Here is a 144179-nt window from a genome sequence, read left to right as displayed (position 1 = left end):
AAGGTAACCTCGCCATGTTGCTGGATCGCGAAGTCGGCGTCGCACGAGGTCTCGTAGAGCTCCAACATAGGCAAACCACGATTCTAGTTACGAACTTCAGTGGCGAATACAAACACTTTGCGAGGCATACCACCATGGCCTACTTTGAAACGGTGGCCGAGTCCAACGCCTGTGCTTCGGTAACGACAATCTCGATTCCGGAACCCAGCGATGTGGACTTGACCAGTCACATCAACGTCAACCCACAGCTCGACCAAAACGAGAAGGAGAGGCTCCTTACTCTGCTATCGTCATTTAGCGACTGTTTCGCCACCACGTCGAAGGTCAAACAGACTCCTTTAATCAAACACAGAATCATCACTGAACCGACCGTCCAACTTGTTCGCCAACACGCTTATCGCGTGTCGCAAAGAGAACAGGATGCTATTCGTCATCAAGTGAAACAAATGCTCTACGATGATGTCATTCAACCATCGACAAGTCCTTGGGCTTCACCTGTTGTATTAGTTAAAAAGAAAGACGGTTCACTAAGATTCTGTGTCGATTATCGCAAACTGAACAAGGTCACGAAAAAGGACGTTTACCCACTTCCTCGAATTGACGACTCCTTGGATCGCCTGCGACATGCCCGTTACTTTTCTTCAATGGATCTACGTAGTGGGTACTGGCAAATTGAAGTTGACGAACGGGACCAGGAAAAAACGGCGTTTATAACACCCGACGGTCTCTATCAATTTAAGGTCCTCCCTTTTGGATTGTGTTCCGCTCCGGCCACATTTCAACGCATGATGGACACAGTTTTATCTGACCTCAAGTGGAACTCGTGTTTAGTCTACTTAGACGATGTAGTTGTTTTTTCCACCACGTTTGAACAACACATCCAGCGGCTTGAGGCGGTTCTTCAAGCTATCCGCACCGCCGGCCTCTCTCTGAAGCCCGAAAAATGTCACTTTGGCTACGAGGAGCTCAAATTTCTAGGTCATATTGTCAGCAGCACCGGTGTGCGCCCTGACCCTGACAAAGCCCTGGCAGTTGCTCTGTTCCCGATACCGAAGACAAAACACGATGTCCGCCGATTTTTAGGGCTTTGCGCGTATTACCGCCGTTTTGTACCCAATTTTTGTGAAATTGCCGAACCTTTGCAACGACTCATCAAGAACGACGTCACATTTGTTTGGGGCCCAGCACAATCCGACGCCTTCCACGACCTTCAGCGACGTCTACAGACACCACCGATACTTGGTCACTTTGACACCGAGGCAGACACAGAAGTGCATACTGATGCTAGTAACGTTGGTATCGGAGCGACACTCGTACAGTTTCAAGCGGGTGTTGAGCGCGTTATTGCGTATGCCAGCCGAACCTTGTCCGCTGCTGAAAAAAACTACTCAGCAACTGAAAAAGAATGTCTGGCAGTCATATGGGCTATCCAGAAGTTCCGCCCATACCTGTACGGACGCCCCTTCCGTGTCGTCAGCGACCACCACTCTCTCTGCTGGCTGGCGAATCTCAAAGATGCTTCAGGCCGTCTCGCAAGATGGAGCCTTCGGTTGCAGGAATTTGATGTGACCATCGTCTATAAGTCTGGCCAGAAACACACTGACGCCGACTGTCTCTCCCGCGCCCCCGTCGAACCCGCACCACTAGATACTGACGACGATTCTGGTTTTCTTTGTACTCTCCCGTCTTTAAACCTTGCTCAACAGCAACGCCAAGATTCCGAGCTCCAGCCCTTGATTGAATACCTTGAAGGAAGCCGCCCACAACCCCCACGGCTGTTCGCGCGTCACTTGTCCTCTTTCTGCCTACGTGGCGACATCCTATACAAGCGGAACTTTCACCCTACGGCAGCCGTTTTCCTGCTCGTTGTTCCCGCTACTCTCCGCGACGACGTTCTACGTGCATGCCATGACGAACCAACGTCCGGGCATCTTGGTTTCACGCGTACTCTCGCGAGGATCAAGCAGAAGTACTATTGGCGAAAACTCACAAAAACCGTGAAGCAGTACGTCAGAAGTTGTCGAGATTGCCAGCGCCGCAAAGTTCCACCACTAAAACCAGCCGGTCTGCTTCAGCCTGTCCGACCTCCTTGCTCACCTTTTGAACAAGTCGGGATGGATTTACTCGGCCCATTTCCCAAGTCTTCGGCTGATAACCGCTGGATCGTCGTCGCCACCGATTACCTCACTCGATACTGCGAAACACAAGCCGTTCAGCGAGCTACTGCTTCAGATGTTGCTAACTTCTTTATCAAAAATATCGTCCTTCGACATGGTGCTCCCGCTGTCGTCATCACAGACCGTGGTACGGCCTTCACTGCCCAGTTGGTCCGAGATATTCTGCAGCTGAGCGGAACAACGCACCGTACGGCAACTGCGTATCACCCGCAGACTAACGGTTTAACAGAGCGTCTCAACAAAACGATTGCGGATATGCTTTCCATGTATGTTGCCACGGATCATAAAAATTGGGACGAACTGCTCCCGTATGTGACATTCGCGTACAACACTGCCCTACAAGAAACCACCGGGTTTCCTCCTTTTCGTCTGGTCTACGGACGCGACGTCACCACTATGCTCGACGTGATGCTCCTACCAACTTCGTCTCAACCTACCGCACCAGATACAGACGCCTTTGTTCAGCGTGCCGAAGCGGCGCGGCACCTTGCGCGGCAACGAATTCTATCCCGACAAAGTCAAGATGCTCGTCGATACAACATATGCCATCGAGACGTCACGTACAACCCGGGAGATCTTGTATGGGTTTGGACCCCTATACGTCAACGAGGCCGGTCAGAAAAATTATTGCGCCGATACTTTGGACCCTACATAGTTTTGCGTCGTCTAAGTCCTGTCAACTACGAAGTTATTCCAGCCGACACTTCGCACCACTCCCGTAGACCACGTTCCTCTGACATTGTTCATGTTACCAGGATGAAGCCTTACCATTCGCGCTGACTCTCATCCACAAACTTTGTGATGCGGCCCCTGTCGTCTCGTTCGTTGTCTTTCTCATTTCTTTTATTTTTTCCTTGTGGCATTTAACATCTCCCCAACTTTATTTATTTATTTCTTTTTTTTTTGGAGGGAGGGGTAATGGCACGGACTAGTTACGCTAGAGGTCGAGGAAGAAGAAGTGTGCGTGGTAGCTGCTGCAAACACGACCTGTAAACGGCTGTTCGCTTAGAACTGACTGACTGGCTTTTCCTCTCGTGACAATATGCTCATAATAAACTTCAGTAAAATTGAACTTGATAATAAACTTGAAGGCAAATGGAACATTGATGCATTGCTTTTTTGAACATTTATTGTACACATACAATATATGTTATACTGTGCAGTGCTACAGAGCATATTTTGAAGCTTCCCCCTATATTTTGCACCTTCATTACGTATGCGTTGTGCGGCCCTCAATGCAGTTCATGTTGTAGCAGCTGCTTTGTCTGTGTATCGCACATTGACTTAAGCTCGTGATATCCACATACTTCTCTCACATATACAAAATAAAGTTCTATGTAGTCCTCAGTGTTACAACAAAAAATGAAAGTAAACAATCCGATCGTGGTATTGTGTTTATTACAGTGATTCCTATGACAGTTACTGACAAGTTGACAACTTGAACTGGTCAATCCGTCCATAGCCTCCTCTATTTTTCAAGAATAAAGGAGGCTATGATCCGTCATGGCAAGGAATTGTATGTATACATAAAAAAGGGAGTATGTGTGTGTGTTTGTAGTGGGCGTTATAGGATTAGGGCGGTACGAAAAAATGTACCAACACCGTCCTCTAGACCCATTCCGTTAAGGTACCGTAACAAAGCGTATTATGCATAAAGTTCATACAACCAACTCTGATATTACTACACACGCCAGGCGACGCGAGCTACATTTACCATGACGCATTCGCGACTGCACCGGATGCCCTCTATATTATTCTCGTTAATCGTGCTCACTGCACCGAGGCAAAAGAAAGATCATGGGCGCAGGTGCCTTTAAAGTATCTCGACCTTGCGAGGCACAGCTGCGCGTGCCGGGGGAGCTGTCCGTGCGAACACCCCCTGGCACACACCTGCCTCGGCGGCCCCAGCCTACGTACCGTTCTGCTTCGAACTTTGATCCCCCCACTGTCCCTTGGGTGCCCTGGAGTTCCTGCGCCGCCTGCTTTATTATAATCTCAGGTGCTCTCCTGAGACTTCCGTTTGTCGGTTACATGTGCCCTACAGCTGGATCAGTATTTATAATAATAAAAAAACCCGATCTATCGTCGCGACGATAGATCGCGAAAGCGGCTTTTGCAACATACCGCGCCCGTGCGAAGAAAATTACGGAACGCCAACGAAGAATCTGACCAGCTTCGAGCTCGTAACCTCGTCGAGTGACACTTCTGCAACAGGCGTGGCCGCTGAAAACCGCATACCACCGGAAACTTCAACAGGATCATCCCTCGGTTGCATAACTGCCACCTGTACGGCCAACATGGACCACACCCACACCACCCCGCCACATAGAATAAAGAACCAACTTATAAAGCCCAAACACACGGCTGCACGCACATATCCCGACACTACAAGCGAGACGCCATGCTGCTACGCTGCTACCGTTGCCGGATTAAAACTGACTACTGTCACCAAATCTAGCAAGCGTCTCAGGAGCTGGCAACATGGCGGCGCTCTTGCGGTTCCTGATTTCTATGCATGGGCCCTATGGGTAGCTTGTCCTCTAGAGTCAGTATAGTAACTCTATGGTACTAGGAAACACTCTACTGGCCACCTACGCGAGTTCATGTAGCGTCTAGGGTGGGGAGTGCTCCCAACGCGTGACAGACTGGAGCGGTGGGGCATGGTCTCGTCTTCGCTCCGTCCCAATTGCCCCCTTCAAAAATACAACAAGCTCGTACGGCAACTATGTGCCGTTGTTAGGGTCTTTAGGAGGGCCATGCTTGCTAGTTTCCGTGACCTCGGAGTTTATCCTTTTATTCATTTTGGTAGTTGCCCTTTCGTGCGACTTCTATTTGCTGCGTGGGCCTTTCGTCCGTGGGGCAACCGGTGCGAGGCAGTTGCCGCAGGACGCCGTCGCAGCGCTCTCTTTCCACTTCTCAAGCGGCTCTACTCAGAGCTATAGTAGTCAGTAAGAGGAGTTGTTCCTTGCGGAAGAGGAGTTCCTTCGGCAGTGGTCCTGTAGGTGGCTGATGGACGCGTACGGCTTGACTTTCGACTTGCGTAGTTCTTTGACCACTCAAGCTCAAAGAATTTGCTTATGACGGTCCGGTGTTGTCCCAACAAAGCCAATTTTGTAGCCTATGTTGGCGAGTCATAAGAATGTCGACCCAATAGTTCCCGCATTGTTACACGGCAGTGCTAATATCGTTTACTGCATTGTAATCCGCGCGAACGTTGGACCTCTATCGGAATAGCGCAGCCGATAGTCGCGTCACGCTGTCAACTTCCGGCCATCGTTGGGCAAGGAATCAAAATGGCACTACCCATATTAGCATCATGCTGTCAACCTTAGGCCGTCATTGAACCAGCCACTGACTGATGGCCCGCCTAGGAAACGATAGCTTTTAAAGGTTCCCTCAGTATGGACATATATATATACCTGTACTCTGACGAAGGCTGCTCCGCCAGCCGAAAACGTTAAGTACCAGAAAGCTTGTCGTCTCTTTGCTGCATATGTTACGTGTGTCCTGTGCGTGCTCAACAACTTTAAAGACACTCCCTATGTATATATATATATATATATATATATATATATATATATATATATATATATATATATGGGAGTACAGCGGTGGTGGAACATCCGCCTCGCGGTCAAGAGCACCGTGGTTCGAATCCCGGTGCCGCTCAATTTTCTACCGGATTAAAAAAAAAATCCGCGTGTTCATCAAATTGCATAAACAGGCCTGGAGTGTCGCCTGATTCCGGTGACCAGAACCGTTAACGCACTCCCCCACCAGAGCAGGATTGGCCACCCTGGTGCTGTACTTGGCCCCAACCTCCCATTTTTATTTATTTATACATACTGCAGCGCAATTTCCGCTATAGCAGGAGTGGGTTGAGAAAAGGTACAGGAAATGCAATGGAGTATACAGCGGTAAACACAAGTGAACACTTTCACAAAAGAGCACTGATGAAAGGAAAATACACAAAAAGTTATACAAATGCTGCCGGGCATGGGTGAGCGCGATTATGCATCTAGAATGGCGGTTGGAAAAATTCGGGATGAGCATGAGCGAATGGACCCAGGTAATGAATTCCAGTCTTCGATTGAGCGGGGAAAAAAGCTGAATTTGAGCATGTTAGTACGTGCGTAGTAGGGCATCAAGTTTAGGTCATGATGTCTTCTCGTTGATGATCCTGGCGCGAAGTTAACGTAATTATCATTTGAGAGCCTAACCAAAGAATTGACAATGCAATGCAAGAATTTTAATGATTCGACACGGCGACGCGAAGAGAGCGTCTTTAGGTTCAAGGAAGAAAGTGTTGAAGAGGGCGAAAAGTCGCAATCGTAACGATGACACATAAATCGCACAGCTTTTTTCTGTATTGCTTCTAGCTTATTAATCTCGAACTGCTTATGCGGGCTCCAAACTACAGATGCATAATCAAGAACAGGGCGGATTAGAGATTTATACATTAGTAACTTTGTGTCTTTAGTAGACTGGGTTAGCGTTCGCCTCAAGTAACCTAATTTTTTTAGTGCTTTACTGCATATGTAATCAATGTGTTTAGACCATGACATGTTATGCGTAAAAAATGACACCAAGATACTTATACTCAGAAACCTTATCTACAGCACGGCCATCGAACGAGTAACTAAAAAGGGAGGGGGAAGATTTGTTGCAGAGAAACATCAGAACGGTTTTATTGAAATTGATGTTCATTTGCCAAGTGTTACACCAATCGCAAAAGCTAGAAAACGACTCTTCAAGGCGATAATGATCATTAGAAGAGTTAATCACTTCATATAGAACGCAGTCATCAGCATAAAGACGGATGTTAGAAGAGCAGTGATGTGGCAAATCGTTTATATATAATAAAAAAATAAGCGGCCCAAGGACGGAGTCTTGGGGCACACCTGACGTCACATCAACAGTAGCGGAGTCAGTCGAACTGTAAGAGACGAACTGGGAGCGAAATGAGAGAAAGCTTAAAATCCAGTTAACTAAATGAGGATTATTCAGTACAGCATTAAGTTTAGCAATAAGTTTAGAATGTAAAACGGTGTCAAATGCCTTCGAGAAGTCTATAAAAATGGCGTCAACCTGGTTGCCTACATCAAGGTTAAATGAAATGTCGTGCGTGAACTCAGCTAGCTGCGTTAACGTGCTAAAGCCGCGCCTAAACCCATGTTCCATGTTAGACAGTAAATTATTTGATTCCAGAAAGAGCGTGATGTGTTTATTAATGACGTGTTCCAGCATTTTGCATGACTGTGACGTCAGTGAAATTGGCCTGTAGTTCGACAAACACTGCTTCTCTCCAGATTTATAAAGAGGGAGCACTTTGGCTAACTTCCATGAAGAAGGTATAGTAGCGGATGATAAGGACTTTCTGAATATCACTGAGAGATATTGCGATGACCACAACGAATAACGAACAAGGAACGCGTTGTGTATCCCGTCCGGACCGGTGCATTTCTTAACATCCAGGTTTACTATAAGGTTGAGGATGCCTTCGCAGTTTATCTCAACGTCACTGATTGCTTCAGAAGAAACTATATTGGTAAGTGTCAGGATAAAGTTGTTATGGGAAACAAACACTGACTGGAAATACTTGTTGAAAGCATCGGATATCACCGCCGGGTCGTTGATGACGTCATTATCTATTCTGAAAGAAGTGGATGAAGCATCGCGAGGTAAAATAGAAGACCAACATTTTCGTGGGTTAGTTCTTAACAAATTGTGCAGGCGAACGCGAAAAAAGAAATCCTTGGCCTTTTTCAACTTAAGATTGAGTTCTTTCTTTGCCTTAACAAATCTATCCAACTCCAAGGGATCACTGCCTCTTCTGGAACGCCTTAACCTTCGAACGCGACGGGACAAATGCAAGATATCACGAGTCGTCCACGGAATGTTAGAATTTCTTTTCTTAGTTTTAATGGGCACAAAATGTTCGATACATGATTTGACAATACGCTCAAAGTAATTAGCAAGGCAGTTGACGTCCTGGTTATCTGAAAGTGCACTAAACGTATCGAAATGATCAGATAAGACATCAGTAATGGAGTTCTCGACGCACGAGTGAAATCAGGGAAACTAGTATACGTGTAGGGGGATTTAAAAATTAGACAAGAGAGTGAAACTAAAACGCCTTTATGGTCTGAAATACCATCAATTACCTCGCGAGAAAAGTCACGTTCGGCTAGGTTAGCGCTTAGAAAAACTTAAGTCAATGACGGAATTTAACCTGGTTGCACTAGAAACAACCTGGGTAAGACCAAAGGACAAGGAAATGTTTATTAGTTCTTTACAAATAGCTGTGTCGCGACCAATTGCAGACAGTGATGGCAAGTGGATGCCACGGGGCGTTGAAGTCACCCATACAGATAAAACTCGACGAAGCAATGTTAATCTCGCTCATGGAATTTGCAACAGCATGAAGGACATCAAGAGCAGAGCCGGGGGCACGATATATAACACTAATCACAATACGCCGATTATGTAGGTAAATTTTACACCACATGGATTCTGTTTCTGGAGGAGAAGGCAAGACTGAGAATCGTAGATCCGACCGGATAAGCAGTGCAACGCCACTACCAGTACCACAATTCCTGTCTAAGCGCACGGCAACAAAACCGGGTGGAGTGAACTCAGATTCGCAAATACCATTGTGCAGCCAAGTCTCTGTGATGCCGATGACATGGGGGGAATGAACAGATAAAAGGGACAATAAATCGGGACGCTTTTTAACAATACTACGAGCGTTTATATTCAAGACAACAAGGTTCTCAAAACGGCCAGGATGAATTCAGGAAGTGGGTGGACCGGAAATGGCCAGGCTCAGAAGAAACACGTTGAGCGGGTGCCATTACTAATGAGTTTGAACTGTCATCCCAGTTATAACGAACCTTGTCAGTGAAAGCATGATCATATCTCAACTTCACAACAGAACCGCTGTCCAGAAAAGATGCTGATGCGTCCCAGACTTTTTTCCGAATTAACCGAGCCCTAGAAGAGAAATCTTCTTTAATGACTAAATTTGAGCCCTTGAGTTTTGAGATGTTCCTAAGAACCTCAGTTCTGTCGTTGAAGTTAGAAAGTTTTAGAATGACGGGACGAATGTATCCAGTGCGTGCTCTACCAAGCCTGTGGCAGCGCTCAATATGAGGGCAGCTACTCTTCAAGTGCTCAGTAAATACAGATGAAACTGCAGTCATCAGGGTGGTAGCGTTTTCATCCAGGACTTCAGAAATACCGTGTATTATCAGATTGTTTCTGAAATTGATTTTCAAGACTCTCATTTTTTAAGACCAAGTCCGTTACCTTAGTAGCCAAGGCATTTATTTCAGCACATAAATCACACAGTAAACTAGAGTCTTTGGACATAGGAGTGGTTTCTAGTGCATGAACACGTGACTCTAAAACATCAAAGCGACGCGCAACTGACTGTTTAAATGACAATTTCCGCAACATCTCGTGCCAACTGAGTCTGCCCCTCCAATAATTTAGAGAACATTTCGCATACCGAAGGGCCGTTGTTGTCATGGCTATCAAAGGAAGGGCGAGCATCATCATTCTCATCGAGAGCGGAAGCGGATCAACGCCTAGACCTAGACCGAGGGCCCGGGCCAGGGTTGATTTCCACATCTCCACTCAAGAGGAGACAACTTGCGCAACACAATGCATGCGAGCAGCAGGATGCAAGACTTTGTACGCAAGGGAGCAGCAGCAGAAAGCGATCATCAGATCGGATACACTCGGCATCAGAATAGTAACATACATACACGAAGAACAAACAGCGATTAAACATGGTGGCGGTACCGCTGCAGCCTAGCCCACTGAAGAGTCGATCTACGGGCTGGACTTTTATACCGTCGGCTGTTGCCGTCACAGACCGAGAATTGTCGATGATTGGCTGATCAAAGGACAGGACATCGGGGTGACTGGCATGCTGTAGCTTGAAGAGGGACGCACCGAGGCAATCGCGTATGGAAGCGATAGAGCAGTTCCTGGGCAGCACTCGGTGACATCCACGTGCTCGACCGCAAAGGGAGCCAAGTCAGACGAAGCAGTTCCAAGTCATGTGATGCTGCAAAGGGGGGGTACAGTAAGGAAGCCGAAGAACTGCATGAAGAACAAGCAGCGAATAAACGTGGTGCCGGTGCCGCTGCAGCGTAGCCCGCTCTATATGAACACAACAATCAAACCCCGGCCCTCAGTCCCCAGCAGCTGCGAAACAGCTGACCACGGCGGCGGGCAGACCTGCGACGCAGCAGAGGGTGCTAAGAATCCCTGGTTCCGGACAGGCCGCCATTGGAATCTGAACCTGGCAACGTTTAACGCTAGAACGTTATCTAGTGAGGTGAGTCTAGCAGTGCTATTGGAGGAATTAGAGGGCTGTAAATGGGATATAATAGGGCGCAGTGAAGTTAGGAGGACGAAAGAAGCATATGCAGTGCTGAAAAGGGGGCACGTCCTGTGCTACCGGGGCTTAGCGGAGAGACGATAACTAGGAGTCGGATTCCTGATTAATAATGATATAGCTGGTAACATACAGGAATTCTACAGCATTAACGAGAGGGTGGCAGGTCTTGTTGTGAACCTAATAAGAGATACAAATTGAAGGTCGTACAGGTGTACGCCCCTACATCCAGTCATGATGACCAGGAAGTCGAAAGCTTCTATGAAGACGTGGAATCGGCGATGTGTAAAATCAAAACAAAACACACTATACTGATGGGCGACTTCAGTGCCAGGGTAGGCAAGAAGCAGGCTGGAGAGAAGTCAGTGGGGGAATATGGCATAGAAACTAGGAATAGCAGGGGAGAGTTATTAGTAGACTTTGCAGAACAGAATAATATGCGGATAATGAATACCTTCTTCCGCAAGCGGGATAGCCGAAAGTTGACGTGGAGGAGCCCGAATGGCGAGACTAGAAATGAAATAGACTTTGTACTTTGCGCTAACCCTGGCATCATACAAGATGTGGACGTGCTCGGCAAGGTGCGCTGCAGCGACGATGGGATGGTAAGAACTGGAATTAGCCTAGACTTGAGGAGGGAGCGGAAGAAACTGGTACATAACAATCCGATCAATGAGTTAGCGATAATAGGAAAAATAGAGGAATTCCGGATCAAGCTACAGAACAGGTCTTCGGCCTTAGCTTAGCAAGATGACCTTAATGTTGAAGATATGAACGACACTCTGATGGGCATCATTAAGGAATGTGCAATAGAAGTCGGTGGTAACTCCGCTCGACAGGATGCCAGTAAGCTATCGCAGGAGACGAAAGATCTGATCAAGAAACGCCAATGTATGAAAGCCTCCAACCCTGCAGCTAGAATAGAACTGGCAGAACTTTCCAAGTTAATCAACAAGCGTAAGACAGTTGACATAAGGAATGATAATATGGATAGAATTGAACATGCTCTCAGGAACGGAGGAAGCCTAAAAGCAGTGAAGAAGAAACTAGGAATAGGCAAGAACCAGATGTATTCGTTAAGAGACAAAGCCGGCAATATCATTACTAATATGGATGAGATAGTTCAAGTAGCTGAGGAGTTCTATAGAGATTTATACAGTACCAGTGGCACCCACGACGATAATGGAAGAGAGTATAGTGTAGAGGAATTTGAAATCCCACAAGTAAGGCCGGAAGAAGTAAAGAAAGCCTTGGGAGCTATGCAAAGGGGGAAGGCAGCTGGGGAGGATCAGGTAACAGCAGATTTGTTGAAGGATGGTGGGCAGATTGTTCTAGAAAAACTGGCGCCTCCCTATATACGCAATGCCTCATGACTTCAAGCGTACCGGAATCTTGGAAGAACGCTAACATAATCCTAATCCATAAGAAAGGGGACGCCAAAGACTTGAAAAATTATAGACCGATCAGCTTACTGTCCGTTGCTTACAAAGTATTTACTAAGGTAATTACAAATAGAATCAGGAACACCTTAGACTTCCGTCAACCAAAGGACCAGGCAGCATTCCGTAAAGTCTGCTCAACAACAGACCATATTCACACTATCAATCAGGTGATAGAGAAATATGCGCAATATAACCAACGCTTATATATAGCTTTCATTGATTACGAGAAAGTGTTTAATTCAGTCGAAACCTCAGCAGTCATGGAGGTATTACGGAATCAGGGTGTAGACGAGCCGTATGTAAAAATACTGAAAGATACCTATAGCGGCTTCACAGCCACCGTAGTCCTCCATAAAGGAAGCAACAAAATCCCAATAAAGAAAGGCGTCAGGCAGGGAGGTACGATCTCTCCAATGCTATTCACAGCGTGTTTACAGGAGGTATTCAGAGGCCTCGATTGGGAAGAATTGGGGATAAGAGTTAATGGAGAATACCTTAGTAACTTGCGATTCGCTGATGATATTGCTTTGCTTAGTAACTCAGGGGACCAATTGCAATGCATGCTCACTGACCTGGAGAGGCAAAGCAGAAGGGTGGGTCTGAAAATTAATCTTCGGTAAACTAAAGAACTGTTTAAAATTCTCGGATGAGAACAGCAGTTTACAATAGGTAGCGAGGCACTGGAAGTGGTGAGGGAATACATCTACTTAGGACAGGTAGTGACTGCAGGTCCGGATCATGAGACTGAAATAATCAGAAGAATAAGAATGGGCAGGGGTGCGTTTGGCAGGCATTCTCAGATCATGAACAGCAGGTTACCATTATCCCTCAAGAGAAAAGTGTATAACAACAGTGTCTTACCAGTGCTCACGTACGGGGCAGAAACCTGGAGGCTTACGAAAAGGGTTCTACTTAAATTGAGGATGACGCAACGAACTATGGAAAGAAGAATGTTGGGTGTAACGTTAAGGGATAAGAAAAGAGCAGATTGGGTTAGGGAACAAACGTGAGTTAACGACATCTTAGTTGAAATCAAGAAAAAGAAATGGGCATGGACAGGACATGTAATGAGGAGGGAAGATAACCGATGGTAATTAAGTGTTACGAAATTGATTCCAAGGGAAGGGAAGCGTAGATAGTGACTCAAAATGTTTGTATCGTCTTTTGTAGAAATACAGTTTCTGTAAAAAGAAAAACGCCCAGAAAGTAACAAATCGGATAGTGGGTGGAAGGGCCAAAGAGAGCTATTGTTCTGAAATTAAAAATGCGCGAGGCTGTCTTTCCGCTTCTTAAATAGGGACAGCTAGCGAAGACCATATTTTATGGCTTTACCTGGTATCGCTGCCACGTGATGCAAACACCACGGCGCATCCTTAGATAACTGCAATCCCTTCTAGCTTCTTATTTCTGGTCGAGTGGCAACACGGGGTCGGTCTGTCGTGCGGCACTAGTACAGCCACGTTCCCAGGGTTGCTTTGCTTTCCGTTCTGTGTTTGCCCGCTGCCGCCTACTATCACTGCACCTCCTGCTACGTCTAGTGCAAGGTGACGAGGCAACAAACGCGCCGCGCGAGTTCCCGCGTTTTACTTCCTGGGCTCTCATACTCGACAGCTGACGACCAATGCGCGTATCAGCAAAGCACCCCAGTCATTAAATATCCCGTCATTATATGCAACAGCTGCGGCATTCTATCACCATGTGCAGCTGACCTTTTCAGGAGTTATCGGGCTCCACGGTCCCGTTGCTGACACGGAAGCGGCCTCACTGCTCCAACTAGTTCATTCGGCACATCGTGCTCGCTCCAATCATATATCATGGGGAGTGATAACGGCATCCTTTACAGCGTAGCCATAAGCCTCTAGTTAGTCGGGATTTTTCGCGGTGTGTCCTCACGGAAAAAAAATACTGACACGTGTACTTATCTTTAACGGGCAACCGCGTTTCGCCGCCTAACAAATGTTATCGCACAGCGCGGGACGCGTCTGCATGTATCCGAAGTTTCTGGAAAGTTATCGATGCTTCTATCCGCTGTCTGTTGTCGCCGAACCTTGTATTATCTGATTTCATCGCGTGACTCGAATGTTGTGGAAGGCATGCGGGTCCCAACGATTAGTCTGGAACATTCGACGACTGTTGTATAAAAGCCGACCCGCTTGACCCGCTGATCAAATTTCCGACGATCGCCGACTGTGTTCGCCGCTTTCGTTGTGCTATAAGTGTAGCCTGTTTTGTGGGCACAAGTTCGCCCAATAAAAGTTAGTTTTCTCGTTCACAGTATTGCTACTGTGTTCTTCTACGTCACCACCACGTGACATCTGGTGGAGGTGCCTTGCGTTCATGTACCGGACGCCCCCACAAAGCCGTGACCCAAGCCCTCACTCGGAAGACACCAACGTCGCCAAGAACCAGCGAGGTAGCCGCAGGCTGCAAGGACTGCCCCCGGAGCACGGACTTTTGCCTGAGACGACTAGGAAGATGGCCACCACGTCCACACCAATGGCAGCCCCAGCGTCACCCGTCGTGCTGCAGCAGCCCAGGGAGCCTCCGACGTTCCGCGGTTCAACTTTCGAGGACCCGGAAAGCTGGCTTGAGACGTACGAGAGAGTCGCTACCTTTAACAACTGGAACAGCGACGACAAACTGCGATATGTCTTCTTCGCTTTGGAAGACGCGGCCAGGACGTGGTTCGAGAACCGAGAAGCCACCTTAACCACCTGGGAACTTTTCCGAAGCGGCTTCCTGCAGACGTTCGCAAGCGTCGTACGCCGAGAACGAGCCCAAGCGCTATTAGAAACCCGGGTGCAACTACCAAATGAGACCACCGCAATTTTTACAGAAGAAATGAGCCGCCTATTCCGCCACGCCGACCCGGAAATGTCCGAGGAAAAGAAAGTCCGCCTACTCATGCGTGGTGTGAAGGAGGAACTTTTTGCCGGGATGGTACGAAGCCCACCGAAGACCGTCGACGAGTTTCTTCGCGAGGCCACCAGCATCGAAAAGACACTCGAGATGCGAAACCGGCAATTCGACCGCCGCACGAACGCGACAAACTACGCCGGAGTTCAGTCACTGGCCACCGACGACCTACGCGAGACTATCCGAGCTGTCGTGCGGGAGGAGCTACAAAAGCTGTTCCCATCATCACAGCCTCAAGTGGCTTCGATTGCCGACGCCGTGCGTGAGGAACTCCAACAACAATTTGGAGTAGCCCGTGAATCGCCGCAGCCTGAGCCGCAAGCGATGACCTACGCCGCCGTCGCACGCCGTCAAGGTCCCCCTCCGCGACCGCGCCAGGGCCCTGTCACGCCGCAATTCCGTCGTCCGCCGCCGCCGCCGCCGCCAGCACGACCACCCGTCGCCCAGCGCAGCTACCCGAGGAAGACAGACGTTTGGCGCGCTCCTGACCACCGCCCGCTCTGCTACCACTGCGGGGAAGCCGGCCATGTGTACCGCCGATGCCCATACCGGGAGATGGGACTGCGAGGTTTCGCCGTTAACGCGCCGCGGCCACAGATTGGCGAACGACCTCGCGATATCGCCGACTACCTCGCCGCCACTCAGTGGAGCCCTCGACGAGCTTCCCGTTCGCCGTCACCAGGCCGCTACCTGTCGCCGCAGCGCCGACCATACACTGGCCCAGCCCGCGGCCGGTCCGTCAGCCCATATCCGGAAAACTAAAAGCAGCAACCGATGGAGGTGCGGTTGCTGTTCGTCGAACTGACGAAGATCCTCCGCCGCCGACGAAGACGACGAAGCAACCATCTCGACGACCTAATGACGACACGCCGCTGTCCCGACGAAGTCAGGAAGCCAAGACTACACCGACGAAAGACGACTTGACGACGCGACGTTCAAGCTTCAGTACAACACGATGCAGCCGTGATCCGACGCCAAGACCCAACTGCAACGCCAGACAAAGAACCACCGACCTCGACGTGCTTCTCGACGGCCACGCAGTTACCGCCTTAGTGGACACAGGGGCTGATTACTCCGTCATGAGTGGACACATCGCCGCCCAGTTGAAGAAGGTTAAGACTGCATGGGAAGGCCCTCAAATTCGCACCGCAGGAGGACACCTCATCACGCCGACTGGAATCTGCACGGCAAGAATAACCATTCATGACCGGACTTACCCTGCCACTTTCGTTATCCTCCAACAGTGTTCACGAGACGTCATTCTCGGTATGGACTTCCTGAACCAACACGGCGCAATCATCGACCTGAAGTCACAGTCAATAACGCTGTCGGAAGATAAAGCGATACCACCGGAGAGCCCTCGTAGTCACCACGCCTTGAGTGTGCTCGAAGATCAAGTGAGCATCCCGCCTCGCTCCAGCATTGTTATTTTGGTCGGCACCGAAACACCCGCTGACGTAGAAGGCATCATCGAAGGCGACCAACGTCTACTACTCGACCGTGAAATTTGCGTCGCAAGAGGGATCGCTCGACTGCACGGAGGAAACACGAAAGTGTTGCTCACAAATTTCAGCAAGGAGTTCAAGCACATCAACAAGGGCACGACGATCGCATACATCGAATAAATTGTGGAAACCAGCGATGCCTTTGTCCTCTCGGATTCTGTCGCATCTACCCCGACGACCGTAGTTCCCGAGCCAGACTTCGACATAAGTCCAAGTCTCCCCGTGATTAAGCAGCAACAGCTCAGAAGTCTGCTTCGACGATACAAAGGCTGCTTTTCGACGTCATCGAGGATTCGACAAACACCAGTCGCAAAGCATCGCATAATAACCGAAGAATGCGCTCGACCACTACGCCAGAGCCCTTACCGAGTTTCGTCGCGGGAACGTGAAGCTATAAGAGAACAAGTCGACGAAATGCTGCGCGACGACATCATCCAGCCGTCGAAAAGCCCGTGGGCATCCCCTGTTGTCCTGGTAAAGAAAAAGGACGGAACCCTGCGTTTCTGTGTCGATTATCGTCGACTGAACAAGATCACGAAGAAGGATGTATACCCCCTCCCACGGATAGACGACGCATTAGATCGGCTCTGCAACGCTCAATACTTCTCGTCGATGGACCTCAAGTCTGGCTATTGGCAAATTGAAGTCGACGAAAGAGATCGCGAAAAGACCGCCTTCATCACCCCAGACGGCCTCTACGAGTTCAAGGTTATGCCATTTGGACTGTGCTCGGCGCCTGCAACGTTCCAGCGCGTGATGGACACGGTTTTAGCAGGATTGAAGTGGCAGACCTGTCTCGTTTACTTGGATGACGTCGTTGTCTTCGCCGAAAATTTCGACGATCACCTTAGGCGGCTTGCAACAGTACTCGAGGCCATCAAGTCATCAGGGCTCACTCTGAAGCCAGAAAAGTGCCGCTTCGCCTACGATGAGCTTCTGTTCCTAGGCCACGTCATCAGCAAGTCTGGAGTCCGCCCCGACCCGCAGAAGACAGCTGCCATCGCAAAGTTCCCGCAGCCCACCGACAAGAAGGCAGTGCGTAGATTTCTTGGCATGCGTGCCTACTACAGGCGATTTGTCAAGGACTTTTCACGCATCGCTGAGCCGCTGACACAGCTAACTAAATGTGACATCGAGTTCAAGTGGGAAACGCCGCAGGCCGACGCATTTGAAGAACTCAAACGACGCATGCAGTCGCCGCCCGTACTTGCGCACTTCGACGAGCTCGCCGATACCGAAATCCACACTGACGCCAGTAGCCTAGGCCTCGGTGCCGTCCTAGTCCAGAGAAAAGATGGACATGAACACGTGATAGCTTACGCTAGCCGGTCATTGTCAAAAGCGGAAGGCAATTATTCCACAACGGAAAAGGAATGCCTCGCCATCGTTTGGGCTACAGCGAAATTTCGCCCCTACCTATATGGCAGGCCATTCAGAGTGGTCAGCGACCATCACGCGTTGTGTTGGCTAGCTAACTTAAAGGACCCTTCAGGACGGCTGGCACGGTGGAGCCTCAGACTACAAGAATACGACATCACTGTAACATACAAGTCCGGTCGAAAACACTCAGATGCCGATTGCCTATCACGCGCCCCCATTGACCCGCCGCCGCAAGATAACGAGGATGACGACGCCTTCCTTGGAATAATAAGCGCGGAAGACTTCGCTGATCAACAACGAGGGGACCCGGAGCTAAAAGCCCTTGTCGAGTATTTGGAAGGGCACACCGACGTTGTCCCTAGGGCATTTAAGCGTGGATTATCTTCGTTCACGCTTCAAAACAACCTACTCGTGAAGAAAAACTTTTCACCAGTCCGCGCGAACTACCTTCTTGTTGTTCCGTCGGCGCTGCGTCCAGAAGTACTGCACGCCTTACACGACGATCCAACTGCTGGGCACCTCGGATTCTCCCGGACGCTGTCGAGGATACATGAAAGGTATTACTGGCCGCGTCTTATCGCCGACGTCGCCCGTTACGTCAAGACATGCCGAGACTGTCAACGACGCAAGACACCACCGACAAGGCCAGCAGGGTTACTACAGCCGATCGAACCTCCTCGTCGACCATTCGAGCAGATTGGGATGGATTTGTTGGGGCCGTTTCCGACGTCAACATCCGGGAATAAGTGGATCGTCGTGGCGACGGACTATCTCACCCGCTTCGCTGAAACAAAAGCTCTACCGAAAGGCAGCGCAGCCGAGGTGGCGAAATTTTTCGTCGAGAACATCCTGCTGCGACATGGCGCCCCAGAAGTCCTCATCACTGACAGAGGAACGGCTTTTACAGCAGAGCTCACCCAAGCCATTCTGCAATATAGCCAGACAAGCCACAGGAGGACAACTGCCTACCATCCGCAAACTAATGGTCTCACGGAGCGCCTGAATAAGACCCTCGCCGACATGCTAGCGATGTACGTCGACGTTGAGCACAAGACGTGGGACGCGGTCCTGCCGTATGTAACCTTCGCTTACAACACGGCGGTGCAAGAAACTACACAGATCACGCCGTTTAAGCTGGTTTACGGCAGGAACCCGACGACGACGCTCGACGCCATGCTGCCCCACGTCATTGACGAAGAGAATGTTGACGTCGCTAGCTATCTCCAGCGCGCCGAAGAAGCCCGACAGCTCGCCCGCCTCCGGATCAAGAACCAACAGAGGACCGACAGCCGACACTACAACCTCCGACGACGCTTCGTCGAGTACCAGCCCGGCGACCGTGTTTGGGTATGGACACCGATACGCCGACGAGGACTCAGTGAGAAGCTACTGCGGCGCTATTTCGGACCCTACAAGGTCATCCGACGTATTGGCGCTCTGGACTATGAGGTCGTGCCAGACGGCATTTCGCATTCACAGCGGCGCCGCGCACGATCTGAAGTGGTCCACGTGGTGCGCCTTAAACCCTTTTACGGACGCTGACGAACTTCGTTATTTTTGTTGTTTTCTTTGCTACGAGTGCTTTTGTGTATTACTTTCGTTTGTTTGCAGCATCGGGTCGATGCTTTTTTTTAAGAGGGGGGTATTGACACGTGTACTTATCTTTAACGGGCAACCGCGTTTCGCCGCCTAACAAATGTTATCGCACAGCGCGGGACGCGTCTGCATGTATCCGAAGTTTCTGGAAAGTTATCGATGCTTCTATCCGCTGTCTGTTGTCGCCGAACCTTGTATTATCTGATTTCATCGCGTGACTCGAATGTTGTGGAAGGCATGCGGGTCCCAACGATTAGTCTGGAACATTCGACGACTGTTGTATAAAAGCCGACCCGCTTGACCCGCTGATCAAATTTCCGACGATCGCCGACTGTGTTCGCCGCTTTCGTTGTGCTATAAGTGTAGCCTGTTTTGTGGGCACAAGTTCGCCCAATAAAAGTTAGTTTTCTCGTTCACAGTATTGCTACTGTGTTCTTCTACGTCACCACCACGTGACAATACCTTCAGCCATTAAAAAAAAACGTGACCGATTGAAGTGAAAAGTGCATACATTATTTGGTATCACGCATACAACACACACCACAGTATTCGTTTCATTAAAGAACAGGCACAAAACAAGCATCCAAACCACATAATTGATGATAACACGCTTTTGGTAAGAATGCGGAGTACATTTCCCGGTAAAGATTACTGTTGCGCAAGCTGCTGAGGTGACGGCAGCTTGTGACGTGGGGAGTGGCGTCACCAGCCTTTCATATAACAAAAAAAAACATCCTAGCAACTGATTTCATTGTTGTTGCAGCATCGCTATGGCCCGGCAATGCACAGTTAGGACTCCAGGGGAGCAGCGTGAATACGAGGAGCGGAAAAGGGAAAACATACAGCAATACGACCAGCGGCGGCAACATGCGAAAATTACCATTACTGCCGTTAATCTAAAGCAATAAAACATTTCATAACCCCCTTAGCAGTTGTAGTGGTGGTTTTCAAGAGCTTCGCTGGACGTCCACTTTCGTACGACCGGGATGGCCAGTCAAGGTTTTTTTTTTTTTTTTTTTTTTTTTTTATCAGGCCGTCTTCCGTATTTATGACTAATGCGCCCTCCCCACTCTATAGACCCCTTGCAGCGGTAGGGAATGGCCCAGTCAGCAGAGTGTCCTAAGTGCCCTTTGGGAGACAAATCAGCGTGTTCTGAGGCAATGTATCGTTGCTCGGGTCTTCTGGAGGGTTTTGGAAAGCGGATTTCGTGACCTTAGCCTAAATCGCAGCATTTCTGCTGGTCATTCTTTGCATGACCGCTTCGCAGGGCTTCTCGTTGTTTCCGGTGCGTTCTGCGTGCGGCACAACAGCGGTGAAGGTGGTTCCTACAGGTCATCGTCATCGCACTCTTTTTTTCCATCCTAGAGTGGCTGCATTCCAAACTCCTATAGGTCGGATTTGGTAGACCACGGCATCCGTTCTTACTGACAGCCATGCAAATACATTGAATGCCCATATTCGCTTCTTGTTTGTGTCTCTGTCGTTAGAGCATGTAATATATACTGGTGTTTATAAAAACTAATTGGAATGTGGAAGCTGTCGCCAAACGTCGGCCCGGTGCCCTCTAGCAACCTCGGGGGGAAACTAAAAACCGAATCATGCTGCGCGCAGCCGGATCTCATAGCCAGTTCAAACCTCTTGCTCTGTTTCTTTGCCTGTGGATCGGAGCGTCGTTCGCAACTTCTGCGGCTGAACACTTGATAGCGTGATGTCGCTGATAACATAGTTACGCTTGCCTGTGTCATGGGGGTGTGTCGAGTGCGTATCATTTACAAACAGCTAGAGAGAGCACTGAAACGTTAATGGATCTTAATTTAATGGAACATTTTAATTTCGGTGCTTCGCCCGAAAGGCGAAGCACCGATTGCGATAGCAAATTAGTGGATAGCTGTACAAAGTAGGGATAGTAGTTTTAGCGGCCATATAAACTCGTAAACATGCGCTTACTAACTAAATTAACAGTGATAGAAAGTGTAAGCGTGACTGAACGAGGACGTGGGAAAAGACAGACACAGAGACAGTCTTTGTGTGTCTGCTTCTTTCTACGTCCTTGTTCAGTCGCGCTTACATATTCTATCATGGATTCCAACCAACTAGCCCGCCAACGTGTTTTAACGAAATTAACCAGCACGATGTTAGGCGCGCACAGGTAAACATGAACACATCTCGCTTGGTGAGCGTGGAAACTCGCTGTCAAAATTCAGGATTGAGGAATCGTGGCAGCAGCAAGCGAATTGACATTCATGCATTTCTCGCTTCAACGCGAACAAAACATCTAAAGCACAGTGCATACGAAGCTACCGGCACTGCGCGCACTCTGCAAACATCGCAGATCGCTTTGAAGATGGGGTCCGCACGGGCACGCACTTGGGCCACGTTGCAGATCGCTATGGAGACACATGAGCGCCGGCAACGCGTCTCTACGGCATCCACCAAAGGCGTCTGCAGCCCGGTCCACATGGTATGTCCACATGATATTACACTACGTTTCTCGCAGGTACGATTTCCGCGAATGTGAACTTTGCATATCCGTTTCACATGCACCGAGTGCGGCAACTGTGATTTTCGCATATGCGAGCACCTATTATTCTTGGTGGTAATTCACTTCGGTATGAACAAAGTAAAGCACCTTAAAAACTGTTTTCGTGAAAGTTCTTTCTGTTTGAGTGCGTTACTTTATCAAAACAAAAATTAAGTAGGAAGGCCACAGTGACGTGTCCACGATCCACCTTGTGATTGGTTCCCCATCCTTGTCGCATGTGCGTTTTCGCAGAGAAGTTCAGCACTCCGAACATTGAAAAATCGCACGCATGAAGAGTCCGACGGCCCATTTCTCGCAACTGCGAATTCGCAAATGCGAAAACGCAGTGAAATTAGCACCATCTGAAACGGGCTTACTACGGCGTCCGCGATTCGCGCGGCCAACGCTGTAGGAGACGCCGCGGTTGTCTCCTCGCGGTACGGAGCGGTGGGCGAGGAGGATTTTTTTATAGCAGCCGCCGGAGAAGAACACGCTTCCTCCCTCGTCTGGCCCCCCCGGCCTCGCGCGCGACAGCAGAGGGCAAGCATCCGGGCCGCGTTCCTCGCTCACGCACGTGAGCATTGAACCACGTTCGCCGGCACACCCTCACAAGCGTTCACTCGCACACACATTACACGGCGCGCGGCGACGGTTTCATCGCAGTTGGACTTCATACGGAACCTCACGGTGACGCCTACGGCATAAATGCGCCTGCAGTGTCTGTATGATTGCTGTCGCAACAATAAAGCAATTTACTAAGCACACAACACACGCGTTTCTAGTGCGGCGGAGAAGCATGCCTCAGTGTGAGTGTGCACGCGCGACCAGCGTTCTGTCGGCATTTCTTCGTCAACGCCACGCCGTATCTTGGGCCGAGGGAAGTCGGCCCCGAGATAATCTACAAGGACGGCGTCGTAATCACCGACGCCTGTTAAGGAGCACTGCTTGACTTTTGTTATAATCGAGGGAGACAGAAAGAGATGTATATAAATGAAATGCAAAAGGAGGGGAGGTTAACCTGAAGATAAATATCCGGCTTGCTACCCTTCACTGGAGAAGCGGTAAGCAATAAAAAAAGGTAAAGAAGATAAACACAGAAAGAGACAGCATCAGCAGCCGAGGTCATCGACTGTTTGAAAGACACGATTGGCAAGAATGGGGTGCCCATAATGTGTTACAGTACCTCTGTGGCAACAAGCTCCTGGTGGTTATGCGCGCCATCGGGCATGCCACTGAACTCACGGTCTACGAGAGGTTTTATATCCAGAAGAAAAAAGTCGAAGTGGTGGGCCTGCCGTGCTTGCCCATGTCAGCGTTTTCAGACTCTAGCTCTATGTACAATGCGACGCAGTTGGCGCAGCGTGGCAGCCGTACCGCAAAATAGGTAGCATCAATTGCATTGTGCCCGAGAAGCACAACTCATCGTACACTGTCACGCGGGTCGTTAAAATGGAGATTACAAGGTCAGCTCGTACCTTCGTCTTTATTCAATGAGACCACCCAATGCTGGATTACCGTGACGTACGTCGAGTACCTGCGCTTTGTACTAAGGAGGGCCACTTGACGGCAAGGTGCAAGACGCCCTTTTGGCAGCGGTGCGCAACTTTTAATCACGAGATGGAATTCTGTTCCGCGGCGTGTCGGTGATGTGGCGGCCATTGTGCCTCGACGGTTGTTTTATACGGAAGTCGTATGCAGCAGTGACACAAATAATCGCCGTGGCGGCCGAGGACTTCCCCCCGCTTCGAGCTACGACAGATATGCATAGCATATTGACTGCAAATAAAGACGGGGATAGCGGAAGAGAATTGACAGCGGACAGCGGAATCGCAGCACTTTCGTCTACCGCCAGCCCGTGGAGCGCGACGTCAACAATGCCAGCGACCGCTTTAAACGACATGGCAACTGGCGTGTCAGAGATCGAAAGCACGACAGAATCGTGGAAACGCATAGGCGCAATGACTGCGACCTCGAGTGAGAAGTCACCGCACGGCCAACGCCAGATCGAACCCGCAAAATGAACGTGAGGAGTCGAAGCCCCCCTTTCCGTATTGAGAGGACACATTTGACGCTCAGGAGAGGCTCTAAAATTACAATCGTTGCCGAAACAAGAGTGGAGCAAAGTGACGTTACAGGACAAAATCAGCGAGGCTAATTCTTACGGGGATGATGAAGTGTTGTTCTTAATCGGATGAAATCAGGGACGTCTAGTAACAGGCTCAAGAGTTCAGTCAGTTCGCAGCATTGACTGAAGCCGAGCAGCACAATTAACAGAAGTGATGCAGCGACTCGTAGGACTCCCAAAAAGATAGCAGACTGTAGCGACCTTACAGAATCACCAACTAATCTCTATGAAAGCTGTTTCTGTCTAGCAGTTGCAAGAACTTTAATTCCCTGTACATAAACCCCATACCGTATTTACTCGACAATATGTCCAACACGAAGACTCGAATTTGTACTTGGCGTTCATTGCACGCTAGCATTTTGTGCGTAGCCATGCTGCGTTCTCGCCAGGTATGTATAACGAGGTTTCACTCCATCTGATTTCTTATTCAAAGTACTGAGCATCCACCAAGCAGCAAGTGACAAAATGCTGCGATTGCTGTGCAGAACAGTGAGCTACTTGGATGTGGAAAAATATAGGCCGAACTTTATATATTCAACTCCCCAAGAAATGAAAAAAAAACAATTATTTGAGTATAGGTCGAGCTATATATTTTTAGAAAAACAAGAACTTTTGAACACGACAGTCTTTTATTTACCGTAGCCTCGGCTGCTAAATCTCGCTAGTCGATGCCGCAAGCTGCATCTTCGTCGGAAATTCCAAAGAAGTCGTCCTCGCCGGATGCCTCGCAAGCATCCTTGGTACCTAGACTGACTAGGCTGACTAGACTGAATTTCTAGACTGAATACAGGCTCCGGGCGTGGGCGGAGTTTGGACCGGTGCGCCCTCATGCGGCGGTGCCACGAATGTAATGGCATGTGACAGCCGAGCCGGGCTCAGCAGGCGCTGCCGCCAGCTACGTCGATTTAGTATGTTCCGTCATTTTTCTCTGTTTCACGTTGCATAAGTGCGGCGTGAAACCTAATCTGATCAAACATGTTGCGTTTTTAGGTATACGAACGGTTACTGAAACATGACTGAAGCTGCTTAAGCTATTCATTTCAATCGTTTTTCATCAAGGCCTCACCAGAGGGAACGGAGTAGACTGGATACGCGCATTCTGTAGGTAACAGTACGTACACTGTTCAGCAACTGAAACGCGATACTCGAAGCGCATAGTCTCCGACTGTAAGCGCGGGAAACACAGAGCTGATGCATCGTCGTATACAGTGAAAGCGAGAACCTTTATGACGCATTGTGACTGCATTTGGTCCCACGGCGATCACGTAGAGCTCACCAGTGGCGAAAAAAAACAAAGAAAAAGAAACTAAAGACGGTGGTATCCGCGCTCTCCGAGTACTGCGCTTCAATCGCTGAGCATTGCACATTTCCGACGCTGCTTTGTTATGGTCTAGTAGTTCTAACATTAATAAAAGAGCCGTTCATATGGAAGCGCTTCGTGTCCCATGGAAATTACCTGTCTTCGCCTACGTAACTGTATCAGCTCCGAAGCTTGGGCTACGAAGGCGAACCATCAGATTTGCACACGCCATTTTGCCGTCTTATCATTGTATCATTCTTCCTTTTAGGCTATATTTTCCTTCGCCGCGCTTCCCAACTCTAGTTGCGTCCGCCACATGACTGTTTGCTGTGCATCGATGGCGAACACAAACGTACCGGCGTATTCACACTTGCCGCCACAGACGGCTCTCGTCGCGCTGTGCGAAATGGACCATGACTGAAGATTGGGATCTTCTAAGACATTAATAATGAAGTATTCCAAACCTAAAAATAATTACAACCAACAGAGAACTGGAACTTACCGTCGCATGTGCAATTGGCGAAGCAGCTCAAGAAACAAAAAAAATGGCGACGTACCATCTCGCTTCTTTGTCCATAACTTTAGTGCGCAGCTCCTAGGCGCGCATTCCCACATTGAGCGTCAGAAAAACCGAGCGAACGAGCAGAGCGAAAGATTAAAGAGCGAACGCGAAGCGCAGTGGGGCATACAAGGCGCGATAGCGAAGAGAGCACGAAAAGGAAAGCTGAAGAGGAGGGGGCAGCGAGACCATGAGGCGGAAAGCGGAGGGGGAGGGAGTGACAAAGCGTGAGAAGAAAAGCGTAGTGCCGCGCAAGACGGGCTCTGCAACGACGGCCGCTACGAGACGGCGCCAGAGTAGCGTGCCGTTGTCTGTTCACCGATGGCATGCGTAGGGCGCGTCCACCAATACCATGTATGGAAACAAAGCACTGCATGAGCGGAGGTCTGTCCATGGTGGCTGCTGTCAATTGTGCTGCCACGTCACCCACGAATTGCCTCTCGCGACCTCCCGATTAGCGAGGTAGTCGCCATAATCCCCATTCTCGCCTCGTGGCAGCTAACGCGTTTAGCTGCCACGAGGCGAAAAAGCGACAAACTGACATGCTCCCGCTTGTGACGCAAGGAAGAAAGTAATTTTCGTGGACGAATGAAAGCTGGACTGGACTGGACTGGACTGGACGTATGGAAGACGAATAGAAATTATTCCGTGGACGAATGGGCGCATATAATTGCTCTAGCACTAGAGGTGTCACTGACGTATAAAGTGTAACGCAGTCGAGCGCCTCGGTAACGGAGTGCTTGGGGGTTCTGGAATGCTTCGTTATGCAGGTCATTTCATTGTAAAGTTTGCGCAGCGCACAGCTCACACAAGAACAGGGACAGAGTTACTCCTTCGTTATACAGGTCATTTCGTTCTAGAAACGCTCGTTGTAGAGGTCCTTGACTGTAGCTTGTGGCGGCATGAGAGAAGCATGCGTACGATTTGAACATCGCGTTGCTTATGCCTGCAACATCAGCGGTTCGATCCAACCAAGTATGCGCAGATACAAGCAGTGAAGTGAACTGCTAGTAAAGCCGAATGATAGACGCACTAGCCTACGTGTTATCAATCATATCCACTGCAGTTACTCCGGTAATCTTTGTAGCCTTCTGACAAATACTTCCTCATTGTATGATTAACAAGAAAACCAGAATAGTCTTCTTAAACCCATTCGTTAGCAGCGAAAGCCTTTTAGCTCAATATATCCCATGCAAAGCTCTTAAAGAGCACAAACATGATGTTGAAGGTCACATTTGGGAAGAAGGTTCTTTTTGAGAGCCGAAAAAAAAGAACACTCAGCATTGAGGCCGACCCTTATTTCCAAGAAGAAGAAGAAGAAACTTTAGTAAAGAATAGTCCGGCAGTTCTTGATGTGGTGGCCTCAGGTGACGGCTCGAAGTTCTTGGACTCGAGCGGCATCTTTGGCTTGCCGGACGGCCCAGAGCTGGTCTGCCAGCTCTGAACTTCTGATAGCCGCCTCCCAGCGGCGGCGACGCCTACGGAGAAGGTCCCCCGCGGCTCCCGCATCCGGGGCGGCGTCGGGAAGAACGGAGCTCGAGCCTTCTCCTACTCTGGCAACAGCCGCGATTCTGGACGCGTCGCCAACGGAGCTGCTTTGATTGCCGTTATTGCCGGGAAAAATTCTATTACGTGAATGTCACCGTTAGGTGCGGTTTTGTGATATTTGCAGTGACCCTCGTTAATTGACGTCAAAAAAGGTTTATTGTAGAGTGGCAGGTGCCCGTTGGCCCCTGGGACCCATATATCCAGTGGCATACAGCCAGTAGCCCCATAGAAACGTACCAGTGGAATGTATTTTATACAGTTTTCATACATTGTTGGTGAATCTTTGTGTGTGCGCTCTTCCCTATTTACATGATAAGGTACGCGACAATGTTACTGTGCATCGCTAAATAACATGTGGACTATAAATGCTGGTGCTCCACGCCTTAGATTACCGCGGTGAGCTCTGTTGGCGGGGCGCATTTGCATCGCAATTGGCACTAATTTTCTTACATAAATATATAAGTATTAATATACATATTACCTGATGCCATGAACGCGGGTTGCTTCGTACGAGTGGCGCCCTTTCCCAAAAGCAGAGACGCCAAAACGCGTTTTCGGTACGTCAGGCCCCAAAAACCCGCAGTGCGAAATCGTTGGAAGCACCGTGAGCGCCTTCGTCCCGTCGTCCCGTCGTCCCGTCGTCTGCTTCACATGCCAGTGCTCTGACTTCTGCCGTTCCGGACACTGCTCACCAGCACGTCGCTGACATGCCATTGGTGCCTTACGACGGCCGTCAGGTGCCTATACGGCAGGCGAGACGAGAGAACTCCCGTTAGCTAGGGGTTCTTGCTAGCTTCCTCCGCGAATATAGGCCGTGATTCTTCGGTCAAGAATATAGGTGCGTAGCTCAGTTTAGATAACATTTAAAAAAAATGGTCCATTTGTATTTGTATAGATCCCTCACCAGGTCTGGCCATATTGAGCTGACAAGTGCAGAGCATACATTGCGCGATAACAATCGTGTCTGCAAAGAACTACATCGCTACGCGCCGTGGAAAGTTCTGAAATCTCAAACCGAACGCCGTTTTTCCTTTCTCTCGCGGCGACCCGTTTTAAGCCGGATGGTGACGTAGTCGCGTCCCTACGTATACGTAGTCGGGTCCGCAATGTGACGTCGCTGGTGGTGACACGTGACTTCGAGAATTATTCAAGGCACCATCTGTTATTTGTGTGATCTGTTGCTTGAATTGACGAACTGCATGAGTTCAGAGAAATAATAAAAGACACAAACAGAATGTCTGCGTCTTTTTTGCTTTACTTCGCGCCGAAGCAAGACGGATGTATTTCCGCTTCGTCTGCTTGTTCCCACGGTCGTGCGGTCACATGCGCAGGTACCCAAACTATGCAATTTTCTGCCGTGCTCCAGCGCGTGATCAAGCTCTGCGGTCCGCTTGTTCTGCCTCAGTATTCGTGTAGCACTGAATTATACCGCTAGTCATGTTTACTTGTGCACAGCGCGCAAAATCGTGCGCTGCGCGAACGAGACAATAGAGACTTTTAGCTCAGCGGGTTTACGTTTCGCTCCGCTCGCGGTCACCACCGTTGCGCCAGCGAAGCGGCTCGCGAAAAAAGAATTTTAGCCCGGCGGATCACTCACCCGCTCGAGCGGGGTAAAGAGCGGGGCGCTCTGCTGCCCCACCTAGAGGTCCGAATAGGAGTTACTGAGAAATGAATTTGAATTACGCTTGCTTTTATTATGCAAGAAATGTTGAATAAAGATATATTACATGTTCTCAGTACATTATTTGTTAATAATGTACTGAGTACTAATGTACGGGTCAGCGCCGCAGTCGCCGTCGTCGATGCAGAACTGCCGGCGTTCATGTTCGCGGCTGCCATCTTGCATTTCCCATACACGCCCGCGCGCGCTTACGCACGCTCGCGCGATGCGTATACCCTCCGCTGGGGAGTGCTTTCCAGCGGGCGTAAACGCTGCTCCGTAAAACCGCTCGCCGCCTCAGATTCGACGCACATGTGGAAGTACTAGCGCTAACGTCGACATTGGCCGGCGACGCGGCGCGGGAAGACTCTCACCCGTGCCGGATGTGGTGCTTGTGTGTGCTCGCAGGAATCGAATCAACATTTTACGGCCTCTACGGACCTTTCCTAACGCCAAGAAAGTCGAAGGTGAGCCGTTCCCCCCTCTTTTCAGACTTTTGAGTGGGAAAAGACTCACGTTTTGACGGAAAAGCCCAAGCCTAAGATTAGGTTTACTGCTGCGGACGGCCGCGGTCGATCCTTTTCCTTTGGTCACCGAGCATGCCGGACAGGGCTTAACAATTCTCAAGGCCATATGGACGTAGATGAGCCGATTCCGGGCCCCTCTCGGGCGTCAGACCTTCAATCAAATGAAGCGGGGGACATCCTGCAACATGTAACATCAGATAATGAGGCGCGGGGAAATAGCGACGCGTCTCTCGAGAACGCCGAGGATATCTCAGCGTCTCAAACATGGACGGAGGACGGGTGGCACACCGTTCTATCACGTCGCAAGAAAAATAACTGTAAGAAAAGCGAAAAGGAACCCGAAGAGGGAACCGGAAGGAATATCAAGAAATCCGAGGGTGACTCGACAAAACATAGAGAGAGCCAGGCTAACAGCGACTTCCGACGTAGGAAACGCCGTGGACCTCCGCCTCTCCCGAAGGATGACATCAAGGTCATTTTGAGGCCACACAAGGGCCTCATGGTTAAAGATCTGCTTGGATCGGAGCTCGCTATGGCAGTGATAGAGGCCTGCCAGAATACTTTTGGAGGCAGCAGTTTTTTGCTGCGGATTCATCCGGGATCCAATATTGTCATATTATCTACACCACACGAACAAGTGGCGGGACGGCTGCGCGAAATCAGACAACTAAGAATCAGGGGGCAGCTTCACTCCTTCAATGCATATGTGGCAGACCCAGAAGATGTTCTGCGAGGCATTGTTCACGGCTTACCACCCGGAACACCTCAGGCGGAACTAATGGAGAACCTGCGGATCCGCACTCAAGGTGTGAAGATTGAAAGAGCCCGCATGCTGGGCTCGTCCAAATCGGCGATAGTGACTTTCACCGGAAAGGTGCTTCCAAGGTGTTTGTACTTTATGGGAGCGGAAGCGATCTGCTACCCATACAAACCGACAATACAGGTTTGCAAAATATGCCGTTCAACGGGTCATCGTACCGATGTGTACCCAACACCCGATATCCTCATGTGTTCCAAATGTGGGGCAACAGAACCTAATCAGGGGCACGAGTTCTCACCAAAGTGTGCCATCTGTGGCGACGAACACGCGACGGGCGACAGTTCATGCCGAAAGAAGCTAAAGAACATCGCCCCCCGAAGGTCTAGAATCGAGCAGCCTCGACGGAAATCGGAGTGGGTTAATTCGAAGAAGGACTTCCCCGAACTCGAGCAACAAAGGCACACTCGATGGTTCAGCTCGGAAAGGGAGGAATCAATGAGTCGAAGGAAATCCCGATCAAGATCACGATCAGGATCAAGACCAACATCGAGGGCACGCCAAACCAAAGCCAACAAACCCGAGCACACCCCTTGGAAAACAAACCTCAAGAATACTTCGACCAACAAAAACGACAGGAAGACATCCCCTCAGACCGGAACCGGAGCAGAAGAAGCAGCTGCAAACCGACCAAACAATCAGGTGAGCTTGGCGGGGTCGTGTCTCCCAGTGCTCCGATAACAGACAATCAGCAATACAGGAAAATCATTGATGAAAACAAAAAACTAACGCAAGAAATTAAACAGCTTAAGATCCAAATGGAGGCAGAGCGCCAAGAATTCCAATTGGCAATCTCCTCATTGCAAAAGAAGTTCGAAAACACAGTTAAAACGCTGCAGGCCTCTGGCTCGGCGGTCAACCCTAACGGGCACGAGTCACAAATACATCCCACCCAAGAAAACGAAATGGAAGTAGGCGGGGGAAGAGGTGATGAGCTTCTTGGCATCCCCACGCACACGAACAACATTATAAAGCAAATCCAGAACCAAGTCCAAGAAAATAGGAGTAGCATTGCGAATCTCCACGACCTTTTAACAAATTTCATGTCAGACATAAAATCACTCATCGGCGAGGAATTAAGAGTCCAGAAACAATATGTAAACGAGACGGTGGGGAGCTTGCAGAGAGCAATTAATAAGCGTCCTCTTGCTACCCCAATCACCCATAAACCATCAAAGGCGAGTCGGGACGACGCGGAGGCTCTCGTACATCATGGCTCAAACTAAATCGAAAAGTGCGGAACAATTAGAGATTTGGCAATGGAATTGCCGCACTTTTCACAAGCGCGCAGCCGCACTGCAAAATTATATGAACGGTGCACCAATCCGACCAGATGTAATATGCCTGCAGGAAATTGGCCCCAAAGTGGTCAAGCTGCAAGGATATTACACCCTACAAAATTCAAATTGTCCCCGCGTTGCCACCTTGGTGAGCAGGACTATCGCGGCCAAAGCAGAGCAGATAGAAAATCTTCAGATCAATCATCAGATAATAAGCTTATTCCCTCTAAAAAGAGGCAAGGCAAGAACTGTAATACTAAATTTGTACAGTCCCCCCAAAAACAGGAATGAAGATTTTAGCAAACTCCTTGCGGAGACTCTTAAAATCTCGGGTACCAAGGACCGCCTCGTGGTGCTGGGAGATTTCAACGCTCCCAACACCGCATGGGGCTACCCAAAAGACACACCCAAGGGAACGCGTCTCGAACACGCTGCATCCAGGCTGCGGCTGAGCCTGATCACACTCCCCACCATGCCCACTAGGATCGGCAACAGCGTCAGTAGAGACACGTTCCCGGACCTCACTTTCACACGCAACATCAGGGACGCTACCTGGACCAACCTAGATGAAAATCTAGGAAGTGATCACTTCCTCATCAGCATTTCCCTATCAACTCCCAAACTACACCGGGTGGCGGGGGAAACGACTCTGACAAACTGGACAAAATTCCGACTACACAAACCTCCACCCAATGCTGAACCGGACTCCATGAGGGAATGGTCCGATTTCATTAAAGCAGCACACGGGAGGGCATCTAAAAAGATTACACGGACGGTGGAAATACCGGCGGTAGACAGCCACCTCCTAAGCTTGTGGGAAAGCAGGCGTAAGCTGCTAAAAAGGTGGCGAACACAACGCTTGAACAGAAACCTTCTGCGCAGGATCGCAGCTCTGGCAGAGGAAGCAAATCAATATGCCAGTAAATTGGCAACTGAGGGCTGGATCCTGGATTCTGGGTTCAGAGCAACGGCAGGGCCAGCCACACCATCAATTTACTAAAGTCGGCAACAAAACAAGTGGCAAGGATGATTCAAAGAATCACCTTCCACAAACAAGGCATGAGGGAAAGCGACACTGTCCGTTTAGTACAGGCGCTCGTTATCAGCAAACTAACATACAGCCTCCCTTTTCACACACTCAACAAGAGTGAGGAGGAACTGGTTGACACTATTATCAGAGGCGCCTACAAGGTGGCCTTGCGCTTACCAGTAGGCACCCCGACAGACAAGCTCCTTGGCCTTGGGGTATACAACACATACTCCAAGCTCAAGGCGGCAACTTTAATTTCACAAAGAAGCCGACTTAGCCAGACGAGATCGGGCAGAGAGATCCTGGTTCGGGTGGGTATTCCACCACACCCCCAAAATTTGGACGAGGTACTGGTGGATATTCCCGGTCCCGTCCGAAGCAGGATCTCGGTCGCTCCTGTCCCGAGAAATATGCACAAATACAGAAACAAAAAGCGAAGAGAAGAGAGAGTGAAATGGCTAGGCAAACTAGTCAGAAATAATGAGAACACCGTTTATGTTGACGCCTCTCAGTACAACTGGAAGCGTGCAGTAGTTACTGTCATAGGCAATGACAAGACTAGCCTAATCTCAAGCGCCTCCCTGATCACGTCCTCTATTTCAAAGGCAGAATGCTTCGCCATCGCCTTGGCAATCAAGGACCGGGAACGGACGGGGCCGTCGTACAACACCATCATTTCGGACTCTCAGGAGGCGTGCCGCTTCTTTATGAACGGCCGTCTCCCTTTCAATGTTAGCCACCTCCTGGGAAAGGAACTCAAGAATACATACAGACTGGTCTGGTGTCCGGGACACGCAGGCCTGGAGGGGAATGAGAGGGCCGACGCTCTAGCTCGAGAGCTCACGAACCGAGCGGAGCAACCATCGCACTCCCATTCACAACCCGCCGCTTCACAGGGAAGCCGTCGCGAGGAGGAGAATAACGATCTGGCACGTATGGCACCACGCGATATTCTTGCTCACCAGCGCGGCATGCGGCAAAAATACGGCGCCCCCCACACATCTTTGCAAGGGGAAGACGCAATAGATCTCCGCAGGATTCAAACGGGGGTCTACCCAAATTTATTAAGATTGAGCAAAATTTTCCCAACGATGTACGGGCGTGCCTGTCCGTGGTGTAGCGACTCACCACCGTCTTTGTTCCACATCTCATGGGGATGCCAAAATAGACCGCCGAATTTAAATGCCTACTTAGTTAGGTATAATCTAACCAACACACTGGAGCAATGGGAGGCACAACTCGCCAGCTCAGACCCGAAGGTGCAGAAGGCTCTTCTTGGTCACCTTCGGCTAGCGGCAGAAGCCAGTGGAGCCCTGGACTTGGGGCACCACCCATCAAGCTCCTAATCCCCTATCCCCATTTCCCCAGTTCAATAAAGTTATACCACCACCTACATGTTATTTCTAAAGCCTGCCTTTAAATTTTGCCAATTTCAATCCATAATTTACTATCCTTCACAATCGAGCAACTTGAGCATATATGGTGTCCCCGCTAACGTTAGCGAAAATGTTAAATAAAGGAAAGAAAAAAATCGCGGTGTAAGATAGAATGATATGACCTAAGGTGTTCGGTCCTCAGACCTCGGACGGCCGAACGCAGTAATTCTTGAAATCGTACGCTGCACCGTGTTTTCTTTTTATTTCGTTAATTTCTTATTCTAACTGCTTGGCTAACGTTAGCTGGGACACACGGTACACTTCTTGCAAGCATGTATGAGTAACATTTAGGGAGTTTGTACCTCCTTGCCGGGTACCCTTTGTAACCGGTATTTTCCCACACCGCTCTTCATCGGGGACGGGTTCTGATCGCGACGTTGCAGCTGAACGAGAAACACAACGAGAGGTAAACGAAAGTGCAGACCATATGGTATGTCTACTCCCCTACATATATCTCTTGCGAGCTTGTTCTCTAATATTCGAAGTAATAATTATCATGACAAAGTGACCAGAGAGTACCGGAGGAATGAGGGATCAAGGAAAAAAAATACGGACAGATCAAATTGCGGAGGAAGGCCCAACCTATCAATCTAGCGTAAGGGACGTCATCAAATCGACGAAGGCCATTTGTCGTGCAGCTATTGACGCTTGAGTGCTGCTTCCAGACTTTGCGTTCATTCCCAATAAAAAAGAACGAAATGGCGGAAAATCGTGTTGCGTATATTAAAAAAGAAAAGATAGCGTCACATTATGAAAGAAAGCAGAGAGCGTGTCGCAAAAGCCACCCCTGAAGCGTTTTGTTTCCATTTGCCGTATGGGCCCGATGATGAACATTAAAAGACCATGGGACCACCAGAGCCGTCTGCCTCAGTTTGGAGGATGTTTTCCGTCAAATCTCGACAACAATAGCTATACGGTGGCAGCGTCCCGTTCACAATCGTGTTCGCCTGTAGTCAATAAATTTGGGCCTCTTGCGGCCACAAGAAAATTAAGTTTGGTGCGATTACGCTGACGGGTCATCTGTCGTAGCGGTCGCGAAAGTATTCCGACTTCTCTATCGTAGTTTTCTTTTTTTTTTTGTAAACTTTCTCTATGGTGTACTTTCTCTATGCCGTACTGAGTGAGCGCGTGCTGTCTAGAATTGTTTTAATAAATAAGCAAAGCAAACATAAACCTAGAAGGAACGAAGCAAAACCGCAGAGTCAGCTTGCGGCCGCGTCCATCGAGTTTCTGGGCCTTAGTGTTGAGCTGACAGCGGTCGCATGCGTCTTGGCGGAAAGCGACTGGACCAATGGGTGGAAAATGATGGATCCTCCTCGAAGCAGATTGACTGACCAGTGTGCATTAGGGCCGGTTGCTTGTATAGCGTTTTTACTCTGCCCTCTAGCGATTCAGCCTTCAAAAGAAATAAAACTATGCGGGGCCTGGACATCGCTTGAGAAGCTGCCGCTGGAAACGCGCGTTTTCTCTGGCAATTTATATCCCTTAACTGCACGAGAGAGTTTTACTGCTCGCGTACAGTTGGTTTCACAATGCACGTCAATAGTACATTTACAAACTCGTCACTACGTCTTAAGCGTTGCTGAAACGGCCTTTGTCATATTTGCGTGCATGTTTCAAAGAACGCTTTCTCACAAAAGCTTGGTCACAACGCGCCGTGTTAGACAATTTTACAAGCAATTAAATATTACCCTCCTCTCAAGCTTCACCTTCACCTTGTTTTCTGGATCACTTGCCTTTGCTTGTCAGTGTTTGCTTGTGCTTGCTGATTTCTCCTTTGTGGTGCTCGCTTCGCAAGTATGAGACACTACCTTTACCTACTAGAATGTTCTGTCATAGAGGTTCTAGTAGGTACCTTTACCTACTAGAATGTTCTGTCATAGAGGTTTGAAGAGAAGGGAGGAAGAAGAAGTTTGGTTCGACACAGTCGCACTGCTGTCTCGCTTCCTAGCGTTTTTGTATTTTTTCGACGTTTCGTCAAATAGAATTTTTGAAGACGTCCGACGACTCGCCACGATATCTACACTACCGGAAACCGGGGGGGGGGGGGGGGGGGGGGGCCTTCGCCTCCCGTCGCTTCGATAGGAGCCTGCAGAAGAGCCCGATCTGGTAGCGGCGAGAGCTCCGTCATGACGACGCCAGACCTGACACCGGTCCAGAGGCAACCGACTGACCCTGAGAGCAACCGTGAATGTAAGCGATATAATGCTACAGAAGCAGACGACGAGTCTACGCTTATTGATGATTGTGACATAGCTGACATCACAGATCTGGACGATGAAGGCTGCAGACTTGTGCGTCACCGTAAGGAGAGGACCGTCGGAATCCCAGTGATTATTACCGCGGCCACAGAAGGAGCCGACCTGAAAGAGTGAATCCCATTGTTTTGTCTACAGAAATTGAGAAAATTCTTGGCGCATCACCAGTTAGGAGTCGATTTACTGCTCAAGGAGCGCTGCTTCTAGATGTCCAGACAGAAGAGCATGTGAACTCCCTTCTCAGTTGCAAGTCAATCTCAGGGACTGCAATATCAATACGAGTGCCCAATTCGTAGCTGCAAAACACGGGTATTATTAGAGGCGTACCGAAGTGGTACACTGATGAGGAACTGTTGGAATACCTAAAGCCACAAGGTGTTTACCATGCAAGGAGAGTCACGCGGCGCGTCCAGACTTCCGAATCCGATTGGGTGTCAGGCGAACCAGCACCGTGGTTCTTACGTTCGCTCCAAACACAGACCGCCCAGGGAAGATCAACTTGGGCTTCACAAGACACGAGACCATCGACTACGTTGAGACACCACCTCTATGCTTCAAGTGTCAGCGCTATGGACATGTGGCCAAGTACTGCCGTGGTGAGCAGCGGTGTAAGAGATGTGGAGGACCGCATGTTTTCAAAACATGCGCGTGCAGCGAGAACTTCCTTTGTGCAAACTGTAGTGGTGGTCATCCAGCTAGTTATAGCAAGTGTCCTACACGGGCGGCGGCAATAAAGTAAAAGAAAACGTTTATCTTGAGGCCAACAGGAAAGGATGAGAAAAATACGACGTAGAAACAGACGGACAGTCGCAGAGAGTCAGATGAATTCAAATGGAGCTCAAAGAGGGAAACTGATTTCCCAAGCCTGAAGCCTTCTCCACGAATCCAGGACACAGTGGTGCCATCGCGCAGCGGACCGGCTAAAGCAGTCAAATCAATGAACAGAGGCCCCGTAGACGAGAAGACTGCTGAACAACCAGAACAACGAACTTATGTGTCTGCACTGTAGCGACCCCAATCGCGTTGCGATGAAAAAACATCACAGGAGGACTGTCAGCAGGCGCTGCGTGCTCTTTTCAAGGCATTGCGATCACACATAGAGAAGATGCCGGCGAGCTCGATGAAGGACATGCTCGAAGTAGTCCTGGCTCTCGAGTCAGTGATTGTAAGCTCTGCCTCTTCTTAAAGCACCTAGCAATATAGATGCGGTCAGGACACAATGTTCATCATCTCGCCCAAAGGTGCCACTTATTATGCAGTGGAACTGTGCGGGTCTTGCATGCCATTTACCTGAACTGTCGCTTTTCTTACGCAACATGCCTGTGCAAATATTGGCCCTGTCCGAGGCTGGTCTTCCAAGTTCCAGATCAATTGCCGGTTATGTCGCACATGGAAAACAAAGTATTCCGACATTTCCGAACGGAAGCACCATGCTTATATCAGACGCGAAACACCACATTACGTTCTACCAGTTCAAGACCTTTGCAGCAGTGTTTTGGAAGTCACTGCTGTACAAGTGCGACTGGAAAACTGAAGCCTCAGCGTGGCCTCCGTATATGTGAGCTCTCGCCTGAAGGTCTCGATGAGAGAAATTATAGGAGACCTCTGCAGCCGCTGCCCAGCTCCGAGGATTATACGTGGGGACTTTAACGCGCACCATACTCTTTGGGAGGACAAGGCGATTGATGGACGTGGGAAGCAAATTGTTAGTGCTTTAGACACCGAGGGACTCTGCGTGGCAAATGACAAACAGCCAACGTTTTTTCGACCACCGGCCTCTTACGGTGTCATTGACTTGACATTACACTCAGCGGACATCCTCGCATCGTCAACGACGAGTAAAGATAGAATCGGCAGCGATCATTTTCCTGTCTTCGATAACATTGCTGGATATAGAACCAATGGCCGAAGATCCTGTCCTGTGACGCATTGGGATACGTACAGGAACGGCCTAAGCGAGTCATCTGGAGACCTGTTCGCGGGCATGCTACGTAGCAAGAGATTAGCTACCGCTGAGCTGAAGCTACCCGACCACTTCCCCGCTCCTGATCTAAAGCTCAAAAATCTATGCGTTGCTTGGAGAAGAGCGGAACGGAGGCTGATGAGGACGAAGGGCGACACCCCCCCCCCAATGAAGACTCAATATAGCAGGATTAACGCAGTGATTCGACGTTACACAAGGAAACTAAGAAGAGATCAATGCGCAACATTTTGTGCAAGCCTATCGGTCTTCACGCCAGTTCCAAGGATATGGTGGGTGGTTAATAACCTTGCTGGAAACTTTCGACCAATCAAGCCATTTGAAGCCCTAGCATTGAAGTTAGGCAAGACGCTCGCTTGTCTTGCGAATGCCTTTGCTGAAGTATACTCTTCCGACAGGTCAGAAGGCACAACCAACCCGCCTCCGCCGCTATCGTCATCTCTAATGGATGCTCCTTTCACACTCAGAGAGTTGGAACTAGCTATCAGCAGCCTCCGACATCGCTGTGCGGTGGGACCTGACCTTATCAGTAATCAGATGCTGACTAACCTACCAGTTGAAAGACGACGTGATTTGCTGGCATATTTAACAAAGTGTGGGCCAGCGGGGATATCCCACATTTATGGAAGGTAGCATGGGTGGTACCGGTTCTGAAGCCTGGAAAGAATCCTGCCGCTCTGGACTCATACAGACCGGTATCGCTGAGCCCCTGTGCAGCGCAGCTAGTGGAGAAGATGGCGTGCACAAGAATCACTTGGTATGTCGAGCAGGGTCGAAAACTACCATCGTGCATGACTGGGTTTCGGCAACGTCCAAGCGCCCAAGACAATGTGCTATACCTGCTAAGCCACATAGAACTTTACAGTGCGGATTGCCTGTCGACACTTGCTGTTTTCATGGATGTTTCCAAGGCTTACGACTACGTGTCTCAAACAGCCATCATCAGCCAGTTACAAGTTATAGGCGTCAAGGATCATATCTTGCACTTCATACATACGTTCCTCAATGATCGTCGCATCAGAGTTTGTCTTGGCGACACTTTGAGCGATGAAATACGTATATTTCACGGCGTGCCACAGGGGAGTGTTTTATCTCCCTTATTAGTTAACATCGCCATGACTAACTAGCCTCCCAAGAGTACTAAAACATCAAACACCAGTGAAGATATCTATATATGCCGATGATATCTGCCTGTGGGTCTTCGGCTACCAGCACCGCCGCCTCGCACGGATAGCCCAGGGAGCAGTAAATGCCATTCATGGCCACTTGGCAACGATTGGATTATCACTATCAGCAGAGAAATCATCCTTCATACTATTTCCTGGAGTGAAAAGAAAATCTACGCGCCTGACGCTGAGTTTGGACGGATGCTAGATTCGACAAGTCACCAACGTCCGATTTCTTGGCGTACCCTTAGGCCACAGGCTACTCTGGCGCAGTGGTGTTGACCACGTTGTGGCGTCATCGTCACCCTGGCTACATGTGCTCAAGCGAGTCGCTGGCATACGCTGGGGCAACCACCCGACGTTGATGCTACGGCTACATACAGCATTGGTTACCAGTCAGATCCTGTATCAGCTACCTCTGATGTCACCCTCAGATAGCCAATATGAGTGCTTAGAAGCCATCCGCACAAAAGGTATTCGACTTTGCCTTGGAATCCCTCAGCCAGCATCAAACAAGAAAGTGTTCTACGAAGCTGAGTCACGCCCTCTGAGACTTCAGGCTTCACAGGCTCTGATTATCCATCTACTAAGATTGAGTGAGTCTACGCCCGGCTTAGCACTGTTACGACGTATAGGTAACAGGCCGCGCTCACACTTTTATGCAGCACTGAACACACTTCGCGTCTTAGGATTGTGCTGCTCGAGACAGAGGGGAAGGATAGAAGCACCCTGGACATTCGAGGACATCACATGCAACTTAAGTGTACCACGATTGCAGTCAAAGAGCTGCATTCCAACAGCAGAAGCCAAGTCACTAGTCCTGGAACATTTGAACACGACTTACCCGAATCACCTACAAGTATACACAGATGGCTCTGTCAAAGCAGACGAAGACCGCTGCGCAGCGGCATTCTATATTCCCTTTCTAAGATATACGTGGTCTGGCCGTCAGGATTATATAGCCTCGTCGACAGTTAGGGAAGGCGTAGCAATAGCTTCTGCTCTGCGCAAACTCACTACTTTGATTCCGTAGAATGTGGTTGTTCTTACGGACTCAAAGGCCGCGTTACAACAACTATACCGTGGTCTGCCATCCCTCAGCTTCCCACGCAAATCACTAGCCATTGTGAAAGAACTCAACAAAAAAGTCCTCACAGTAAAGTTTCAGTGGATTCCTTCCCACATTGGCATTTCTGGCAACTAAAAAGCTGATGCGCTTGCATACGCAGCGCTCTATCATCTTCCCAAAGTCAAGGCTCCAAAGAGTAATCAGGTGAAAAAATCTGGCATTCGAAATCACTTTAGGTAGCTTTGGGTTCCACCGCATATGCCCTGCGTAAGCTAGAGATTTCACCGAGAGGAAGCCTCACTTCTCTATCGAATAAGGACAGGATCTGCTAGTACACCGGCGTGGTTATTTAAGACGGGGCTAATCAATTCTCCGAACTGTACGGCATGCAACGAGACAGAAGACATTGAGCACTTTTTGTGGTCCTGCCAGAAATTTCAAGCTGAAAGAGACGCTCTCCTGAAGAATCTGCAAAAAAAGGACCTTCCGCATGCGTGCCTGCACCATCTTATATTTCCCGAGGGATCAGTTATAGCCCGGAAAGAAACTTCACGTCTCCTTATCGAATTCTTAAGAGAGACTGATTTGATGGACATATGGTGAAACCCTTCAGCGGTACTGTAAGAGACGCTCGGGCGGAGCAATTGCCGGCCTTGATCGCCAGGCTAAACCCGCCTGTTGCTACGATCCACTACCACCACCGCCACTGTCATAGAGATCGGATGTTTTTTTTATTGTTTCAACACTTTTCGAGTAATTATCTCTTCTTTATTGTATGATTGTCCCATAGCGTTCGCACGATATATATGTTGCCCCCCCCCCCCCCCGGCTATGTGACATATTACATACGTTTCAGGTATTTGTAGCTCAATTCCTTTTTTTTTTTTTTTCTTTCAGCTTTATAATACTTTTGTTGCTAGAATTGCCAGAATTCGTAGCTCAATCGGCAAAGCGTCGGATGTGCCATGCGGAGATTGTGTAATTGGCTGGAACCAGTGGCAAGTTGGGCGTTCTGCGTTCTTTCTTTTTTTTTTTTATTACTTGTGGACTTCATGTAGAAACACACTTAATTTATCCGATGCTCATTTATTTGCTTCACTCTTGTTAGCTTCATACGGCCATTACATTACCCAGCCAATGTTTCTCAGCATGTCTCTCTCACTTCAACAAATGAATTAAAGGTAACCGGCAGCATTTGGGACGATCTGCCACGGCTATTAAACTCCTGTGGTCTGTACGACATTGGGCTTTGTCTCCATAAAGTTTGCGTGCACATACAGGAACTGTATTTGGCGCGTTACAGTCGTGCACCTTTTTAGACGTGTGCGTATTCATATTAAGTAAAATAAAGTATATGGCGTCTTTTACGGCCTGTATAGAGACGGCGGGCCATCGTCCAACTGTCGTCCCACCTGACATGTTCTGTTTGATCACTTCTCATAACGGAATATTTCGAACTGAGAGAGCTAAAAATGATTGAGGAGTCTTCAAAAGTATGCAGAGGCTGGTAAAAGTCGCATTGTATTTTTTAACTTCAAAAATGCCTTTTCCACATAAATTGCCTAACCGAAATTTTTCGCGTATATTTTGACTTGTTTTGATACTAGACACTCTGTTTATTTTGACATAACTTGAGATCGCTTCCTAGGTCGCTGCTTCATCTAGCTACATTAATGTAGTTTTGACATGGTTCATATCAAGCAAGATGAGGCATGCACATACGTCTCAAGCTAGCTCGCGGTTTACCAAGCCCCACAGGAAATCCTTACGACGTATTTTCTTGCACGCTCCTCAGAAGGGAAATGAAACATGAGCTAAAGAAAGCCACTGCGACTAACATTGCACGCACGGCAAGCCAAAGCCAAAGACGTTTGTGTCAAGACAGATGAGCTCTGTCGACTACGCTCACCTCGCCTCGAAGTCAGCGCGAACAGGTGAGGCTCGGAATGCTGCTCGGCGCAAAGATGAACCACCCGGAAACGGCGCTCGAAAATAAAGGAGGGAGAACGAGACAGGCAGTGACGTGCGCGATACTGCCTTGTCTTGGATCGGATCATACCGATGCCTCCTGGCCGTTTGTCTGAGAGTATTTGTTCGGAAAATATTATATCCATCGACTCCCGAGCCGGCATCTACCATGTCTCGCTCCGTCCTTTCATTTCTACTCAGTTTCGTTCTTTTTTTTTTCTTTTGCAACGATTCTGATTATATTTGCAGCATCAAGCTGCTTGCCGCTTGTAAGCCAGAGAGAACTGACGTCTGGAATTCTGTTATAGACCGCTAAACCTACAGGAACAAATACAGCGGCTTGGACAAGATATGGCGGATACGCCGCAGACGGACAGACTCCTCGAAGCAGACGCACGTACGAAGACAGCGAGACAAACGCATTCACCAGCAGAGGATGTAAATAAAAAAAAAAGGAAGAAGAAGAAACAGCTAAATACAAGTCGGAAAAGAGATAAAGACAAACAAGGGCGTACCCAAAAACCCGAGAGGATAAACTTTCGTTTCGCATAAATACGTCGGGCATGCAAGCGACGCGCCGAAGAAGCGAACAACAAAACGAAAACCCACAACGTCGAGCGAGCGCGCGTGATCGTGGCTCTGCGGGCAAAAGTATGTGCAGTCGGAGCACGCTTCGTGAATTTTTCATGCAATTGCCATGGTCGTCTAAACCCGATTACACGGGAACATAATTCAATCACCGCGTGTCAATGACAAAACCGCGCGGCGGCTCGCGCGAGAGCGCGGAGCCAATCCCTGGATATTGGAACGACGCGGCGTGTATAGACAAGCTCGCATTGGAGATATATAAGCTGCGGCTGGAAGAGGGGAAAAAAATAAAGAAAGGCATGGAAACGGGTATACGGCGGACGCCGCAGGACCGGAGTCAAAACAGCGTGGCCGGGATAACTGGAAAAAAATAAAACGCAAAGACGAGAAAAGCTCGGAGGCTGCAGCAGCAGGAGGTCACGTATGCGTGCGGTGGGCTGAGTGCGCCTGCAGCTAAAGGGACGTGAATGAATGCAAAGCCAGTTCGAGCAAGCGTGGCGTTTATTCTTCCCATTACGCAAACTGGGTGATGTATGCGCGCTCTCGCGTCGCATCGAAGTTGGCCACCAGGCTAGGCTGGGAAAATCTATTTTGAGACTCTTTCTCTCTCTCTCTCTCTAGCCCCTTCTATCATGCACCGGAGACGAGGAGAGTGCGTCTGTCCCAACGGGAGGCGTAGCAAGATCTGTGGCTACGGCGCTGCTCTGCTGAGCATGAGGGTTCGATCCCTGCGTCGGGGGCAGCATTGTGATGGAGGGCGTAATGCAAGTATACGGTCGTTAAAGAAGCTCAGGTGGTCAAAGCCAACCAGGAGTTGCCCATCCCCCTCCCTCCCTACCCTAGGGCGTACTTCATAATCGCGTAGTGGTTTTAGAGCGTTAAACCCCAGTAAACCCCCCTGCGAAGTGCAAAGAAAAGCCAATCTTCGTCTGACACCTAATAACACACAAAAAATGACACCAGTAGAGTTGGTTCCTTGTCCTACTCCTCTACCTTTTTCTTCTGCTTGCATGTCCTAAAATTTAACGGCAGTCTACCCATGGGGTAGACTGCCGTAACCTTGGCCCTGTTCTACCGCAAGCGTTCCGCCCGATATCGCACGGACAACAAGTTTGGCAGGGGCTCGTGCGAGCCACCTCAAAATGCGGCCGACTGTCCGCTTAACTGGTAGTTACTATCCCCCCAGAACGATTACAAGCTTGTGTTTGCTGCATTCTTCGTACTTTACCCTATGTTCAAAGGAAGCTAGTTGACAGGTCAATGTTTTCACCTTGAAAGGAGATGACAATAGAAAGAGAGAGAGGCAAAGTATAAATTAAAGGCAGGGAGGTTAACCATGATTGAGCCCGATTGGCAACCCTGCACTCGGGGAAGGGAAAAGTGGAGAGAAAGAGTGTGTTTCCCGAAACAGACCCCAAATTGCTTAAAAATGGTGATAATGAAATAATTAAATGATTTCCTCCCGATTGACTTTACTATGGAGTCATATATTTAAAAATTACTGAGTATAGTAACTAGAAAAGTAGCTATGCAAGTTAAGCTTTTTAGCCTTTCAACCAAAAAGGAACAGTTTCGCCATTATGGTGAAGAATTCAATGTGATAGCAACGTGTCAGAATTTTACATGAGCTGTAAGACTTAGCTATAATGGCATTCCAAGTAAAAGCGAGCTGTTGTGCTTGGGTTCCTCTCTTTGAATCCTGCCATCAGAAATTTTCATTTGTTTATTAATTAAAGCCAACAACTTTCTTAGTGACTTTACTTAGACTTTTCCGTATCGAGTATATTTCATTCCTCTTTCCTTGGCCGATACCGGAGGTATTGCAAAGCCGCGCCAGTAAAGTTCTATTAATTTCCTGTTTCAGCTTTGTTATTGTTTCGTACGTTTAAAGTCTGAGAAGATTTACGATAAAAGGCATTCACTGTCGGTGTTTTTTTTTCATGACATTTGTTTGTGGGCTGCCACTTTCAAAACTCTGATGAATAATTTTCTCAGAAATGTAAGACCTGGTGTGAGCAACTTTAGAGATAGCATGGTGTGGCAATACTAGCCGCACGCACCGCATGCCGTATAGTAACGAGTGGCATATGGCATACATGTACCTAAATATGTACAGAGCCTCACGGCATCAGAAATTTTTAAAAATGAAATGAAAAGCCTTTCCCATGTCACGGCAGTACCATAGAGGCAGTACATGCTGTCGAACAGCTGCTTCCCTTGTTTTTCGTCTTTCAACTTGTAAAGCTTTCCATTCACTTATACTTTATGAAATGCAGCTCTGACGCTTTCTTTACGGTTCTTGTTGCTGGCAGTGCTTCCTACAGTGTTTTTTTTTTTTCTAATAGCGCGTACTTCTTGGGACAAATCTTCTTTGACGTACTGGTCCCATCTCTTCAGCTTTGAGCAGTTCTTAAAGATTAAAACATTCTCGCGGTAATCATTAAGCTTTGGAATAACGATAGTATTATTTCAGTCGATTTTGCTCCAAGCCTGTGACATATTCCCACTCCGCGAATTGTTACATTCACTTTACCCTGTATAAAGTATTTAGTTACCATGTCATAAAGCGTTTCCAGGCTTTCATCTTCTGGTTCCTCGAGGCCATGAATGATAATACTGTTTCGACGGCTACGGTTTTCAAGTTCGTCAACATTTTGTGCGGTAGTGGCAGCATTCTTTTCAATTCCTTGTACCAAAACTTCCACAGCCATGACTTTCTCGTTAGTAGCCGATAAGCGGGTAAAAGACGACTCGAGAGAATCAAGCCTGGCTCTGCATTGTGCTAACGTGTCGGTCTGCCTGTCCATACGGCGAATGATTTCTTTCTTGCCTTCAAGAACACGGAGGAGAAGGTCGCGGTCACTTATTACTGTATTCGTAACTTTAGTACCCGAGCTTTCGTCATCGTGAACAGAATGATTAGGCCCTGCATTTTGCTCTATGTCGCCGCACTGAAGGAGTAGGTCAACGAAAAATGATAGACAACTCAAAAATACACTTTTCATCTTGTCTGGGCAAGAAAGCAGCCAAAGACAAACGTCGTTAGATCGGTAACATTTAGTAATGAGGAAATAACTAACCTCCACGACACGAGAAGAAACGCATGTCTGTTAAGCACGGTTGCAGGCCTCCTGCCGTCTTGCCCACTAAAGGACCAGTCCGTTAGCGCTGGGTATAAGTAAACCGGGAAGTGTGACGTCACATGGAACGTGGGGAGTCAACGGTTGGTGGCGTCATAAGTCGGTATCTGCAGACCAGTGACATCGCACATTTCCGGGCAGGCAGATTCATTGCTATCCTGAAGAATTTCCGAGTCGGGCTTCGAGTGGATCAAGTAACAATGAGGGTGCGTGTCCGATCAAGCCGCTGAATAACTGCACGAGAAGCAACACAAGTGTGTTAAGCATGGTTGCAGGCCTGCTGCCGTCTTGTCCACTCTCCAAGCAGGCACGTCACTTACGGGCGTCTGTTACTAAAATTAAATTTAAATGGGGTGGTTTTGCTTGCCAAAACAACAATACGATCCTTTAACGTGCACTCAAGCACGGTATACGGGCGTTTTTTGCATTTCGCCCCCATCAAAACGCAGCCGCCGCGACCGGGCTGTTTCATCCCGCGACCTCGGGCTTGGAAGCCACAAAGCAACCACGGCGGGTAAACGTCCCTTCCTGGCATAGAGGTTCCTACAACAATTACTAGAGGGAACTCTGGAGCTGCAATCGCTAAGCCACCACGGAAATTAGGGAAAGTGCATGGATTTGTCTGATCGTCATGCTTGTGGATTCTGACGTGCTTGTGAATTCGTTTATTACGCTTTGTACGCCTTCATTATCGTAAATTTCAGAGCAATCTATACATTTTCTAGGTGCAGAAGACGCTGCGAACACGCATACTCGCTACTAATTGCCGCAGTTCAGCTTGTCGAAGGAGCGAGATCGAAACGTGCCAAGCGTCTCAAGGCGCTGGCTTTCCTGCGATAAATTCATAACGGCGTTATATGTCGCTTGTCGATGCATGCGTCCGTGGCGTGCGACCTCGTACGACCGCGGCGACCTCGTGCTTAGTAGCCCAACACCATAGCGACTAAGCAACCACGACGGGTGACGCTACAGTTACGCATGAGACGATTTCTTAGCACGGGCCAAGACGATCGCGCTAGCATGGCCCCATTATCCGATGAAACATATACACAGTGTGATGTCGCATCTTAAAAAATTTTTAATGAATTTCTGCATTTCTACTTGCCATAGCCACTATCTGATTATGAGGCACGCCATAGTGGGTGACTACGGATTAATTTCGACCACCTGGGGATCTTTAACGCGACCCAATTAATGCTGAATGAAAAACCACGCAAACGAATAGGGACGAGAGAAAAAAGACGGACGATCGCAGTAATAAACGGTTCATGGGCGTTCTTGCATTTCACCCCCACCGAAAGGCGATGTCACGTCTTAATGTGCCCAAGCTGTTAGCCATCTGGGCAAGCTGACTGCGTAACTCATGTGCCCGCTATGATTCTAGCATCTTCGCTGCGCGGTACCAGCATAATGCAGGTCATAGATGGCTTTCCAAATAAATCCTGCATGTTCACGCAATTACTGCTGCAGACACTACGTTGCGCGGTGGTTCTTGACAATGCGGTATAAACGCAGCAAAACAAGCACAGCAACTCGGATGGCGCTTTGCAGCATTAATATTAGCCGTCTGTATATCCTATATGCTGTAATTAACACACGCTATAATAATAATAATAATAATAATAATAATAATAATAATAATAATAATAATAATAATAATAATAATCATAATAATAATAATAATAATAAACTGATTTGATTTGATTGAGAACCAATCTCGAGTGACCTAGCTGCCTTAGGCGAGGGTAAGCATTGAGGTAATCTGCGAGCGGCACAAATAAAAAAAACACACAATCGACAAGTTTTGTGGTTGCATTATCATCGCACACATTCTTCATGTATCCCCATTTTCATCTGAATTGCGCTTCGTCATCCTGCCTTCCAAGCGCGGCCACCAGACTCCACGATGGAGAAGCGCGCCCGCACATTCCAGTCCTTCACTTTACCTGACGGAATGGTATTTGGCATAGCGCATCGAAACACGGACACAGGAAGAGATGACAAACGGACATGAGCGCTAACTATCAACAATCGCTATGCCAGATACCGTTCCACGATTACCAACCAAAAAGCCACGTTACCACCCTCGTCGTAGCCGAAGGAAGCTCTAGAATATATCTTGGCCACAGCGGGATCCGAACAACAGCGACAAGAAATTACGCGACACCTCAGGCGTAAGAGGCGAACCCGCATTAGAACGGCCGACCGTGAAGGTCAACGAAAAAGCAAAATCTGGTTGCACGAGAGAGAGAGAGAGAGAGAGAGAGAGAGCGTTAAATGTTACTGTACAATGAAATCGTGAAATCTGGTCGTGTAAAGAGAGCGCGAAATTTTATTGTGCGCTAAGAAGTAATGCAGGTAGGACGATGGGACATCCTAAACGTACGACAAAAGTTGCAGGGCTACAGCGGTAAGTGGAGATAGCTTGGAGAGGCCGCCGTCCTACAGTGCGCATAACTAGGCTTAAAACAATTAAATTATGGGGTTTTACGTGCCAAAACCAATTTCTTATTATGAGGCACGCCGTAGTGCATGACTCCGGAAACTTCGACCACCTGGGGGTTCTTTAACGTGCACCTAAATCATAAATAGGCTGGTGCTGATGATGGTGAATGAGCAGCAGAGGTTGGTGACAAACAAAACGTAATGGGCAATTTCATGCATATTGTGCTTGCGTTTCATCGTCTTAGTTTCGGATTAATTGCATTGTTTGAAAGCTGAGAAAGCTGCGTGTTTTATGCATCATCATCAGCAGCAGCAGCCTAGTTACGCCCACTGCAGGGCAAAGGCGTCTCCCATACTTCTCCAACTACCCCGGTCATGTACTAATTGTGGCCATGTTGTCCCTGCAAACGTCTTAATGTCATCCGCCCACCTAACTTTCTGCCGCCCCCTACTACGCTTCCCTTCCCTTGGAATCCAGTCCGTAACCCTTAATTACCATCGGTTATCTTCCCTCCTCATTACATGTCCGGCCCATGCCCATTTCTTTTTCTTGATTTCAACTAAGATGTCATTTACCCGCATTTGTTCCCTCACAAAATCTGCTCTTTTCTTATCCCTTAACGTTACACCTATCATTCTTCTTTCCATGGCTCGTTGCGTCGTCCTCAATTTCAGCAGAACCTTTTTCGTAAGCCTCCAGGTTTCTGCCCCGTAGGTGAGTACTGGTAAGACACAGCTGTTATACACTTTCCTCTTGAGGGATATTGGCAACCTGCTGTTCATGATTTGAGAATGCCTGCCAAACGCACCCCAGCCCATTCTTATTCTTCTGGTTATTTCAGTCTCATGATCCGGATCCGTGGTCACTACCTGCCCTAAGTAGATGTATTCCCTTACCACTTCCAGTGCCTCGCTGCCTATCGTAAACTGCTGTTCTCTTCCGAGACCGTTAAACATCACTTTAGTTTTCTGTAGATTAATTTTCAGACCCACCCTTCTGCTATGCCTCTCCAGGTCAGTGAGCATGCATTGCAATTGGTCTCCTGAGTTACTAAGCAAGGCAATATCATCAGCGAATCGCAAGTTGCTAAGGTATTCTCCATCAACTTTTATCCCCAATTCTTCCCACTCCAGGTCTCTGAATACCTCCTGTAAACATACTGTGAATAGCATTGGAGATATCGTATCTCCCGGTCTGACGCCTTTCTTTATTGGGATTTTGTTGCTTTCTTTGTGGAGGATTACGGTGGCTGTGGAACCGCTATAGATAGCTTCCAGTATTTTTACATATGGCTCATCTACACCCTGATTCCGTAGTGCCTTCATGACTGCTGAGGTTTCGACTGAATCAAATGCTTTTTCGTAATAAATGAAGGTTATATATAAGGGTTGGTTATATTCCGCACATTTCTCTATCACCTGATTGATAGTGTGAATATGGTCTATTGTTGAGTAGCCTTTACGGAATCCTGCCTGGTCCTTTGGTTGACAGAAGTCTAAGGTATTCCTGATTCTATTTGCGATTACCTTAGTAAATACTTTGCAGGCAACGGACAGTAAGCTGATCGGTCTATAATTTTTCAAGTCTTTGGCGTCTCCTTTCTTATGGATTAGGATTATGTTAGCGTTCTTCCAAGATTCCGGTACGTTCGAGGTCATGAGGCATTGTGTATATATAGGGCGGCCAACCTTTCTAGGACAGTGTTCCCAACATCCTTCAAGAAATCTGCTGTTACCTGATCCTCCCCAGCTGCCTTCCCCCTTTGCATAGCTCCCAAGGCGTTCTTTACCTCTTCCGGTGTTACTTGTGGGATTTCAAGTTCCTCTGGACTATTTTCTCTCACCTTATCGTCGTGGGTGTTACTGGTACCGTATAAATCTCTATAAAACTCTTCAGCCACTTGAACTATCTCATCCATATTAGTAACGATATTGCCGGCTTTGTCTCTTAACGCACACATCTGATTCTTGCCTATTCCTAGTTTCTTCTTTACTGCTTTTAGGCTCCCTCCGTTCCTGAGAGCCTGTTCAATTCTATCCATATTATAGTTCCTTATGTCCGCTGTCTTACGCTTGTTGATTATAGCTCATTCGGTTGGTTCGTCAGGCCCCAGGCTATTTTCAAGCGCCACAGCTCCTGTTCCGAGCCTCACACTTACGTGGAAAGAACTCATGTTGTCCGCGATAGTCGGTTTTTGCTGATTCCGAGTGGTTGGAAGGCATACTTTCTTGGAAAAATGGCTGCCCGAGGAGAAGAGCGAACTCGAGCGGCTTTAGAGACTAGGAAAACTGCCTTAAACTATTTAGACTTGAGGGAAAGCTTCGTTAACAAGCTATAACACGGCAATCAGCACTCGAATACGACGAGAGAAATTATTGAGACGTGGAAAATTTCCTTGAAATAAATATGGTTTGCGAGACAAATGCTTGTAAGTATTGAACCTCTTAAAAGATGAGGGGAAATTTGCGCTCACCGAGAGGGCATCGTCCGTACGAGACCACCACCAGGCACCTTACTGAGACGTGGAGGGCTTTGCGGCCGGAACAAAGCCTCCCGTCCCCGCTGGCCAAGAGGGGAAAACGCGCTTTCCGATCGCTCAAGGGTGCGCGGACATAGTATAACTCTAGCGTCTAGGAGAAGCTTAACCAGGTGCGATGGCGGCACGCATAGCGTGGGAAGCCAGCTGCCAGAATAACTATCTCAAGGACTGCTGCTGACGAGGGCGAAATACCTTCGTGTAATTATAATAACCCTAATAAGACTACTTTCGAAAGAAAAAAAAGGAAACGGCCCAGAGGGTTATACTACGAGAGCTATGACTGATAGTTTTCTATATATATATATCTATATATATGCATACGTTACATTAATTCTGTTCTTTGTGTTGTTTCTTTCTTTCTTTCTTTTATTGTATAATTCTTAGTTACGGATATATATACCTGTCATGTCCGTTGCCATCGTGTCGAGAGAGCATTCAAGTCGTAAAACTACTAAACGCGGTATACCTTGTAGCCGGTGCTGCTTTATATTTTTGCAAAGGAAGAAATAAAGGAATTGAAAATAACATCGATTGGCCAGTTCCACTTAATGATGCCCTAAATGCTTGCCGCCATCCATTAAACGTTGAAGCGTTTGGCCAAGTGGGCTGTCCTTTCCCTCTGTACCGGCCCTCTACCGGAAGCGCGTCTCCTTGTTTTTTTAAGTGACAGCCGACAGGTGCTGCGCGAACAGAGACAGCCGGCACGAACGGTTCCATCAATCGCACATTGTACAGATACTTCTTGCGCGCGCCGGGCGGGCCAGTCTCCCCATCTATCTCTTCTTCCTCCCTCCTTCTCGAAAGCCAAATCCGTTCATTCTTCAATCTAATAATCTTAACAGCTCCTGATAAATCCCTTCCTGCCACAAAGTGAAGTATTGATAGATGCCCGGCGGGCCGACGAGGGAGGAGGCGGCGTACGTTCCGTGCCCCTGCCCGGAAAACGCCGCGCGTTCGGTCATTTATATCGGGTCGGAGCCGAGGGGGGGCCAGAAAAGGCGGAACGCGCCAAAGAAGAGCCATTTGTTAGAGGCAAATTTCAATACCAATGGGGTCGACAATACGGAGATGGCCCCCTTCAATCAAAATCTCCCCCGTCTCCCAGATTTCTTATTCTTTTTTTTTTATTTTTTGCTATATATTATTGCGTTCTTAGCTTTTGTCCTCAGAGGCCGCTTTGTCGGAAACCGACAGACGCCTACGGCCTCACCCACACCGGCACTCGCGCCATCGTTGGTTTTCCCTGAGCGACCTGAATCCGGCAAGGTACGGCGAAATAGATGATGACAGATCGCTGACGGGTTCTGTAGTATTTCTATCGCCACTTTAGCGGCTTTACTCTTAAGCGAAGTGGACAGCTTGACTGCTTGCGCTTAAAGCTAGGTAGGGTTAATGTAACGATTGTATTCGAATTATATTCCTTCTCGCGCTACAATATTACAGGTAACCCACGATATCACAGGTAACAGTCGGCCGTGAACGGAGGATGACAATAAGTGAACAGAACTGGGCGAAGGCAACCCTTACACTATACCGATCGTTTCACAAGACGGGCCGAACAACTCGTACCGTTCGTGCACGTGACAGAGCTTCACTTAATCGAACAACGAGCAACTCCACCATCCGGCGCCTTCGTGTGGAGCTTGATCCACTGCAACTGACCCACGTCACAATCGGCCGCGGAATGAATCAGCAATCTGATCCGTTGGACGAATCCGGCTCCGCAGCACTGCCGTGAGAACTAAACGACGCATGTCTGCCATGGATGCTTCCGGCACATTCAAGGCGATCTAAAAAACAGAATCGGCAGTGGATTGGTGTCTACGCCAGCGACGCCACTTCAGGCGCAAGCGGACGCACCTGAACATGCTTGATATACTACGCGCATGCGACTCGGGATGCTTACCGCGGTGATCTAATGCAAATCACTTTAGGTGTTTTCGGGTGGTGTTTCTTCCGAAAGCGCATAATGCGTTACTGCGTGAATTTTCCGATTTCTCTTTTTTTTTCGCCTCTTCTTCTTCTTTCTCCTTTTATTCCCTTCACCCCTTTCCCCAGCGCAGGGTAGCCAGCCGGTACTTACACTTACACAACCTCCCTGTCTTTCCTCCTCTTTGTCTCTCCTCCTCCTCCACAGACATTTCTTAGATTATTGCCATCCTGAAGGTAACAGAGACTGTTCTAAATATTTCCACTGCAAAACAAAGACCTGAGTGGCTATGGGGTTCTGCTGCTAAGCACGTTGGCGCGCGTATGATCGCCTGCTGCCAAGACCGAGTTCTGATGGGAGCTGGACGCAGATACACTCGTGTACTGAATCTTTCGGTAATTGTTTAAGGCACCCTTTAGAGGTAATTATTACTGACCATTCGCAACCGCCTCTCTCGCAGCTGGATTGTGCCTTCAAGCTGAACATTCACACGCTTTCTTTTTCATTACGTTACGTGCTCGGCTCTCCTTCTTTTCCTTTTTCTGAGCCAGAATACCACGAGTGTTTCGCTCTCATCCATGCAGTTATCTTCATGTTTGTTAGCGTCACGCTTGGCTCTATTTTTCTTTTTTGGATTTCCGTCTTTGATTGCACAGTGCTAAGGTTCAGCTTTATTTTGCAGCCTATTAGCTAGAAACTGTAGCTCCTTTCAATTATTTCTCACGCAGTTTTTAGCTGTGTAGATGATTTTCTCGTGATTTTAAACACTAATACCTTCCAGACGAATACCTGCGTTGTTGATGAAATTTTGAGGCTATTTAGACTGCATGGAAAAAGCTTAGTCTTTACTCATGCATGAACTTCCTGAGAATCACACCTTGCAGTTTTTGCATATAAACATGTTTTTAGGGAACTGCACATTTGCTGGAAACTCTCCGCGAGCTTGTAAAGAACTCTTGCTGTTTGATTCAGTACATAGTAAGGTGATAAAACGAGGAATCGCAACACAATATCTTGAGTGAGTGCTGGCGAAGTCTTGTGCTCACATGGTTCAGGATAGCTTCAATTGCCAGATTGAGCGCCTACAGGTGGCTGGCTTCCCTCGTTCGATTTTGACAACTGTGTCCGCGACCCTACTTAAGAAACTGAAGGGTAAAAAGATGCCTCGGGCAGGTTATACGAACAAGCAAGCCGGAAGTGGTGCCCTAAGTTCACCGGGTTGCGCACAACCTGAACAATATGACAAAAGGGTACGACGTGCCTATTGTCTTTTCTCCGCCACGAAAACTTCTTGGGTTGTGCCCATGCATTTCGGGACCTCCGAGGAAACCTGCCTATGGAAAGAAGCATCCCATGCCATACGTCACATACGCCGTTGGCGTTGTGTATGCGAGATCCCGCTTAAGTGCTGAAAGGCATACATCAGACAAATCGGCCGATGCTTCAACGATCGGGCGCGAGGATATGAGCGCTCTGTAGCTAACAAAGCTTCCTTTCCTTTGCCATAGATGCATTGTAGGTCCTGTCCTTGTGAGCCAATTCTTTCCAGTATTCGAATTCTAGGCAGGAGTGGCAATGCTTTGGCCAGAGAAATCATGGAGGCATATCATATTAAAAAGAAAAAAAAGGTGCCTGTATTAGCGATACGTTGGTTGCTTTGCGTAGCAAAGAGAATCAGTTTTTACAAATGATGCTGTAATCTAACGCTTCTTGAAATGATGCATTGATTGGCTTATTGGGCAGTGCACTTGCGCGATCCTGGTCTGCTGTATACTTTAGTATGCGAAGTCTTCAGAACAAAATTTAACTGTGAGTTAGCACTTGTCCTGTGCTTCTGTGTCTATCTTCTGTCCCGTCTTGGAATTGCGCTTACCAATATTCAGTTGTTAAGCATGAACCAACTAGCCCAGCAACAAATTTTGTTAACGTTCAATATCTGTTCGGGCGGTTTCGACAGAACGGTGACTAACACGGTGGCCGCTAGCCGATGGGCCCAGTCATTTGCTGATATACATGTGTGCCACAGGATCAAGTGCACGGGGAAACCGTGCGGAAAGGGCGCACCTGCAGACGGAGTTGTTGAACCACAGCGGTGGCTGTGTGTCTTTGCAAACTCTAAAGGCATCTTGAGAGCCCGTAAACAATCTGTAGAGGTGCTCAGCATCTCTTCAGAATTTGTGAGCAGCAGACTCGGCATGCTTGAGAAAGTCTAGTATGGCATGGAGTTCTGCTGCAGAGCTGTGAACGACAAGTCCCGTCAGGTGGAGATTGCTTCCCCGTTCGGTTGCTTCCATATTTGTCAACGCCCTAGTGAACATTGATTGGTCCTCTGGTCCTCCAATATATGCATCTACATAGACTATGTGGCACCTACCAGAGTGGTCGCTGCCCCCACGTAGTTTCTGGGTATATTTACCGTAGCATTTGGCATGGGCCTGCCCTCTTGCCAGTTTACCAAGTCCCATGTACTAGGGCAGTTGTTTGGGGTCAGCAATTCATACGTGCTCCCAAGAGGCAGATATATATATGCGAGGAAAGGATAGATAGAGATGTCATTCCCAATTTTAGCCAGGGTGGCCCTCACTGCGTTTGTGAACTTGAGGCATGTCACCTGTGTAAGCTCGTGCTTTGAGATAAGGCCAGCATTGTCCCCCCAGAGGACAGCAGCTTTTGAGCGCTAGAAGTAGCGTGTACTTTGGCAGTCCTGTTGTTATTCTCCTGGAACTCGTTGCTGAGGCACTCCAGGGTACGTAGCTGTGCTCGAGTGATCGGGTGAAAAGGCGCCATAAGGATACGAGAATCTAAGGAAGCCTATACAAAGTTTTTCATATCTTCTGTGACAGCCCTCCTGCGTTTGGGCGTCCTGCTTGGTGACATTTACTGTTTGGTGGAACTACTCTGTCGATATAGGGGCACTGCTCATCCAAAAACATGTCAAGCATGCGGATGACCCGCTTCCTGAGAATGGATCTGTCCGATCGAGAGATGGGCGCTTACTTTTTCTGCGTCCTTTGACTTTCACATTCTATTACCATGTTTAACGTCAAACGGTTTATTCCTGCGTTTCCGAAAGCCCTAAATACCTCGCGAAGCTGTCGGTGTTATTTAAAGCCGTCAGCAGGGCCTCCTCTTGCTCTTCCAGGGAACGTCGAGTTCATCGAACCACATCGTCGGCTCGAATCGCATGCTCAATGTTTGTGATTTTCTCTAGTTTTACAGAAATAGCTGCTAAGAGGAGATTGAATATTGTAGGGTAGATTACGGCACCCTGTTGCACCAACCCAGTGGTGATGATATAGGGGCTAAGCTCACTGCCTGCTTGAACATGAATCGTTCTGTCCTGCAGAAAAACGAAAATGAAGTAGCACATGTTGCCCTTGATGCCCATTTCTTGTAGGGCTTGTGTGATAGAGGCATGGCTAAGGCTGTCGAAAGTCTTTCTGACGCCTACCCCGTCGGCTATCCGAGGGTAAGAGCATGAGGTGGTGAGCACTCTGACATTTAGGTGAAGCGTAAGTTGAGTAGAAAGACGCGGCCAGAATCTCTACTAAGTGTGAGGTAGAAGACTATTTTCCTCTGATCACCATGTTAATTTTGCGTTCACCATGCTCTGCAAATGTTTACACTGGCATGACATGAGAGAAACTCGACTTACCGAGGCTGTAACAAGAAAATCTCTTTGGACAGTACGGCGGCTTGTTCGGTTTTGGAGTAGGCTTGACTGCCGCTTTATTGGTGACGCCTACCTTCAGGGCCACACGGGTAGTGTCACTGAGGGTTTTACGTTGTCCCAGAAAACATCTCAGAACAACCCACGCTCTGCTTGAATTGATCGATCCATTCATCCATTCGCACACCTACATCCGTTGCTTGGAGGCTAGCTTTCCCGTATACAACTCGATTTCTTCTTGAGAGCAGCGCAGTTTGGTTCGCAGTGTCCGAGCACGCCCCTTCACTCGATAACTGTACAAAAGTCTGAGCCTCCGATTCCATAAATGCTGTAGGTGCCAATCTAGATATCCGTGGTCTGGAGAAACACGCCGCTTAGTTGCTGTGCTCTTGGCATGCGTCTTAGCCTGTGTTAATGAGTTTAGATTTGTAATTGGGCGGGGTTTTTTTCCTAACAGCATCACTTATTTGTCCCATTGCGTAGTCGCACATTCTCGCGTGTAAGTCGACGAGCGGCCCCAGGCACAATGTTTTCTCACTGTCACGGCAACTGGAAGATGGCCAATAATGACGTACAGCGCGAAGGACAAGGACTGCGAGAGACGACATAAACAGCGCAGTGTATGTCGTCTCTCGCAGTCCTTGTCCTTCGCGCTGTACGTCATTATTTATCATGAATTACCAACTGGCCCAAGCCACCACCCTGGAAGATGGTCACTTCCTAGAGGGTCCACCAGATGTTTTCATTGGCAGGTTCTGGGTATCGCGGGCCATGTTAGGTCTGGTGTTGTGTCTCCTTGCCATGTGCCCTATCCGAGCCTCGTATGGGCTTGCGGCAGGCTAAAGACGCTAGTCCGTAGTGCTCATATTCTTCAATTATACGATGACCATGTGAGCTCTACTTATAATTCCAGGCTACATGCTGAGCATTGAAGTCTCTACAGGTTAGCATTGTATCCATGCACGGGATAGATCTTTTAGAAATGTTGTATGCAGCTGAAGCCCGCCGAACGCGCTTACTTCTCTTTCGTCTGTTTTCTTTATGCACGTACACGGAATAAACATTGCTATCTTCGACATGATTTCAATCCGGCATCAAGTGACATTAGCTACGTTCGCGCACCAAAACTCAGTGTTGAGCTTTGTGTTTTAATTATGGCAGGTCTCAGAAGCGTATAGAGGCGACTTGAACGGATAGACTTGTTATGTAAAAGACCTCAGCGCTATTTTATGTGGAAGGCTTGTCCCTTTAAAGGTGGCCAGCACTGACAATGTCACGTTATCGACAGTGCAGGTTTACTGTCATTGAATTGCTTAACATAATTACTCCCCTGCATTGCGGATGACGCCCCGGATTTGATATCTTTTTATCGCCTCGTACACTTGAAAGGGTGTTGGCTTGTTAATAATTCAAAGCTGTAATAAAGTCAGAAGGACTTCTCGCGTTTCGTGATCATAGGTGTCGACGACTATTTGATTACTTCTGCCCAAGTACCTGATCACGACGACCGGATTATCTTCTTTCTGCGCGTTGAAGGAGCGTTGTGAATTTGATTCCAACTGGCGCATCGATAACAATAAAATCATTGTCCATGATTCTACATGGCTTGTAAAACTTTAGCAAACAGTACGTATGAAGGGTGGCACCGAACATTCGGGTCCACTTGTTTCTACCCTGGATAGTGACGTTTATAGGTGATAGCTTCTATGCTTCTTGATCACTGTCATCTTCATGAGAAGCTGCCGAGCTCCACTCACGCACGTTAAAATCGGCCGTAACCTTGCCGTTGTAACGACATACGCTATTATGGAACGCGGCCTTGAGTTTAAGTGCTGCAGCTGCAGCCATTGCGGACAGCGTTCGCCATGAGCTTTCCTGCATGCCAATGATCGGCGATGGGTAAAGTGAGTACGTTTCAGATGTGTAAGTTATCGCGCTTACCTTTGCTTTCCCTTGGTGGCTCAGGATCGGCAAGGGGACGACTGGGTTCTCGTCTGGACGCAGCGGTGTTTCCCTCAATGCGGTGGCTTCTACCATGACATCGGTCGAGGTGCTTGTTAAGGTTAGCGTTTCCTCTGGCATCAGGGCATCTTCAAAATGTTGCAACTCAATGCCTTCGGATAACAGAACGCCGGACTCTGCCTCTACGTCGTCAATGACCCCGTTCGATGCGTTTTTTGCACCCGAAGTCCCAGACACTAACAAAAGGAAGGCAGTGACTGTCGGAGACGAAAAGACATACTTCCGCTCAGCTCGCACACCTGTTGGCCTCTCTCGACTGAGCAGCAGATTGCAGTCAAGAGCAACAGCAACCACGACAAATCCGGGAGGACATTGTTGTGGTTGCGGGTTGACCCTGTTGATCCAGTCCGCCACGGAGAACGCGAAAATGGTAAGCGAGCCAACAACCTCCTCAGAGCCAGTTCTAACCAACATTTATTCGAACTGCGGTAATTCATGGCAACTAGTTGGACAGCGCCAAACGGGTTTGGGAGATTTCTGAAGTGACATTCCTTCAAACGGCTTTGTGGTGCCTTTCTCTCCTGTCATCGCTTCACCACTGGTGATTGTGTGTCCTAAGTGTGTTTCCGTCTTTCCCTGTTCGTGCAAAGTGACGTGCTGTGTTCTGGGCCAAGCTATCCTCGGAGAAAAAGGGGTTTCGAACCTCCGAGTTGACCGAAGATGATTTCACCCGTCTCCTGACACTGGATTAGGGGAATGTGACGCGACCGAGACGAAACGGATGCTTCGTGGCGAGACTGGTAGCTTTAACTTCTTATTAACTTCTCTATGTCATTCCTCTATGTTATTTTACAAAACGTCAATACAAAGGTGTGTTCTAGAAAGTCCTGAATGTATGGCCCATGCCCACGACCTTGTTCTATCACGGTTTATGAACTTCCCACATCATCCGACCCCGGTCGCAACAGTAAGCAAAGAAAGCTTTTTTTTTTAACAAGTTAACACAAGAGAGAGAGAGAGAGAAAATGATGAATGAAAGGTAGGGAGGTTAACCTGGACTGAGCCCGGTTGGCTACCCTACACTGGGGAAAGGGAAAGGGGGACGGAAAGATTTAAAAAAAAAGAGAGAGAAAGTCCACTGGAGATATCAGTCGGTCACTCAGTCCGGATCACAGACGCTGACTCAATCCGGTCGCTTTCAAATATCGCAGCAGCGCTTTTGTGGCCTTTTGTAGCTGTGATATGCGAGGCCATGATCCCAAGATCTTGTTCAAGTTAACACAAGAATACATTAAGTGTCAATACCGGCATAGATGCAATATCGTGATCAAATAAAAATATTAATAGGACTGTCGAAGAACATCTATCGCTGTGTTGATGTGTTATTCCGTAGTCAAAGCAACTTTTCAATATATGCCTGAATCACTGAATAAAGCTCACAAAGCAAACCTCAGCGACTCATTCATAAGACATTTCAAGAGAACACGTTCTACGTTCTAATGACCTCACGCCCGCAACGAAACAAGGCTGAACAAAAACTACCTTCTTCACGACATTTTTATTCTGAGATGCTATATTAGGTATAAGCTACGCCATGGCCAGCAGAAGGACAGATCATGAACTGCAATATTGATTGTAGTGGAAAGGCTCATTATTCTTTATTATAACAAGGATGACTGTGATGTTTCGATATATAAAAGGGGCAAGTATGAGGCTATTTTCTCCGCTCATCTAAATCTGCTTCACTCAGTACTCTACATTGCCTATAGGCACTCCATTGTGCGCTATTTACTTGGGCGGGAAATATGCTTAGCAATTTTTTTGCTTACTATCATCACATTAGATAAGCACGTGTGCGAACGCGCCAATAAGCGCCACTGTCCGCATCCGTTAGCTACTTGACTTCGCATACGTTTCTAATCGCGATTGTGCTTCTTTCAAAGCATTAATCATTTTCGTAGAAGTTGTTAGAACAGCCAAGACGTGCCCGACCTTTCTACGTACCGCATGAGAAATATATTGCTACCACCTGGTGACTGCTAAATAGTCCAGCAGTTATTATTACATTATCTATCATCACTATTTATCATGTTACCTATCATATAGCCTGCCATTACCTATCATTCATTGCATTACCTATCATATTGTTACGGGAAGGAAGAAGCGTGCGTCTATTTACAGATGGCTTTTAATGGCTGAGCCAACAAGCGTAGAGCAGCGATACTGCTAAACTCTTCTTCGTCGTCTCCAAGACCACCATCAGCGTCCTCTTCTTCCCACATTACCGACTGTGACATCACCCCCGTCGGAAAAAGCACCTGATTGGTGCGGCTCATCGGTCTGAGAGAGGTAAGGTTTGAGATGGCTGACGTGGATGATGTCAGAGAGAGGTGAAGGCAGCGTGGCATTCAGTGGAGACACTTCATATGTGACAGGGGTCACCTGGTGAAAGATGCGGTAAGGGCCATAGTATCGCGAGAGGAATTTCTCCGAAAGACCAACACGCCGAGTTGGATACCAGACTAGCACAAGAGCACCTGGTTCATAATGCACGTCGTGATGGCGCTGGTCGTAACGGCATTTATGGTGTGTCTGTGAAGCAGAAAGACGAATGCGGGTAATCTGGCGTGCTTTGGTCGCTGTGGTTATGACATCCCGAGTGTACGCTCTCGGCGAGTCGAGTGTGGTCGAGAGGAGAGTCTCGAAAGGCAAAGTCGGCTCACGGCCGAAAAGAGATAGAAGGGGGAATAGCCAGCTGTGTCGTGGCGCGAGGAATTGTAGGCGAACGTGACAAATGGTAGAGCAATGTCCCAGTCGCGATGATCGGAGGAAACATACATTGCTAGCATGTCAGTTAATGTGCGGTTCAGGCGTTCGGTAAGACCGTTAGTTTGAGGATGGTAAGCGGTAGTAAGTTTGTGTTTAGTAGCACATGATCGAAGTAGGTCGTTTATGACTTTGGAAAGAAAGTATCTGCCGCGATCGGTGAGAAGTTGAAGAGGTGCACCATGGTGCAAGATAACGTCGTGAAGCAAGAAATCAGCGACGTCTGAGCGCAGCTGCTCGGTAGGGCTCTAGTAATGGCATAGCGAGTTCTATAGTGCGTAGCGACGGCAATCCACTTATTTCCGTCATTCGATATAGGGAATGGTCCGAGAAGATCAACGCCAACGCGAAAAAAAGGGTCGGCCGGTATATCCAAAGGCTGCAGCAATCCGGCAGGAGGCACAGCTGGTCTTTTCCGGCGTTGACACGACTCACACGCGGCAACATAGCGCCGAACGGAGCGGTTGAGACGGGGCCAGAAAAACCGTCGCCGAATTCGGTCATAGGTCCGCGTAACGCCAAGGTGTCCAGCGGTGAGGACGTCGTGCAGTTGCTGCAGTACAATCTGTCGCAGATGAGACGGAATGACGGTTAGGAGCTCGGACCCGTCGGGGTGTATGTTGCGGCGATACAGGATGCCATTTTGTAGTACGAACATGGGAAGGGATGGGTCAGACGGATCAGAGAGCAGCCGTTCGATAAGGGGGCGTAACGACTCATCGCGTTGTTGTTCAGCGCCAATTTCTTGCAAGGCAGAGAGCGAAAGAACGCAGATCGGTGCGACATCCACTAATCCGTCCGGTACATCGACGGGATAACGACACAGGCAGTCGGCGTCCTGATGTAGACGACCCGACTTGTAGACCACAGTGTATGTGTATTCCTGCAGCTGTAGGGCCCAGCGACCGAGACATCCGGTGGAATCCTTGGGGAAGGAAAGCCAACAAAGGGCGTGGTGGTCGGTTGTAACTGTAAATGGCCGACCATATATGTAGGGTCAGAACTTGCCCACCGCCCAAATGAGGGCGAGACACTCGCGCTCAGTAATCGAGTAATTGCGCTCTGCGGGAGGGAGGAGGCGGCTGGCGTAGGCGATGACGCGGTCGTGCCCACATTGGCGTTGAGCTACAACTGCGCCGATGCCATAGCCACTGGCGTCAGTGCGGATTTCTGTCGGAGCGGAGGCGTCAAAATGGGCGAGAAGGGGGTGTGGTGAGCAGTGTGATGAGCTGCGAGAAAGCAGACGCTTGTTCAGAGCCCCAACAGAAGGGAACGTCTTTCTTCAGGAGGTCAGTCAGGGGACGGGCAACATGGGCGAAATTTTACACAAACCTATGGAAGTACGAGCAAAGGCCAGTAAAGCTGCGAACATCTTTGGCACAAGTTGGTACGGGGAAATTCTGCACAGCATGAACTTTAGCGGGGTCGGGGCGAATGCCTGACGAATCGACGAGGTGTCCGAGCATGGTTATTTGGCGGTGACCGAAGTGGCACTTGGACGAGTTGAGCTACAAGCCAGCGGTGCGAAAAACAGAAAGAACACATGAAAGTCTTTCAAGGCGAGTCGCAAAAATTGAAGAGAATACGATGACGTCATCCAAGTAGCACAAACAGATGGACCATTTCAAACGACACAAGAGCATGTCCATCATCCGTTCAAAGGTCGCCGGGGCATTGCACAAGCCAAATGGCATTACCCGGAACTGATATAGGCTGTCTGGTGTGACGAATGCAGTCTTTTCACGGTCCATTTCATCCACGGCGATTTGCCAATATCCAGAGCGAAGGTCTATAGATGAAAAATAAGTGGCACCGTGGACACAATCCAGAGCATCGTCAATGCGGGGAAGTGGATATACATCTTTCTTGGTGATCGTGTTTAGATGACGATAGTCAACGCAGAATCGCCAGCTGTTAGCCCTCTTTTTGACGAGAACAACAGGGGACGCCCACGGTCTGGAAGAGTGTTTAATAAGCCCTTTGGTAAGCATCTTGTCAACCTCACTCTAGATAACTTGTCGCTCAGAGGGCGACACCCAGTATGGGCGTCTGCGAACAGGTGCTGCATCACCGGTATTTATCCGATGCTTCACGACCGCAGTTTGATGCAAAGGGCGATCGTTCAGACCAAAATTGTCGGAGTAGGACTCGAGGAGGTCACGGAGCTCTGCGGCTTGTTGGGTTGAGAGGTCCGGTGCAATCATCTTTGTAAAGTCGTCGGTCGGGACTGATGCAGAAGGCGTAGAATGAGCATTGGTTGAAGACGGCGCAACAGATAGAGCAAAAATGTGGCGCTCGTGCGTCGGTGACAACGTGGCAAGAGACATGCCTCGAGGAAGTACTTGTAAGCACTGTCCGAAATTTAGGATGCGAAGACACGTCTGATTGTCCGCAACAGAAACGATGGTGTGTGGGAAGGACACATTGTGAGAAAGCAGGACTGACGTCGCGGGAGTAAGGACATAGTCTCCGTCAAGTACAGGTGGGCTGGCTAAAACAGGGATGCAGGTTGCTGCAAGAGATGGCAGGCGTATAAAATCCGCGGAACAAAGCTGAGCTGGAGCTTGAGCAGGAAGGTCAATGGGAACAGGTAGGGGTAGGTCAAGTTGTACAACACCGGCGGAACAGTCAATCAGAGCAGAATGGGCGGACAAAAAGTTGAGTCCGAGGATCACATTGTGAGGGCAACGTTCAAGCACACTAAACAAAACGAACGTGTGGCGACCGGCGACACTGACACGAGCAGTACACATTCCAAGCACTGTCGGAGCCCCACCATTGGCGACCTGGAGCAGTCGAGTCGGAGCAGGAGTAAGTACTTTCTTCAAGCGCGTTCGAAGCTCCGCATTCATGATGGAAATTTGGGCTCCAGTGTCGATGAGTGCTGTAACGGGCAAACCATCCACGTCCACGTCCAGACGGTTCCGATTAGTAGGCAGGGTCAGCAGAGGAATTTCAGGCTGTTGTTCTAGAGCAGCGTCACCTCCAGGAGCTGCCCCAGTTAGTTTCCTGTCGGAGAGCGGCGACGGTAAGCTGGGGATAGAGAGCGACACAGCTGGGGCGAACGGGAGCGGCGACTATGTGGTGACGGCGATCGGCTAGTCGCGGTGGCTCGAACGTTGCCAGGTGCGTCTTCAACCTCGGTGGAAAGTGATGGCGGGCGAGGATTCAGTGGGGAGCGGTGGTAGGCGGGAAAGCTTGGTCGAGAGTTGGCTGGCCAGGAACTTCGACAGTGGCGAGAGATGTGGCCCACACGTCCACAGTAAAAGCAGATGGGTCTATCGTCATGGCTGCGCCATTCGGCCGGGTTGCGATAGCTCGCCTTTGGACCGTATTGGCTCCGGTGAACAGCGGCAGAGGCAGCAGACGAAGCAAAGTCAGGACGGCTGGCGGAGCAGATGGATGGAAGACCTACATTGGCAAGTTCTTGGCGAATGACCGACTGAATGAGTGACACAAGCGGCCGGGAACCGCCAAAGCACTGCGTCACTGCGTGGCAGGAGACGCTGCTTCGATTTCTCGCCGAACGATACGTACGACGTTCTCGCAGGAGGTGGGCTCACGCGGTCGACGAATGTCTTCGCACGTCGGTGAAGCTGCGGTATTAGGTAGACGCGTAAACTGTCGAACTATGCGGCGACTCTTCGCGTCTTCAAAGCGGTGACATTCGTTAATGATCTCATTGACCATTGTGATGTTCTTATAAACAACCAGGTTAAACGCGTCGTCCGCGATGCCCTTTAAGACGTGCCTGACCTTGCCTGCCTCCATATTGTTATCTACTTTGCGGCAAAGAGCGAGGACGTCCTTGATATACGCCACGTAAGATTCAGTCGACGTCTGTACACGGGTCCCAAAGTCCTTCTTCGCAGCACGTTGGCGGCCGATGGGTTTGCCGAACAAATCTCTAAGCTTCTGTTTGCACTGGTCCCAACTCGTAATCTCTTCTTCATTATCATCCCCCATTGTGACCCTTTTTCTTCCCCTCTTCCCCTTCCCTTACGCAGAGTAGCAGGCCAGGTGCTCCATTATTCGGCCGACCTCTCTACATTTTCCAGTCATTAAAATACTTCTTCTTCTCTTCTTCATGTGTTTCGAACCAGACGCGTGCTGTTTTCTAGAGGTAGAATATTATATCAGCCAGCATAAGCGTGTTATCCCACCTGTTGTGTGCGCTGACCCGTTCATAATTCTGTAACCATTCATCGACATCAACGTTGTCAATCCCGGAAAACATGCCAGGGTCGCGAGGCTGGGCCAGGATGACCGTCGGTGGCGACGACGGGGCCGCGGTTGAACTCTCTCCTTCGGATGACATGGCGGCCTGGTTACGTCTGCTGCGGAGCTCAATCTTGCGCAAGTGATTACCCCGCACCTCCACCAATGATGTTACGGGAAGGAAGAAGCGTGCGTCTATTTACAGATGGCTTTTATTGGCTGAGCCAACAAGCGTACAGCAGCGATACTGCTAAACTCTTCGTCGTCTTCAAGACCACCATCAGCGTCCTCTTCTTCCCCCATTACTGACTGTGACAATATTACCTATCAAGTACATTCACGTAATTAACTTCATAAAAAGGTACCGAACTAGCAAACAAGCACGACTCTAATTTATTTGATTGCGCTGGTCAGGAAGATTTCTTCTTGGGATACCAAGAACAGAAGCACCATCTTGGTACCGAGGAGTGGTACCAAAGAAAAGAAGTATTATGGTTCACTCTGCGCGGCGATGAATGGAATGGATGCCAAACTCGTGAGACACGACGTGCCCAATCGTCACGTTCGCCAACATGAAAGAACTTGTCCGTCGGGTCTGTGCGACGGGATTATGCGCGGAATGTGCAAATTCTACTCTCCTCGGTCCTACGCTCAACCTCTCTGCGCCAGTGAGGGATTTCCCTCCGTGTTCCTCTGTGTGAGTTGACCCGGCGTGACCTATGTTCGCCCCTTCTACGTTAAGGAGTAATTTCCCTTCGTGGTTCCTCTACGTTGGTTCATCCAACGCGTCCTGACAAGGCCCACTACCAGGCAGCAAGAGAGAATGATGTTGCTCGTATGGTGGAGAGTATAAGAAGGCCAGCGAGCCGCCAGGTGGAGTCACTTCTTCTTTGCCCTTGCGTACAGGTGCGCACACGCTGAACGTTTCGGTATTTTTGTTTTGAAGCGCACCGTTCTCCCGTAATGATGTATTAAACTTCTGTTATTTGTTTTTACGTAACCTCTTCTTCCCTGCCGATGGTCAACATGCATCGAGCACCGAGCAGACGCTGTTGAAGCTCACGGAACCCCGACCCTGTAACAAATGGTGGCAGCCTTTGCAGAAGTCAAGTGGCAGTACGAACAAATGGAATGAAATTAAATTGGTCATGACATAGAGAAATTTACTAGCCGTTCATAACGTTTCTCCCGTTCGGTGCGACTATGACTGCCTACCCCATTTCTTTCTTGTAAAAAAGGTATGTTTATTTAACAGACCTTTAATTCCGCGAAACCCATCACCGCCATTGCTGTCTACGAGTGGGTGTTGCGCCCTCCTTCAACGATCTAGGTCTTCCCTAAAGCACAACACTCTACACTGTGCCACCGAACTCTTCATTACCGTACGTTGCTTCAAAATAACGTGATTTGTGTATGCCTAGATCTGACGCATCCATAGGACGAGCACGGGAACGCAAGGTATCAGCAACGCTGTTATTACGAAGTACGGTTGACGCTAGACGCGGAAACACATGCAGCGGGCTCTTCGAGTGATCGACATCAATTAAGCGAAAAGTAACGCATGCGTCAGCTTAGGGCCAGAGCGCAGAAGAAGTGCGCCCGTTCGGGAAAGAGCAGGCGCAGGTTCTTCTCGTCGCTGTGGGTTCAGGGGGAGAGCATGTACAAAGAGATGAGAGGACGATAACGGTGACACCATTCGACCGCGCTCTCAATAAAGCTGCGAAAGTGTCCGCTGCCGATGGCGCATTCTATCCTCGTGCATCCCTTGGGGAGCACTGGCAGGGACACTCCGTTTTCGTGGCCACTAATCAACGCAGCAAGGAGACGTCAGTCTGGTGATGGATGGAGCATGCGGCCCCTCGTCCGTCTCCTTCCTTTCTTTTTTTCTTTCTTTCTTCAGTCTGGCGCTGCCATCTAGCCTGGTTGGACAAATGGAGGCGGGGCGAACGCGAACGCTTGGACGTGGAGCGGAATACAATGTCTAAACATAAATAAGCAAATAAATAACACTGCACTGAATATAGTGTAGGGAGAAAAACAGTGGGACCATGAAGCAAAAATACATAACGGCTTTTTAATCCCTAAAAGATAATGTAATGTTTGTCCCATGTGTTTAAGAACAAAAAAAAAAAACACTGACTACAATAGCCAGAGTCAGGAAATACGGAAAGAAAGAACCTATTTAAAAGAAGAACAAAATTACAGCGGCCATGTGCAGCTACGACACGGAAATGCAGGAAAGACAACGCGGCGCAGAAACAGGAGGCACGTAAGCGGTGGGAAATTTTCAAAGTTGGCAACGAAGACTTGAGTACTCGAAAATGTTGACCTTCAAGCGCATCCTAAGCACCAGTTTGTTCAATCAAGTGTATACAAGTCTCGCACTCACCCACGGCCAGCCGTACACGTGTGTTTCCGTGCAAGAGAGATTGGACTTCCGAGATTGGAACAGGTCGGAAGATAGCGCGCGCTCCGCAACAGGATTTGTCGCAAGGAAGAAAAAGAAAGGAGGGAAAAAAAGAAGGGAAGGGCATTCCCCGTTATCCCGCCGCTGCCCTCGGGGACCTCACCGCCAACACCTCCCTCGCTACCGCGCGTCGGTGAACGCCATTAGGGAGATGAAGTTTCACTTCCCTCGCCTCCTCCCCAACTCCCCTGCCATCCGGTCGCTTCGCTTCCCCACAAGCTGCCGTGGCCGCGGCAGCGTGCGACTACGTTGCGTCGCGCTGTGGGCCTCCACAATCAACCTCGGAAAAATGCGCGCCGAGTCTGCGGGAAGTTGTGGGCGCGCGCTGACGCGACCGGCAGTGCGCAGAAGAGGTTTGCAACGGGCAATCGCCGGGCAAGTTTGTGTCTGATAAAGGAGCCTGCACTTTTTCCCAGCAGTGCTGTGCCGCGTCGCGTCGCGCTGCTTTTACTGTCGTGTGCTGGTCGTTCGCGAGGGCAGACGGCTCTCCCAAAGACGCGAACAAACATGATGCGTTTTTTTTTTTTTTCGGCGGCAGCTGTAGCTTCGAGAGCGCAGTGCGCTTTTGTCGAGGTGGGAGCTTACGTGCGCGCCTCTCTACCTCGGGTACAATGAAGAACCGATCGCGTCGAGGCGCACCCACCCCAACGAGCGCGCCGCAGGAAGCCGGGTGCTGCGTGCTCGAGCTTTTACGAGCTCTTACCCTAGCGCGAGCAACCACTGTCATCAAAAAGAAGAAGACAGAAAGTGTAAAGCGCGCAAGTTTGTGTATAAGAAGGCTGTCTCGCGGCAGTCGAGAAAGGCGTGCCAGTGAGAAGAAGAAGAAAAGAAACAAGAAACAGCAGACAGCGAGAAATCAACGAAACATCCTAAAAAGAAAGAACAACATGAAAATAGAAAATATAGGTCGGGCCTAAAGCGATCGCCCGATTGAGACCCAACTCCTAAGCAGTGTTCTGGTTCGTCCTTTTTTTTTTTTTTTTAGTAAGCGCTTTAGAGAGGACTCAGAGGGGATGCGGGACTGTAACAAGTACTAGCAACTATGTGCAGCGCACGCATAAGTGAGCAATGCAAACAGCGAGATGGCGAAAAGCATGAAATACAAATTGGTATCAAAACTGGCACCCGTGCCAAGGTACTCGAGAGTTTATATGGCGTCACACAGTATGAAGAGAATATAGCAACAAAAGAAAACATAGAAATAAACTTTTCACAAACACACACACACGAGAAAGAATAACTCCTTAAGTGAACATGTTGCTGTTGCAGGCGCCTACGCTACGTACGTGCTTCACGTGCCTTCCCCGACTACGTCCTTCTCTTTATTTTTCCTCGAACGTGTTTTTATTTATAAACAGTGCCAGATGAGCTCATACTGTAAAGTTATGACATTCCTGTTCCTGTTTCTTTTTTTTTTTTACTTTGTTACTCGACGGGCGCATGCTTGCTATACATTGCTTTCATTATGCCATGTTTATTTATATTTTGCGACTGTTTTTATCGAAAGCATATTTAGCGCCAGCAAACAAGGACGTAAGGGAGACGACAACACAATGCGCTAACTTCAACCATTGGGTTGTCGTCTCCCTTACGTCCTTGTTTGCTGGCGCTAAATATGCTTTCAATTTACCAACACGCCCAACAAATGGCAATGTTTTTATCGATTTACTTGTTTTCCCAGGCGTGCGGCCACGAACCATCAGGATATTCCAGGTGCCGCCGCAGTTGCCCCCGTAAACTGCTAAGGGCAGGGCGCGAAGGCATGTCGCGTTTGGGCAACGCGCCGGCGAGGCCGCTTCAAGTGGAAACGGCCTCGAAGGCTTAGGAGACGTCCGGCGACGAACGGTGCGGTGCTGCGCCTCCCCTACCTGGCAAACGAGCAAGCCAACCGCACTCTATTAAGGTGAGTACGAAGCAACCGCCTCTTTACAGCCCGGTGCGAATAAGGAAAGTGGTTGGGGCCGACATTCCCTTATCCTATTAAGCTTAGCGTAAAGTGTAGTTCCAAACTACCCCCTTTCTTCCTTCCTTTCTTTCTTTCTTTCTTTCTTTCTTTCTTGCTATTTCTCAAGCATACTCTAAAGTCCAGAAGCAGTTGCACGGAAGAATAACACGATAACTGCATATTTGCAAAGAGCTAGCAGTCAACATCATCATCTACTTCACCAGCCGATTTAAGTCAACCAAGACACGAGGCAGTTTAAACCGATTTATACCCTTGAAGGTGATTTTGTCCATAATTGACACACTTACACCTCTAGGTGTAAGGGTGTGAGTTGTAGACCAATCTGCACGATTAAAAAACTCTTAAGAGTGTAAATCGGTTCGCAAATCACTGGGGAAGCCTGCCGTTAGACAGAATTGCCGCTAAAATGACGCTCAGGAAAACTAATACACGAAAGAAAAAAATCACGATGATACGAGCAGCATTCTTTTTACTAGTGTTTTCTTTTGTGTCTGTGTTTTCGTCTGATCTCTTTTAGTGGAAGTTATGTCTCGCAGCAGTTAACAATTAGGCCTAGAACAAGCTCTTATGAGGGAGCCTCCAAGAGATAAATTACACCTGTCGCGTTGCCACTCGTCGCAACGCGTTCCATGCATGTGTACTTCCTAACCTGCGTTTGTATAGATAACCGGTTGTCTGTTGTACGCATTCCCGATTGCTCTTCTTCCTCTTAATCTAAACTAGAATATCCCCCACCCATTTTACCTCCTAGTGTTAGGCCTATCATTTTTGTTCGATCGCTGTTCACCGATGCCTTCATATTGCCCTACGTTACGCCAACGCAATAATATTCGCTCTGCATGAATACACAGTTCTGGTACTTTTACAGCGTAAGCTGTTTTGGGCTAATTCCATTAGTTGTTTCGGTTGGCGATGTTGTCCGTCGCAGCTATCACCGGGAATAAGAAAAAAAAATAGCCAGTTCACGCCGGGATCCCACCCGGTTAGCGTGAAAGAAGCTTTCAAATGAATGCAAAGTTGCCGCGCGACTGGCCCCTCGAGGCACTTTGCGTGTGCTCGCGGGCTTATTTGACATTCGGAAAAACACTTTTATGTCGCACGTATTGACGACATAAAGTTGTATCGAGAGATTTTCATGTTGCTCTACAATTTTCTCATTGACAGTTTTCATCTAATTATAATATTTTAGAAGTTGAATAATTGATTAGGACTAATTATCTTATTAGGCGCAATGAAAAAGATTACCTGAGTATCTCCAAGAGACGCAAACAGCATTAACTTGGTGCTGTCCAGCTACGTGGCATTTGCATATTTTTAATGTTTGGTTACGTGCGACACCCTGTATACTACGTGTGCTTGCTTGTAAGATGTGATTAGCTCCATTTCCTGAACTAGAAAAGCGACCTGCAAATGTCGATTATTTGGAACACGCAGTTAGATAAATGGAAGCGAGAATGGCGAAATAGGAGGATAGACGCAGGCGTTCAAACTTGGTGGTTTTCGAAATAAAAAAATAAAAGACGCATATGAAACAGTCGCGGTGCTGAAACTGTAAGCTTGACGTGACATGCAAATAAATTACCAGAATACGGTGCCTCCAAAAACCAAGTAAAACGAAACCTGTGATTAGCTACTTTCAAGACTACAGCGAAAATCATCAAACTCTGAAGAATGCTGACAAACTAAAGGGACCACGATATCTGTGCGAAATGATTACTCGCGTATCACATTAATGAAGCGTAAACCTTTACGGTATAGCGAGAAAGCCGAACAGCAGCAGGGCGAGAAAGTTAGTTTGAAAGGCGATAGACTTCGCCTGGACGATTAATTGTTGATCTGAATGTTGTCCATAACACGAGTATTAAAGTTCGCAACTGTCAAACAATTTCTAAAATACCCTGACTTACTCCAAGAAGTAGTAAACTACGAATCCTAAATGTAAACACGCGCAATGTTGTAAAAAACAGGGATGGGTGTGAGGCGATTATTTTAAGATACAACCCTCACCTAGTTGTGATAACCGAAACGTGGTTACACGAAGACATTCCCGATGCAGAAGTCCCCTCCCCACTTCTTATCTGGCTTTTCGTCGTGACAGATCAACAAGTAGAGGTGGATTGGCTGCCTTGAATAAAGAACATATGCCAGCCGTTCTCATGCGTGAGGCCGAAAATTTAGAATCCATTACTTCAAAGCTCACCTGCTGGTATATATCGTTGCTCTTGTTTAGTGTTTATCGCCCACTTGACCCGCCTTCGCTGTACTTACGTGATTTGCACGGACACTTGGCGTCATTTGCTCATGACAAAATGTTTCTTGCAGGAGACTTTAATCTGCCAGGAATAGATTGGGGTGCTTGGCTGACATCGTACTGTGTCCCAATTTGCAACAGGTCGTCCGCTAATCACCCAACGCGCATCCAAGGCACGTCGGTGATTTTACTTCATATTATCTGTATAAGCCAAATGTTTAGCGAATTCTCTGTATCTGTCGAACCCGGCATCTATGACCGTAAAATAATGTATTTTTCATGCCCACTGAAATGATGTAGCTATAATCAATGCAACAGTCTTGCTGTGAAAGATTTCTCCCGCGCCAGTGACGAGAATGTGTTAGATAACCTTGACTCGTCTCTCGACGATTTCTGATGGTGACGATAGTATTGACCTTTCGAAGAAGTTGGCAAGAATAGGCACGCATTGTCTTAATGGTATCATACCCGATAAAATGAAGACAACATATAAGAAAGCTTCCTGGATGACACAAGAAGTTGTGCATCACGAAAAGTTAAGCGCTTTGGACGCTAATCTGCCCCTCGAAGCACTATTTCAGGCAGTCAATTTAAATTAACCGAAACAGTGAGCCAGGCTAAAGAACGGTTTTAGAGCGCAGCAGCGGCGTCTGTGGCGCAGCCGAACGAACGAGCACAGAGAAAAACAAGAGCGAACGCGAAGCAGCAGGTGAAAGACGTGAGCCGCGAATGGCGGAGACCAACGAGAGCGGCCCTTTCAGTGACGTGCGCGCGGGAAACTGGCGTCATGCTGACCCTCCCAAGCGCTCGATGCGTATTCGGAACTGGTCTCCGCCGGACCACCCGTCTCGTACTATCGTCTGCTCACGTCAGCTCTCGCTCGTACTTGTTTGGTTTGCTTGGTTTGTTCTCGTTCCCGCTTGTTTCGATTGTCATGGTTTCCGAAGGGTTTTGTAATCTGGCTGTGTGTGCAACACGAATTGTGTAGTACTTTCTGGAAGCCACGTGGCACCAGCGATTGTACTGGAACCTTCGACGAGTCATGTATAAAAGCCGGCGCGCTTGAGTCGCAGATCAAACTTTCGATGATCGCCAACTCTGCTACATCTCTCTCTAATTCTTCGCCTCAAGATATCGCGAAATGAGAACACATATAGAGCTGCGGTCAAATTTCGCTTTAAGGAGCATCGTAATCGTTGGTGAATTTTTTCAGCACACACTGCCATATTTTATGCGGACGACACAGGAAAAGATTTCGGGTTTCGTGTGCGAGAAAAAGAGGACAGTTGACCAAATTATACAAAAAGAAAGCTTTGTCATCCAGAAACAAAGCACTGGCAAGTACCTTAGTGAATAGTTTCACCATAACTTTTCCAGTTCATGTGATCGCCTATTTTTACACCGTATGCCGTGCACTGCACTACCCGACGTTGGGAAAACACGGGGAAGGCGGGAGAAGGAAATTCAAGATGATGAGCAAAACGACAACAAGGTGAAAGCAGCTGCTTTCACCGTGTTCTCGTTTTGCTCACTACCCAATGTTGTTTCCCAACCAGGTATAGTTTCTATGCTGCTAAATCTAAAAACTAAATCGATACCGGGATAGGATGGCATCCCTAGGGCTTTTCTGGTCAGGTACGCTCGAAAATTACCTCACTTCTCAGTTGTTATTTCTCATGCATCATTATTTTTTCCAAACTTTCTAGCGACTGGCTGAATGCACACGCCGTACCCGTACCCCAAAGGGTGACATATCGCTATTAACAAATTACCGTCCTGTATCACCAACATCTCCTTATTGCAAGCTATTAAACGCATCATAAAAAAATAGACTAATGACTGCCTTATTGATGCACATATTCTCTCACACTTCCAGCATGTGGTTTCAGAGAAGGGTTGTGTATCGTTACCCAATTACTTACCGTCATTCACAGCATTGCGAGTGCTCTTAACAGGTCGGGACAAATGAAAGCCATTCTTTTTTATTTTATTAAAGCGTTTGATCTTGTTTCACACAGTCAGCTTATGAAAAGACTTGAACTGTTTAATCTGCCAATTTATTTAATTATTGCATCACTGCGTACATAAGTAACCGCATGCAGTTGGTTGAAATTTATTACTTTTCAGGCTAGTTTTCTGTTACTTCAAGTGCCCCACAGTGCAGAGTTTTAGGATTATTATTATTCTGCATTTTTATTAATACTGTTCTTATTGTCCTTAATCTGCCCATACAGATCAAATATTTAGCTGAGGACTGTATGCTGTTTAATGAAATAACTAGCCATCAAGGCCAAATAAGACCTAATTGCAATATTGAAAACATTGTATCTCCATGCAGTGAGTGGAACATGCCAGCAAAAGAGTTCTCATAAAAACTACTAAAAAAATTACAAGCTGTTCTTTGCTTACAGCGTTGATTCCGAGTCTCTGACAGAGGTTAATCAATGTGAGTATCTTGGTGTCACAATAACAAATAGCTTATCCTGGAACACGCGCACTTCTAACGTATGTAAGTCACCTTCCCAAAGCCTTTGCTTTCTAAGACATCAATTAAAACAGGCTACCCCTGACACTCGATTAGCAGCTCCTTACTTAACTCATCTGACCTATATGACACCCGATTAACAGCTTATTACTTAACTCACCTGACCTAAATGACACTCGATTAAGAGCTTATTACTTAACTCATCTGCCCTAAATACGCAAGTGCCGCGTGGCATCTTTGCACCAAAACTAACACCGAAGCTTTGAAAATAATGCAGGTGAAGGTTGCAAGATTTAATACCGCTCAACTGGCTCCTCAATCAGCAGGCACATAAGATTTAAACGCTACAGTTACGAAGGAACATTCAGCTTAAGATTTCTTCTATTGCTGAAAAATAATCACTTTGCTCAGTCCGTACCCTTATTAAAGCCACTTGTAACCCACCGAACTATGCATCACAACGTTGAATCTTTAATGCCTTATCCCAGCTGAACTAACCTATTCATGCATTTTCTTTTCGCGTAGAGTAACAGACTGGAACAGCTTACCCGTGCACATTTATGTAGCGCTGCTGACATGGAGGGAAAATGCTACTAAATTAATTCTGGGTTTTTCATCGGTACCTTGTTTTTAAGTCTATAACTTTTTCGTGCATTTGCCGAACTTTTCTTTTTAAGCGCAATCTTCATTTTCTAGACTGTGTCATATTGGCGGCGACCTCCACCACTGGAAAAGCTGGCACCACGGTCGGCGTGACGTGGCATGAGGGATCACGTGGAAACATGGGCCGCGTCGGCTGCTTCGGAAGCGTCGAAGCGAGCTGATAACGAAAGTTTAAAGTCCCACCTGCGCCGCGATTCTGATTAAGGGGTGAGGCTTTACCGCCTTGGGTGTCAACTTGACAACGTCTGAAACTACTATAATAGGTAGTGTCTGCCTTTGAAGGCGTGCAGCATGGTAGGCTACTGCTCGGTGCCGCAGTGCCGGACGTACGCAATGGAGCCCGGTGTCAGCCTTATTCACACGTAGCCGCAGGGCAAGGAGCTGCATGAAGCTTGGCTGGCGAAACTTAGAACCGGCGGACGGCCATCGGCTACAGCTCGTGTATGCAGCAAGCACAGACGCGAGGAAGATTTCTGCTACGGCGCCGGGACTGCGCGATTTCTGCTACGGCGCCGGGACTGCGCGACGCGCACTGAGACGCTCGACCGCGCCCGCTGCCCGGCTAATGTCAGGACGGTTTGGTCTATGAGCTTGTTGATGCTAGATACTGGCAAGTTCACTGGAACGGAAAGGAAACGGTAAGACGCACATTAAACAAAGGCATGGCACATGGTCATGTTTGTGTTAACAATTAATGCACTGGATTACAAAAAAGAAGCAGCGGGAAATAGCACGCTGAAAAGGCCGATAAACATACAATGCGACACAACATGAGAAATAATATTGAAATGTCCAAGAATTTAGACGGCAAAAAAGGATTGAATCGTCGCCACGGCACATAATAGTCGCCTTAGGCGTCGAAGTCTCTATAACGAAATTATTTTTGAACAGTTCTGATAGCGTCCACGCAACAATGGTTGCTAATGTAGTGTCAAATACCCATATGCTGCGGCCTAAAGCTCCCGGAACGGTGCGAAAACGCGCTCACAGCGAAAGCAAAACATTGTGCGCGGACATGCATGCAAACGCGCAGTCGGTCGCTGCGAACCCGTGTGATCGCTGCATTAAAGCTTCATTCTGTTATGCCTCATTTGGTTATACAGACAGCCTACTATAAGAACATATTTCACATAGTTTACTTTCAGCGTTTGCCTACCTTTCACGCAATAAGCCGGTTCGGGAGACTCTATCGCGGCGACCACGTGTAGTGGCGTTCGCAGTGCGTATTCGGTAAAGAGAGAGCGTCTGTAAACGATTCTGTGCTTTCAGTTTGCCCAATATTATTATATCGACAGTCAAAAACTTCCCTCGTTTTGAGAGTACCTACATAAATGTCCAGGAGGGTTGCCGCGTGGTGTTTTTGTTGAGCGCCGTAAGCGAAACCTATGAGGAGCGCGCCGCGTGATCCCTCATACTACGCAATCTCGTCATGGAGTCGCAAAACGTTGCAAACCTTAAAATCGTGTGGTATAGAGAACACAGTTTTCTACTCATTAACCCATTTACTCCACATCTGTATTACCTCTTGCACGAAATTCAGGCAATTTGAGTTTAATTAGTCTTAGCACGGCGAGGAAAGAAGCAGCGAACGTTCTTTTTTAAAGACAAGGCGGAAATCGGGAGTTTAAAAAATAAATTTCATGGTAGATTAAGAGAAAAGGAGCAACGCTAAGTATTTTATGTGCTTGTATCGAACGCGTCTCACAGTATGGCTTGTGTGGCTTTGCAGCATTACATCCCAAGTTCCAGCGAAGCTCGTTTAATGCGGAAGCATTCCATGGCGAGCTGTCCAGCCCTGTCATGCAAAAAGTGTAATGCCCTGTATCTGCCAAAAATGCATGATTTGCAAATTTAAGGCACTTAATTGTTATGAAGTGTAAATGTACATGATCGAACGCTTTTCGGCAATAAAAAAATTTTAGGCAAAAAAAATAAAATGAACAGAGAATACCCATAGAGATGCATAGGGCTTCTTAGAAAGTGCATGGGGAAGCTTACAGTAGCGGTGGGCCAGCTGAAATTTGGGGTTCAGTCAACTTGAAAGTTGGAGGTGGGCCAACTGAAATTTCGATGTTGGCCAATTTGAAATATGAGAGTGGGCCAACTTAAATTTCGGGGTGGGCCAACTGGAAATGCGGGATGGGCCAACTTAAATTTGGGAGTGGACCATCTTAAATTGGGGGGTCGTCCAACATGAACCTTGGACGTGGAAAAACTGAAGTTTCAGGGTGGGCCAACTTGAAATTGTAGCTGCGGGTGAACTCAAGTTTTTGTATTATGCATAACAATCCTTCCGCAACGCTTACCTGCGACTATTTCTTCAGCACGCATTTTTTATTCACCAACAAGAAATCTTAATTAGGGCAAGTTGAACATATTTCGTCATGGAGTCGCAAAACGTTGCAAACCTTAAAATCGTGTGGTATAGAGAACACAGTTTTCTACTCATTAACCCATTTACTCCACATCTATATCACCTCTTGCACGAAATTCAGGCAATTTGAGTTTAATTAGTCTGAGCACGGCGAGGAAAGAAGCAGCGAATGTTCTTTTATTGCGAAGCAATACTACTTTAGGTCGCACTTCAGCCCGTTCCGTGGCGAGGCGGTGGTAGGCACCATTGATCTTTAGCGTGACCTCGCTGCGTGACGTCACAGCACGTGACCTAGAGTGACGTCACACCAGCTGTGTAAAAACGGCCGCCTCGATCACGCGCGCACGGGCTTGCTCCGGCCGTTCCATTCGGACGGAGAGAGCGTAATTGCGGAGAGTGGCGCGGCCGCTCTTTTCGCCGCACCGCGGCGCGCGTGCCCGACCCCTCGCCTCCCCTGCTATGGCTTCGCAAGAGGCGATTTGCGGCGCCTTGGACGTATTGCGTGATGAAGAGTGGCGGAAAACCGCGATGAATACAAATTTACACAAGAACACCAATTACTCCTGCGGCTAGGTATTTATTTTCTTACTAAGCTCCAGACGCTGCGGCCGCATGTTGCCCGAAGCGGGCACTCATGATGCCATGCGAAACGAGTGCTCCCCGGAAAAACAATCAAATCTGCGGGTTTTGGGCGCAGCAGGCCAATGAAAGCATGGAAGTATGGAAAGGCATTGCTTCTTTATAAAAGAAGTGCCACGTCTCACGAGGCAACGCAGTAGTAATTTTTTTCCCCTGTGAATTCATGAACGTTTGTGCATGACGTACAAGCTCGGTCAGAACGTCTTTACCGGTCAAAAAACAGCCTGGAAGGAAAATGGCAATTGTACTATGAAGAAAATGGCCAGGCGATGTTGCACGCTGAGTTGTCAATTTTATATTCCTTAGGCGAGCTCATCACTGTTCCTCCTGTACGAGAGAATCTGCTCACCAGAGTCGACAGCCGCGGAGGGCAACGTCCTGTCGCTCTGATTAGTCTGTGTACTTGAATATCATGACTATATTCGTGGTAAAAATTACCAGCATAACAAAGTCAGTGTATGCAGGAATTTATTTACAATAAAAAGTTGTCAGCTCGCGCGCGCTGGAGCTGCTTAAACGCGCAAACCCTTTCGACTGAGCGGCTTAGTGATTAAATTTTTGCGATAGGCCACTCTGTCCGTAACAAGAGCAACAATGTTTGATAGGAGGGGCTTTATGAATTTCTTTGCCACTATTGACGATGTGACCGAGGCATGGTCTTCTCTTGCCTCGCATATAAATAGAGGACAACTCTCCAGATGCGGCAAAATCATTGCCGTGATCTTCTTGCACACATCGTTTGTGCCAACACGTGGCCCTGCGATGTCGATGGCCTTACTTTTACAAGAACAGCTACAACCTCGGGCTTTGGGAACACCAAACCCCCTCTAGTTCGGTGGTTAATAAGTCCCATCACTGGTGATATTGATGGTTCCGAATCATTCAGTCTCGGGCAGGCGCTGCACATCCTTTGTTCTTCTATCGCTTTCACGACGAAACCGGCGACGTATGCTACTGCAGCGGTTTCTACTGTTGAAGGCGGCCGCTGCACTGAAAAAGAAAAGGTAAGAACAAAGTGCTCATATATCAGGACTAATTAAGGAATATGGAGCTCCAATCCCGGCTTGAAAAAGTAACAAGCTCGAAAGGCTATTATAACTGCATGCGCAATACATGAAGTCTGCCTACTTACAGGGCATCACTTTCAAGGGCGCCAGCAAACTGTTGACATCATCCACGAAACTCGGTGGTTCACAAATGCTAGAAAACAAAACGGTACAGAAACTACATGTTAGTGACTGGCATGAAAAAGGTGCAAAAGCATGGGGAAACAGCACTAGCTTGAAAGTAGGAAATCGCTAGTTGCTGCTGACACACTGCTTTGATCATCCGCAATATCGGGTGGTTCAGACAAGCTGTTTAACAAAACAGTGCAAGAACAAGAAGTTGGTTACCACTGTATGTGGTGTACAGAGGTAAAAGAACCAAAGGAAGCGCGCGTCCTTTTTGAAAAACTGACATCAAATAAATGGTGCTGCAGGGGATGTGCATACCTGAGTAGTGCACTACTGGTTTTAGCCGAGGTGTTCTGAGGAATGCTCGATGTGTCCAGTCCTGAAAATGTCCCGCTCGGCACAGCTGGATCAACTCTGCTCAATTGGGTTGATGTAGAAGCACTGTACATGCTGGAGAACAAAAAAATGAATACGACAGAAATGACATCAGAAGGAAAAAATGCCATACATATATATATATATATATATATATATATATATATATATATATATATATATATATATAAAGAAAATTTTCTAGCATGTTCAGCACAGACTAGCATTAGTGAACAAGTGAAATGAAACCGCAAGAACTTCATATACAGTGAAATACACTTAACTTTGCAGCAAAACTTGTGTGCTTACCTCATAACAATCTGACCATTTCCAACATTTGATGCCTGCGATGCACACAGGATGCCAGTCCGGAGTAACTTTTCAAGGCCGAAGGTGACAGCTCTAGCGTCTAGACAGTCATTGCAACCCGCCATTTGACGCAAAGCACTGAACAGGACCTCAACCGGATCACTTGACAGATTTCTCGTGAGGACATAAAAGAACCCACTCTCCAGCAAGTACTTAATACAAAGAACAGAAGACTTGCTTGTGAGCAGCAGTGCCTCGTAAGTTTCTGGGCTTAGGAATTTTTTTCCACTTGATTTGCAGGCACTGTGGAGACTCTCAAGGTACTGCGGGAATTCGTCCTCAAGCCAATTCAAGCGTCCATCTGTCGCAGAGAAGAAATGCATCTTGTCGGGCTTGTTGTAGGGCTCCGATGTATTCGCTTCTCCAAGCATGTGCCATGCCGCCGCGCCGTCGGCAGGAGTGGGAGAACAGCGCCGCTCCGCGGCACGCGAGAAAACTTCTCCGATTACACCTCTCCAATGGGGTGCGCGCTGAATGGGACGGCCGGAGCAAGCCCCGCCGTGCGCGCGTGATCGAGGCGGCCGTGCCAACGGCGGCCTAACTACCGCTCCTATCACCAGGGGCGCTACGGTCGGTGTGACGTCACACCAGCTGTGTAAAAACGGGGCCCCATCTCACGCCGTCGCGAGGCGAGGCGGTAGCCACCAACGGCGGCCTAACTCCCGCTCCTTTCACCAGGGGCGCTACGGTCAGAGTGGGCATATCTTACGACGCGGAGAAAATGGAGTGTTACCGCACCGTCGGCCAATCGATACTGGAAGATATTGTAATGGGCACGCTGGTGAGGGAAATGTTTGTCGGCATACACAGATTCGACGGATGACTTCCTCTTAGATGATTCACTGTAAGCCGTAACACTAGCATAACCCAAGACTACCACCAGCTGATCCGAGAATAACACACTATTGCTTCGCAATCACCAGGCTTAACCAAGCTAAGCCACGGCCGTTTGTTTAAAAGACAAGGCGGAAATCAAGAGCTCAAAAAATAATTTTCATGGTAGATTAAGAGAAAAGGTGCATCGCTAAGTATTTTATGTGCTTGTAGGGAACGCGTCTCACAGTATGGCTTCTTCGGACAGGACTGCAATATCCACGAGTATATCCTTTGGTTCTACTGAAAATCCTTTGGTACGGCCACCGAGGTCATTCAATGCGCAAGTGATTTTATGAATGTTGTAGCTAGTAAACACAAAAAGGTTTTCTTATTTAACACGAAGAAGGGTTAAGTATAAGCCTTCAGTGAACGGAACAAGGAAGAATGGAAAGGTGTCAGGCGGGTACAAGGAATTCAAACAACCCACATGTGGAAGAACGTAAAAATGTGACCGAGGAAATTCCTTGTAGGTGACGCTGGTGCACAAACACACAATGGAAGAAGCTGTCACAATCTGCAGTTTGCAAAACTTGTTTGTCCTACTGGTTATTACTAGATGTAGATAACACAAATGAACTCGTTCAACAATCCTAAACATGAAGGTATGGTTCTTGCACTTTCATATCACTTACATTAACCCTTTGAACCCACGTTGCTCGGGCTCGGGCTGCCTGAGCATTAAAGCAATCAGAGGCCCTATAACGTAAAACTATTCTAATCTGTTTTTATTCCAATCTCCTGACGTCAAATTTACGTAACTACCAACGCAACCATCGGGCGGTACTCGCAGCGTTGTTTGAAAAGCCCAATCAAATGTGGTCCTCAATCGTAGGACACTTAATTTTGCTTTCAAAGCGAATAGCATTGTATACATTGAGCAGTTTTTCTTCTATAATTGGCTGACACGAGGCGAGGAGCACGCTCAAGTGGAGATGGTTTCGATGGGGCCAAGCCAGCACAGTGAAAGTAGATAACCGGATAAGAAGGGTGGTGCCGGCGTCTGCGATTGGTCCGATGCCTCTTGCTTAGCTTGTGGTGAAAATCATGGTGGCGTGCAACGGAATGTTAAGAATGCCGCTAAAATGGATCCTCAGCAAGGAAGAGTTGGCAGAGTGATGTCGTATACGTGCCGAAATAGCACGATAACGTTTTACTGCCACGCAAAAATGTTCATTATGCGCAAATAAACCGTGCTCACCAGCAGGTGCGAGTAGCGAGTGCCTGAGCGATCGGCGGGCAGCCATCTTCTATTCCTTTTGGAACGGGGCAGTGCCTCACTATTCAGAAAAAAGTTTAGTGTTGTTCGGCATATTAATGAGCCTTTAACACCTACACGTCACTTTGACGCAGTGAGTTTTCACTGTTTTATGACGTCGCGTGACAGACAGGCGAAGTGTGCACAGCCCTAAAACGCTTGACCAATAGCAGAGGGCTAATAAGGAAAAATGCGTCGAATCAGAAATAATTATGTTTCTTTCCTGTGGTATAATCACGCATAATCAGTGTGCGCACATCATATCAAATGGGGCGTTTTCGCCGTTTTCGTGACGTCGCGTGACAGACAGGCGAAGTGGGGGTGGTCCGAAAATTTTTTCACCAATCGCGGAGGGCTGATTGCATGATTGGAATAGAAAAGTTTGGAATAGATTTACTTTATAGCGCCCCAAGTCCAGCCACCGTGAAGTTGGTTGCTTTATAAAGAAAATTAGGACACGTACGCCGTTGAGCATGATTGTGAAGCGGATCAAACAGTGAAGCGGATCAAAATTCCTAGTCTACGTCGAACACATTTATTGATTCGAAAGCGTTTATTGATTGAGCGCAACAGCCGGTGTCTGTAGAAGCGAAACGGCACCTAAATCCTCATTGACTGCAACACTCTGTCACGGGCGGGCCTCGAGAGAACAGAGCGGGCAAATCGGCACAACCTGATGCAGCGATAGCGCGCCAGGTGTTGCTTGAGGGGAGAGGGCATCACCGCGACACCATGTGACGAGCGTGCCTCGACAGAGGAGATACGGTGACGCGACGCCGCGGGGCCAAACGGACTGTCGGCGGCGAGGAAGTCGCGTGACGCACGCGTGTAGGTGCCGCCCTCTCGCTCTCGGACGCCGGCGAGAGGCGCATATCTCTCTCTCTCTCTCACCCCCGCTGGTCTTAGCTGCTGCGCGCGTCTGCCGGCCTTGGTGGTCGCTGCTGCTTCCTCGGCCTCCCGTCGCGCAGGACGTCGGTGGAATGCGGTGTTGGCACTGCAGGCTACAGCTGCTGCTTCCTGGCTCGGGTAGCACGTACCGCTATGGTGCATGGTGTAGCACTTAACGAACAACGGAACAAAGAAAAAAATCATGAGCCACCGCACTCTTTGAAGGTGTATGACCAGCGAAGCTGTTTAGCACACAACACAGAGGTGGCACAGAATTTTGAACAAAGGTACGAACTCATTTACCGTGATTTTTGAACACATTCGCGTGGACGACGGGAGCGCCGCCCCGAGGAGTCGGTGTAAGGTAGACACGTGTGACGCTTCGAAGGGACCGCCACCACGGGAGAGCGGAAGGGAAGGAGATAGGCAAGCGCTTGGAACGCCGACCAAGAGAGGTCGGTGCGAGCGTAGAAACTGCCGACGCAGGTCAAAGTGCAGTATCTGTTCTTACCGGCATAATATCTGATACGGGTTCTATTTGTAGCCAAGGTATTCAACTTATTTTTGCAAGTTGACGTACTGCTTGAAGCCTGCTTCACCTCCGCCATGAATCGGCCCGGTTTTGCATTATCTCCGGGATCGGCCCACGGTATTTGCACACGCAGAACAAAAATGCACCGAACCCTAGCCATAAACCGCTTCGCTGTAAGCATTTAAACTTCAACCCTCTTTCCAAGGCACCCTAAAGAAACGTCGAAATAAGCCCCTAGCTTTTTTGCGTGCTCTCGGGCGAAGGTTAAGTAAATTCAGTTTGCCTTAATTCCGTGTGAGAGATGGCATAGATGTGGAGTGAATGGGTTGACGTGTAGAAAACTGTGTTCTCTATACCCCGCGCCTTTAAAGTTTGCAACGTTTTGCGACTCCATAATGAGGTTTTTTGCACCTTGTCTCAATTAAGATTTATTGTGTGTGTGAAAGAAAAGTATGTTGAAAAAGCACTCGCAGTTCCACGTTTCGGAAGGATATTTATGCGTAATACAAAAATTTAAGTTGGAATGAAAATTACTGGGGACTCGTTTTGCGGCTGTCCTCATCTGAACGTAGCCAGCTGGCTCATCCCACTGCAGTGGCGTCATCGCACTTTCCCACTAGGCTGATGCATCGTACACAAGCACCACTTCAGATAGCAGATGTATTTAGAGGTCAATGCCGCAAATAGTTTCCCCGATTACACCTAAAAAACTAGCTGCACGCGCTCTCCCATGCTTGCTACTTCAACGTACCGTAGTAAGAATACGGATGCAGGAGCCCTGAAAACTCAACCTCAACTCGTCTCATGGCTAAAGAGAGGCAAAAAAAACGTAAGTTGAGTCACCCTTTTTTACAATACAATAAACAGAATGAAATCAGAATTCAATATGAGTGTCATTTTCATTTTTGAACGAGACGCATCGTTAGCATGACCATACATGGATCTTAAACAATGCTAAAGTTTTGCCACTTAAAATAAAATGACGCATTATGTTTTCGCAGTACTAGATTTGCCTGTTTGGGATGGGCGGGGAGGTATGCTTTCAAATTTTCATAAAACTCTGTGATTATTACTTTTTAAAGAAACAGATATATTTCCAATTATTGCTATTTTTTCCATTTTGGCATTTTCGGGATTTTCTAACGAAATAAATACGTGATGTCGTTGCACAAATCCATTTTTTTTTTTTTTGCGAGAACGGTTTGAAGACTTATCAAAAATATTTTTCAGCTTCATTGCCTAGCTAAAGTGTCCAAAAAAGACCTCATTTTGCGGTCAGTGAGAAGCAGTTGCTCATAAAGCAAAGTTTGCCTTCTCTTTTTTTTAAAAAAACATACAGTCTGTTACAACTTAACCTTCCCCTGGGCCCATAGAACTTGTGGTGTTGATTTACCGAGAAGTTTTGACGGGGTGCAATGCGTTAACATTAAAGTGATTAGCCTTCAAATTTGTAAAATCTGCAAGTCGTTCAAATGTTCATGTCCACCTTGAATAAAATAACTATATTTTTCAAGATATATATGTATATATATATATATATATATATATATATATATATATATATATATATATATATATATATATATATATATATATATATTGTAACGATGTTAGTAAAACAAGGATATTTATTAAAGGCGAACTTGTGCCCACAAGGCAGAATTTCGTCCTGCGCATGGATGAACCGTTGGTATAGCGCCTAGTTCGTGCTGTTTCTTAAGTATCACTCCACTCACAGCGGTCGTGCAGGAATCCGCGGCAGTCGCGTTCTCAAACTGGGCTCGAACCGTCTTCCTCTTCTTCTCGCGTGACACCTCGTGCGCGTGCCGCATGCGAGCCGGGTCCTACTGGCTGCCCGTGCCACGAAGATCGCTTCCTGTTGTTGCTGAACAACACCACTGTACGGCGTGTACAGTGCCCAATGCAAAGGGCGCGCAACTTGAATGTCACCAAGTTTGTCGTGGCAATATATATATATATATATATATATATATATATGTATATATCTGTGTGGGGGGGGGGGGGGGTTATAATGGGCTTTGCAACTTCCATAACTTCCATGCTTCTCGGCTGTGTAGCCTCTGAAATATGAGCTCACTACTTTATAATTAATTACCGGAAAGAACGGTTAATATTTCTTCGTTGATTCCTGATTGACATTTTTGAGGTGGTGTTCCTACTAATATAATATTACGTGGTGGTGTTTTCAGCTGGTGTCATTTCATTATATTTTTCTATTGCTTCTACTCAGAATACAGTTCTTTTTTTGTTGAAAAGCCTGTATATACATATGTAACAATAAAATTCATTTAGAATCCAGTGAATGGCGAATGAAAAGATTGCCGCAGATTCCGCACAAGCTTTGTACCAAGGAACACGCCAAGTATCCTTCGTCAGTATTTGCTTTAACCGCTCCCTACAAAGTCTCTTTTGCTCTTAGTTTTATTAGTCTATCAACGAGCTCGCGTGTGTCACAGCCAAATTCAATTATTTGGAGCTCCTTAAATCACGCTTCTCCTATCGGTTTCGTACATGCTGGCGATGCACGCTTTACAGGCGCAAGCTCTAGTTGATTTCTGCGTCGCGCGGCCGAGGGCCGCATATCTGTGTGCCACTGGCACAGCCCCTCTGAATACCCGCCCCCCTCCCCTAGAATTGCAACGCTTTCCCCCTTCTCTGCGCACGCTGCAGCGCGGCCTATTAGCAAGCACGAACTACGTATGTAGCGCCTCGCACACTTTTGAGAGCTGTGATTTCCACTTTGACCTGACCCTGGCCAATCCCCATGTTAATGGTTGGCCGCGGCAACGCTGATGTGTTTCGGCATTGCACGCACAAATTGTTTGGCGCCTATTATAATCTCAGTGGTTCAATCTCGTCAAACTGCTTTGACACGTTTTTGAGAAACAAGTGTTGCGGAAATGACAAGTGAACATTGTTGCTTCTATTTCCGGCTGCAGTTCCCATTTTTATTTTCTTGTAGGTGAAAAAGAAATACAAGCAAGAAAAGTATTTTTTTTTTGTCATCGCAATGCCTTTTGACGCTACATTGGCCTTATTGCTTGCTTTGATGAGAAAGAGATCGCAAATAGCGGTAAAATACCAGAAATCGTAACGCGCACTTACATGCAGTATAGAACAGAGAATTTCTTCCCGTTCCGGGCTTCTTCTTTTTCAGCGCCTGTTGCTATATTTCAGTCCTAACAAAAAACTTTCTTTCAATAGGTGTGCTGCTGTCTTGCACATTAAGGCAGAATTTCGTCCTGCGCATGTATGAACCGTTGGTATAGCGCCTAGTTCGTGCTGTTTCTTAAGTATCACTCCACTCACAGACAGCAAACAGTGCAACTTTCCGTTTCCTTCCCGCGAAAGCGCTTCAGTGCTTCGACAGTAAAGGCATCATCCGGGCTCTGGCGGCCGCGGAACGAGCGTCCGTCCCCGACTGCAGTACAGCGGCAGTCTGGCGAGCGTCTGACGGAGAAGCCCTCTGCCGGCATCGATCGCGGGAGCCACCGCCCACCGGCGGCTCGGTGGTCGAATCCCGAGTCCGGTGGCTCCGGTCTGAAACCTGCCGCCAAAGGATACGGGCGCGTGCGTGCCCTTTCGCTCGCCCGTTTCTCCACTTCCAATTGGTTCCCTCAAGTCACGGCGTCACAACGGTAACTCCGCCCTCCGCAACCAATCGGCGAGAGGTGCTCATCACGTGAAGACGCTGCAGCAGACGACTCCCGCCAGTCCCGTCTCCGTTTGGGCCACGTCGCGGTGGGCGATGGCACAGCTCCCAGCGATGTCGTAGCTTTCGGCGAACTTGTAGGTTCAGCGGTAAGAAGAAGCGAACAGCGCAGTCAACGTCCGTATTTTCACCAGAAGCTACCCTTAAGCGTAAAACCCGTTTTATGCATATCCTTTGACAGAGAATGTACGGTAGCATACGGTGTCAAATAATGACGCTTCACTGATGCCAAATATTTGTTTGACCTAGCATGTGTGACGATATTACAAATCAATGGCGCAAATAGAGGCAGAACCTGTTATGTAGATGTGGATTACCGTTTCTATTTTGCTGCGGTGGTAACTATTCGGACGCTCAAGGCACGTTCGAACCATAACCACTAGCGCCGCAGTCTTCGTGCTCTCCGCTATCGACGGTGCGTGTGCTGGTCGCATGCGGAGGATTAGAGGGTCTTCAGAGACACGCGTTGCCTTAGGTTGCGAAAACAACGAAGCAACGAATGCGCACCTCAACGCTCCGCTGAAATGACCGTTTGCAAAAAAACAAAGAATAGTTCTCTGCATGAGCAAGAAAAGTATTTTGTGACCAAAGATGCTTAAGGTAGCAAATCTTGACGTACGGGTACGCGATCGACGTGTGTCTTTCTGCTACTCATGTTAGGATGAAGTCTGAACGTCTTAACAAATTTTCACGCATACTCAGCTGAATATAACACTTTCCTCAAGAACGACTACATGTTATGTTCTAATTTGTCTAGAATTTACGCTGACAGAGCACATCATCTGTGAGGGGACTCAACTCAGCTGACCAAGAAACGGCGAAATGTCGCCGATAGGAATAGCGCGGATATGCATTGTTTACCAACCAGACTTTGCAGTGCACTCGCAGCACCAAAGAGGGCGTGCGCTATTTTGCAAGTCGTCGGTGGCTTGAATAGACTGGATGACAGCCATTTACGGAAGCGAAGATCTTGGGAGCCTGTCCTCACAATTCATTAGCGCAGAAAGCAGTTCGAGCGCTTTTTCACTACCTGAAGGTAACAGACTTGAGTGCCCGACTATAGACATCCTACACCTAAGTTCTCTCTCTCTTTCACTCCCCATTCCCCTCCCCACGTGTAGGGTAGCAAACTGGACTCAGTTTGATTAACCTCCCTGCCTTTCCTTCTTCTCTTCTCTCTCTCTCTCTCTCTCTCTCTCTCGTAGGTGGTGGAGCTAGGAAAGCATTCTTCCTTCCGCTGCTGGTGTAAGTTTCGTGCACACGCGCTCTATAGGCAAACTAGCGTTCCTACTCAACTGCCATGTGTAGACACAGGTCTGAGTGCAATGGACAGTAGACGTCAAGCTAAAGTAATCCAACGCCGACGGTTTGCTGTTGGTCCCAGGCCATGCACCATCCAGATGCGACGCTTGCAACGCCGCTGGCACCGCTTTTCACCCCGCCAGCGTCGTGAGACGCCTGGTGGCTGACAGGACGCTGTTTCTCCTGCCCAGCAGGAGTTCAACATGTCGCAACCGCGCATGCTTAGGACAGCGCCCGAAGGGTGCCAGCGCGACGCTCAACCTTGCTATTGTTGTTGTCAATGCTTCGCGCTTCAAGCGAAATTGCTTTCCTTTTTTTTATCACAAAGGCACAATTACATCATCGCACCATAAAACCTCTACCAGGGAATTGGAACAAGGACGCATGGTAATTTTCGCAGCATTCGCTTAAAGGTTAAAATTTTAATCGGTTACCAAAAAAATAAAGGAAATCCAGAGAAAGCATGGGACGCCCCTGCTATCATGTCCAAATAGACATATGCTCAATGTTTTTTTCAAAAGACGTTAAATAGCACACGCAGGCTCTTGGCGAATCAGGAGTGTCCAAAAAGCGATAGATCAGAACTCTTTACCAGTGCTTACTTAATTACAAATGCACTGGTGGATTTCTCAAGTTTAAGACGTATTGAGGTGAGCCGGCCTCCTATCTTTAACAAGCACAATATGTGCGTAGGTAACTTCTTCGTACTTCTATGAAAAGTGATAAAATTGGGCCGACTGCAATAAATGATACTTGAACTTGTTTCTGACGTGAAGACGCCGTAACATGGCGACAACTACAAACCAATACATACCCCCATTTAAGCAGACTACACGCAATGTCCCCTTTGCAACGACTACGCCTCCCTATATCACACCACATGGGCGTGCCCAAACATGAAGGTGGCCCCGCAAATACCCAAGCCCACACCCGAGCAGTAGGAGGCCGTGCTGACTAGTTCGGACCCTCGTAACCAGCAGCAACTGTGCGGCGGGCCCGGGAGACAGCAAGAGCCGCAGGAGCCCTGGACTAAGGGCGCCTCCCGCACAAGCAGAAAGACACCTGCTTGTCCTTTCTTTCTTTTTTAATAAATGTTTCTCCTCTTTGAAATTGTTTCAAATTTTTACATCATGCCAATAGTTGAACTGGATTTTCTCTGAAGCAGAAAAAAAAGAATGTGTCAAGAATACATTTGCAAGTTCCAAAAATGCTACTTCTTTCTCGTAAGCAGTAGTCAGACTGACTCGTTTCGGGAATGTCTCGTGCAAAACGTGCGACTGTATGCTTTATTTTTTTGCTATGCCTTTCACGCACATATAAGGTTATTTTCTTTCAACAATAACTCCACAAAGTTATTATAATACTTACAAAAAATGATACTTTCTTTCGTTAGAGGGCACAGGTATGCTGCGTTCGGCGATTACGCTTCGTGTGAAAGAGCAATTTAAAAGCTCATTAATCTTCACTAGGCGGAAATGCCAGAGTATGCAGCATAATAGAGCACAAGAAACAAAATAATTCTGAAATTTGGGGGCTTTGCCTTCCCTTGTCTCATTAGCATCATCATCATCATCAGCCTGGCTACGCCCACTGCAGGGCAAAGGCCTCTCCCATACTTCTCCAGCCAGCCCGGTCATGTGCTAATTGTGGCCATGTTGTCCCTGCAAACTTCTTAATCTTATCCGTCCACCTAACTAACCTAACCACACCTAACCTAACTAAGTGGGCACAGGAGAGCGGCAGCGATGCAGTCGTCGCTCACGAATCCCCTTTTCTACTACGTGCAGTTTGTCGTGCTGCTCGTGCCACTGCTTCCTAGGTCTCCTGAGCTGTCAGTGACGATGTCGGCACCACTACTACCTGAGCTGTTGGTATTGGAACTGGCGATCGACTGTTGTGGCCTACACGACACGGACCATGCGCAGACCCACCTTCTTCATTACTGATCATGAAAAAGCGTCATCATCGACAGCGCTATCCTACCAAAGCATAAGGAACGGACCTCGGCTACTTATCTTCAGTGGGCACGGGAGAGCGGCAGCGATGCAGTCGTCGCTCACGAATCCCCTTTTCTACTATGTGCAGTTTGTCTTGCTGCTGGACGACGAAGTGTTTCTATCATAGAACGCTTGTACCTTTGTCTCGCTTTGTTTCTTTCCAAACTCTTGGAGCTGCCGCTCCCTTGTTGCGGCAATGGATGAAGAAGCCCTCGAAGACCTTCCTGGAGTCAAGCCATCACGTGGTGTCGCGTCCAGGAAACGTGGAAATACGTCAAGTGACACGGACAGCGAGGCAACCGAGTCGTACTCGGACAGCGTCGACTCGTCGGACGACGATTTCACACTTGTCATGAGCCGAACCACAAAAAGAAGACTGCTACGGAGGTCATCGTCGCCAAGTGTCTCCACCGTGAAGACAACACGTCAGCGCTGGCCGTACACCATGCTCTTCATGCCTTTGGACCCAGTGTCCAATCTGCGACTCCTAAACAGGCAAGTCCTTTCTGCGTTTCTTGAGGGAATCGCGCCAAACAAGATAAACGACGTGAGAATAAACGGAGGGAAGAATGTCCATGCAGTAGATGTTCTACACCGTAGTGCAGTGCAAAGCCTGCAGCACGTAACGGAGATCGACAAAGTGCAAGTGCTATTCATGATACCTACAGGCTGCAATGCCACTGTCGGCGTCATTTATGATGTCGATATTTCTATACCAACCGACGACTTACCAATATTAATAAAGCCAACTACAGAAGGCACTCTTATCACGCACATCACAAGACTTGGCAACACCCGTTGCCTGAAGCTGTGGTTTGAGGGAGACAGCCTTCCCTCACACGTCAAAGTTGGCCACGTCCGCCATCCAGTCCACCCATACGTACCGAAGCCCCTGCAATGCTACATATGCTGCAAGGTGGGGCACGTAAAAAGTGTCTGTAGGAATAACCTCGTGTGCCCATGGTGCGCTGAATCTCATTCAGCAGATGCCTGCCGCGCAACTGTGTTGAAGTGCCCTAACTGCCGTGGTACCCATGAGGCCTCATCCAATGATTGCCCGCGGGTGAGGAACGAGCGAGCAGTGCTCAAACGTATGGTACGGGACCATTCAACACACAGAGGGGCTGCCGCTACTCTCAGGCGCCGACGACATCGCCATCGAAGAGCATCACGAAGAGTTACATCTACTGAAAGATATACACCATCTTCCGGCAAAGCGGCTACCGTGTCAACGCCGACTTCCACAAAGACAGACACTGCGAAAACGAAGAAAGGGGCAAGACTCGCACCTCCTGAAGAGTGGCCTACACTTCCACGAGCGCAACCTGCATCGGAGTCACATCAAATTGCGCCGCCCTCAATGACCTCACGAACCGAGGATGCGACGACGACTGAGAATCGGAAAGTCATAGTGATGCTAAAGTCATTTATGGACGCCATACGCATTCTACTGAGCACCATGAGAACCCCGTCGGCACAGAGCGCACTGCAGGTGCTGGACAGCTTGAGTCCGGTGCTTGCGGCTCTAGGGTAAAACCACGTCCCGAGAATTGCCGTCGTTTCAAGAGGAGGTCAAGAATGCATCTGTCTTTCAGTGGAACGCCAGAGGGCTTAAGTCACGCATGTCCGACTTCAGACAGTTTGTATTTACGCACCAATTCCCGATTATCGTGATTTGCGAGCCCAACCTGTCAGCTCCCATCAGACTGTCCGGGTATGAGTGCTTTATATCCTCTACCCACAGAGAGTGCGGCAAGGTCGTTGTGTTTATACGCCGTGACTTGACTTATGTACATCACCCAGTGCCTCCTGACGAAGCAAGTCAATACGTTTGCTTAACAGTGAAGAAGAAAAAGCTCACGTTCACAATTCTTGGAGCCTATTTATCTCCAACAAGCCGTCTAGATTGTGAGCGCTTACGGGGAATTTTGACATCGACTCCACAGCCGTAGGTGCTCACTGGTGACTTTAACGCCCACCATTACCTATGGGGAAGCTCCAAAGTGAACTCTAGAGGCAGAACGTTGGTGTCCTTTGCCTATGAACTCGAATTTTGCCTGTCAAACGATGGAAGCCCCACTTATCTGCGAGGATCAGCGTATAGTAGCTGCTTGGACCTTACCTTCATTTCACGTTCGCTTTCGAGAAGAGTGCACTGGTTTTCGGATTTAGAAACGCGGGGTAGCAACCACATCCCAACCTATCTGAAGATCGAAGGTTTGACTAGTTCCAAGTCCTCCAGAACCGTCCAGTGCACCGATTGGCCTAAATACAAAATAACAATGGAAGACTGTTGTCGTGACGGCACCTCCTATAACCTACAGGGCGCGATAAAGGATGCCATACAAACAACCACGCATTTGCTTTCGAAGAGTTCTTCCTGCACCGATTTCGACATCGAACTAGCGAAACTGCGAGCAATTCGCCGTCGTGCGGAGCGAAGATATAGGCGCACGAAGTCAAATCATGATTTGAGATTGGCTAGACGAACACAAAAGAAAATACAGTGTCACATGAACAAGCTGGCTTAGCGACAATGGGTATCCTTTTGCGAGTCCCTGGATCCGTGAAAACCTTTGTCGCTTATATGGAGGACTGTTCGTGGCCTTCGCACAACCTTTGGTCAGCGCCACCCGTTTAAATCTCTGGAACTCCATCTACAATGTAGAGATGTTGATGTCGCAGAATCTTTCTGCCGAAGGATTGCTGGCGAAGCAAATTCCGATGGAATGGGTACGGGAACGCTCGACCACCCACCGTTCTCACGCGAACCCCGCATGGAATGCCCTTTTTCTATGGAAGAACTAGAAGCTGCGCTGGCTTTGTGCAGGCGTTCTTCAGCGCCAGAACCTGGCGGCATCACATACCGTGCCCTGTGTAAGCTAGGAGACCAAGCTCGAAAGGCACTCTTGCTCCTGTACAACGACTCCTGGCAGGCGTGTACGGTTCCGCAAGAATGGAAGTCAACTCGCCTCATTCTACTTCTGAAAGCTCGCAAGTCGTCTTTGGACATTTCCTCATACCGTCCGATAGCACTTGCCAGCTGTGTCGAAAAAACAATAGAAAGAATGATTTTAACACGTCTGGAATGGTACTTAGAGTACTATGAAATCTACCCCGATGCTATGGCCGGATTCAGACGTGGCCGTTCGTCAACAGACAACGTTGTTGACTTGATAACATTTGTGCAACACCAAAAGGCCTGTAAGCGACTATCTGCTGCTCTGTTTCTAGACGTTAAAGGGGCTTATGATAATGTCACCCATGAAGCCATCCTTAGCACGTGAGAAGCCATCGGACTTGGTGGTAAGATGTATATGTGGGTGCGCAGCTACTTACAGAGGAGACCATTCTATGTAGACACAGAAAATGGCCCGACATCCGAGCATTACGGTAGCCGAGGAGTCCCTCAAGGCGGAGTGCTTAGCCCGACTCTTTTCAATCTCACCCTCTGTGGATTAGTTGACATCTTGCCAAGCACCGTACGACTTTCCATCTATGCGGACGACATCTGCATTTGGGCATCAGGTGTGACACGACTTCAGCTTCGCGCTCGGCTTCAGAAGGCTGCCACAATGACATCTTGCTACCTTCGTGAACAAGGACTTGAAATTTCATGCGGAAAGTGCGCAATGGTGGCATTCACGAGGAAGCGAATGTCTGCTTACGGCGTATCTATTAAGGGGCAACTTATACCATACAGCAGAAATCACAGGTTCTTGGGAGTCGTAATTGACAGAGACCTATCTTGGACTCCGCACGTGAATTACGTGAAAAAGCGGCTGACTGCTATCTGTCACCTGTTCAGGTTCCTTGCAGGAAAAAGTTGGGGAGTATCTGTACACGATATGTTACAGCTGTACATGGCGTTGTTCGTTGGATTCCTGCGATACAGCCTGCCTGCAATATCCAACACCTGCAAGACTAACCTGCGTACGATTCAGAGTATTCAAGCCCAAGCCCTTAAGATATGTCTTGGCTTACCACGCAGTGCATCAACGGCTGAAACCATTGCCCTTGCGCAGGATAACCCAATCACGACGCACATTACCGTTGAGACAATGCGTATGCATCTCAGGCATTATGCTAGGACGCCTTCCCACCACTTGGCGAGCCTCACTGCTGCAAGGCCCTGCTCGACATTTAGCGGCATTGTCAGTGCACATCGGGCGTCGTTTACTTCAGGGTACGCACCTGCGGCCAAGCCAGCGTTTCCTCCGTGGTGTTTGAGCCGTCCACAAGTACATCTAATGATTCCAGGACTACAGAAGAACACAGATCTACCGGCCCCTGCTCTAAAACAGTTGAGCTTACTTCTTTTGCATGAAAAGTACAGCAACCACCTGCAAATCTATACCGATGGATCGACTACGTCGTGCAGTTCTGGTGGTGCCGTAGTTATACCAACGCGAGGAATGAAACTGCGCTTCAAGACATCGCATGTCACGACCTCAACGGTGGCAGAACTAACGGCCCTGCGTCGAGCACTGGAATTCATTGAATCTGAAAGAGCTAGAAAATGGGCTGTGTTCTGTGATTCAAAACCGGCATTACAGTGCATGCAGTCAGTTCTCCGACACGGATGCCATGACCAACTGACATACGAAATCGCGAAACTTTACCATCATGTCCAACAAAAAGGTCATGAGGTCGTTTTTCAATGGGTACCTGGCCATTGTGGAATCAGTGGCAATGATTCCGCCGATAACGCTGCTCGCACAGCACATCATGAAGAGCACAGCGTTCCAATTCCTCTTTCAAGGACAGACGCCGCAAGGCAGCTTCGACACCTGGCACGCAGTCTCACACTGACCGAGTGAAACTCGCCAAACTTACGACTTGCACGACTGCATCGACTAAACCCCTCCCTCCAACTCCGACCTCCACTCGGACTTCCTCGACGTGAAGCTACGCTTCTCTGTCGCCTTTGGTTAGGAGTTGCCTTCACAAAGGCATACTCTACATTAATTGGAGTGACTGACAGTGGAGCATGCGAGGTCTGTGGCACGGAAGAAAACATCGATCACCTGCTGTGCCACCGTCCACGATACACCCCTGAGAGACAAGAACTTGCCAAAGCTTTTCAAAAACTGGACAATCGGCCGCTTTCTGTGCAGGTGCTGCTGGAACACCGACCCCATCGCGCGTCGGCCCATAAAGCGGTGAAGGCACTTTTGTGCTTCTTAAGGACAACGGGCTTGTGCCACCATCTGTGACTATTAATGCAATTTCTGTAAGGCCACACACGTCAGTGAACTCACCGCAATTTCCTTCTTTCCTTCCCTCCTCTCACTCCCTGTTATCTTTATTTTCCCCCTTTCCCATTCCCCCGGTGTAGGGTAGCCAACCGAACGTTATTCTGGTTAACCTCCCTGCCTTCTACTTATCTCTTTCCCTCCTCCTCCTTGTCTTGCTGCTCGTGCCATGGCTTCCTCGGTCACCTGAGCTGTCAGCGACGATGTCGGCACCACTACTACCTGAGCTGTTGGTATTGGAACTGGCGATCGACTGTTGTGGCCTACATGACACGGACATGCGCAGAACCACTTTCTTCATTACTGATCATGAAAGGGCGTCATCATCGACAGCGCTATCCTACCAAACTATAAGAAACGGACCTCGGCTACCTATCTTCAGTGGGCACGGGAGAGCGGCAGCGATGCAGTCGTCGTTCACGAATCCCCTTTTCTACTATGTGCAGGTTAGTAACAGCTTAACGCTTTATTCCAAGCGTACGAGTAATGCCTGCCTGCTGCTTCTCCTGTGCCGAAGTGCTTTGTTCATAACAATATGGGAATGTGTACTTGTTACGAAACAACTGCTGGTCTGCAGTGATATTGAAATGAATCCCGGACCTACCCATAGTGATATGCCAGCTGCCATTGCAGCCCTCTCTGAAAAGGTTGACACACCTCACAAGGAATTAATGGATGCCTTCCATGAACTGAAAGATAACCGAGAAGCGCTGGCACACAAAGTTTGCGACGTGACGAATAGGTTGACTGCTCTTGAGGCAATCGTTGAAAATATTGAATGCAATAGATCTGAAACTGAAATCTCGAGCATTGTATCAGAGGTAGTCCAGAGAGAGAACGTTTTAATACAATCCCGTCTGGACGACTTGGAAGACCGTTCCAGACGTGACAACCTTTTGTTTTACGGCATCCCCGACGATTCAGCTGAAACATGGGCTCAGTCAGAAAGCACTGTGCGTGGTTTGCTCTCAAGACAGCTTAACTGGCAATTATCCGATGGCGATATTTCTAGAGCACACAGACTAGGCAGTTTTAATGACAGCAAACCCCGCCCTATTATTGCCAAATTCTATTCAGCGAAGCTCGAGGACACGATCTTCTCCCAAAGAAGTAAAATTAAAATCTCCGGCATAACTGTCGGTGAAGATTTTTGTAGATCAACCCGTCTATCGCGTAAGAAGTTAATTGAATTTAGTAAGTCGAAGGGCCCGTCAGGTTCACTTCGATATAACAAACTCATCATGAATAATAAAATCTATGCTTACTGGGCAGTTACTGACTCTGCGCGCGAAATAGAACCTGTTGCTAAGACGCATGCGCGGGGCAATGGGGGCGCAACTTCAATTTCATCATAGCTGAGAACCGTTAAGCAAGACGGAAACGATGTATCCCTGCTCTTTACAAATGCGCGAAGCGTTCTTAACAAACGTGTCGCGTTATCATCAGCCATAGACTCATGCACTGCTGATATAATTGTTATAACTGAGACCTGGCTCTCTGCTAAGTTAAAGGACTCCGAAATATTCAAATGTGAAAAAAATTACAATATATACCACTGGGACCGTGACGTCCGATCTGGGGGCGGTCTACTTATTGCTGTTAGTGACATGTTCGCATCCTCGGCTGTTCCAGTCGTATCGTCTTTGGAACTTGTTTGTATAAGTGTATCTATTGCAAATCGTGAATTTATTTTCTGTGCATTGTACCGTCCTCCAGCTGCCTCATCTTCTTTTTGTAGCGATCTTTATGATGTCCTTAATAGCTTTCTAATTAGGTTTCCCAATTCGCCTCTGTTTATTTTAGGCGACCTTAACTTTCCTACAATACCATGGAACAACGATTCCACTACCGTAAAAAAAATGTTTCATCTGAATGTATGCAATTCCTTAATCTTTGCGCTGACTTTAACCTTACTCAACTCGTTCATGAGCCGGCTCGTACAACCGCAACATCTTCCAGTATTCCTGACCTACTATTTACTACGATTCCAGAGTTAGTTTCTGAGTTAACTTACCTCCCAGGATTAAGTGACCATTCATTGATTCACTTTACTTTAAAAACACGACACAGAAATGCAAAAAAATATAAAGTAATACGGGACTGTAACAGAGCTGATACATGTTCAATAATAGCTGAGTGAGAATTATTTACAGAATGCTATAATCAACTTCGGCAAGCATTGCATAGAAGAAAACTGGACCATGTATAAAGAAAATATTCTACATCTCGTTGAACGATATATTCCGAAAAAGAAAATCGTCTACAATTCCCGGTCACCATGGTTCAACTCTTCGTTAAAGCGCCTATCAAATAAAAAGAAAAGAATGTTCCGTCGTGCAAAGCGAACTAATAATACTGATCATTGGGCAGCATATCAGCCAGTTCCTAAAGAATATACCGGTGCGATTCAGTGCGCAAAAGATTCTTTTCTTAACAACACCCTGCCATCGGTACTTCGAACAAACCCTCGCAAATTTCGGAGCATTGTCAGTGGTTCAACAACACGACTCATACACTTATCTGATAGCGATGACACTATCCTTCCTCTTAGCCAGTCTTGTACAGTCTTAAACAACGCATTTGTTTCCGTCTTCAATACAGCTTCTCCTGCATTATTACCCCGTTTACCTGACCAAAACTTTCCCCCTATGGACCCCATTGTTATAGATTGGTTTGGCGTTACCAGGCTCATTGACAATCTGAAGATCTCGTCTTCCGCTGGTGCTGACCTACTCAATTCAAAGATGCTAAAAATAACCGCAGTGTACTCAGCAATCATACTCTCAAACTTTTTAAACAATCGTTATGGTGTACCACATTACCCAGCGACTGGAAGGTGGGGAAGGTGGTCCCTATCTCCGAATCGGGTAATACTTATTCAGCAGATAACTATCGTCCGATCTCACTGACTAGCATACCATGCAAAATGATAGAACACATCATACATTCGCAGCTAATTGAATTTTTGGAGAACAATTCTTTTTTTAATAATTCTCAACATAGATTTAGGAAAATGCTTTCGTGTGAGACCCAACTACTAACGTTTACTAATGATCTATTTATAGCTACTGACCTCGGTTTCGATATAGACTGCATTTTTCTCGATTTCGCAAAGGCATCTGACTCAGTACCTCATGACTTACTCCTGTTCAAGCTTAGTAAACTTAATATCGACACTAGCGTATTTAACTGGATTAAATACTTTCTTTAAAACCGTACTCAATATGTAACAGCTAACGACTATTCTTCTGCTCTTTCTTCTGTTACGTCCGGCGTACCACAGGGGTCTGTACTGGGCCCTTTGTTGTTTCTTGTATATATATAAATGATCTTCCTGGCAGTCTTGTTTTTCATCAATTAAGCTTTTTGCAGATGACTGCGTAGTCTACAACAAAATAACAAATTTATCTGATTCACTAAATATCCAAAAAGATCTCGATCAATTATCTCTATGGTGTGACAAATGGCTTATGCAATTAAACGTTAATGAATGTAAAACCATGAGAATAACCCGGCGGCCTCGCTGTACAAACCACAATTATTACCTTAAAGGAGCCCCCTTGAATCCCGTTAACTCCTACAAATACCTTAGCATTAATATTACTAACGACTTATCCTGGAACATGCACGTTGATTACGTAACCCGCAATGCTAACCGCACTCTTGGCTACCTGCGCCGTGACTTTTCCAAAGCGCCGTCTTCCTTCAAAATTAATTCTTTATAAAACTTTAGTCCGTCCAAAACTAGAATATGCATCCAGCGTCTGGGACCCCAGTCAATTCATACTAATCGCTTCCCTTGAATCTGTTCAGAATCGCGCAGCCCGGTTTATTCTATCAAATTATTCCCGCTACGCTTCTGTATCCACAATGAAGAACACACTAAACCTGCCTGATCTCTCTTTACGTCGTAAATTTCTTCGTCTCTGCCTCTTTCACAAAGTCTATCATCAAGATGAAGTGTTAAAAAGCTATCTTTTTCTTCAACCGACGCACATTTCATCGCGTGTGGACCACAAGTTCAAGGTTGGTGTGCCATTTTGCTGAACCAACTTATGTAATTATTCTTTCATTCCCAAAACCAGCGCAGAATGGAACCACCTTCCTGCATCCATCGCTGCCATTATCGACACTAAGTTCAGAAGTGCCATGGAAGATTACTTATTTTGTTAACTTGTATTTTCGTAAATTGTATTATTGCACACTTGTATATGTATTAACCACTCCTTTCTGTAATGCCCTCGGGCTCTGAAAGTATTTGTAATAAATAAACAAATAAATAAATAAACCTTCTGCCGCTCCCTGCTACGCTTCCATTCTCTTGGAATCCAGTCCGTAACCCTTAATGACCACCGGTTATCTTCCCTCCTAATTACATGCCCTGCCCATGCCCATTTCTTTTTCTTGATTGCAACTAAGATGTCATTAACTCGCGTTTGTTCCCTCACCCAATCAGCTCTCTTCTTACCCCCCCCCCCCTTAACGTTACACCCATCATTCTTTCCATAGCTCGTCGCGTCCTCAATTTAAGTAGAACCATTTTCATAAGCCTCCAGGTTTCTGCCCAGTAGGTGAGTCCCCTTGTCTACTTCTCTCAAATTTCCTCAATTCGCTCAAATTCCCAACAGTTATCGCGCGCCAACTTTTCTGCAGCTTAAGCTGTTACGGCTCATTCCAATAGCCGTTTCAGTTAGCGATAGCGTCCACCGCTGTCCGTAGCAGCTACCGCCGGGAATGAGAAAACAAAAATTGGAGGACGCTTAAGCTTCGCCTTCAAGAGTGGAACGCGATAGCGTTATCGCACCCCGTTCGCACCACCCACTCAAACGATCTACGCGAGCCACGGACCGGCACGGACAGCCAGGCCGCGACGCGCCATGAAGGCGGACGCGATCATGGGGCGAGTGGCGCGCCACGTGTCGGGGCAGCGCCGTACATTGCGAGGAGGGGATCTTCTGTGTTTGCCGCAAGATGGCTCTGCGTGTGCGCAGAGCGCAGAAGAGATGTAGCGGAAGCGTACTTTGCTACTTGTGTAACTGCGACTTCTCGAATTTACATGCTCATAATTACCGATATACACCGCAGTATAACTTTCTAAGGCACGTTTTTAAGACAACACCGCATTCACTAGAGGCGCTTTTGAACTGTCGAACTTGTGCCTGAGCGATAGCGTCTCCGTCTCACACTCCGGAGACCCTGGTTCGATTCCCACCCAGCCCATCTTGCAAGTTGTTTTTTTGTTTATGAAGTGCCTTCCCGGATTTATCGCTCACGGCCAATGCGCCGACACCGGCTTTTCTGCGACACCAGCTCCTTAACGCTGTCGCGTTAAAACAGGACTGCCTGGACAGCCTGGAACTGAATCCGGGCCCGCTGCGTGGGACTCAGCAACTCTACCACTGAGCCACGCCAGCGCTTGCTTCCACGCGGCGGAAAACGCCCTACGAACGCGTCCTAGCGCGCAAGAAGACGCGCGACGCGACATGTGCGCCGCGTAGCGTCGATACGCGCACATTTTTCATTGCAGTTGCATATTATTACACCAGGTAGAACGCCATGTAGCAGATGCACAGATAGAGGTACAAGATCAAAAAACGAGACATTAGAGCAAGCTTCGTCGATGCCGCGGGCTACAGCGGTGGGAAGACCTTTGCCATCGTTGTGGTCGACTCCAGCGGCAACATTTCCAATAGCGCCTCCATTCGCACTTCAGACCCCGGAGTCGCCGAGCAAGCCGCCCTCGCCCTGCTAGACGGTCGTGGGTCCGAGATATATAGCGATTCCGAAACGGCAGTTAGGGCTTTTCAGAAGGGTTGCATCGCCAAGCAAGCTGCTCGTCTTCTTAGCAGCTCGAGTCGATATGCTCTCACGCATCGTTCAATCCACTGGTTTCCCGCTCACGTAGGGTAGGTCGAGGGTGCTCCCCCGAACCTCAATGAGGCTGCGCGTGACCTCACCGACCGCGCTTCCTCTGCAAGAAGCACCGACTCCCCTCCTCCCTACAGCCACAGGGACGCTCCCGCTACTCACAACGAGATTATTAAATTCTTCTACTCGTCTAGAAGGGTCTTTCCACCCCCACACCCCAAGTTGAATAGGGCGCAAGCCGTTTCGATTAGACTTCTGCAGACCAGCACGTATCCGTGTCTCTCCGTTCTACACGAGGCTTACCCGGACGTGTATCGCGACGACGCCTGCCCCTCCTGCGGGCAGACCTCCACTCTAGCGCACATGCTGTGGGAGTTCGGGTCGACATACCCCAAGTTCATCAAGGAGGAGTGAGACTTGCTTCTGCGTAGCCCCGCTCTAGACAAGCAAATCCTGGCTGTTCAGCGTACCCGCGACCGGGCCAGTTCACGTCCTTACCGGACCTGCAATAAAGTTTCTTCACTCACTCACTCACTCACTCATGGCCAGTGCGCTAGACCTGGCGGTCCTGACGTGGGACTAGCCGGGTGCGCAACTAGTTCGCGTCCTCGCAAGACCTGCAATAAAGTTTCTTCACTCACTCACTCACTCATGCCTCGTGGTATGCGATGGAGCTTGCTTGTTTGCTCCCTATATCGTGGTGCATACCCATTACTGGGTACGGTACCAGGTACGGGCCAAGGAGGAGAAGGAAAGAACTTTATTGGGTCCTGAGAAACCCCTTCCCACCCACTCTTGGTTTAGTGGTCGGCAGGGGTCGCGGGCCGCACCCACGTTGGGACGGGAAGCCCGTGAGCCTCCGCCCTTTCGTGAGCCCTCTGGACGGACCGAAGCTGGATCTGGTGGTCGTCGCTTCGCAGGGCGTCCATCCAGTCTTCTTCTTTGCTGAACACGGTGCCGCTTAGCGCGGAGCATTGCCAAAGCATGTGCGATAGCGAGCAGTACGATTCGCCGCAATCCGGACATTCCGGCTCTACGTCCGGTGAATAAAGGCTCATTCTGCCTCTCGAGGGGAACGACCTTGTTTGCAGCATTCTGAATATAGATGACTGTGGTCTAGTAAGTTTAGCGTGGGGGAGCGGGAAGGTCCTCCTCGACAGCTGATAATGTGTTGTTATTTCGTTGAAGGTGAGCAGCGGGTCTCGGTGCTCCCCTCCCTCCCCGCCACTTCGCTCGCCACGATCGCCGCGGTGCGTGAGTCCTCGCGCGCGTCCGTGTGCCAGCTCGTTGGCGTTGGGAAAGTCGGGGTGCACGTCGGCCCCCATGTGGGCTGGAAACCATTTGAGGATGTGATGACCCGCGGCTCCCTCACTGCCGAGGACGGCCGCTGCTTTCCGCGATATCGAGCCCGAGGCGAATGCTCTGGCCGCCGATCGCGAATCTGTATATACGTATGGACGTTCGGGGTCCCTCATTGCCATGGCTATTGCCACCTGTTCGGCCACCTCGGACGTTACCCCCTTGACCGATGCTGCGTTGATGATCGTACCATCCCAGCGTATCGAGACGGCCGCGTACCGGTCGCTGCGCCCGTACTGGGCCGCGTCTACAAATGCCGCCAGTCCCGGACAGCTGGCGGTCGATTTCAGCAGTGCTCGGGCCCTCGCCTTTCGGCGCCCCTCGTTGAATTGCGGGTGGACGTTTCTCGGAAGCGGTTCTACCTTGAAAGTGCCCCTACGCACGCAGCGTCGCGCTGAGCGCGGCGGTCAGGTACGGGCCAAGAAGCCTGCGGTTAAACGGAGTAGGAGAGACAGCGCTTACGCTTGCTTGCTTGCTTACCTGCTTGCTCTCTGTATCATGGAGATAAAGTATACGTCGGGGTAAAGTGGAAATCGTACAAAAATGTTAAGTCGACTAATTTTGGATACATTTTCTTTTCTTTCAAAGAATAACGTTCATCAAATTCTGGAGTTTTTCGTGCCAGAACCACGATCTGATTTTTGAGGCACGCCGTAGTGAGGGATTTCGGATTAATTTCCACCACCTGGAGATCTTTATCGTGCACCCAATGCACGGCGCTCGGGCGTTTTTGCATTTCGCCCCCATCGAAATGCGGCCACGGCGGCCAGGATTTGATCCCGCGACCTCATGCTTAGCAGCGGAATGCCAAAGCCACTAAGCAACCACGTCTGGTAAAGGAAAACATGCGTTAATAAAAGGTTCGCAAGTGTGAAGGTATTAAATTGAATTCAATTTCGATTTGCAATTTTGTGAAACATCAATGTATGAATCACTAAATTGAGCAGTTATTCTCTGTGTATCACAAAGCCATTCGCAAATGCCAAATGGTCATGCATACGTTCCAGCTGCCCGCGAGTATGCATCAAGTTCCTCCCATATTGTTTCTACCGCTCGCTACGCTCTGTGTTCTGACGCTGCTTGTTGTAGCTTCGACGGGGCGGCCGGACGGAAGGGTTACGGCATGAGGCCTAAACAGCCGGGGCGCGCAGCGCCGCAAGAAAAGAGCCGGACTGCTCCAGTCGGGGACCAGACGAAGAATGCACCTTTATTTCTCCGAGGGGAAGCAGGAAGGCAACTTACAGCGTTTGGCGCTGAGTGGCGCCCTGATGTAAAGACCCAAAACCGAAACCAGAAGTTAACAGGATACCACACTGCTGTCACTTCAGCTCAAGGTACTCTCAGCTACGGAAGGCGTAGAAGAGAAGGAAGAGGAAACCCTTAACGGCCATTATGCCTGGCCCCGGGCTGGGCCGAGCAAAATTCCCGTGACTGTCGAAGAGCCAGACGTTTACAGCGGAGGCCCCCATATTCGACAAAATTAGGACCCAGTGATTGCGTAAAAAACCCGCCGGTATTCGCGGCGCAGGGGAGCGTGTTCCTTTCCGGCGAAATCGTCATGAGGTGGTTCAGCGGCAACATGCTTCAAGCCATCGCCGAGGCCCACAGCCGACGGGTCTTGCTCCTGGTGTTCATCGAGGGCGAGGACCTGGCTTCGCAAAACATGCGCTCCACCTTCGAGGACACCGAGGTGAACAAGCTGCTTGACGTCATGGGCTGCGTTCCCATTCGGCTCCGAGCAAACAGCAGTGCCTGCCACCAGTTCACTCTCGTCTACGCGGTGACCGCCATCCCTTCCACGTTCTTCATCAGCTCGCGCGGCAACCTCGAGGCTTCTGTCGTGGGATTCACCGACGCAGTGTCGTTCGGCGACCGACTCGCGGCGCTCATGGCCTCGTTCAACCTCAAGAAGGTTGACTCGGACATGCGCAACGTGAGTGAAGCGAGCATGTCCGTCGACCGCATGGTGCGCCTCAATCGTCAGCCGTCATCGGTGCGCCTCCCAGTCGCAGCACCGAAAGCGGAAGGCACGGGAGCGCTCTCCCAACAACCACCGGCCGAAGGCGTCGCGAAAAGACGCAGTAAGGGTGGAGGGCGACGCTCCAAGAAGAAACACAAGAGACAAGAGGCCAACGTGCAGACCAGCATCGTGTTGCTCGCCGAACAGGCCACGCAAATAAACATGGATGACAAGCGGCCGTACAACAACCTGCTGCAGAAACTTTCGACGATGGAAGAGGCCACGACAGTTCCACCCCCCACAATCGCAACGACCCAGGTCCACGGTGACCTGGCTGGAGACCTGGCGTCGCTGATGGGAGACGGTAATGAAAGAAAGAAAGACCTGATAATACCCCCTGAAGAACACCGTGAGAATCCGTTCACTGCAGTCGTGGCGGCAGCTGCAGGTAGCGCGTCCATCGACGTTGAGAAGAAAGGGATGCCTACTCCGAACGACGACAAAAGTGAGATGGCCGCCACCGTCGCGAAAGCAGAAAACGGTGCGAATGAGCAGGCACGCCTGCGATCGCTCAAGGCGTCTTCCAAGGGAAAGGACGAGAATAACACGACCATGCCACCGCCGCCAGTGGCAGGAGCTGTTCGCTCAAGTGACGTCGAGCACCCAGCCAGCGCTGCCGTCAGCAGTGTCGTACCGGTCGGACTGAACGACATCGATTCAATGTTGTGCGACGTCGCAGACGCCTCCGCCTTGCTCATAAAATTCGCCGTGCTCGCGCAAGAGTTTGCCGACAAGGTATTGGGTAGCTCCCAGTACGAGCAGCACTCCGACTCTAAGTCCTTGGAAATGTCGGCCGCCGATGCAACGAAAGCAACCTCAGACGTGCGGTTGCTCGCCGAGTCCGCTCAGAAGCCAAAGTTCAAAAAGGAAAAGCAGGCCACAAAACTCGAGGTGCCGCCTCTGGCGAAGGCCGGCGAGGTTCACGCGAGGAACACGAGGCAGATACAACATGCGGACACGTTAAAGAGGTCGTGCCAGCTGGAGAGCTTGCAGGAAAACATAGGTGACGCTCCCGAAGCCTTTGAAGTGTTGCTAGAGGCCGCATTCGAACAGGTGGGAAACAAGGACCCCTCGGCGAATAAGCAAAGGGGTCTTTCAGGTACACGTTATCATAAGCAACAAAGTAATTCAGATGTGCCACAGTCGACACACCAGCAAGGCAAGCACGGCTCTGAGAAACGCAAGCAGCATCACGAATACCCAACGAAGTACCACGCGGGAGATTCGAAGAAAGCCGCGGTGACGTTGAAGAAGGCGGGCGCAAAGGCTTCTGCAATTCCTGGTTCCTCGACTAGAGAGAAGGACACCGGCCTCGGCCAACTCGCCCAGAAGATCAAACAATTCGAATCCGCCGCCGCCAATGCCTCTCAGGATGCGAAGGCACTGGTCGAAAAGAAAGCAAAGAGGTCCAAGAGCGCTTCACTGTCCAAGCCGCCAGCCAACGACAACCGGGCGAGATTTCCCGAAAATGGGACGCCGCGAACGCATGTTCAAATGCCGTCCCCGCCACCACTTCCTACGACGTCACTCGAACAGGACGTGTCCGTTGTACGTATGCGACTGGGAATCGACACCATCACTGAGGAAGAAACTGCCGCAATCGACTCTTTCCTCACTTCTCCGAAGCCTACCCCACCGCCACCGCAATCTCCTCGTCTCGACACTCCGACTCAACCAGAGGTACAGAAGGCCGCGGAAGAGGCGTCCCACAAGCACTCCGTGAAGGAGCCTGCTTGCGAAACGGCGGCTCCACCGCCTCCACTGCCACAGCCGCCGCCACCACCGCAGCAGAAAACTCAAGCCATAGTAACTCAGAATTGGTACCCGCCTCAGTCGCGGAAGAGCGTGCGGAGACCTTCAAACCCTAGCAAGAGCAAGGAGTTCCTCACGGCCAGGAACTCCCAGCTGGATGACACGCTCGTCTTCGGTCCCACGCACCGCACCAGTGGCGATAGCGCCACAGTGAAGATCAAGAGGGTCCCGACGTCGTATTCGCGACCAAGAGAAGGGAGGGCAACGCCCGCCAGGGGCCCACCCTATGAGCGTCTCGTGGACAGCGACGGTGACGACCAAACCATCGACGACGAGCTGGAAGCTCGCAAGACTCCCTCGGCCACCGTGTTCAGGAACGAGGCCGAATGGATAAACGAGATGGCTCGCACGGCGTCCAGACGCACGCTCTTATACCGGGCGGGGGTTCTTGAGGAATCACTGAACAATCTTTTTTGCACACTGAACGACATGGAAGGTCCCACCATGTCCCTGAGCATTGGTAACCAGTCACGCACAAACATCACCAAGGTTAGTTCGCTGACCTTTCCAACGAGCGCTCCTTTTAACGTCTTACATGTCGCATCGACCTCTATACCTTCCTCTCAATCTACAGAACATGAAGCTCGTTTAATATCTGATCCGCGCTACCGTCTTTCCGCCTCTTAACGCTATCCTTTACCTGTGTCGTAAGAGGAGACTATTACAAAGGCCGGGTGCGGGATTCGTCCTGTGAAAAACGTAAACACGTGCGGGGCCATCAAAAGTCACCTGTATAGTCGGATGACTTGAGTGGGGGCCTGTGTGAATGGATTGGACTGGCGAGTGAGGGAAGCGTCAAGAAGTTACCGGAAGGGCGCTACTGTTGACCTTTTTCTACGTTTATTTCTTTCAAGCGCACCTCCAGGCTAGTGCTTATTAAGAGTGCTCGAATAAGGCATGTCTTATGCTGGTCACACACTGCCTTCGTCAGACTAGTTGCATAAGCAAAATTAAGGCATCCCTTGTTCGACCATGCACTGTCAATCATTTTAAGTCTCCACAATCGTGGGAGCGTTTTAGAGCTCAGTCGTTGTGTTAAGCGACAGGATTCTCCCACGAAGGATCACTGCTCACTGAACAGCCATATAAGAAAGCTTTATTCTATTTTCACGCGTTGTTCAGGAGCGAAACAAGTTAATCTAGGGGCCTCATCAGGATAACCCCAGAGGCTGCCTAACTTTATTTATTTTTACAAGCTCTCTTTCCTCACTCACTCTCTCTATCTGTTTCGTTAAGCTAGTACCACTCAGCTAAAAAGATCTGCATTTCTGTCCCAAGGGGCACGCCAAAGCAGCTCAGGGAGGCGGAGCATTGACATCGCCTGCAGCGCCACCTGCGACGTCGCCGAGCAAGCAGCACGCCCACGTCACCATTAGCGACCAGAAGGAAGGCGGCGTCGTCGAGGAAAAGGCGAACGCTGTCGATGCCATTGCGAGCACTAAAGCCACGCATCGTGCCTCGTTGTCGGGTACAAACGTCCGCAACCGGGCTCGGAGTCGTCCGTCGGCGAGCCGCCTGGGAGCCACTGGCGGTGGTCGATCCCCGAGCACCGACGTCTCGCAGGCTTCCGGAGGCGGCAACGCTCACAAGTCGGTGAGCTGCACGCCGTCAGTGGTTCGCGGCTGTGGCGCGTTCGGCAGCGCTGACAAAGCGAACATCGTTCTCAACCTGCCAGACGGCAGCTCAGAGATGACGTCGTTTCCAGCTTCCGCGTACCTGGACGAAGTGCGTTGGTACGCCGAGGAGTTATTGGCTAGGGTGCTCCCCTCCTGCTTCCCGTTCACCATGGCACGCACCAACCCGCTGCGCGAGTTCTCGCGCGAGGAGTACCGCAAGACGCTGGAGCAACTACACCTGGCGCCGTCGGCGACGCTCCTTGTGTTGCCAAGGTGCGATAGATACTCTGTGCGCTTTGCCTCCGAAATCGGGTGGCGCGCGATGAGCTCACATGCGGGCTTCCCGATTTCAGAGGCTATGCTCGTTAATACTCGCGGCTTCGAAACGGCGCAGCCTTCGAGTGGAAGCTACAGTGCGCGAGACCGATTAGACGACGCGCGCTAAAGCGTAGACAGACGTGAAGCAGGGATACCCTTGCTGTCATATTATCGGCCTATAATGAAACCCAACACTGTTGCCACTCAACTACTTTATTGGCGATACAAGCTGTAACGAGCGATGCACTGCTTTATCGCCCCTTCGCGAGCGCCTTCTTCGAACAAGAACATAACGAAGCACTGCGCTTCATGGGGGACCCAGACACGAGGATTGGGGTATTTCGTAACCACTATCTGGTGCGCAAAGTGCTTGTGGCGTACAACACCAACTTTCCTTCCATCCTGTACGTAATGAGAGAAATATGAATTGCTGGGCCAGTGGGTTCGACATTTTCTATAAAACGGAATGCTACTGTAGTACGAAGAAGTTGGGCGAGACGTTTAATGTTTTGGGATTTTCTTACGTGCCAAAACCACGACTTGCTTATAAGGCACGCCGTAGTGGGATACTTTAACGTGCATTCAATGCACGGTACACAGGCGTACTTGCATCGCGCTCCCATCGAAATGCGGCCGCATCGAAATGCAGCTGCGGCGGCCGCATTTCGATAGGAGCGACATGCGGTAGGGGCGCAACGCTAAAACCACGAAGCAACCACAGCGGGTCGAAAGTTGATAGAGAAAGTGAGTTTCTCAACAACTCTTTCGTTATACACCAGCGCGCCGATTTATTCGAAAATTATAAGAAAGCTTTCAGTCTCGTAACTGATGTTCTTACAAAACGAGGAACGACGACCGATGAAAAGTTCTTAGAGCAATGTCGGTGAAGATTAACACAGCTAGTGAAAGGCTGTAGAAAACGCACCTAAAGTGCCAGACGAGCTTGTCCTCTTCGATGTTTTTGTAAAATGTCAATAAAACCAAGGTAAATAGCGCAAAAAAATATCGATTAGTTTTGATGCGACGCATTCTTTGCCACCATCATGCACTTTCAGGTAGGCATATGTCAGGTAGGCATACGTGAATCTATATGACATTGCATCGCCTTCAAGATCGGCTCACTTTAAAGAGCGCCAACATCGGCATCAGCCCTGTTTACAGTGCACCACTTATGGCCCTATCGGGCATCGACCCCTATAGGCACCATGCATCCCTTGCTCACTGCCATACATGGACGTTGAAGCATCTACGGAGCGAAGCAGTCTTTGCCTTAGTCCTGTAGTCGTCAGGCTATCATAGTCATGTCACAAACACGCTCGCGTCACCCATGCCGTCGATCGGCTTTCACGGACACGTTGCACCATCTCCGTAGCGCTTTGCACAAGTACAACCAAAGTTAGATTGCTAGCTGACCGCAACATCTTTCGCGTAACGCCGATTTCTACTACAGCGCGTGTGATTGTTCAACGACTTTCACGGGGGTAGTAATTGTTCACTACATTTAGAAACAATTTTAAATGAAGCAGTTGGGATCGGTAAGTTGTTTTTTTTTTTTTTTTCATAACACCTTACAAGCCTGAACACTGACCCTTGAATGCGCATCCCGTGTACCGCAGGTCTACGGCGCAGGGTGAGAGCGGGGCGCCAGCTCTGCTATTTGGCGGCGTGCACAGCGAGCCGGCGTGGGTAGCCGCCTTCCGGATGGTGTTCGGCGCTTTCGTGGTTAGGCCGCTGTCGCTCATGTGGGACCTGCTGAACTGCCAGACGGACTCGGCGATAGCGGCGGCGCACGAAGCCTTTCTGTCGAGCAGTCTGGGCAGCTCGTCTCAGTCGGCATTGCCGCATTCTGCCGTCGCAACGCCTCTGCGGAGCGTCAGCAGCAGCAGGCTGTGTCTTCCTAGGCCCTCGAGCCGCACCGAGAGCATTGAAATGTTGTGAACTCTCCTTAACGCATAATAACGCTGTCGTGAATGAAGATATTCAGTGGCGATGGAAGCGGACGAATTTTCGGTGAAGGTGCGGCCAGACGGCGAAGTGTGTGGACGCGATGGCGCGGCGAATGAGACTCTAGAATAACGAAAATGGGTAAATGATCAGCTATCGGTTCAGGGCAGGTGCCGGCAGAAACACCACGTTCGATATTTCAATGGGCATGATCGATTACAATACTGGTAACATAGTATTACGTGTCGTTTCGTTGATTAGATTACGCAGCCCGAATGACTCACGGAGTGCAATTTTTTACTGCTATTGGAAGCACGATCAATGTTGAAATCGCCAACTACATTTTTTGTATGATTCACTGCAAACTCCGTTAGAATGGCTTCAAATCTTTCTAGGAAATTGTTGCAGTGGATTTTGGAGGCCGATTCACTACGCCAATGATTTAATTGCCTATTACGCGTTTTCACTAATAGACACTGAAGACAACAATTTGAAAACAATGTACTTCCATTACAATAAAAAACCCTCTTCTTCTACATAAATTATTTGCTTGAGGCACTGCAATGACATCGCTAGCCTAGACCATATGCTCTGGCGTTGCCCCTCGTTACGAGGCACAGAACGAATCAATGAAGACAAGTGGCTCTCCGCTATCAAGAGCCCCGATGCCGGGGCGCAACTATGGGCTGTCCAGAGGGCCCACGATGCGGCGGTCGGGCAAGGCCTGACTGTCCCAACGTGGGAGCGGCCCGCAGCGCGCTGAGTCGCGTACCTCAGGACCTTATTAAAGTTCTGCATCCATCCATCCAAGGAAAAGTAAATCTATGTGAACTGTCTCATCAAACTCAAGCCATGTCTCATCCACAACAATATATCGAAAGCATATTCATGCCGCCGCATGTATGCCATCAAATTAAGTTTCTGCGAATGCTGAGTACATTCCTGTGAAAGATAAGAAAGCGAGCCTGTACAGCGATCGTCTGATGAACCTGATGTGAAAGGCGTGTTAAAAGCAAGTCAGACTACGTAAAATAAAACAATTACACAACTTCAATAAGTCTTGCACTTGATGCTTAGGACGAGTGAATTTTCTGTTCTTCGCATGAGGATTTTCCCTTCGGCCACCCAAACGGACTTCCAACTTTTATCGCGTCGAACCGGGCTTGCTTTGCTCATATCTGAGAATGGATGGAAAAACTTTATTGAGGGTCCTGAGATACGCGATTATCAATATTCAACGTCATTTTTTCTTTTTTTTTTTTTGCGGCGTAAAGCTTTTCGTTTGCTTGTCCTTTGTCTTTAGATGAGACACGTTAACATCAGATTAAGCTACGAACGCTCGTGCGAGCGAGTACAGCAAGTTTCAGCACTGTTTTTGGAAGATCATCAGGCTGAACTGCAGGAAACCCACGAATCTCAAGTTTCACGTTTCTGCTGTATTGCTTTAATTGAACTATTTCGCTGTTGATCTTTTGGAGTTCTCTGATAAGCTGTCCATTCGTCCTCAGCAATTGAGCATTTTGCGTCTTCCCCTCAGCAATCTGATGGCGGGAACACTCAACAATATTCTAGAATTTCTCCAAATCCCTCGTTCATGAAAAAATAAAAGAAAAGGAAACTCTTCCAAGACAGATAACTCAGCATGGGTCTCAACATTGAAACTCCCAACGCTCGCCACATTTTTTTAAAATGTGATTAGCATTCTTTTCCTACGTCAGGCGTTTTCAGCCTATCTATCTATCTATCTATCTATCTATCTATCTATCTATCTATCTATCTATCTATCTATCTATCTATCTATCTATCTATCTATCTATTCATCCATCCATCCATCCATCCATCTATCCATCCATCCATCCATCCCTCCATCCATCCATCCATCCATCCATCCATCCATCCATCCATCCATCCATCCATCCATCCATCCATCTATCCATCCATCCATCCATACATCCTCTTATGCCCAGGGCCGGATTAATAAAAATGGGGACACCGGAATGGAGGGAGGCCAAGGTCACGTTTATACCGAAACCCGACAAACCACTAACAAAGGAGAACATCAGGCCCATATCACTTACATCCTGTATTGGCAAAGTAGCCGAACATGCTATTCATAACAGGATAATAGAACACATAGAAAACCAGGAGCTTTTCAGACACAATCTCATAGGCTTTCGGAAGGCATTATCCACACAGGACGCCATGCTCATGATCAAACGGGCTATCATTGACGACCCTAGCAGGGACGTAAAGGGCCTCCTGGGTCTGGATCTTAACAAAGCATTTGATACGGTTGCACATAAACATATCCTACATGAAATCTCAACCTTGAACCTGGGAAGCAATTTTTACAATTATGTGAGGTCCTTTCTAGCTAATCGGACAGCTCGGGTCAAACTCGGGATAGTCACAGGCGGTCCATACAATTTAGGCAACAACGGCACACCACAAGGTTCAGTATTGTCCCCACTCCTCTTTAACATTGCCATGCACAGGCTCTCGGAGGAATTGTCCAAAATCCCGAGCTTGGGGCACGTCATATACGCTGACGATATCACAGTGTGGGTCCCAAGGGGGTCACTCGCAGCACTAGAGCAGACACTACAGGCAGCGGTAGACACCACAGAATCCTTCCTTAAGGGCACCGGACTCAGGCTATCGCCTAGTAAATCTGAGCTGCTGCTCTTCAGACAGGGGAGACAAGGTGTTAGAAACCTTGTGCCTTTAGAAACTCTGCCAATAAAAATCACAGACAACACAGGACGGGTCATACCCAGAGTAGAGCAAATAAAAATTCTGGGTCTTCTCATTGACGCAAGGAGCTGTAACGCTACGGCCCTAAACCGTCTCACAGGTCAGGCCAACAGTACTTTAAAGCTCCTGGGCAGGGTCTCAAACCGAAATGCAGGCCTCAAGGAGGACAATCTCATCAGAGCATATCATGCATTTTTCATCAGTCATGTAACGTACATTGCATCATACCTGAACTGGGGGAAGGGAGAGAAGGCTAAGCTAAACGCACGTATACGCTCCGGACTCAAAAGGGCTCTGGGACTCCTGCACGGAACGAGTACCGAACTCCTCAACAAGTTAGGACTTCATAACACTATAGATGAGCTCATTGAGGCACATTCAATGTCACAAATTGCAAGACTCTCCAACACTAAGTCAGGGTTTAAAATTCTAAATGAAGTCGGAATACTGCCTCGAGGAGGAGACGTCTCTAAGTTCAAAATACCCAAGGAGGTGGAGACACAATTAGTTGTAGACCCCATGCCTAGAAATATTCATCCTGTGTACAAGGGCAGAAGGGACGCCAGGGCCAAATGCATTCTGGGTAAACTGCACCAACAACACAGCTCAGCTCTTTTTGTCGATGCAACTAGTTATGGATCGGGCAACCGCTACGCTATTGCCGTGGTCGATGAGAGCGGTAAATTAATAAACGCGGCGTCACTAAGAACGAGCTCCATTCATGCCGCCGAAGAAGCAAGCATAGCACTTGCAATTACAATGAGGAGAGGCTCCACGATTTTCTCCGATTCCCGTACAGCTATTAGGAATTACTCAGCCGGCTTCGTCTCAGTGGAAGCACACAAGTTACTTATACACAGTATTAATACTCATAATTACGACCTACTGGATAGCTCACACCTAGTCTGGTTTCCGGCTCATCAGGGCCACTCGGTCAGCCCCAGTGGCTGCAATCCTAACGAGCAAGCTCACTCTGCTGTGCGAGATCTCACATGCCGCGCATCAGATCAGGAACTGCTCCAGGATGACTGCGGCTCCTACAAAGACCCACTTACTACTTTTCACGAGATCACCTCACACTATAGGGACGGAAGGAGGTTTTTTCCTCCCCCCCCCCCCATCAGAAGCTCAACCGAGCTCAGGCAGTCACATTAAGAATGATTCAGACTAAATCTTATCCCACACCTTTTGTGCTTAACAAAATTGACCGGGATTTTCCCGCGGAATGTAAAAGTTGTGGACACACTCCGTGTCTATTTGATCATACGTTCTGGCTGTGCCCCAACCAAAGGGCTTCGGATCTCAACAGTGAGGAGGACTGGAGTCAGCGCATATCCAGCGAAGTCCTCCAAGATCAACTTCTGGCCGTCCGGAGAGCTCACGACATCGGGAAAGCCTTTGGCCTACCGGTGCCTACGTGGGCGGAGCCACCGACTTAGCCTGGGGGCTTGTGCCCTCGGACCCTAGTTTCTCTGGACTAAAATAAAGTTCTTGCCATGCCATGCCATGCCTGGGCTAATGCGCATGCAGTCCCCCTTTCCCTATACTGACCCCCCCCCTCTCGCCTGCTACGCTACTGAAAATATGCCGTTTCATTTTAATTCCACCAAATTAAGAAGAACGAAGTGCGATCAACGGGATTATTATTATTATTATTATTATTATTATTATTATTATTATTATTATTATTATTATTATTATTATAAGGAAAACAACAAAACTTGCTTGAAACGCGTACTGTTGTAAACATCAACACATATGTTCACTTTGTGATTAATCTGCATTCTGTTTTCAGCAAAAGCTAGGCTTTAAGAACCTTTAGCTCGGGTGCTCCTATCTAAATACATGTAAAAGGAGAATAGATTTTTCTCGGCAACTACTGCACCCAATTTGACGCGGTTTGTTGCATATTAAAGAAAAGCTTAAAGTAGTGACTGTTGATTTCGAATTTTCGATTTAGATTGTAAATTTTTTATTAAAAAATGGCAAAAATAGAAAATTTTCGAAAAACAAAATTGTCAAGTTTACAACTTTGTAACTCAACAACGAAGAAGGATAATACAATTCTGTAAATTTCATCTAATAGAACACCTAAAGCGGACAAAATCGATATGCTACACATGAATATAAAAAAATTTTAGTAATAAGGAAATACAGCTTTTTCAGAACCATTGTAACCAACGTAACAAATTCACGTAAAAAGTAAAATGACTTAACGAATTTGTCCGCTTTGAATAATCTAATGGATGCCGCTTACAGTACCGCGATATCTGTTCTTGATGCAGAGCTATGAATTTGTAAACTTCGTGCTTCTATTTTTTTTTTTTTCAAACGGTCGAATCTTTGAAAAGCTTTTTAGCAAAATACAGGACCTAAATCGAAATTTAGCTTCCAACAGTCAATAGAATTTAACTTTCTCTGTCAAATGCAACAAATTTCATTAAAATCGGTCCAGGGATTGTCTCAGAAAAAGTTTTTGCGTTTTACATGTATTTGAATAGGCCGCATCGGAGTTGGGCCCGAACTAAAGCTTCCACTTAAAGAAAAGTTTAGTGCACTCAAGACGAACAAGAACGTAGAAAAGACAACACAGCTCAGATGTCGATCCTTCTGAAGCTAGGCTTTGTTTGCATCACTAAGTTTAATCCCGTGAGGACACGCATGATTGCATCCAAAACATTCTTTATTAAAATTCAAGCATGAGACTGCAGTAACCGTTATACACGTTACTCTATAGATATGCAATAGATATATACAATGCTTAAGGCAATACAAACACCATATTAGTGCACTAGAATACAGATGAAAATTACGAAGCTTAATTACAAAATATTATTTGAAAATATTTTCGTTAAAGGTAAGACAAGCAAGGACGACACCAAATAAACGTGGCACTATCAAAAACAACAAAACTACAGTTCTCTATAAGCACGCTAAATATCACAACAAGAACAAACAAGAGACGAAGAACGAACATTTGCATATCTTGAATTACACTGCTCAGCGTTTTATTGGCACCATGGAGGCTGGGAGGCGACACAACGAACTTATTGGAACTAATCAAGTATAGCGCAAACAGCCCTCTTTTAAAATGGCATCTTTCGCGCCTTCGCTTTGGCGAAATCAGATATTGACACGTGTACTTATCTTTATCGGGCGACCATGTTTCGCCGCCTAACAAATGTTATCGCACAGTGCGGGACGCGCCTGCATATATCCGAAGTTTCTGGAAAGTTATCGATGCTTCTATCCGCTGTCTGTTGTCGCCGAACCTTACGTTATCTGATTTCATCGCCTAACGCGAATGGTGTAGAACTTTGTGGAAGGCAGGCGGGTCCCAACGATTAGTCTGGAACGTTCGCCGATTGATGTATAAAAGCCGACGCGCTTCACCCGCTGATCAGATTTTCGACGATCGCCGACTGTGTTCGCCGCTATCGTTGTGCTTTAAGTGTAGCCTGTCTTTGTGGGCACAGGTTCGCCCAATAAAAGCTAGTTTTGTCTTTCACAGTGTTTCTACTGCGTTCTTTAACGTCACTACCACGTGACATCTCGTGGAGGTACTTTTTGTTCATGTACCGGACGCCCCCGACAAGCCGTGATCCAAGCCCGGACCGCAAAGAGAACACCAGCGTCGTCCCGGACCATCGAGCAAGCCGCCGTCTTCAACAGCTGCCCCCGGAGCACGGACTTCTACCTGAGAAGACCAAGAAGTTTGTGACCAAGGCAACCCCAATGGCAGCCCCAGCATCCCCCATCGTGCTGCAGCAGCCCAGGGAACCACCGACGTTCCGCGGTTCCACATTTGAGAACCCGGAAAGCTGGCTGGAAACGTATGAGAGGGTCGCTACGTTTAACAGCTGGGCAAGCGACGACAAGCTGCGACATGTCTATTTCGCATTGGAGGACTCCGCCAGGACGTGGTTCGAGAATCGAGAAGCCACGTTGACGACGTGGGACCTGTTCCGAAGCGGCTTCCTGCAAACATTTACAAGCGTCGTGCGAAAAGAGCGAGCCCAAGCTCTACTGGAGGCCAGAGCGCAGCTGCCGAATGAGACGATCGCGATCTTCACTGAGGAAATGAGCCGTCTGTTCCGCCACGCCGACCCAGAAATGTCCGAGGAGAAGAAAGTCCGCCTGCTCATGCGTGGTGTAAAGGAGGAACTTTTTGACGGAATGGTAAGAAGCCCACCGAAGACCGTTGACGAGTTTCTTCGTGAGGCGACGAGCATCGAGAAGACACCGGAATTGCGGAACCGGCAATTCGACCGACGCACCAAGCCAACAAGCTACGCCGGAGTTCAATCAATGGCCACCGACGACCTGCGCGAGACCATCCGGGCAGTCGTACGAGAAGAGCTTCAAAGAATCTTCCCTTCATCGCAACCTCAAGTGGCCTCAATCGCCGAAATTGTCAAAGAAGTCAAGCGATCGCTCGGAGTTCCCGAGGTGCAACCACAATCATCGCAGCCACAGCCAGAAGCGATGACGTACGCCGCCGTCGCCCGCCGTCAAGGTCCCCGTCCACGACCACGCCAGGGCCCTGTAACGCCGCAATACCGTCGACCACCGCCGCCGACGTCAGCACGCCCACCCGTCGCCCAGCGCAGCTACCCGAGGAAGACAGACGTTTGGCGCGCTCCTGACCACCGCCCGCTCTGATACCACTGCGGGGAAGCCGGCCATGTGTACCGCCGATGCCCATACCTCGACCTGGGATTGCGAGGCTTCGCCGTCAACGCACAGCGCCCGAGGGAAGGTGAACGCCCTCGTGACATCGCGGACTACCTCGCCGCTACTCAGTGGAGCCCTCGACGACCGTCCCGTTCGCCGTCACCAGGCCGCTACCTGTCGCCGCAGCGCCGTCTATACACTGGCCCAGCACGGGGCCGCTCTGCGAGCCCATATCCGGAAAACTAAAAGCAGCAACCGATGGAGGTGCGGTTGCTGTTCGTCGAACTGACGAAGATCCTCCGCCGCCGGCGAAGACGACGAAGAGACGATCTCGACGACCGAATAACGACACGCCGCCGTCCCGACGAAGCCAGGAAGCCAAGACTACACCGACGAAAAACGACTTGACGACGCGACGTTCCAACTTCAGTTCAACACGACGCAGCCGTGATCTGACGCGAAGACCTAACTGTAACGCAAGACAAAGAACCACCGACCTCGATGTGCTTCTCGACGGCCACGCAGTTACCGCCTTGGTGGACACAGGGGCTGATTACTCCGTAATGAGTGGACACATCGCCGCCCAGTTGAAGAAAGTTAAGACCGCATGAGAAGGCCCTCAATTTCGAACCGCTGGAGGACACCTCATCACGCCGACTGGAATCTGCATGGCAAGAATAACCATTCATTACCGGACTTAGACGTCATTCTCGGTATGGACTTCCTGAACCAACACGGCGCAATCACGAATCTGAAGTCGAAGTCAATAACACTATCGGAAGATAAAGCGATACCGCCGGAGAACCCTCGTAGTCGCCACGCCTTGAGTGTGCTCGAAGATCAAGTGAGCATCCCGCCTCGCTCCAGCATTGTTATTTCGGTCGGCACCAAAACACCCGCTGACGTAGAAGGCGTCATCGAAGGCGACCAACGTCTACTGCTAGACCGTAAAACTTGCGTCGCAAGAGGGATCGCTCGACTTTATGGAGGGAAAACTGAAGTGTTGCTGACAAACTTCAGCCAAGAGTTCAAGCAAATCAACAAGGGCAGGACGATCGCGTACATCGAGGAAATTCTGGAAACCAGCAATGCGTTTCTCCTCTCGGATTCCACCGCATCTACCCCGACGACCATGGTTCCCGAACCAGACTACGACATTAATCCATGTCTCTCCGTGATTAAACAACAGCAGCTCACAAGTCTGCTCCGACGATACATCATCATCATCAGCCTGGTTACGCCCGGCTGATGATGATGATGTATCGTCGGAGCAGACTGACGATACAAAGGCTGCTTTTCGACGTCATCGAGGATTCGACAAACACCAGTCGCCAAGCATCGCATAATCACCGAGGAGTGCGCTCGACCAGTCCGCCAGAGCCCTTGCCGAGTTTCGCCGCGAGAACGTGAAGCTTTAAGAGAACAAGTCGACGAAATGTTGCGCCACCACATCATCCAGCCGTCGAAAACCCCGTGGGCATCCCCTGTTGTCCTGGTGAAGAAAAAGGACGGAACCCTACGTTTCTGCGTCGATTATCGTCGTCTGAACAAGATCACCGAAGAAGGACGTATACCCCCTCCCACGGATAGACGACGCATTGGATCGGCTCTGACACGCTAACTACTTGTCGTCGATGGACCTCAAGTCTGGCTATTGGCAAATAGAAGTCGACGAAAGAGATCGCGAAAAGACCGCCTTCATCACCCCAGACGGCCTCTACGAGTTCAAGGTTATGCCATTTGGACTGTGCTCGGCGCCTGCAACGTTCCAGCGCGTGATGGACACGGTTTTAGCAGGATTGAAGAGGCAGACCTGTCTCGTTTACTTGGATGACGTCGTTGTCTTCGCCGGAAAATGCGACGATCACCATAGGCGGCTTGCAACAGTACTTGAGGCCATCAAGTCATCAGGGCTCACTCTGAAGCCAGAAAAGTGCCGCTTCGCTTACGATGAGCTTCTGTTCCTAGGCCACGTCATCAGCAAGTCTGGAGTCCGCCCCGACCCGCAGAAGACAGCTGCCATCGCAAAGTTCCCGCAGCCCATCGACAAGAAGGCAGTACGTAGATTTCTTGGCATGTGTGCCTACTACAGGCGATTTGTAAAGGACTTTTCACGCATCGCTGAGCCGCTGACACAGCTAACTAAATGTGACGTCGAGTTCAGTGGGAAATGCCGCAGGCCGACGCATTTCAAGAACGCAAACGACGCATGCAGTTGCCGCCCGCACTTGCGCACTTCGACGAGCACGCCGATACCGAAATACACACTGACGCCAGTAGCCTAGGCCTCGGTGCCGTCCTAGTCCAGAGAAAAGATGAACATGAACACGTGATAGCTTACGCTAGCCGGTCGTTGTCAAAAGCGGAAGGCAATTATTCTACAACCGAAAGGAAGGCCTCGCCATCGTTTGGGCTACAGCGAAATTTCGCCCTTACCTATATGGCAGGCCATTCTAAGTGGTCAGCGACCATCACGCGTTGTCTTGGCTAGCTAACTTAAAGGACCCTTCAGGACGGCTGGCACGATGGAGCCTCAGACTACAAGAATACGACTTCACTGTAACATACAAGTCCGGACGAAAACACTCAGATGCCGATTGCCTATCACGCGCCCCCATTGACCCGCCGCCGCAAGATGACGAGGATGACGACGCTTCCTTGGAATAATAAGCGCGGAAGACTGCGCCGAACAGCAACGAGGAGACCCGGAGCTAAAAGCCCTAGTCGAGTATTTGGAAGGGCACACCGACGTTGTCCCTAGGGCATTTAAGCGTGGATTGTCTTCGTTCACGCTTCAAAACAACCTACTCATGAAGAAGAACTTCTCACCAGTCCGCGCCAACTACCTTCTTGTTGTTCCGTCGGCGCTGCGTCCAGAACACGGTGTAAGAATAATTTAGGTGTTCACACTGCGGCCGGCGCACCGTCCTGGTTGTGTTCGCCGCCGGCGCTGTTTCCGTTTCCCGGCGACAGGTGGCGCTAGTAGGTGGAGGCTCTCGTATTTGCGCTGCGTAGGTTATCGATGCTAAGCGTTGCTCGTTTGTCGAGCTCGATATCGGGGTATATAGAAAAGTATGCACAGGCATGAATACACCGGGATTCTGCAGTAACAAGACTGATTATCTAAATGAATGTGCAACTGATTTCTCGACGACGTTTTTATTATAGATCTGGTATCTAGCATACGTTGAAGCCAGTGTATCAATCGTATTTTCTAGTTGCGCCCGCCAATGTTAGCTAATTAAAGCAAAAATAAATAAATTGTAGCCGGATTTTCGGGGAAATAGCGTAAGGACAGCTAGCCAAAATGCCGTTCCGAGCTTCGGTCGTCAACCCAGCAATCTCGCGCTGTGCGCTGGCGGTGCGGCTGCCGCCGCTGCTCATCTTCCTCTTTACAAAATAAACGTCTTCAAAGCACCTTGAACCATTGCACCTCTAGCTTACACATGTACTTGGTTACAAACTTCGCTCGACACGCGACCCCTACGCAGGCTTCTGCTCAGTGTTAAGGCGATGGCGGTTATACTTTGCGCCAGTACTGCAAGCCGTGTGCAGTACAGCTTGATGAAGGGCATGTCACACGGCTAAATCCATCGCAACTCTCAAAGCAGTATATCTTGCGCTAGTTGCCCATTCATTCTATTCTACTCTGTCATTTCAAGAGAACAATGCGCGCTCTTATATTAGAAAAAAAAATGTCCGACCTGAAGTAGGTCTGGTGGTGTGTACAGTGCTCTTACATTTGTGTAGAATATTAGGAATGGCATGCTGAAAGGGGGGCTGAACATATAATTTATTCTGTTACAAAACTATACATTGCATGGCACAAACTGTTTAATACATACATTCACAAAAAATCTAACAAAATTAGTACATTCTGTAAACTTGGCAACACGATTCAGGATGAACAAAGTTTCGCAAGCTTTTTTTTCTCTTGAGCTTGTTTTTTCAAGTTCATGGTTGCAGCTTTGCAGTGCTGCCTCATTCTCATGGTTAAGAAATAGTGCAGAATTTGTGCAATGACCTCTTCTTTGTGCTGAGCACATGGAAAAGTCAAGGTCTTTGTGTCAAGCACATGCTCCACCGTTTCCCAGTATACAGACTGACTGTCGGCATTTTTTGCAAAGTGCTCCTCAGCTACTCTCAACAGCTCAAAGAGATTCGCGTTGGGGTGCAACAGTCCACCCCTGCTCTTTGTGTTGGTCAGGGATGCTTCAGCAGAGCTGTTTTGCGGAATGGTAAAAGCAGACCGGCAACAATCGCACGTGGTGGCTTTCATCAACTTTCGGCTCAAGAATCCAACCACATAGTAAAGTATGCAGTCAACGACTTGCGCTGTATCCTTTCCGTTTACTGTGATAACATCCTCACATTCCCAGTCCTCAACAAGAATCAGTTTATCAAGCTTTTCTTTTAGCTGATCAATGAAGCCAGGCGAAGAGTTGCTTGCACTGCCTAGTTCGATCAGGGCTCTGAAGTCTGATGCGTCTAGTAATGGCTTCTCATCGACCACGCAGCAATTGCCAAACTTGGGAGGCCTCAGAAGGCTGTAAATGGACATTGTATTGTACAGTTGCATAAATGTTGGCATTGAAGGATGGTCATTCTGGCTTCCAGCAAGTCTTATCTTGCCAAAGAATCTTTCGATCGGATCTTGATTCATTTTATTTGTAAGAACGTATCTGAACTCGTACTGATGCAAAAGAACCTCACAAAGCTCTTTAGTTGATCTCAAGGTAACTCGGAGCCCTTCAGAAGTGCTTTTTGTCAGGAACATATCTTTCGTGATATTTCCACTCTGCAGCTCTTTTTCCCAGTTATCCAACCATTCTACCCCACGTGACAGAATGCCTAGGTCAGAGCCCTGCTTTGTGACACCTTCATGAGGAAACCGCCGGTTCAAGGCATCGAAAAGATTATTAAGAAACAATGTGAATTCTTGCGTGGCTTCAGTGTCTCCCAGACTGCGCACACCACGGTTTCTGTAAAATTCAATACCTGCTGCCATCGAGCGACTGAACACTTGCGTGGCAAGCTTTACCCGCATCTTTTCACAGTTGCTTGGATAAATGTGGGAATGTGTTATTTTTGGACACACCTTCAAAGCTCCAACATTCGCTTGGTCTTCTTTATAAACTGCTGCATAGTCCTCCCACCTAATCCAACGTCCCTCCTTTTTCAGGTACCTTTGTTGCAAAAGACGGTTCCTGATGCATTTAAAGAGGTGTGGAGCATCAGAAAATGCAAAAACTTTTCGTGTGGGGTCGCTTGGATGTGTGAAGGAGTTCCGGCAGGCTTCTAGTGACCCACTTATACCCAGTGTTCGCCACATAGTCCTGTTTGTCGAAGCTCCATCACAAACAAACCCATGAATTTTTGCTCCAGCTTCCTCCATAAGTAAAATTGCCTGAAGGAGCAACTGTGCAAGAATAGTACCCCTCGTGGCACCTTTTGCTGCAAAAACACCTATTGGCTGAGCATAACTTTCACCAAAAGGGCAGAACATAAAAACAAGAGCATGGTCTGCAAGCTCGGTACTGTTTTCCGTCTCTGATGCCAGACCGACGTAGGTCATTGTCTTTGAGTTGACAGCCTTACTTTTACGGACTTGCATCTCATCAAAGATGATAATACCGTGCCGCTTGAAGTCATCTTTCTTTTCAAGTTTCTTTTTTAAGGCTATGAAGAACTTACTATCAAAGCCTGTTTTAAAGCCCACCAATGAGATGTAGCGGTGTATTGTTCGTACTGAAGGCAAGGCGAGAATTTCACTCTCCATCAAGAATCTGTATCCTCCAGGTGACCTAATATGGAGGAGAAGGCAGAGCAAGATCCAGTCATCTGAGTATCTTCTACCGTTTTTTGAGCGAGCTTTGCCTGCAGCTACACACTCTTTCAACACCAGCTTTTGCGCTTCAGGAAGGTTTGCTTCTCTGGAAAGGCGTTCGAGTGTTTCATTACTGATTTCTAGTAGTTTTGATTTGCAGTTAGCCAATTCTTGTTCAAGATTATGTTTTTGTTTTTGAAGCCGCACTTTTGACTTGTAGCAGGCAATCCTGGCGCGCCGCAACATTTCAATGCGTGTTTTTTTCGATGGACTGGCCGGAATACGAATGTGTTTCAGTTGAGAATTCTTTTTCTTTCGTGCAGCATGAATACGAAGTACATCTTTTAACTTAGCACATGCATTGCGACTTGTGCTCTCTGTCACTAGTAGGCAACGGTTGTGCCGCTAGGTTCCACATTTGTCAATATATGCGCACTCGGGGCGTATATTATTGTACATTTCACCACTGGGACCACCTGCACACACATGCATTTCATGAAAGACCCGTACTGCACACTCTATATCAGCTAGGGAATTCATGGGCAAACCAGAACTTATGGTCTGTACGTTAACAAAACGGCCATAAACAAAACATTTCACTGACAAGGAGTCATTATGTGATGTGGTTACTTCTAGTACTTTTCTATGAAAAGGCGCCTGGTTACTCTCTTTCGGCAATTCTAGCTCACTGAAAACAACAGATTTAACCCCAAATCTGTCAGAAACTTGGACTGCCCAGGCTTCACTTGGGAGTTTAAGGCTGGAAGCACAGCCTGACAGAGCGGAAATTGTCATTTGCTGTCCTCCGTCCTGGAGGAACAGGGACTCGGTGGGTCGCTGCTCTTGCGTTGGTCCATGACTTCTCTCTTGCTCCGTAGTTGTTTGAGATGAGGAAGAAACTTGTTGCTGAATGAAAAGAAATGATAGAATTAGGAATGTTTCTGCCGTCCGAACTAAGCCAAAGTTTCGTTTACGTCATCTATATTATGTCATTACTTCTCTTAACAAGTCGGTGTTATATGTTTCTTACTATTTTATTATTTCTTATTAATCTAAAATTTTCCTGTTACCAACCTCTTCTTTAACGCCTGAACGGCGCTGAAATTAAATAAATGAATGTGCACTTTCCGGATGGCACCTAATAGTGAGCAAAGCTTATGCGATTACTAGCACACTGTGCTCTTAGATGTCCAATGAGATCCTGGCTAATTAATTATAATCAAATAAATATACTGAAGGGAAGAAAACACGGCTGCAGCAACCGTATCGTATTTACGATAATTTCCGCTCAGTAGGTATTGTAGAACAATATCATGATTTGTTGCGCCTAGTGAGCTTAGGTGAAGCGGCTGGAGGAATGCCACCTGAATTTAAAACAGGAAATTACCTTTTCAGCTGTGTGACTAGGTGCGTCGGCAGTGCATGTGCCACTCAATGTGTCAGTATCGTGTTGAAAAGGATCCTTTTCTTCACGTGGAGGGGGCGCGACGCTGCTGAAATCCAAGCGTGGCCTCTTACAAGGCGCGTCTGTTGATTCGGCATCAGAATATTTTGAACTCGTTGTGTCAACCAGCAATAAACTTGGTGTATTTTCAACGGCCAGGTGTAGCTCTTCAGAAGCATTCGACGCTTCTGGCTGTCCTTGCTTCTTAGGCTTCTGAGAAGTCGGCGGCAGAGCCTGCCGTTTCCGCGGAGGTTTTCTCGTTTTTTGCTGCACAGTCAAGTATCCTGGGCAATTCGGGAAAATGCTAGGCACAGCGTCGGGTGAGAGCACCGGCTTTTTTTGTGCGTGCAGAAGGACGTTCCCCTTGTATTCCGCGTGATATGTTGCAGAGATCACTTCATTCGGGAAGTGCTTCGCGCACACGTGGTCGGTAGGCTGCAAAACTCTGTCTGCTCTCGGAATCGCCCGTCGCCACTTTTCTAAACGTTCGGGTTCACGCGGAGCCTTGAAAAGCGACACACGCTCCGTGCATGTCCGATACCCCGACTTGCAATTCGGTACAAAGCACTTCTTGCCCATTTTGAAGCGCAGCAAGCCTGAGCGCAACTAATTGCACTCGGCGTCACATGACGCGGCGTGGTATACGTTGAGTGAATCCCAGCAGAATACCAATCAGCCGAACAATGCACTCACAGGACTGACAGGCACAACCAAACACTTTTCGAGAATCCGGAGAAGCCTTCACACACACACACACACACACACGAGTTTCAGCAAGTACACTTCTGCACCTATACCACGTGTATTCACCCCGCGCGTGGCGTGAAAATTTCTGAACGCACCCGAGCGGGCAGCGCGGGCCCCTGGGCTCCCATACTACAGCGCCATCTGTACCCTTGCGGCGAAAACTACCGCCGATTCAAGGTCATCTGCGAACACAATCTGCCCGCGCGTTCTCTCTACGGGGAGCGGCGAGTGTCAGCACCTAAATTATTCTTACACCGTGGTCCAGAAGCACTGGACGCCCTACATGACGATCCGACCGCTGGGCACCACGGTTTCTCAAGGACGCTATCGAGGATACAGGAAATGTATTACTGGCCGCACCTAACCGCCGATGTCGCCCGTTACATCAAGACATGCGGAGACTGTCAGCGACGCAAGACACCACCGACAAGGCCAGCGGGATTACTACAGCCGATCAAGCCTCCTTACCGACCTTTTCAGCAGATCGGGATGGACTTATTGGGACCGTTTCCGACATGCAGCGCAGCCGAAGTGGCGAAATTTTTCGTCGAGAACATCCTGCTGCGATATGGTGCCCCAGAAGTCCTCATCACCGACAGAGGAACGGCTTTTACAGCAGAGCTCACGCAAGCCATTCTGCAATACAGCCAGACAAGTCACAGGAGGATAACTGCCTACCATCCGCAGACGAATGGTCTCGCGGAGCGCTTGAACAAGACCCTCGCCGACAGGCTAGCAATGTACGTCGACGTCGAGCACAAGACGTGGGATGCGGTCCTGCCGTAGGTAACGTTCGTTTACAACACGGCGGTGCAAGAAACAACACAGATCACGCCATTTAAGCTGGTTTACGGCAGGAACCCGACGACGACGCTCGACGCCATGCTGCCGCACGTCACTGACGAAGAGAATGTTGACGTCGCTACCTATCTCCAGCGCGCCGAAGAAGCCCGACAGCTCGCCCGCCTGCGGATCAAGAACCAGCAGAGGACCGACAGCCGACACTACAACCTCCGACGACGCTTCGTCGAGTACCAGCCCGGCGACCATGTTTGGGTATGGACTCCGATACGCCGACGAGCGCTCAGTGAGAAACTACTGCTACTCTATTTCGGACCCTACAAGGTCATCCGGCGTATTGGCGCGCTGGACTATGAGGTCGTGCCAGACGGCATTTCGCATTCACAGCGGCGCCGCGCACGATCTGAAGTGGTCCACGTGGTGCGCCTTAAACCCTTTTACGGACGCTGACGAACTTCCTTATTTGGTTGTTTTCTTTGCTACGAGTGCTTTTCTTTATTACTTTCGTTTGTGTGCAGCATCGGGTCGATGCTTTTTAAGAGGGGGGGTAATGACACGTGTACTTATCTTTATCGGGCGACCACGTTTCGCCGCCTAACAAATGTTATCGCACAGTGCGGGACGCGCCTGCATGTATCCGAAGTTTCTGGAAAGTTATCGATGCTTCTATCCGCTGTCTGTTGTCGCCGAACCTTATGTTATCTGATTTCATCGCCTAACGCGAATGGTGTAGAACTTTGTTGAAAGCACGCGGGTCCCAACGATTAGTCTGGAACATTCGACGATTGATGTATAAAAGCCGACGCGCTTGACCCGCTGATCACATTTTCGACGATCGCCGACTGTGTTCGCCGCTATTGTTGTGCTTTAAGTGTAGCCTGTCTTTGTGGACACAGGTTCACCCAATAAAAGCTAGTTTCGTCTTTCACAGTGTTGCTACTGTGTTCTTTAACGTCACTACCACGTGACAATATAGTCTGTTCGAAGGATAGATCGCGGAGGAGGTCAATTTCAATGGACATGACAGCAAGCGAGTTCACCTTGTCGTCAAGGAGGCTCGAACAAAGGCGATTTTTTATCAGCGACAACTTGGAAAACGATCGTTCGGTCTCACAGTTTGCCACGGGTGTGCATAAGTACTATCGGGGACAAAAGTCTCCGGACCGCCGCGCACGGCCGCCGGAGCAGCAGCGAGCGCATCGCCGCGCGCTCTCGCGGTGACGCGCCTGGTGACGAGACCGACGCTGCGCGCATGCGCATCCTTTCTTACCTGCGAGCATGTCGGTTTACTAGCTGGGAGCCGCCGCTGATGGGTTGTCTGGGGGGCGCCGGCAGGGGCCGTCGCTGCAGTGGCACGCTGCTGACTCATTGGCGATTAGCGGCGCGTGTCGCTCGCTTGCCCATACATTTGCACACGCCTATGATAACGCTTGTCGGTTATCTTCGCCACTTTTCCGGCCATGATAAAGCAATAAAGAGACGATTACAAAATGCACAGCACCTAAGCCGATGCGGCATCAAATGGTCGCGCTTGCATTCACTCATACACGATGTGACTGTTTCACAGCCCGCATATCCATAAGTTATGCCCGCACAGCTTGTTTCCTATATTTTTATTCGGCCTGCAGCATTACACTGGTTAGTGCTCCTCAGTGCGCTCTCGAGTATACAGCGTCTTGTTTGACCGTTCAGATGTGAAGAGGCCGCATCGTGCGACAGGCACTCTGGATATTTCATTGTTTGCGGTGTTGTAATTGTTGCTTTATTTATTTTACACGGCCTTCACACGCGCTGCGCTGGTAATTGGCGAAGACGAGCGTTATCGTAGTCGAGTGCCAGCGCCACAGCAATCGAGCGAGAAGCGCCTGTCAACTCCGGTGCAGAGCGCTTTACCGATGTGTCAGCAGCGGGCCACTGCAGCGACGGCCCCTGCCGGCGCGCCCCAGGCAACCGATCAGCGGCGGCTCCCAGCTAGTAAACCGACATGCTCGCAGGTAAGAAAGGATGCGCATGCGCGCAGCGTCGGTCTCGTCACCAGGCGCGTCACCGCGAGAACGCGCGGCGATGCGCTCACTGCTGCTCCGGCGGCCGTGCGCGGCGGTCCGGAGACTTTTGTCCCCGATAGTACATTGGCAAAGCAATGGAAAGGTTCGGAAACACATCAATAAGCTTTCTTTCGGGCAGCAACTTCATTATTCCCAGGGGACTCGTGTCCTGGCACACAGAGTTGTGCGGAAAGTTCGCAAACTGAACCATTCCAACGGAAAATGCTGGCTCCAAATCATTTTTGTAGGTTTTCACCAACTTCTCAGCCTGCTGTGCCAGAGAAGCCTCGCTCTCAACTTCTGTCAGCAATTTTAAGAATCTGAACCTTTCTCAGAGTTCAGTGTAGGCAGCCTTTCGCACTCACAAAGCAAAGCCTAGACTGTCAAGTACAACATTGTAGGTCTCTACGATAAACTTTTTTCTACCTTGTAGCGCACTATCGCTTTTTCCGTCCGGGTGCTTACTCAAAACGATGCGTTTGCCCTCATCCTGATAACATTGATCGGTACTTAGCGTGCGTGCTCTCTCTTCGAAGGTATCAAAGAGATGTCGCAAAGTATTAACAAAGCCTTCTAGAGAGCTCAGCAGGTCTACAGCAGTTGAAATGTCTAAGCCTGGTTTCTGAAGGGCTACGCTCGTTTTGTCAAAGCGCTCCAAGATTTCACACCAGAAAATCGTTCTTTGATATAGCTTCAAGGCAACACAAGACTGCATTGAATTTTTTCAGAATGGCCTTACATGATTCAGCGTGTCTTGACCACCTGGTCTCAGAGAGACTTTTCAAAACAAGTTGCTGGCCAATTCCGCCCATGCTGTCCAAAAGATACCTCCTCCATCGCTTAGGTGAGGCAGCAAAGAACACATACAGTCTCTGAATTACAGTGAAAAATTTGACTGTCTCAAGGCAACTGTGAACGCTACACGTGCCAACTAAGTTCAATGAATGACCAGCACACGGAACGTAGACTGCCAATTCGTTCAGGTGTTTGATTTGAGCTTGCAGTCCTTTGTATTTTACTGACATATTACTCGCATTATCATAAGCTTGGCCCCTACAATCATCAATTGAGATGCTATTGGTTGTCAAGAGGGGCATCACGGTATCGAAAATGTACAAGCCGGTATGCGACTCAGTTGGAACAAATCCAAGAAAGCGTTCGTACACTTTCCCATTTAAATAGTATCGTAAAACAACTGACAGCTGATCAACGTGAGTAAGGTCTGAAGTCGAATAAACAATTGAAGAGAAATATTTTGCGCGTTTCACTTCGTCAACGACACGTTCCTCGACAGCTTTTGCCATATGCTGGATAAATTCATCACAAATGGTTTTTAACCAATACGATGGGTGACCTTTTCCTTTGTTCCCGTAGTGTTTGATGTGCTCCTCTAGAAAGGGATCAAACTTGGCAATGGCCTCAAGCACTCCCATATAATTGCCATTTCTCGGTGAACCAAAAATCTCCTCACTGCCTCTAAACGATAGGTTGCGCTCAGCTAGAAGCTTAACTACAACGTACGCGCTTCAACACTTCTGTTCAGTAAGCGGTCTCAATGACAAGATGCTTAACCAGCTCCTTGTCAATTGTGCTGCTCGAGTTAGAGCGGGCGAGCCCCGCTGCCACGTAGTTCCGATGCTTGACGCTATTTTCATGTGCGCAAACCTTTTCTTCTGCTCTTTTCCAATCAGAAAAGCCGTCCGTGGTGAAAGCACTGGGGTTGCTTGAAATCGAAAATAGTTTGCACATGAAACAGTAAACCTAACCTTTGGACTCCGAGTACATTAACCAATGTCGCTCGTACGCCTCCCCATTTACAGCCTTTCGCACTAAAAGATGAGGTGACATATAGCGTCTCTGAGTTTTGTATTGCCTTTCGGAAGACGGAAAATTTTCTGCCCGATATTGAAATTACCATGACCCTCTCTCAAGGCATACACTCCGAAAGCTGTCAGTAATAACATCCGGCCACTTGGCAGGGTCACTTCGGAGATCTCGCAACGTACCTCTTGCTGCGGGGGTGTCTGTACTTCTCTGCTGCCGCAACGAGAAGCCGTCTCATTCGTCCTCTCGAGGCACACTTTGTCGGTGGGAACATGATCATTTGAAACCAAACTAACAGGAAACAAGTGAGTCGGTTCTTGAAGTGTTTCCTGGCGCTCGTCAGTAGAAGGAGGCTCATCGGGGAGGTTTGGCACCTGTTGATCAGCAGTAGCAGAAATCGAGCGTGGCGGACCGGACACCTAGAGCTCTGTGGCAGGGGCCCGGCCGAGTAGCATAGACGTTACTGACTCAGGAACAGGACAGGGCTTGGTTAGCGTCGGTTGCTCAGAAATATGGACGACCGAGGCTGGCACCGTTTTCACAGGATCCAGACAACCAAGATGAGTCAAACCTTGCTTCTTGCCAGGAAACCGTGGTGATGGAGTTGGCAAGTCCTCCACAGAAGCACAGTCGGTACTATTGGGAGTTCGACACGGATTCAGGGCAGAGCGATCATACTGCTCCGCGGAAGCTGCATTCAGTAGGTACTTTGTCATCTTTGGTAGCTTCTTTTCACGCTCTTCTAAGTTCGCCTTTCATTTGGACGCACCACTTTGATGCTTCCGACCGAGCATTTTCGCGTGAATGGATGCTAATTGTTCACCGGGCACTTTGTCAGTCCGACGCGACCGCAGGTGTCCAACGGTGGCCATCCCGATGACTGGCGCACGCTGCCTGGATGGTCCGTGGCTGGCTGAGAGTGGTGCGTCCCCCTGGGAGCTCCTCAGCGGCCAGGCTTATGCAAGCTTAACCGGCGGCTCGGGGCTGAATCACACCCCGCGATCAGCTTCCTTTTTAGACGAGCGCCGCGTCTGTCTGTTACTAGCGCCAAAGCAGGCGTTCACATAGGCATAGAGTTCCTTGTACAAATTCCCTCCTTCTCCCTTTCCGGTCTCATCTTCGTATTGGCTAGGAGCAATCGTCTGCTCTGGGAAGACTTCGATTTTTCTTTCGCCCCGTCGATGCCGAGCGCGAGAATGAAGGGAAGAGGGCGTCTCCTAGCGCGGGCGAAGTTACGCGCCCTCCGTCGCCTCTGAGTCATCTTTTTCTACTTCTTTCTGGAAAGTTCGGTGGCCAGTCTGACCTACTTTTTCCCGTCTTGCGCGCGCGAGGGTGCGCAGCCACTAGGCAGGAATGGGCCCTGGAGACAGGCCTTTGTGTCCAGCTCTCCAACTTCCCCCTTCACTCTTCCACAACCCTAGCCCGAACAGTGAACATTCCATGCCCCAGGGCATGCGGACAAAAGCACGTGTGACGTCTTCTTTCCTTTCCTGTCTATTCTCTGCCATCAGACTCATCGTCATCTGCTATCGGACTCATCCTTCCCCGCCCAAGTTACCATCACGGTAAAGAAAACTCGAATGGGAGGCACTGTTGGGTACTGCAGCACATCATTTCTATGAGAAGGACAGCGGCAGAACTATTTGAGAGTTGGAGGGTGGCTTGGTGGTGACGAGGGGCAAGGGAGATTTAGGTCCTCATCCCACATTACATGTTTTAGGTGTTTCCCCCTTGCCCTTCCTCTCCAGTCAGCACTGGACAGACGGACTGACAGGAAACCACGAAAACTCTTCCAAGCAAACGCACCTCGCTTCGTAAGAAAGAGGGCCCCGGCGGGGTGGCGGGGGATTCCTGTTTTTGCAGCTCCACAAGCTCTCCCCAAATGATCAGGCTAAACGCATGCTGTTACATTAGGCGGGGGCCCCGTCTGCTCATTCTGGTTTTCTCGCTTCATACATGTCGCTCGAAGTTCCATTGCCTATGGTTCCATATACTAAGCAGGTTAGAATAAATGGGCCCCCTTCTCCTACTGTCCGAGGTGAGGCCCTGGGCTGCAGCCCCCTTAGTCCTCCACCCCCCCTTAATCCAGCGCTGCTTATGCCGAGCCAGTGGCCCAAGTTGTCCAGTAGCTTGGGCTGCTAGGTATATGCACGTGGTTGTGAGTGAGTGAGGGAATAAACTTTTATTGGGTCCAGCAAAATGCGATAAAACGCGCACCGAACTAATCCCACGACGGGACTGACAGATATAATCTGCCGGCCTGATCGCGGGCGCACTGGACTGCCAGGATTTGGTCCTCAAAGACGGGACTTCGCAGGAGCGCGTCCCACTCTTCCTTGGTGAACTTCGGGACCAGCGACCCGCACTCCCAGAGCATATTGGGCAAAGTAGCAACCTCACCACAGGCCTCGCAAGAACAATTCGGATAAATCTCGGGATATATGCTGTTAAGGGACGCCAGATTTGTGTAGGACTTCGTTTGTAAAAGTCTGAGCGTGACCGCCTGCGGCCTGCTTAGCTTGGAGTGAGGTGCGGGAAAGCCCTTCTCTCTAAGTAAAGAATTTAGTAAGCCAACTGTGCGTCTCTGTGTCCGGCGATAGAGTCGCCCAATCCGAGGATAGCGCGGTCGGTAAAGCCGCGCGCAGTCTCGTGGGCAGACTCGTTGAGGTTCAGAGGAACCCCCTCAGTCGCCCTGACGTGGGCAGAGAACCAAAGGACGGAGTGGATGGGGGTGTCGCCGTGTTTGGCGCCTTTCAGAATTTGAATTACCTGCTGGGCTGGGCTATCCAGCCTTTCTGTAATGCCCTGACGGCCACTTTCGAATCGCTATACACCCTTTCTCTCCGACAGTCTTGCATGGCGAGTGCAATGGCCACTTGCTCAGCCACCTCGGGGTTCGTCGTCCGGAGGGAAGCACAGTTGATGACTTTGCCCAGCGTGCCCACGACGGAAACCGCAAAAGCCTTGCCGTCTCGGTATGCTGCTGCGTCCACGAAGCTTGCTTCGATCTTGTCCTTGTTTATTTGCTTCAGTATATTCAATGCTCTTATTTTGCAACGACCTGCATTGTGAACGGGATGAACGTTGCGGGACAAAGGGGCTACCACGATCTTCTCGCCTATTTCTCTGGGGATTTGGGTGTTTTCAGCCAAGTTCTTGGTGGGTGCGAGTCCGATCTCTTCGAGGATACGCCTGCCGACCGGCGTGGTGGACCGCCGAGTTAGCTGGGCCCGTTACTGAGCCTCGGCTGTCTCCTCCATGGTGTTGTGTATGCCGAGCCGACGGAGGTCCTCGGTATGCGTTCTGACGGGCAGCCCGAGGGCTCTATTGACGAAGTTTCTAATGAAGGCATTAAGCTTTTCCCGCTCGGCTCTGAGCCAGTTGTGCATGGCCACCGTGTAGGTGATGTGACACAGCACAAAGGCATTGATGAGCTGAAGCAGGTTGTCGTCCTTGAAGCCACGATGTCTGTTCGTGACCCTTCGCACGAGGCGAAAAGCATTGTCGGTCTTCGCAATGATCTTGCGTGCCGATCTTGAGTGCCGTTGCCGCCACCTGATTCGGTGAGCATACCCAGGACTCTGATGGTGTCGACCCGGGGTATTGGGTCACCGCTCCGAGTGAACAGGTGAATGTCACTTTCCGAGACCGGTTTCCCGCCCTTGGGTCTGCCACCTTTTTCTTTTCTATAAAGCAGAAGCTCAGATTTGGTCGGGGAGCATCTCAGACCGGTGGGTAGCAGGTACTGCTCCGTGACGTCTACCGCCTCTTGCATGGCGCTTTCCACCTGCCCTTCGCTAACGCCGGTGCACCAGATCGTGATGTCGTCGGCGCAGATGGTGTGGTTGATACCTTCAACTTGGGCCAGATTCCTCAAGAGGCCGATTATGCAGATGTTGAAGAGAGCAGGCGAAATGACCGAGCCTTGTGGCGTGCTTCGTGAGCCCAGGAGCACTTCGTTGGAGACAAAGTCGCCGATCCGCAGCTTCGCTTTCCTCCCCGTCAGGAACGAACGGACATAGTTATATAGTCTGGGGCACAGCTCGAAGTCTGCGACGGAGGCCAGAATGTATTCGTGGAGAACGTTGTCAGACGCTTTCCCGGGGTCGAGTCCGAGCAGGGCCCTGGTGTCCCTGGTACTGCCGTCGATGATTTGATCTGTGATCATCTTCATGGCGTCCTGCGACGAGAGGCCGGCACGGAAGCCAATCATGTTGTGAGTATAGATGCTATCGTGGTCGTTCCATTGTCGTCATTCCAGTTTCGTGATCTGATTATCGTCATTCCGGCGTCGTCACGCCTTGCCGTCACATGGCGCTCCTTAGAGCACTGTTTTTATATTCGGCTTAATTATTTAATTAACTAAGATCAATGGATGCAAAAACATTAGTGAGGTCCATTGGAACGTGCACTAGCACGTAGTGGGCCACTTCCGCGTTGGGGCAGCCTAGCCTCTCCGCCACGTCGCGGGCCCGTTGAACTGCCCATAGTTGGGCTTCAAAATCGGGACTGCGTAGGGCAGCCTCCCACTTGCACGACATAATCGCCCCGTAACGCGGGGCACTGCAGGAGCGTGGGTTTTAAAGGGACCCTGAAACGATTTTGACGATTTTCTACAAACGTACTGAGTCGTTAGAGTAGGTCCTTCTGATCATTAATTGACGCATCTAAGTGCTCCGCGTAAAGCGTGTAATTTATTATAAGGTTTCAAAAATGCACCTCGCTGCCGATCGCAGCACACTGCGCGGCGGAATTTTAGGCCGCCCCTACCTATATGACGCAATGATGATGATGATGATGATAGCAACTTTATTGTACCACCGGATAAGGAGGCCCCTACTCCCCGGCCCCGGCACACAGGCCTTGGGGACGGGGGCCGGAACCTCCGCGATTAGAAGCAAGCAAAGAGGTCTTGACTCTTCGCGGCTTCTTCCGCCAGGCGGATGGCGTGTTGCTGTGGAGTAGGGTCCTCGCTCCGCAGCAGGGCTTCCCAAGCCTCTCTACAATTTATGTTTGCTTTAGCCGCTGGTGAGCTAGCGCATTCCCAGATTGTGTGATCGAGGGTCCCTCTCGCCCCACAGTGTTTGCACTCATCGTTTTCTCTATCATGCATAACATGGTATGCCCAGACCGGGTTTACGAAGTTCCCAGCTTGCAGGCGCCGCCATGCGACTGCCTCTCTATTGTTTAGACTTTTATCCGGTGGTGGCACCAGTCTCCTGCGTAGCCGATAACTTTCGACAATCTCCGTGTAATTTTGCAGACGCTCGTCCATGTTCCGGCAGTCGGGCGGTTCCACAGCCACCCGGAATTAGAGAGCTCGGGCTAACTCGTGGGCCGCCTCGTTGCCAGGAACGAACGTGTTTGCAGGGGTCCAAATTAGGCTAATTTTTCTGTTCAGCCGTCTACTGGCCAGAACCCTTGCCGCTTCCGGCGAGATCCTACCCTTTCCGAAATTCCAGATGGCCGTTTTGCTATCGCTAATTATGAAATTTGCTTCCGTTCCCACGCAAGCGAGCGCTATCGCAACTTCTTCAGCCGTTTCCGAGTTGCGGCTTCTAATGGTGGCGGCCGATACGGGGGCACCTCGGCCGTCGACCACCGAGGCGACCGCCGCACCCGACTTGCCACTTGCCGCGTCCACGTACGCAACCGACTAACTGTCCATTGAATCAAAGCGTTTGCTTAGTGCTTCTGCTCTCTTTTCCCTCCTCTCCGTGTTAAATATGGGATGCATGTTACGAGGGAGGGGGGAATGATTATATTTTCTCAGCAGTCCAGCGGGATGTTTGTCGTGCCTCGCAGTCTGTTTGCAGGCCTACCATTTCGAGGATAGCTCTGCCCGTGGTCGTTCGGCTTAATCTTTCGCAAATCAACCATATGACGTCAGTGGGGCGAGCTATCCCAGTGGCTGACCAGGGCGCGTGATCGATAATTTTTCCAACTTTATGGTAAACATATGATGTTCGTAATAGTTGGAATGTTAGTTAATTTGTTTTTATAAAAAGAAAGTAACATAAAGGGAATGCACAAGAACAATTTTTCAGTACATGCACTTAAGCACTCTCGGCACACAGCAAGTGTCGTCTGCTTGTGTTACAACGTGCTCCGTCTTTGACGAGAGCTCCGCCGTTAGTGTCGGTCTGTCTTTTCGCGAGCGCTATGATTCGACTTTGTTGCTTTGTGGACTACAAAAGTAGCGACTGGCAATATGTCAAGCAGCGACATCGTGTCCCTCGGCAAGCCAGTAGACGAGCGAACTGGCTGCAGCGCATCGGACTGCCGCTATCCGATCGGCGCCAGAATTTGCGCGATTGGGGCCGTCACTTTACAGCGGAAGATTACTAACGCATTAGCGTTTCGGGAGTCCGGTATTTAGTGTGAAAGCAAGCGCAAGGGGACAGGGCCTGGCCGTGTCCCCTTGCGTGTCGTTTCATGGGATGAACAAAAGCGATAACGTGAATCGTCTGCATGGTGCAGCCACCTGGTGGCATAGAGCTCAACCAGACGCAGTAGCAGTAACAAAATGTATTCTTCTTTGCTGCTGGTGTAAATTTTTCGCAGGAGGGTAATAGTTAACACGTTGTTTTTGTAAATGTTTAAAATGTTTTACACTTGGTTAGAGCAATATTAGCTCTTTTTTGGCTGGTTAAGCTCTGCGCCAAAGGGTGGCTGGACTGTAGAGACCGATCAGGCAGCTCACGTACGTCTACGCTAAAGTTCCTTCATCAGCTTGAGTTTATGCCTCCACCGTTCCGTCTAAACGTTCAGCTAGTGTGTGGTTACCGGAATACCAGACACGTTCGGCGCTGCGACAGAATGCTCGCAACGCACGCTGGTTCGATAGCTCCCGCTTGGGGTCGACGACCAAGCTGCTAGCGGAGAGGTTTCGCGCGGGCGAGGGCGGGCTCCAAAACAACCGGATGTGGACGATGTGACGTCGCATCGTGACGCAAAACCAGTGAAGACGGAGCTTAGCCCCGATCGCTAGGCGAACGAGTTGAGGAGGAAAAGCATGGCTAGGGAGGAGGGTAACTTGTAATCACTTGTAGCTCCATTAATACGTAACGCTTCACTTCAATTGTGGTGCGAATGTTCTACTTAAGCTGTACCCTATGCATCTACAAAATTTGTCCGAACCATTTCAGGGGCCCTTTAACTACTTTTTTTCAAATCCTTGGTTCAAGTTAGGTGAAATACCCTGTATGTGCACATATGTATCTGTGTATATGTGTGGATATATGATTATGTACTGACCTTTTCCACAGAGCAGTATGTTTTAAAGAAACGAGATGGAGCTTTCGGCGGCGCGTCGCACATGGCCTCAACGACAGCGCACAAATGCGAAACCATTACCGATTCTACCTTGCTTCTGTGCGATGAGCTGTCAGAAATGCAACTGAGCTTTCACTAACACACTGTGCTCCAGTCATGCTGGATTGAATCATGTGGATTGAAGACGTGTGCAGTAGTTGGCTGCAAAAGTAGTGATTGGCATATTCCTCAAGGATACATAAATTTGGTCATCCGTCAACGTTGTGTCGTTAACCTTCAAAATAAAGGCTTCAGGCTCGGAGCATCAGCAAGAGTTAGTATGGCGATCGTTAAACAAGGACAAATGGAGTAGCGCTGCTTCCTGACCAATAGTAATTTTCGCACACAGTATCTACACACATGTACCCCATGTACCCCCTCTTTGACTCTTGGAAAAAAAAAAAAAGAACGGCACGGAAACTTACGCCCACTCTATCGCCAACTTATCAAGAATAAATGAATGGCTGCACACTTGAATAGTTATATGCATACTATATACGCACAATAAATTATGGACTACACTGATAGCGCACAAATGGTCGAAGCTGAACGTCCCGTGATGGTCCACAAGAGTGAGTCACTATTAATAATATTAATACATCTTTGCTAGAACGTATTAATGTGCAAAACAGCTACATTTCAAGCCTGGTATGCAGCAAGAACGAAGCTCTTGGAACCGAGCACACCGGCGAGTGATTAGGCAGAAAATAATCACATAGTCTTTACTGAGTGGGAAACGTGACAAGCCACTGCTTCGAAACATTTGCCAAATAAAGAACGAAGAGCAAAGCACACTAATCCTGATTCATTTCATGAGCGGAAATTCGGAGGGCTTGTAATACATATTTAGCCCTGCTTTTCTAACAGGCACCCTATATGCTGCTACATGTAGCACCGTTTGGATATAGCTTAATCAGCTCTGAAAGCGCTTTTGCATGTTCTCTGAAGCTGTGGCCAAAGCTTTGTGTCGTCCACCCAGTCACCGTCTATACGATATCTCCCAAAACAGAGGTTTGCTAAGCCTCACTGGCGTCATACAAATCCATTGTAAACATGGAGACAACGAAGGTAATTGAGGTAAGCAATGGACGTGTCACCACATCATCAAACTTGGCAGCATCCGCGGGATCACCGCGAAAATAATATGTATTGAAGTATAATACCCATGTGCTGTTGGCTGCTGTGTGCAGCGTGGAGGGATGAAGTTCAGTCAGGCGGTGTCAAGTCACCTGTAACTTCATTTCTTTGGCAGAGGTGCTTTAATCGATTTCAGTGACCATGCATTGTATGATACATTGTACCTTTCAAATCTTCTGTTAAAATAATCTATCCGATCCTATCCTATGACACCACGAAGTGGTGCATGAAAAGTTGTTACATACATATATAATATTGCCATGAAAAAATCGCCAGTTCCTAAAAAAAACTTTCTTGGTAGGTTTTCGTACATTCTTGCACCATGTGTTTTGCCTGTTGCCACGAAACACACAGCAACTGTCTGCGCGACATATGCATCTAACGGTGGCCAACACAAACTGGTGTCACTGCGGCACATTTGTACGATGTGCGACATTCTGCGATTATGTTTGCAGCTTCACGGTACCTAGCTTTTATTCTTGTGCTAATGAAAAATGTCAAAGGCATAGAAAGTGAGCGTTTGGAACATAAACAGTAACAGCGCCACTAAATCCTAATCGTTTCTCTGTTATTAATATGCGTTGAATATTTTTCAGTTAAATAAACGATATTCACGAGACATGGTATCTTTACTTTGAATGCGTAAGCATTTTTTGGCGAGCTTCCCAGCCCCGTCATGCAAAAACTGTAATGCCTTGTATCCGCACGAAAATTCATAATTTGCAGACATTTAATCGTTATGGTAGTGTAAATGTAGATGATTGGAAGCTTTTAAGCGATAACGAACAATTTAAAGCAAGAAATATAAAATAAACAGAAGATACCTATAGAGTTACACAAGACTCTTTAGAAAATGCATGGGGAAGCTTACAGATGAAACAGGTGGGCCAGATGAAATTCGGGGATGGGTCAATTTGGAGTTGGGCCACCTTGAAATTTGGAAGTGAGCCGACTGAAATTTGGGTGTGCGCCAACTTGAAATTTGGGGTTGGGTGACCTTGAAATTTGGCAGTGGGCCAACTGAAATTTGGGTGTGGGTGAAATTGAAATTTGGACATGGGCCAAATTAAATTTGAAGGTGGGCCAACTTGAAATTTGGGGGTGGCCCTACTTAAACTTAGGAGTGGGCCAACAAAAAGTTGGAGTGGGCCAACTGCAATTTGGGGGTGGGCCAACTTGAAATATGGGGGAAGGCCAACTTTAATTTAGGGATAGTCCAAGTTAGAATCTTGGGGTGGGCCAAATAAAATTTGGGAGTGGGCAAACTGAAGTTTAGGGACTAGTCAAATTAAAGTTTGGGGCTCAACTGAAATTTGGGGGTGGTCCAACTTCGTGGTGTTTGCACACTTTTAAACTCTGGCTAAAGTTAGCTGGTACACCCTGCTATGTATGCTCACTGCATATTGCATGATTCTTTAATGTATCTTTCCTTATTTATGCATTGTGCATGGATTTTCTTATGTTTGTAACTATTATTATTGTGTTACTTACAAATTGTATTGTTATTGCACAAGCTCCTTCTACCCACCCTGTAACAGCCAAAAGGCCAACAGTATATGCAAATAAATAAAGTACAGCAGTGTTTTTTGCATTTCACTTCTATGAAAATACAGCTGCTGGAACTGGAAATCAAAGTGTTAGTTAGTTAGTTAAATGGGGGTTTAATGGCGCAAAAGCGGCTAAGGCTATGCTGCGCCAAACACGAGGTGTTCTAAAATACAGTTTATAAAGTGGAAGACTATGTTAAGAACCTATATTTTATGTAAAAATCCAGTGTCGTCTAGAAATTTATGGACGTCACATAATGGGACTAGCGGATCATCACCTAAAATTAGAGCAGGGTGTAACGGTATGTGTAGTTCATATAATTTGTGCAAAAGTGTTCGTCTATGTGTTTCAATCTGCGTGCATGTGAGTAATATGTGTATAACTGTTAGTGGCTGTTGACATTTCTCGCATGTTGGTGTGTCTTCTTTCCTAAGTAGGTAATTGTGTGTGAGGTGTGTGTGCCCAATGCGTAGTCGGCATAAAACTACTTCGATGAACCGCTCCTGATGATAGCATGACTTCCACTCCCCAACTATGGGTTTCGTGAGATGTAGCTTGTTGTCGGTACAACGGTCCCATTCGCGTTGCCATTTTACCGTTAAGGCTTTTCTAATTGCGCGGATGCTATCTTTATATGGGAGTGTTGTGTCTGTAATGTCTTTGTGTGCTGCCATCAATGCATATCGATCAGCCGCTTCGTTACCCGGTATCCCAACATGGCTTGGGACCCAGCAGAAACGAATTGACCTCCCGTATTCGTTAAAAGCCACCGTGTTTAAAATGTCTCCAATCAGGGGTTCACACTCAGATTTCAGATGTAGTGCCTTCATTGTGCTTAAAGAATCTGTATATATGACTGCATTTGTGTGTTTATCAGCGATAATTTTTTTAACAACAAACCATATAGCGAAAACTTCGGCCGTGAAAACAGAGGCGTGTTGTGGCAATCGAATACTTTTTTCCCAATTTTCCGTTATGACCCCCACACCCACGTGTTCTTTCGTTTTGGAGCCATCAGTGTAATATTGCACGTTATTTTGATATTTGTTTTGAAGTTCACGGAATTCTTGTGTAATATGTTCACGTGGGGCGTCTTTCTTCTTTAAATGTGTTAATGTCCAGTCACACAGCGGTTCAAAGTCGTGCCATGGGGGCAAACGCTTTGGCTTTGTGGCAACCTGGAGCAGTTCGCGTGAAATGTCGTAATCCCGGACATAGTCCTCATATCGCAGGACAAGCGGTTTAATCGTGTTTGGTTTATGTGTATAGTGTAGGCGTGAGTTGCATTGTGTGAGTATATTGTAGCATATGTGTTGTGGTGATGACTGAATTCTTAGTACGTAGGAAAAAGTGAGTAGTGCTCTGCGCTGATGTAATGAAGGTTCATTACACTCAACATATAAACTTTGGACAGGTGACGTTCTGTAGGCGCCACTTGCCAGTCGCAGTCCAAGGTTATGTACTGGATCAATTCGCTTGATGTATGACTGTCTGGCTGAGCCGTAAACAATGGAGCCGTAGTCTAAAAGGCTACGAACAAGAGACCGGTAAATACGTAAAAGACACGTTCGGTCGGAACCCCAGTGTTTATGAGATCAAAGTGGTGGCTCAAAGTGTGGTGGCTCTTGAGACAAGAAATAGCTGGGCACGTTGCACGTACACACCTCCTTTTTTTAAGATAGCTTGGCTTGCGTTAGTTAGGACACATATAGTACTATATCCAATGTGGTTGCTACGCCTTAGAAGCTCGTTACCTTTATAAAAGCTATGGAAGATTTTGACATGAAACATGTTTCAGTTCAGTGTGTCACCTGCTAAAATCGCATGATACCAAATCATGTAATATGTACTACTATCGCTTATATCTTTACAAACGTACTAGCTGTTACGTTGTGTAGAGGAGAGAAGCCATTACTTGATCATGCATGTATCGTGTAAACAGATGGTACCGTTGTCATGCCATGCATGACGCAATCACAGTTGCATTTAGCCGCTCACTGGGCATTCAGAGGGACATAGCTTGGCAATAAGTTTGTCAATGCGAGCGAGTGTGGCCGTATTTGAAAAAGCTCCCTTTGCCATAATAGGTATAATCCATCAAACTCAAACCCGTGCTCATCAGGAATTATTAGGCTTACAAGTGTGCAATTTGTTCTATAAATTTGATGGCTATTGAGCCCTTACGTTCCACACTGTAGGGCCCAGAAAGAGCGTGAAAGGACTTGGGCAGCAAAAAAGGGGGATGCCGTTCGCACTCGGCACGTCAGACCATGACAGGCCCACTACGAACAAGTAGTGAGCACAATTGCAAAATTAGACTGTAGCACCCCTACTAGCTATACCATAAGTTCAGCATGTACGAACACCCGATCGACATAGGTCAAACACGGGGCAGAGTTCCCAGTCACAACCAGTCCTATAGCACCGGCCTCCAGCAGCTGGATTACAAGGGCACGCCACGACCCCCGGCTCTTTCTCTCCCTTCCCCCTCTTTCATCCCCCAATTCCACTCCCATGTGTAGGGTAGCAAACCGGTTG

General features: G+C 48.6%; 2 protein-coding genes and 1 pseudogene across 3 annotated transcripts; 2 read left to right on the top strand and 1 right to left on the bottom strand.

The window, feature by feature from the left end:
* Positions 1 to 79398: 79398 nt before the first annotated feature.
* LOC129387396 (uncharacterized) lies at positions 79399 to 81148 on the bottom strand. 2 transcript variants are annotated; one of them, XM_055076321.2, is made up of 4 exons: positions 80692 to 81148; positions 80326 to 80457; positions 79965 to 80032; positions 79399 to 79822 (listed from the first exon to the last, which is right to left on the bottom strand). In XM_055076321.2, the coding sequence occupies exons 1-4, from the start codon at positions 81120 to 81122 to the stop codon at positions 79542 to 79544; spliced, it is 912 nt and encodes a 303-aa protein (XP_054932296.1). In that variant the 5' UTR covers positions 81123 to 81148; the 3' UTR covers positions 79399 to 79541. The 2 variants fall into 2 exon arrangements, with proteins under 2 accessions (XP_054932296.1, XP_054932297.1); XM_055076322.2 differs by having other exon boundaries at positions 79399 to 79817.
* A 3093-nt stretch (positions 81149 to 84241) lies between these two features.
* On the top strand, positions 84242 to 84423 carry LOC126541051 (U2 spliceosomal RNA; annotated as a pseudogene).
* A 20772-nt stretch (positions 84424 to 105195) lies between these two features.
* On the top strand, positions 105196 to 112071 carry LOC129387207 (uncharacterized). Its single transcript, XM_055075964.1, has 3 exons — positions 105196 to 108137; positions 108927 to 109537; positions 111199 to 112071. The coding sequence occupies exons 1-3, from the start codon at positions 105375 to 105377 to the stop codon at positions 111518 to 111520; spliced, it is 3696 nt and encodes a 1231-aa protein (XP_054931939.1). The 5' UTR covers positions 105196 to 105374; the 3' UTR covers positions 111521 to 112071.
* Positions 112072 to 144179: the final 32108 nt, after the last annotated feature.

Source organism: Dermacentor andersoni, chromosome 2 (genome assembly GCF_023375885.2).
Source record: "Dermacentor andersoni chromosome 2, qqDerAnde1_hic_scaffold, whole genome shotgun sequence".
Taxonomy (NCBI): Eukaryota; Metazoa; Arthropoda; class Arachnida; order Ixodida; family Ixodidae; genus Dermacentor; species Dermacentor andersoni.
This window is presented reverse-complemented; position numbering and strand designations above follow the sequence as displayed.

Excerpts from the sequence above, each read along its gene's own strand:
- LOC129387207 (XM_055075964.1), top strand. The coding sequence starts at position 105,375 with ATGAGGTGGTTCAGCGGCAACATGCTTCAAGCCATCGCCGAGGCCCAC. Across the intron at positions 108,138-108,926 it reads CACGCACAAACATCACCAAG|GGGCACGCCAAAGCAGCTCA; the intron begins GTTAGTTCGCTG and ends TTCTGTCCCAAG. Across the intron at positions 109,538-111,198 it reads ACGCTCCTTGTGTTGCCAAG|GTCTACGGCGCAGGGTGAGA; the intron begins GTGCGATAGATA and ends CGTGTACCGCAG.
- LOC129387396 (XM_055076321.2), bottom strand. The coding sequence starts at position 81,122 with ATGCTTGGAGAAGCGAATACATCGGAGCCCTACAACAAGCCCGACAAG. Across the intron at positions 80,458-80,691 it reads AATGGTCAGATTGTTATGAG|CATGTACAGTGCTTCTACAT; the intron begins GTAAGCACACAA and ends TTTGTTCTCCAG. Across the intron at positions 80,033-80,325 it reads ACCAGTAGTGCACTACTCAG|CATTTGTGAACCACCGAGTT; the intron begins GTATGCACATCC and ends TTTGTTTTCTAG.